General features: G+C 44.1%; 5 protein-coding genes across 12 annotated transcripts in view; 3 read left to right on the top strand and 2 right to left on the bottom strand.

The window, feature by feature from the left end:
- The first annotated feature begins 1569 nt into the window (after positions 1-1569).
- Eif3j (eukaryotic translation initiation factor 3, subunit J) lies at positions 1570-23808 on the top strand. The gene is made up of 8 exons (NM_001077670.1): positions 1570-1711; positions 1795-1898; positions 14279-14333; positions 14695-14786; positions 18288-18402; positions 21127-21288; positions 22442-22515; positions 22739-23808. Exons 1-8 carry the CDS (start codon positions 1666-1668, stop codon positions 22868-22870), a joined length of 780 nt encoding a protein of 259 aa, NP_001071138.1. The 5' UTR covers positions 1570-1665; the 3' UTR covers positions 22871-23808.
- Positions 15973-89324, bottom strand: Spg11 (SPG11 vesicle trafficking associated, spatacsin). Of its 5 annotated transcripts, none has more exons than XM_017591740.3 (40): positions 89040-89322; positions 85467-85648; positions 84004-84228; positions 81430-81622; positions 77919-78056; positions 77251-77696; positions 73701-73846; positions 71297-71429; positions 68885-69040; positions 67960-68135; positions 66001-66177; positions 65096-65167; positions 63989-64116; positions 63578-63753; positions 62761-62971; positions 59059-59262; positions 57762-57868; positions 55856-56001; positions 54428-54589; positions 52809-52875; positions 51422-51587; positions 47448-47653; positions 46599-46707; positions 44886-45045; positions 44297-44548; positions 42891-43091; positions 41934-42041; positions 40721-40883; positions 36992-37206; positions 35670-36417; positions 30976-31133; positions 30092-30290; positions 29637-29774; positions 29361-29494; positions 28663-28770; positions 26861-27029; positions 26519-26607; positions 26184-26339; positions 25209-25360; positions 15973-24863 (listed from the first exon to the last, which is right to left on the bottom strand). In XM_017591740.3, the coding sequence occupies exons 1-40, from the start codon at positions 89285-89287 to the stop codon at positions 24683-24685; spliced, it is 7305 nt and encodes a 2434-aa protein (XP_017447229.1). In that variant the 5' UTR covers positions 89288-89322; the 3' UTR covers positions 15973-24682. The 5 variants fall into 5 exon arrangements, 4 of the variants coding, with proteins under 4 accessions (XP_017447229.1, XP_038960900.1, XP_038960901.1 ...); NM_001415924.1 differs by having other exon boundaries at positions 24332-24863; positions 30976-31115; positions 89040-89299; XR_005501873.2 differs by lacking the exons at positions 15973-24863; positions 25209-25360; positions 26184-26339; ... (1 more) ...; positions 26861-27029; positions 28663-28770 and having other exon boundaries at positions 30129-30290; positions 89040-89324.
- A 93-nt stretch (positions 89325-89417) lies between these two features.
- Positions 89418-106122, bottom strand: Patl2 (PAT1 homolog 2). The gene is made up of 14 exons (XM_063284981.1): positions 98924-106122; positions 97650-97730; positions 96869-96978; positions 96333-96416; positions 95960-96104; positions 95510-95630; positions 95322-95419; positions 95093-95146; positions 94865-94998; positions 94586-94745; positions 94008-94148; positions 92355-92449; positions 91713-91862; positions 89418-91060 (listed from the first exon to the last, which is right to left on the bottom strand). The coding sequence occupies exons 2-14, from the start codon at positions 97680-97682 to the stop codon at positions 91042-91044; spliced, it is 1344 nt and encodes a 447-aa protein (XP_063141051.1). The 5' UTR covers positions 97683-97730; positions 98924-106122; the 3' UTR covers positions 89418-91041.
- A 5968-nt stretch (positions 106123-112090) lies between these two features.
- B2m (beta-2 microglobulin) lies at positions 112091-118209 on the top strand. Of its 2 annotated transcripts, NM_012512.2 has the most exons (4): positions 112185-112271; positions 115042-115320; positions 115834-115862; positions 116776-118209. In NM_012512.2, exons 1-3 carry the CDS (start codon positions 112205-112207, stop codon positions 115845-115847), a joined length of 360 nt encoding a protein of 119 aa, NP_036644.1. In that variant the 5' UTR covers positions 112185-112204; the 3' UTR covers positions 115848-115862; positions 116776-118209. The 2 variants fall into 2 exon arrangements, with proteins under 2 accessions (XP_063139144.1, NP_036644.1); XM_063283074.1 differs by having other exon boundaries at positions 112091-112271; positions 115834-116868.
- A 9705-nt stretch (positions 118210-127914) lies between these two features.
- The window catches only part of Trim69 (tripartite motif-containing 69), a 20570-nt gene continuing 6024 nt past the window's right edge, over positions 127915-142460 (top strand). Inside the window, exons 1-4 of one of the 3 annotated variants that reach the window (NM_001013160.1) lie at positions 127915-127974; positions 137117-137593; positions 139529-139624; positions 142349-142460. The exon at positions 142349-142460 is cut by the window's right edge and continues 122 nt beyond it. In NM_001013160.1, coding sequence (NP_001013178.1) covers positions 127969-127974; positions 137117-137593; positions 139529-139624; positions 142349-142460 — 691 coding nt within the window. In that variant the 5' untranslated portion in view covers positions 127915-127968. Of the gene's footprint in view, positions 127975-128001; positions 131558-137116; positions 137594-139528; positions 139625-139726; positions 139903-142348 lie in introns of those variants that run through there. The other 2 variants (XM_039104975.2, XM_006234856.5) reach the window with 2 other exon arrangements.

Consider the following 142460-nt stretch of genomic DNA (forward strand, 5'->3'; position numbering starts at 1 on the left):
CCAGCTAGCAGGGTAGAGATCCAAGGGACATCTGACCCTGTGGTCTGGAAGCGTAAGTCTTCCTTCCTATGGTCTTAATTCGGATTCATGGCTGGATCAACATATATTACAATGCTTTACTCAACTACTGATTGAAACGTTAATCACACCTAACATTCACAGCAACTAGACTGGTGTTTGACTAAAAAGTAGTGAACATGTATACCACAGTCTAGTCAAGCTGATACATAAAATTAACCATTCCAATCACTAAGTTCTATTGCCTTTGACCTTTAGTTTTCAGACTAGTTCCTTCCTCTCCTTTGTCTCTGGCTTAATTTGGGCTTGAATTCTTCTCACTTAATTCGTTCAAGTTGGAAATCACATAGCTCAGTGGTAATGCAAGGAATGCAGAGGCTCTTGGTTTTATCCTATTTGATTGTACTTATGTATTAGGTATTTTGCCAAATTATAAATGGATGCTTTCTATTTTTTATAGAGCGCTGCCTCTCACTTTAATGCTGTAGAACATTTCTTGAAAGATCACATTATAAAATGTTTACTTGTAGACGAAAAATACGCAAGAAACGGAAACTAGTAAGAGAATGGCTGATCTGGGTCAATAATATCTTTTCAAGACTTTAAAAATTAAACCAGATGTGGTGGCTCATGCCTTTAATCCCAGTACTTGGGAGGCACCAGCCGGTGGATTTCTGAGTTCATAGCTAGCCTGGTCTACAGAGTGAGTTCCAGGACAGCAATGCTACACAGAGAAATTTGTCTTAAAAAAAAAACTTTAAAAACTATGAATATATTGGAAAATTAAACAATATCTAAACTAGCTCGTCCCTTAACGTCCTTATAAGGAAGCCCAGTGTCAAGGGAGAAAGAATTATGCTCCTTTTAGGTTCTTTATTATCAGTTTACCTGTTCGATTGTACTCAGTCAGATGAGCACCACAAGACTTCTCTCTACTACAAATGCACCAGAGCACAAGTCACTTGGTTTCTCAAACTCCAACTTCATCAGTGCCTACCGCGGGCAGGAAACTGCAACCTCCGTCGTCGTTAATGCTACCTTTTTACATCTAACCTCATAATGCTTCTTTTTGTTGCAGCCATTGCACTGTGCCGAAATCTGTTTACATAACTATTTTGCTACTGTGTTGAGGACAAACTAGAATATATGCCTTGGCACGGAACTCCGAAATGTTTCCGCCAAAGAATCACCGTGCTAGGCTCCGGGTGACCACGGGAAGGGAAAACCCGGGAGACTTTGGGGTAGGCTTCGATCTCCGTGCCCAAATGCTAGGAGGCCTCGGGAGAACAGCCCTGCCTACTTCCTTCTCACTGAGTTTCTGCTGGCTCCCAGTCTACCAGCAATAGAAGATCTGGTCGCCAAGCCAGCACCGCCCTACTCAGGCGTGCGCACTTCCTTTTCCTTCTCGCGGGGGTGGGGGAGGTGGGGAGGCCCGGGCTGGTCCGCGTCTCCTAGCCCAGCGTCGCCCCGCCCCACCCCGCCCCGCCGCGCGCGTCGCCCGGGGGGGCGGAGCTTCGGCCAGGCGCCCAGTCAGCCACAGTCCCAGCCTGCCCCGCGCGGGCCAACGAGAGCCAGCCCAGTGACTCACCTCTGCCGCGCTAACTCTTCGCAGCTCTTCCCTTCACACACGCTCACCCCCGGATCGAGATGGCGGCGGCGGCGGCGGCGGCAGCGGGGGACTCAGACTCCTGGGGTGAGCAGAAGTTCCGGCCCGAGTGCGGGCTGTGGAGGCCCCGCTCCCACGCGTGTACTAACGCGACTCGCTCTCTTCCATAGACGCGGACACGTTCTCTATGGAGGACCCGGTTCGGAAGGTCGCGGGCGGCGGCACAGCAGGCGGGGACCGCTGGGAAGGCGAGGACGAGGACGAGGACGTGAAGGTAGGTGCGGGCCGGGGCGCCAGGCTACGCGGGTGGGCGCTGGCTGCGGGCGGGGAGACTCGGGACCCCGGGGCGCCGCCCGGGCCTGCGGGCCGTGGGTCCCGCGTGAGCGTCGGCCCAAAGGTTCCCTGGTTCCCTGGTTCCCTCAGCTGGACGGCCATGTGGGTAGCAGGCGGCAGCTTGTCCGGCCTGACTCTGCGGAGGGTGGTGGCCGCCTGGGCCCCAGCTCTTCACCGAGGGTCTGCTCTCAGGCCTGGAACCTAACTGGCGACAAGAAGTGACAGCAGCAGTCCGGTCGGCCCACGTGCTATCTTCGCAGTCCAGAACCTGTCGCCGAAACAAGCCGAGCAGATCGGGAACTCAGTTTCAGTGTTTGCCCCATATGGAAAGTCGTGAGACCCGACTTTCCTAGTTCGGGTCTCCCATGTGTCAGTAACTTAGGTATGATTGTGAAGGCCGGTAGCTTCGTTCGAGCGATTAGATGGAGAAAATAGATTGATTTTTCTAACCTAGAATTGGAGCAGTAAAACAACTTTTAGCTCTCCCTTCCCCCACCCTGTGGTAAGAAGGATGAACTGGGAGCACTGAGATAACCAGCGAGTTAGTGGACAGAACTGAACTGTGAAAAACCGAGTTAACAGGTATTCATTTACACAGGGACCGACAGGCCTAGAAAAATACCAGAGTTGGTTGTTGTGGTAAATAAACCAGGGGCCACTGGTTTTGTTTTTCTTCATCATGTAGATTCGAGTCCTATTCACCTTTATTGTTTTTAAAAACTCCTAGGGGCTCATCCTACAGCTTCAGATGTACTGTTTGGATTTTTCTTCTTCATCCTGAAGTTTGTTGTTGAAGTGTATGCCCACTTTACCAGCTGGCCTGAATTTGAGGAATGGAGAGAGCTTTGTATACACTGAAGTCAATAATGACAAGTAGCGTTAATGACTGGCCACTTGCATGCTTTGTTTCCTAGTGTATGTATACACTTGGGCATGATTTGCCACCACATCTCACAGCAGATTTTCAGGTTTGATTTTTCACTTTCCCTAGGAAGTAGAAGTTAGGACATCCTATAAAGTTAAAGAAGTTAAAATTAAGGGCTGGGAATAAATTCAAAATAAAACAGGAGTGGGGGTGGGGAACCAGAGGAAGTGGGAATAAGTTCCAGAAAGCTTAAAGTTTAAAGTTTAAAGATGTCTGTAATGATGCCGGATAGCATCTACCTGGGGTTATGGAATCTTAAGTGGTGTCGATCCTGATGTTTATAATTCTTTTTTTTTTTTTTTTTTTTTTTTCTTTTCTTTTTTTTCTGGAGCTGGGGACCAAACCCAGGGCCTTGCGCTTGCTAGGCAAGTGCTCTACACTGAGCTAAATCCCCAACCCTGATGTTTATAATTCTTAACCACGTAACAGTAATTAATAGTAATTCTGGCCCTTCCTGGTGCCATGATCTTTTAACTTGTATTTGACATGTTGTGGTGACCCCCTCCTAAGCATAAAATTATTAATTTTTGCTACTTTATAACTGATTTTGCAGCTGTTATAAGTTGAAATGTAAATATCTGATCTCTGAAAGGGTCATTGGAGACCCACAAGTCTAAGTGTAAGAGCTAATTTTTGGGAGACTTAGAAGTAAGTTACCATAAAGACCACAGTTTTTGACTCCTGGGTTTTAGAATCAGACTGGATTATGTTACCTTGGCATTTTCTAGTTACACTTTCTCAATATGTAAATAATCATAATGAGACTTGCATTACATAGTTTGTTGTTTTTTTGACTGTTTTGAGACTGGGACTGACTATGTAAACCAGGCAGTCTTTGAATCTCACCAATCTGCCTGGCTCTGCCTCAGGAGTTCTGCGACTAAAGGAGTACACCACCATCAGAATTACTTTGTCTTTTAAATGAGCATTAAGCAGGGCTACCTAGCACTTGGTAGGTATTCAGAAAATATTAGTTTTCATTGATGTCTTCCTTCTTTTATCCTAATGGAAATAGTTTGGCTGTTAAAATCTAAATATCTGAGGTTTATTTTATGTCACATTTTATCATTTCCTAAGGCCAGAAGGATTGATTTTTTTCTATAGTGTCTATTTACTATGAATTTTGTTTTTATTGGAGGATGGATCATGGTTATCAAGTTTTTGCCCATTCAGAAGTTTGTTAGAATTGAAATTTGTCACCTTGCATAGCAATGAGTTATGTTGCCAAACTTCCAAATCCTGATACTTTAGTGTTTAATCATTTTGTGGTGGTGTGCAAGGCTTAGTTTTCATGAAGTCAAAAATTGTAGTTCTTAAACAATTTAATATGTGAGTAAAAAAAAAAATAGATTGTTGGGATGGCAAGTGTAGTTCTAGCACTTTGGGGAAGTTGGAGGAGAATCAGCTGGGTCCAAGAGTTTAAGACCAACTAGGGCCATAGAGAGAGAGTTCTATGGCAAAACTGTAGAAAGTATTCTTTTATCAAGGATCACGCGCTTGACCTTTATAAGTTACCATTTTAATAATAGTGTCTGTTTTAGTTACTCGCCCTAGTTGTTCTTTTTAACCTTTTTGACTTTTCAGTAGCTGTCTTGCAGTGGCAAAAATGGACGTAACCTGTAGATCTCTTAATATTCATGGAGGACAGACTTTTTCCCAGTAAAAAGGTGAAACCTAGTCGCTAGAGAGATGACCTAAGAGCAGTCTTCTCTTCTTGAGTGCCAGAGTCAGATTCCTAGCATTTACATCATAGCCGTCTGTGGCTTTAGCTCCAGGACATCCAGTATCTCTGTCCTTGTAGATCTACTGTCATATGCATGTCCACAGATAGGCAGACATACTTCTTTTTGAGAACTAAGGCGTGTATATCTCTATTTGTATTTAGTATTTCCTTAGACTTTTTCTTACTATTCTGATATGCAGAAGTAGCGGAAGAAGTTCTTACTTTGTGTATATGACTAGAGTGATGTACAGATATAGATGCAGGATTGAGTGCCTACTGAAAGCAGGGACAATGCAACTTTAAAACCATTTTACTGGATTCCCTAAAATTTCAATTTAACAAGTTGCAAATCAGGTTTATTCAGAAGGTATACAGATTTTTAGAGGAAACTTCTGGCTGTGTTCAGCTATCTCAGGCATTTTGTTTTGTTTTTGTCTGTTTTTATGTTTAGTTATTTTAGGCAGGATATCATTTGGCCCAAGGCTGGCCTCACCATCTTTGCCAACTGAATTCTGTGACCTTGCCTACAGACATTTGAAGGCATGTACAGCTACCCTCAGTTTATGCCTCCCTGTGGATAGAACGCAGGGCAAGCCACCACCTGAACTACATCTGCAGCCCTCAGCTATGTGTCTCTATAGTTGCACTGTAGAATTTATTACACAGGTCTCCGAGGACTGACCCAGGTAAAAACTATGGAGTAAGCAGTTGTGCCTTACTCATTTACTTTAAGGATCTATCCAGATTAATATTGTAAATCTTCCAGGTTAAGGACATCTTTTTTTCACGTATTAGCGCTTCTGAGGAATAGGATCTATATTTATTTTATTTTTGTTTATTTTTTATATTTTATATGCGGGGAGGATCTCCAGTTTGGATCTTCCTGCTTCATCCTTCCAAGTTCTTTACATACATGTGTGTGTGCCACTTCAAGATCTGTATTTTAGAGAAAAATGTGGTTACATTTTCAGGTAACAATTTTGCCAGAAAATAGGCAATTGTTTGTTTTGTTTTCTTTAAAAGAGTGTATCATGTAGCTCAGGATAGTGTTTAATTCACTGTGTACTAAGGGTGGTTTTAAACTGTTTCTTGGCTTCCCAAGTGCTATGCTATGTGCTCTGTGCCTGGTTTCTGCATTTCCAATGTTGGAACTCAGGATGGTTTGACACTCTACCAAGTGAACTCCCCAGTCCTGCCCTTTTTTTGGGAAGTAGGAGGAGCAGTCTGGTTGTATACACTAGGCTGGACTTGAACACTCAAGCTTCTCCTGCCTCAGCCTTCTGAGTGCTGGAATTACAAGTGTGTTGCCACCATGCTAGGCTGAAAAAATTTTTTTTGGTTCTTTTTTTTCGGAGCTGGGGACCGAACCCAGGGCCTTGCGCTTCCTAGGCAAGCGCTCTACCACTGAGCTAAATCCCCAACCCCTATTTCTTTTTTTCTTTATTAACTTGAGTATTTCTCCCCCCCCCCCCCTCCTGGGGCTGGGGACTGAACCCAGGGCCTTGAGGTTGCTAGGCAAGCGCTCTACCACTGAGCTAAACCCCCAACCCCAACTTGAGTATTTCTTATTTACATTTCGATTGTTATTCCCTTTCCCGGTTTCAGGGCCAACATCCCCCAACCCCTCCCTAGGCTGAAAATGTTTATCTTGATGAGAATATTTTTCTAATTTATAGAAAATCACAAACATACAGTGGTTTAATTAGCATTAGGTCTTCCTCTGTAAGTCCCTTCACAACTGAAGATAGTCATCATATATATATATGATTTTTCTTTTTTTTTTTCTTTTTTTTTTTTTTTTTGCTTGAGACAGTCTTACTCTGGCCCAGTCTGGCCTTACAACCCATGGCAATCCTCCTGCCTTAGCCTCCCAAGTGCTAGGATTATAGGAGTGAAGGAGCTACCATGTTTGGCCTTCAACCAGATTATAGTGAGGAAAATCCAAATCATTTCAGTACTTTAATAAATTTTATAAAATAGTTTTCACTTAGAAAGCTTTATTTTTGTGTGTGGACATACATGCCGCATGGTATGTATCAGTGGACAACCTGGGAATCAGTTATCTCAAGTATGCTTTTTTAAGATTTATTTTTATATATGAGTACACTGTAGCTGTCTTCAGACACACCAGAAGAAGGCATCAGATCTCATTACAGATGGTTATGAGCCACCATGTGGTTGCTGGGATTTGAACTCAGGACCTCTGGAAGAGTAGTCTGAGCATCTTTCCAGCCCTCAAGTATGTTCTTTTTATTGAAAAGTATTTACTTATTCTATGTGTTGTACTGGGCCATTGCAAATAAATTAGTTACTTATTTAGTGTTTGGTTGGAGGCTTTTAAAGATTAATTGTATATTGTCTGTCTGCAAGCGCATATGTGCAGCATATGTATGCCTGATGCTCATGGAGGTTAGAAGAGGGCATCAGATGCTATTGAACTGGAGTTAGAATTGTGAGCCAGGTCTTCTACAAGAGCAGTAAGTGCTCTAAACCACCGATCCATCTTTCCAGCTCCAGTTCTCGGCTTTTTGGCCTTGATATTGCTTAGCCAGGAATTAAAGTAAAATTGGTTGATAATCATTGAACATGAGACAGGTAAGCATTGAGCTGGAACAAAACAGGATTAAATGGAGTAGAATTTACTGAAACAATTATTTTGACTTATGGAAGACGGTAGAACATTTTTCTTTTAAAAACTGAATTTTAATGAGAAGGCTAGCCTTGTCAGTTCTGAAGCTGCTTAGAGCAGAAACTACATAATTTACATAGTACTAAAATTTTTTTTCCTGTGAGAAATTGTATGGTATCCTGTGGCCTGGAGATATAGCTCAGTTGGTAGAGTGCTTGCCTAAGATACATGAAATTCTGGGTTCCATTTCTAGCACTATGTAAACTTGGTATGATAGTGGTACTCCTCCTATAATTTCATCGCTCAGGATAAGAAGATCAAGGTCTACTCATAGGGAGTGTCTTAGGTTTTTATTGCTGTGAAGAGACACTATGACCAAGGTAACTCTTATAAAAGCATACCTTTAATTGGTGCTGGCTGACAGTTTCAGAGGTTCAGTCCATTATCATGGTGGGAAGCATGGCAGCATGCAGGCAGACCTGGTGCTGGAGAAACCAAGAGTTTTACATTTTGATCCGAAGGCAGCCAGAATCAGAGACTCTCTCACAGGCAGCCAGGAGGAGGCTCTTTTCCACACTGGGCAGAACTTGAGCATAGGTGGAGCCCTCAAAGCCCACTCCACAGTGACACTTTTTCCAGCAAGGCCACACCTCCAAATAGTGCCACTCCCCATGGGCCAACCATTCAAAATCTGTGGAGGTCAAACCTATTCAAATCACCATAGGGAGTTTGAGGAGGCTCTGGGCTACTCAGCTTTTAAAAAGGAAAAAAAAAAAAGCGCAGGCGCAAATGTTCGCCGGGAGCCAAGATGTCATTTTCCAAGTATAAGCCTGCAACCCTGGCCACTCTCCCCAGTACCCTCGACCCTGCCGAGTATGACGTGTCTCTGGAGACCCGAAAGGCGCAGGTCGAGCGCATGAGCATAAGGGCCCGGCTTAAACGGGAGTATCTGCTTCAGTACAACGACCCCAAATGCCAAACGCACATCGAGGATCCTGCCTTGATTCGTTGGACCTATGCAAGATCAGCAAATGTTTATCCTAATTTCAGACCCACTCCCAAGAACTCACTTTTAGGAGTGGTGGCAGGTTTAGGGCCTCTCATCTTCTGGTATTATGTTATCAAAACAGACAGAGACAAAAAGGAAAGACTTATCCAGGAAGGAAAACTGGACAGAAAATTTAGCATCTCCTACTAAGTTCAGCAAGGATGCCTCTGTTCTTGCATCAATAAATCTATTAATCAAAAAAAAAAGGAAAAAAAATCAAAAAGGTTTGCTAGACCAAGTAATTTGAGAACAAAAGGAGAGAAATATATGTTAACTCCTGGGCTATTGCTATGGGTTAAAACAGCTGCACTTTTGAAGCTCTTTCCATGTGACAATATATAAATTTGTAATGCTTCAGTTGGAAGCATTTTCAACCTTAAATGTATTTCTCTCATCGTATATGAGACTACACTTTCGTATTATGAAAATGGCAGAACCAGCCAACTATTAGGTACATTAATAGAAAACTTTTTTAAAAATAATATTGAAATTTTTTGCTTTCCTCTTAATACTTGGTTGTGTTTGGTTAAGAAATAAATTTTGAACTTGAAAGCGGCCATCTCTTTGAGAGAAATTATTCTAATGATGTTAGGTGAATATCTGTAGGGCATGAATACTGTATACATGAGTAAATTATAAACAACTTCTCTCTAAAAAAGTTGGCCGTTTTATGAAGCCAGACTGAATGTTTTTGTTATAATCTTATAGTCCAGGCTGACCTAGAACTCCACAGGTGACAGAAGTTGACCGTGAATTCCTGATCCTCCTGTCTCCACACTCTGAGTGCTGGGATTACAGGAATAAACCACTAGGATACCTGAATCAAATTCCTGCAGTGTTTGATGTTTCTTTCAGTAATGGAGTTTGAATCCAAGACCTCATGTATTCTGTGCAAGTCCTACATCAGTCGAGCTATATTCCCCTCTTCTGGGAAAGGTATTTTTAATAGTATATTAATAGGTTGTATCTTGAACCAAATAACACTTAGGTCTTTTTTGAAGTGATAGGTAGGCTTACTGTCTCTATTTTAAGTGTCTTGCAACACTTTTGTCATTTTATCTGGAAAATGTGCCAGCATTTACAAGGTCCTCGTGTTTACAGAATAGTCTGCTCAGTTTGCCTACAGCGGTTGTGCTAGGCATTCTGTACTACATTTACTTTTCAGGACGCACGTTTTTAAAAATTTCTGTGGAAAGCTACCTAGCCTTCTTGAATAGTGCCAGCTATTTTCTCTTAAGAGAAATAATATGGTAACTTAGTAGTGATGTCAAGGCAAGCTTGTCGCATGTGTTTGAGGGTAATGGTAGTAGATATGGCTTGCTTTTCATGGTCCTTTGTGCACTGAGGCAAGTGCCATGACTCTGCCTAGAATTTATTTATAGGAACTGCCTTTTTTTGCTATTAAAACCTATTCTGGCCTGGTGTGATGGCACATGGCACAAATCCCAGCATTCCAGAGGTAAAAGAGGGTCATGAGTTCAAGGCCTGTCTAAACTACATAGCAAGATAGATCCCACCACAAAACAATATCTTAAGAAATAGAATCTGTGATAAGATGGAGAATTTCTAAGTAGCCTCCTGTTTGCATGGATAGGAGCTGGCTTATCTTTTGTTGTGGGAAAACAGAGAGTGATAAGGATAGAGGATACAGAGTTGGTATAGATGAACTACTAAGAATGTGCTTCTCTGTGGTGATTGTATTCAGTGATAATTTTCTCATGACTTTCTGGTTCCAGACCAAAGCTTAAAACTCAGTTTCTTTAAATTTCCAAACAAAATAAAACCTACCAATGGCAGTTGCATGTATCTGGGCACATTTTACATACTAATATGTACTTTAACTGCTTTTATGGGATTCCCTGTGATCTAGGGGAGCCCATTCTCTAACTAATAGAACAGATCTTAGCAGGAGGGACTTAGTTTTCAGTTATTTTATATTGCAACATTCAGAGAGAGTTTTGTTCTGTGTCACTTTGGTCCAGAGCAAGTCCCTATGTCTTTTCTTACTGAGATAATATGTTGGCTTCATCTGAGCCACAGTTTTCTTTTCTGAAAATGAGATGTTGCTGCCTTACTTTTAGGAGTGTTATGAGGACCAACCTTAATGTTACGACATGAAAAGGCTCCTAAGCGTAATTATGGTGCAAAGTAAATGCTCAATACGTGCTGTATACTGTTATTATCTGACCTTTAACTCTGCACTTCCTAGACATTCAGTGATCCTCCTATCCGAAGCACTGTCTGAACAGCATATTTACAGACCCCCAAATACCTGGTAGTTAACTTCTGTTTTTATCTCTTTGATTCTGTTTGTACTACAGTTTTGATGTAAGAAATAAAACAGAATAGTAAGGTAATACAAACACTTTATTTTTAATTTTTAACTCTAGTATTGTAGTTATTCAAATAATGACTAATTGTTTATTAAAAGTCTAAATCATGGCTTAAATTGACAAGTGGTTATAAAAATATATTTACTTGGGGGCTGGAGAGTTAGCTCATTGGGTAGGAGAACTGGCTCTTGCAAAGAATCCAGATTAGATTCCTAGTACTTGTGTAGTGATTTAGAACTGTAACTCCAGTTCTAGGAAGTCTGAATCCTCTTCTGGCATCTTAGGGCAGTAGGCACACAAGTGTTATATAGACATACATGAAGAAAGAATACCCAAACACAGAAAATAGGATGTTTTTTAAAAATTATACTCAGAGATATTTACTTTGTATACATAGTTATTCCTTCTCTGCTTGTTTTCCATTGCAGCTTTAATCAGGTGGAGAGGTTTTTTTATTTCTTTGTTGGAAATACAAAGCTTGTCCTAATTGAAGTTTAGTATACATACCTCCATTGATTTAGATCTGTGATCTGTAATGCTATAAAGCTAGAAGCGTGTCTGTGTCATAGTTGCGACATATTAGTCAGTCTTTCCTCACCTACTAGCATCAGTGTTTCCCTCTGATGGCTCATTTTCAAGTGACATGAATACTCTGCCTGGTGGTTGCCGAGCCTGTTCTACCTATAGATTGAAGCTCAATTTAAATTGAGGGCTGTCTACATCCCTATTAAATTGGATTCTTCTAAATTCTATAGAAAATGGTGTTTGACAATAGGTTTATATGTAGCTCAGTGATTGAGTTAGACACAGAAAAAGCAGAGAATAGGTCTACCTCAGAGTGCCTTGCCCAGCTTAGGGAACCAGAGCTATAAAGGTTTAGTTAGTTCTTGACTCACCTTTTGTACTTAAAAGTATTATGTAATTTGATTCATTGACTGGTTGTGTTGTAAGCAACACTGCTTGAAACAAATGACCTATTGGCTAGAGAGTGGCCCATTTGATAAATGGAAAAACTGCTAAATAGTGTGGTAGTACACAGATGCCTGTGACCCCAGAATGCAGTAAGGGAAGACAAGAGGATCATGAGTTCACGGCCACTCTAGGCCACAGAGGTAGCCAATATCCAAAATAAATAAAAATAAGACTGCAACTGATTTTTTTTTAAAGATTTATTTATTATATTTATGAGTACACTATAGTTGTCCTCAGATACACCAGAAGAGGGCATCGGATCCCATTACAGATGGTTGTGAGCTACCATGTGGTTGCTGGGAATTGAACTCAGGACCTCTGGAAGAGCAGTCAGTGTTCTTAACCGCTGAGCCATCTCTCCAGTGATTGCAACTGATTTTAAGGCTTAGAAATTTTACCTTGGTTATCTTGTATTTTAATTGAGAAGCTTTTTATGGCATTAGCTAAATGGATCTGAAGAAACAAGTGTGCTGGAAAACATTAAAAATCCTGAAATGGGGAATGACCACTAGAAGACATTAAACATACTGTAATTCTATAATGAAAGCAGTGTGATACTAAATGGGGTGTTAGTTACATCTGCAATCTCTGCACTCAGGAGATAGAGGCAGGAGGATCACTGCAAGTTTTAGGCTAGCCTAGTCTATATAGCAAGTTCCAGGAGGGCCAGGGCTATGTAGTGAGACCCTGTCTTAAAATATACATTGAAAAACTCTCAATGTATTACTGATGAATGAAGACACACTCTTTTTTTTTTTTTTTTTTTTTTTTGTTCTTTTTTTCGGAGCTGGGGACCGAACCCAGGGCCTTGTGCTTCCTAGGCAAGCGCTCTACCACTGAGCTGAATCCCCAACCCCTTGAAGACACACTCTTAATGGTAGGATTAGATAGTAAGCCAGAAATTCAATATTCAAAATTTTAGTATATGATAACAGTAGGGTAGACTTTTTCATAACTGATGCTTGGCAGCTTACTAACCATTTTGAAAATTATAATATTAGATCTATGGTTTTTTTGATCTAGATGGATCAGGGATAGAAATTGAAAAAACAATGAAACCATATAGATTCTAGAATGAACTATGGCAAACTCTTTGATGTGAGATTTTGTAACTTAATGCAAATCCAGAGGTAGCAATGGGCAATGACTCATAGATTTTACTATGTTCAGGGATAGTTTCATTAAGAAAGAAAAAAGATAGGGGTGCCTATTACTTTTGTTCCTGCTTACTAGTGTACTAGAAATTGAGATAGTACAATTAGAAGAATTAGTCGAGCTTCGGGTGGGGACCTTCATGTCTTAGATCTCATTACTTGGAGGCAAAGACAGGTGAATCAGTGTTGGAGGCCTGCCTAGACTGTATAGTGAAACTCTGTCTCAAAAGCCAAGAAGTAGTACACCTTTTCTGTTTTCAGGCAATGTGGTACAGATTGTACAGTATATTCCTTTATCCAGAATGCTTGAGGCCAGAAGTATTTCTTTTTCCCTTCAGATTATGAGGTGTATATGTGTATGTGTAATAATATATCTTAGAGGTGGGGATTCAAGTAAACATGAAATTCTATTGTTTTAGATATATCTTATACACATAGCAGGAAGATAATTTTATTCACCAATTTTTTTTAATATTTGGTTTATTTTGACTAAAGATCTATCAATGGATCAGATTAGAATTTTCTGTTAGTTTGTTTGTTTGTACTGGGAATTGAACGTAGGGGCTTGTGTGTATACCAGGCAGTCATTTTACTACTGAGCCATATTCCCTAACCTTCAGGGTTTTTTGCACTTAATTTGAAACAGGATTTCGGTAATTTGTTGCCCAGACCATCTTAAACTCACTTTGTAGAGGCGGGTCTTGAATTTGAACTCAATCTATCTCCCAAGTAGTTGGGGTAAATTTAGGCTTGAGGCACTAGGCCCAACTGTTATATGAATGGAATATTCTTTTGTTTTTTAAAGATTTATTTATTGTATATGAGCACACTGTAGGTGTCTTCAGACGCACCAGAAGAAGGCATCTGATCCCATTACAGATGGTTGTGAGTCACCATGTGGTTGCTGGGAATTGAACTCAGGACCTCTGGAAGAGCAGTCAGTGCTCCTAACCACTGAGACATCTCTCCAGCCCAGAATGGAATATTCTTATAGTAACATGTTGGTACTTAAAAATGTTTTGAATTTTGAAACACTGCAGATTTTGGATTAGAAAGCTTTAAAGAATTGATGAATCTAACTTAAATGTTAAAATTCTGTTCAGAGACTGGATTTGGTAGCCTGAAATTCTACCAATTGGGAAGTGGAGGCAGAAAGATCAGGAGTTCAAGGCCAGCCTGAGCCACACTAGATTCTGCCTTCCTTCTAAATATTAATTTTTAAACCCTAGTAGCCTTTGCTATATATACAGATAACTAGTTATAGGACATGACTGGGGCAAGGAAACAACAATGTTGGAATTTATAGAATACTAGGACCAAACTCAAAGAGAAACATGTAAAGCTTCTATCACTCCTGAGATATAAAAGTAGACTGGAAAATTGGGAAGATAAACCTTGGCTAAGGGCTTTATTACTGTTAAAAAGCCTGTAATACCAAAAATACTAACAAACTTGTTTCTGTAGAATTAGGTTAACCCTAGAGGTCACAGGGGAAAGAAAGCGTGTAAGAATCACTAATGGAGGGTCTTGTCTTTAGGATAACTGGGATGATGATGATGATGAAAATAAAGAAGAAGCAGAAGTCAAACCAGGTGAGCCAGATGCTTATTCTTTTTTTTCCTGCTCTTCCTTTCTGGCTTCTCAATATTCAGATTATATACCTTTCTATTTGACTGCTGGGTCTCGAGGGCAGAAAAAAGAATAGAGAAAATGGTGTTATTTGAATGATCTACCTTGTCTAAAGGAAGTATGAAGAGAGATATTTGGATCCTTGGGGGTCTGACTTGAAAAGGAAGAGTGCCAGAAATGCCCTCATTTCCAGGATATCAGTACATGACTCTGGGAAGGAAGCTAAGGAAGGTTTGGTTTCTTCCAAGTGTTCAAGCATCATGTTTGGCTTGGTCATAAACTAGAAAGTACTCAATATAGTTGTAAATAAAATTTTTCTTTCAGAAGTAAAAATTTCAGAAAAGAAAAAAATAGCAGAAAAGATAAAAGAGAAAGAACGGCAACAGAAAAAAAGGCAAGAAGAAATTAAAAAGAGGGTAAGTTTTTTCAGTTTCCTTAAAATGCATACAGAATTAATATTGTGTCAGTTGTGGTAAAGTATCTGAACTGGCTGCAAATAATTACCTAGCAACTTGAAGGGCTCTGTAAAGACTAAACAGATATATCATATCCCAGCCGGGTGTTTTGGTGCATGCCTTTAATGCCAGCACTCCGGAGGCAGGGGTAGGTTAATCTCCATGAGTTTGAGGTCAGCCTGGTCTACAAAGCAAGTCCAGGACAGCCAGGGCTATTACACAGAAGAAAAAAAAAACCCGTCTCGATAGATCAAACAAACAGACAAATCCCAGAAGCAGATTGATTGGTGATTTATGCAAAAAACAGAACTTAGAAGCCTTGTGTGAAAATATTTTGTTCCACATTCAGTGAATGTTTTTTGCCTGCGCCTACAGTTTTCTTCTTTCTCTTCATCTTCCTCCTCCTCTTTTGTCTTCCTTTCTTTTTTGCAGTGCTGGGATTGAATTCAGGGTCTTGTTCATATAAATGGGCCCTCCACCACTGATCTGTATCCCCAACCTATCCCCAACCTATCTGTAGCTATTTTTTGTCACAGTTACTGAGCAAAACATAAAAAGTTTGTGTGTCATTTGTGGTTTTATTCTTCGTTATTTGTAGCAGGATCCAGAAATAGTATTAATTATTCTTTTTAAATAGAAGACATTTTCATAATTCAAACATAAAACAATTCCTATAAAACACTCCTAACCCCTTCCTTACTTATTCCTGTCTTGAATGTAAACACTTCAAGATATATTTATATTTCTGTATATATTCTCTCCACCCATCTTTGAGACAGGTTTAGCTGTATAAGTGAGGCTGACCTTGAATTTGATTTCCTCCTGTCTCTTCCCAAGTGCTGAGATTACAGACATGCATCACTAAGTGGCTTTCTTTTCTTGTATGGTTTTTCACTTTGCTTTTATTTACTTTATTGTAGAGATGTTTCCATACATGGAAATAACTTTACTCAATCTGTCTTTCTTTCTTTCTTTTTTGATAGGGTTTCTCTGGCTATCTGACAGGTAGTCCTGGCTGTCCTAGAAGTCACTCTGTAGATCAGGCTAGCCTCAAACTTCTAAGATCCTCCTTCCTGCCTTTGCTTCCTAAGTGCTGTGATTAAAGGCATGCACCAACATTGCCTGGCCTTCTTTGCTTTTTGTTAAAAAAAAAAAAAAAAAACTATAAATATGATAAGAAAATAATCTAGCATGGTGGTGCTGTAATACCAGTACTTTGTAAGCCTGAATTAGAGGACTATAAAACTTAAGACTATCCTAGGTTATACTGTGAGATACAGTCTCATAAAGCAAATGTGATCGTTTTCATACCTGTAGTATTGGCACTTGGAAGGCAGAAGCAGAAGGATTACTAAAATTTGAGTTCTAGTCTGGTCTATGTAGCACTTCTAGACTAGTCAGGACTACATATTAATACAACTAAGAAACATTATCTTTAAGCCTCTGAATAGGGATCTTTTTCATATGATTGCATAAATATAACCTGATATTCTAAAAATCTCTAGATCTAGATTTCAATGTTAATTTGTATGCGTGTATTTAATGTGTTATACAAACACATACAAACATAGAAATGTATACTCCCAGTTATTCCAAGCAATCTTTTAAATTTGCTCTATTGATGCAGAGCTTGTACGTGTATCACATGGTGGTTATTGTGCTGACTTCTTATAGTCTTTTGTTTTCTCCTTTTACTCCTCTTACCACCACCTCCATGCCCTTTCTCTTCCCCTTGTTTTACTGATATATGAAAGAGACTGGACTGCTAGTTGTCTTATAGAGCCTACTCCCTTTTATCTGTATCTGGTTACTTTATAACATAACTCTAAATTGCAACTTATGAGTAAACTTTTGGTGAGATTCACGTTAGACATTTTAACAGTAGACAGTGCGTTCTACTATCTCACATCAGGAGTCATGTTCTTGCCTGCACTGTTTGCTGATTCTGAAGAAGTAACTGGGTTGAGATGAGGACACAGCCTGGTTCCATTATAAACTTACATTTTTCATTACATCAGTTTCTTACCCACCTGTTACATTATTATTGATTATCATTTCTTAGCTATTAAGGATTACAAAATGGAGATATTTCTCATTGACTTGTTTTTTAACAAAATCTCAACCATTTTTATCAGTGAAGATTTGGGAGCTAGATGCTGGGGTGGAAGCCTGCTAGAGGCAGAGAAGTACCCAATTGACCTTCCTCCTCAGCAATATCATAGAAGGAATGTCTCCTTCTCAACTGAATGTCCCTCCCTCTACATCTGTGCATCTCTCTAGCCCTGGCTGTCCTAAAACTTGTTCTGTAGATCAGGCTGGCTTTGAACTTCCACAGATCTGCCTGCCTCTGCCTCCCAAGTGCTGGGACTAAAGTCATGTACAATCACCTGACTTGGAAACTAAAAGAAAAAACAGAAAAGAACACAAAACTTAAGCTTGTGACAAATGCTCAGAGTCAGGCAGTAGTAAGTTCAAGGACAGCCAGGGTTACACAAAGAAACTGTCTTCACAAAAAAAAAAAAAAAAAAAAAAGACATGGGCTGGAGAGATGGCTAAGTGGTTAAGAGCACTGTCTGCTCTTCCAGAAGTCCTGAGTTCAAATCCCAGCAACCACATGGTGGTTCACAATCATCTGTAATGAGATCCGATGCCCTCTTCTGGTGTGTCTGAAGACAGCTGCAGTGTACTTACATATAATAAATAAATCTTTAAAAAAAAAAAGACATGATCAAAACATTGAAGCAGAAAAGTCAATAAGTTCCACATTAGCCTGTGCTCCATATTACAACCCTGTCTTAAAAATAGAAAACCTTAAGCTGAAAATAGACTAAAACAAACTAGCCAGGTGTGGTAGCATAGGCCTGGAATCCTAATACTAGTAGTTAAGAGACAAAGGATCAAGAGTTGTAGGTCATCCTCAGCTACACAGCAAGTTTGAACTACAAGAGAGCCTGTCTCAAGAAAAAAAAAAAACCAATTAATGAAACAGACAAAATTAAGCAAATAAAAAAGCAAAATAAAATATGAACTATAGATAAAATAACAAGAAATAATGAAATAAATCCTTCCTGGGTTCAACTCTCACCCTTGTTAGATGTTACTTCCTGTTACCTTGCTCACCTCTTTATGTCTCCATAATTTGGGGTTAGTGGTGACTAAGACTAGGTTTTTCTGTGTGGTTGTACCCCTGGCTATCCTGGAACTCATCTATAGACCAGACTGGTCACAGATCCACCTACCTCCTGGTGCTGGGATTAAAGGTGTACACCACTCCCACCCAGCTTCTGTGTTTTAGCTGTACAACTGAAATAAGACCTAAAGTGTTTAAATGAGTGGTAAAATCCAGTAACCACCTCGTGTGTGCTTGCTTCTTTATATAGGTGCCGACATAAAATTCATACAGTATGAATTGTTTCCACCATAAGCTTGGCATTTGTAAGTGAAATTTCTGTTTCTTTCTAGTTAGAAGAACCTGAAGAATCTAAAGTGCTAACACCCGAAGAGCAATTAGCAGATAAACTCCGGCTAAAGAAATTACAGGAAGAGTCAGACCTTGAATTAGCAAAAGAAACTTTTGGTAAGATGATGGGTGTAGTGTTGAGCTATCCAGATGAAAAATTCTGCCCATCTTACTACCCATAAAAGATCAAAAACCATGTTTTTAAAGGACACATGTATACTAATTGAAGTTTTAAGAAAACATCTTTAAGTTCTTGTTTATATTTTTGAGATTGACAAGGTACAGAAAAGTTATCAGATTTTGGGTAATTGCTTAGTGTATCGTAAAGGTTATTGAATTTAAGACATCTTTGTAACACATGGGACATTGAGACAGGAGGGTCAGAAGTGGAAGCCAGCTAAGTCTATACCAAGGCTGTGCCTCCCAACCTAGTAGATTCAGTAAAATACACTTTTCCTAAAATTTATGAGCTGGATAGATTCTGTAGTCTGTAGCTTGGAAATTAAATGCCAAACTGTCTTTGGGGTCATCCTGCTGTGGCATTTCACAGCTATAATCAGTGAACAAGATAAATGCGTGCATTCTTAGTGTCATAGTTCTATTACTGTGATAAAACATCACACCAAAGCCACTTAGGAAGGAAAGAGTTATTTTTATCTTATAGCTTATTGCCCATCATCCAGAGAAGTCAGGGCAGGAAGTGAAACAGAAGCCATGGAGGATTGCTGCTTACTAGCTTGCTCCTCTTGGCCTGCTCATTCCACTTTCTTACAGTACCCAGGACTCAGGGGTGTCACTGCCTGCAGTGAGCTGTGCTGTCTCACATAAATCAAAAATCAAGAAAATGCACCACAGGCCAATCTGGTAAGGGCATTTTCTCAACTGAAGTTCCCTGTTGTCAGAGGACTCCGTAGTTTATCTAGTTGACTTAAAACTGCCAGCACAACTGAGGAAGAGAAATCAAGACCCTACTTTTTAGTTGTCTAATTTGTCATTACCAGGTATGAAAAAAAAATTCTGACTCCCTAATCCCTTCTCTACAATGCAAGAGGCTTGCTTGCTGTAATTGTTTCCTCCTTTAGAAAGTAGGACCATATTCCTCAGGTGTGACTGTGGGTGTCCTGTATTCATGACAGCCATATTTATATGCTCAGTGCAGAAAACCTCATATGAGATACCAGATTAAGAAGTAAAAAGTGCACTAGCACAGTAATTGTTTGGTTAATAGGAATTAACTGTCAATTCTTATACTGCACTGCTGAGTCTGTGGTATTGTTAGATCATTTGAGGCTAGATTAAGTTTTCGCTCGCTCAGATTTTTTGTTTTTTTTTTTTCTTTTTTCTTTTTTTCGGAGCTGGGGACCGAACCCAGGGCCTTGCGCTTGCTAGGCAAGCGCTCTACCACTGAGCTGAATCCCCAACCCCATTCGCTCAGATTTTAACACTGAGAGAAAACTGCTTTTGGAGTTAGCTAATTATTTTTATAGTATCCATCCTTTTTTTTAAAAATAAGATTTATTTATTTTATATATGAATATACTGTAGCTGTCTTCAGACACACCAGAAGAGGGCATAAGATCTCATTACAGATGGTTGTGAGCCACCATGTGGTTTCTGGGGATTGAACTCAGGACCTCTGGAAGAGCAGTCAGTGCTCTTAACCATTGAGCCATCTCTCCAGCCCTCCATATCTGTCTTTTTTATTTTTTCCCATCCCAAAAGTTGTTTGTGCTTGTGTACCCTAGATGCCTATGGACATCTTGTAGACTTGGTTCTCTCCTGCCATGTGGGTTCAGGTGCTTGAACTTTAGGTGGTCACACTTAGTGGCAGTGAACCACTGAGCTATCTTCCACCCAGTTCGTTCTGTTTTTCTTGATCTTTGAGAGCGTTGTTTTTGGAAAGTTAGTGAATTCTGTGGGTCCTTTTTTTTTTTTTTTTTTTTTAAAAAAAAAAAACAAAACTATGGCTTGTTTTTGAGATAGGATCTCTGTGTAGCCTAAGTCAGTCTGGATTCCCTGTGTAGACCTGAATGACCTTGAACCCACAGAGGCGCTTGTTTCTGCTTCCTGAATACTACCATGCTCAGCTGTTTTACTGTTTTTCAACTATGTCTTTAAAATATATAAGGTCTTTTATTATTTTTTTTAACAAAGGAATCTGTTAATTGAAACAAAACAAGTCTCATGACATAGAATTATGTTTTTAACTTTTAATGCAGGAGATTGAATTCAGGGCTTCATACATGTTAGGCAGGCACTACCTGTGCTACATTCCCAGACCATATGATTTTTTTTAATTTATTTGTTGGTTGTTAGTGTCGTCAGTCTGTCTCAGTTTCTCTCTGTCTCTGCCAGGCCTTGAACTCTGTTTTGAATTTAAAAGATTTAGAAGGCTCTTCCTGAATTCTGTCTGAGAACTCTAATAGGCCCAGGTTAAAAAGATTCAGAGGGCTGGAGTGGTGGCTCAGAGGGTAATAATAAACCTGATGACAACATGAGTTTGATCCCTAGGACTCTTACTGGTGGAAGGAAAGTTATACTCTTACTTTCACACGCAGTTCAAGTACACATGCACACGCACATGCACACGCACCATACCACATTATGGTGCACACTATGGCAATTCAACTTGCTTTACGAACTTTAAAATGTTTGTGTTATGGGGTCTAAGAACATATGTGGAGGTCAGAGGACAGTTTTATGGAGTCTGTTCTCTCCCCATCTTTACATGAGCTCCAGATAAGCTCTTATAACCCACTGAGCCATTTCACTAGCCTCTCACTGATGAATTTAAAATGTTTGCTTTTTTTCCTAACGTTTCAGAACTTCTCTCTCTTACAGGTGTTAATAATACAGTTTATGGAATAGATGCTATGAACCCATCTTCAAGAGATGACTTCACAGAGTTTGGAAAGTTACTAAAAGATAAAATTACACAATATGAAAAATCACTATATTATGCCAGTTTTTTGGAAGCCTTAGTTCGAGATGTCTGTATTTCATGTAAGTGATTCTGATTCTAGCCCTTTTTTGATAAGTCTGTATTATGGTTGGGTGTGATGGCTATATCTGTAATCCTAGTACTTGAGAAGCACAGGCAGATCTCTGTGAGTTCCAGGACATCCAGGGCTACACAGAGAAACCCTGTCTTGAAAAACTAAGGGGGTAAGAGACTGTATTATGAACACTATACTTTGAAAAATAGTTTTTTAAAAGTGCTTTAATGCTATGTAATAGAGAGTTGAGATTTCCTTTTTAGCAAATATTTTTGGAATGTTCTCCAATGCATGGTGGCAGGCTGCTTTCATTGTTTTGTAGTAGCTTCCCAAAAGATAGTTGGTTTATGCCAAAGCAGGTCACCCCTTTATCCAGTCATCTCCTAAAGAAGCCACAAAGTATCTTTAGAAGGAATAGACTAGCAGCTTCTAGGGGTTTTGAGCTCAGTAAGACCCTCAAGAACTGCCGACTTTACAAATGTAAGCCTAAGGTGCTGTCCAAGTTGCCCAACAGAGCTGGCACGTATGTGCTGACATGCCTCATCAAGGATATCTGGGGGTAGGACTGGCTGAAGATTGAGAAAGGGTCATTGTGAATTAGTAGTTGATTTTCTTTGAGGAACGATCACTAAGCAGGGGATTCTCAAATGTGATTGATTTACCCACAGGTTATATGTAGTGTGTTTCACACTTGGGGGTTGGGGCTCTTTCTAAGCAAACACTAACATTTTCTGTGTCTAAGCACTGATTTTTTGATTTTTTTTTTTTCCAGTTAAGTACAGGGCAGATTGTCCACTAAATGTATTACAGTTCTTAGGGTAGAAGGCTTGTCATATGTGTTACTAGCTAATGTGAGGATATGTTACAGGAAGGAGGCCATGGTTCTTCTCCCCTTTTAGGCTGAGGAGAGGAGGTAAGAAGCAGTGGGAATACTAAAGAGTCCATGTTACAGTTCTTATAGCCATTAAGTTCATCATTGGGATTTTATGAGCTCACTGAGCCTAGCCATAGACTGAACAGTTATTTATGAAGGAGAGTTACCCGACTTTATTGACATACAAATTAATTTTTATACATTAAAAGGATGCCTATTTTGATTTTATTTTTCAAAATGCTGAAAAATTGAAGTTTAGTAGTATGTCTCTTTCCCTCTTTTAAAGTGGAAATTGATGACTTGAAAAAGATTACCAACTCATTGACTGTGCTCTGCAGTGAAAAACAGAAGCAGGAAAAGGTAAGTATTTGTATTAGAGAGCCTGTTGAAGCTGGGTTAGAAGAGAGCAGCCCCATGGCCGCCTGATGCTTCCATTCAGACATATGTGTGTTCTTTTCTGAGAAAATCAAGATTGCTGTAGGTTATACCTTTTAGAGAGGCTTTGACCTCTTTAAATGTTTGCTATGACAGATGAAACACCCACAATAAGTAAAGATTCATGACTTTAACTCTTCATTTTTAGCAAAGCAAAGCCAAAAAGAAGAAGAAAGGTGTGGTACCTGGAGGGGGATTAAAGGCCACCATGAAAGACGATCTGGCAGACTATGGTGGATATGATGGAGGATATGTACAAGACTATGAAGACTTCATGTGACATTTTATCTTCTGGTGTCTCCTTTCTGTTGCCCACAATCCCTTCAACATGTAGCACAACCTCCTTTCCTTTCAGTTCTGCCAAATGCTACAATCAGAAGTGCAGTATCTTTGTGCTGGTTATTTAACCCCTTGACACTCAGGTGCTAATGTGCAAATGAGGGAACTTGGATCTTGTTGCCAAGGGGTTAAAATTGGGAACCTCAGTTGCTACTAAATCATAGTTTAAAAACAAAACAAACCTAATAATGTTGTCATTGTTGCTATCCGATTCCATAGCAGCAGTCACTAAATTGGAAACAAAGGTTGCAACATGACAAAAAAAAAAGTGTAGTATTTACCAGCACCATTCAGTAATACAGCCTTAACCATACCTCCTTGAACTACTTCATAACTTGTCAAGAAAAGCAGTTTGCAGCAAGGGCATGTGGGATGCACCTAGTATTAAAATTGCTTTGTCTTAAAATTGAGGTGAGGATATTAAAAACTTGTTGTGAAGAAGAATGTTTATCTCAGAGTGAAGATACTGTGGCTGAAAAGTACTAGTTTGATACTTAAGATTTTAATGACCAAAACCCTCCGACTTTGAAGCTGAAGAAGGTAAACTTCTCCATTATTACAGTGCAAGTGTGGACTCACCAGTGCATTGACTGTCTAGTTACTTATCAGCCTGTTTCTTTTGATGGAGGACTTCAAATGGGGGAGGGAACTCTGTTTCTGTTTGCCTGATTCAAGTGTCTGAGAAACAAATCTTGTTCTTCTAGGCTGCAATGGAAAAACTTTTAACAGGGTTTTGGCATTTCCTTTTCTTTATAAAACATGCTCAGCAAACTGCACCAGTTAACTACAGTTTGGTAAATTGTTATGTTAACAATTATGACATCTGCAATGTTTTATAAAGCAACTAATTTAATAAAATCACTATTGTGAGGACTTAAATTTTGTGTTATATCCCAAGAGATAGTTAAGAGTACAGAATGCCACTCTTGGGTGGAGGTCTTTGTACTCACTAAAGCTAATCAATGCTTGATGTAGTCACAGCTTTGAAGCAAGAGTGTTTGGGCTTTCAATAGTTGTAGAGCAACAGAGGCTGCCTTCCTACTCTTGTTTATTTGGGAAATTATTTTGTTGTTTAGATGCTAAGACCCAATTAAGTACCTAGGACTATTTATTAGTAGTGATGGAGCCTGTTGCTTAGGTTATTGTTATACGAATAAATTGAATTACATCTTAAATAACTTACCCAAACTTGTGCTCCAGCCCCCAGTTATCAGAATCAGAACAAAAATGTTTCTAATTTCTCTTCCATAGGTCATAGTAACCTCAAAGCTCTGTAGACTACTGAGTGGAAAACAGGACCATCTAAGTGACAGTGAGTTAACAGAAGGGAGAGTACATAGCAATAACTCCAGTGAATGCTGTTGAAGGCAGACAAGGGCTACGATTTCCTCAGCAGTGATAATGACACTGAGTTAAAATCTATTTTATTACAGAAAGATCAGTTTCTAACTCATGAAAATGTATCACCCGTTCCTTAACTGTGTAAATAAGATTAAATTGCTTTGAAACTGGAACCTGCAGGCACAGGTGTTCTTTAAGCACTATTGTTTCTCTATGTAGAAGCCATTCTAACAAGACACTTTTGATCTCAATACTAATCTCTCCATTTCCTACAGACACAAACGACTGGTGCAGTGTGGTATATTTCTGGGCTTTTCAACTCAAGTGGGGATAAAGGTATCCAAGTACTTTATTGTGATGGAACACCCTTAGAGCCGTATAGGTACGAACAGTCAAGCACCTTTCAGACCTTCTAACCCGCGAGCATATCTTTAAGACAGCATCCTGTTTGAGGATCCTTCAGAAGCATATTTACAATTTCAAAAAACTTGTGTTCATATGCCAACTTGTAATACAGGTAGATGTCTTCACAATATGAAAGTAACTTCTTCAGGTTTTCTGTGACCCTGTCAGTAGGCTGGTGTTGTTTATATCTACACAAAAAATGTATAAAGTACAAGTTAAATACTGTATTGTCATTGAAGGGGATCAGCTCTACCACCACTATCTTCAAAGGTTGGAATTGTGTAGCTTAGGAAATTGTCAAACTACTATTGGATCTTGAATTAATTTTATTAAAGATAAATATGTGAGTACCCATCTTAATTAAATTTAGTACTATAGTAAAAGGCACTTTTGCTAGGGTTTCTGGCTCATAATATTTTCCTTTTTAAAAAAGAAACAAAAAAAACCATCTCTTTATGTAGCCCTGACTGTCCTGGGACACACTAGGGCTTCTGAGGCAAGTGCTGGGATTACAGTCAACTTTAAATACTTACTTTTTGGAAATGTCTTCAAATATATTGGGTTTTAGTAACTTCTGCTGCTTAAATTCTTCCAAGTAACTAAAGTCTCCTTTAAGAATCACTTGTTGGTAGAGTACTTCAGCCCAATCAGGAACAAAGTCATAGGCCTCAGCTACAATAGAAGCCTTTAAAGGATGAGAGGTGCCATTAGAGCCCATGCTGTGGAAGACTGAAGGCAAAGTCTAGGAGACAGTCCTGCACACAGTGAATTATGGCCACAGTGCTAGAGACTGCCTCAAGTTGTTTAAAGTCATGTTGATTGGCATTTCCCTCCCATAAAACTCCTGCAGTAACTTGATTTTAGTCTTCCTTACAATGACCTGCTGAGATGTGAGGAGCAGGGAGAAGCTGATGCTGAGACATTAGTACCTTTTATTTTATTTTTTTCGAGATGGGGTTTGCTTGTCTAGCTAGAACTTAGGTTATGGACCAGACTGGCTTTGAACTCTCACAGAGCTCTGCCTGCCTCTGCCTCCATAGTACTGGGACTAAAGAAGTGTGCCACTATGCCTGGCCAGTCCCTTTATTATTTTAAAGGGCTAGAACCTATCTCTAGGAAGACTTGATTCTCAGTGTGAACCTGCATGCACAATTCCATGACACAGCCATGGATGATAAGCAAAGGATGTTTGACCCATAACTGTCAAACATCAAGATTCTCCAACCTTTGCCCAAGTCATGTGCTAGAGATGTACATCAAATAGTGCTAGGAATGCCTTCAATGGTGGAGCACTTGCCTGGCATTTGTGAAGAGCTCAGTTTGATCTGAATCACTAAAAACACTTACACATCCATCTCACATTGCCTCTTCGTGTTACTAATAGCTAAATTGGGAGAAATAGTGCCCTGATTCTCTCCCTACCCCTGAAATGTCAGTCACTCAACCCCTGAGGCTAAGAGTGAAACACCACAGGATGATGCTGGCAATACTGGCCAGAGTGTTCTTACCTGGTAGAACCGAGGTAGGGTCATGATACAGTCCATTAGCTTCTGATGGCCCAAGTTGATGAGCATTGTGTTCTGGCCACTGTTGAGAAAGTGAATCTGTAGTGTTATCAACTTGGTGAGCCGGTTACAATGCAGGGCCTGCCGCACACAGGAGTCCTGAGGGACAGGTGGAGGAAAGACAAGAAGGGAGAACTTTATTGTCACTCCCCCTTCTGTTCTCTGACCTTTGCTTGATTCATTACACATTCCCTCTTACTTGAAAAAGCCCAAGCCAAAGTAATTCCCAATACTGCCAGTGCTAAGGCTGGAGGCCAGACCAGAATAACACTGGTTACCTTTGCGTAACTCTCTGCTGCGTCCAGCATCAAAGTCAGGGCTTTAAGCAGGAGCTGTTTTAGTTGGGCTCCATCCTTGAGACTTTCCTCTGTAGAATAAAGGACAGGTGCTACAAAGCTTAGTGACTCCGGCCCCCTCAGTGATGGCAGGCTAGATGGGACAAACATTCGAGGTATATTCACAAGCAGGTGTGTTACACTTAGGTGAAGGCTGGTGAGAAATGTATGCCCTTATAGAACGTAACTAGGGTTTGATGGATGACTCCTTAGCGTTTTCAGTCCTAGGGTCCAAATGCTTCTATGAACTGCCATTTTTTGCAACTCTTACTCCTAAGACCTTACCCCAGGGCTGAGATTCGATCAGCTTCAGTTGGATGCAGGCTGCGGCCTCGTGGTTCTCTCCTATCTCCCGACACATGCTGAAGCACAGGGCGATCATATTGTGCTTTTCACTGTCTCCAGGGTGGCAGCGTTTGATGTAGTCTAGTAGGGCTGTTTTCAGGGTGCCGGTCTGCCCAGGAGAAAAAGCATATCCATGTTCTCAACCAGGGACCACAGGGGAGGATGAACTGAGTCCATTGGTTTTATAAACTGCTTAAAATACCCAACAAAAGGTAAATGAATAAAATGAAAATGACAACAAAATCTTAAGCTGTCATGGAAACAGGAACAGGTGTCCTTGTTGTTGGGAACATAAACAGTTCCCTGACCAACAAGGTGAGCCTCTTAAGAGCACACATCTAGGGGTTGGGGATTTAGCTCAGTGGTAGAGCTCGAAAGGCCCTGGGTTCGGTCCTCAGCTCCGAAAAAAAGGAAAAACAAAACAAAACAAAACACACATCTACCTACAAGTCTGTTTGCTAGGACTCTGTCCTAGAGAAGCTGAATGTAACAGACTTAATATTAATTAAAGCAACCTGGATGCCCCAAATAAAGGCAAAGAACATCTTGTAGCCATTAACTAACTATGTCCCTCTCTCCCTCCCCCCACCCCCCAACTGAACCCAGGGCTAAACACATGCCACACAGGATTACCTTGACTTGGGAAATAGCCACAGTAGACATTGTATAAAAGGAGAACCTCAATTATCTCTTATTTTCAAAACATGTAATTTTGCTAAAAGGTGTATTTTGGGGTACATGTGCAAAGAAAGGTAATATGGCTATCTCTGGATGGTAAACACTGAGGACTTCTGTATTGATTTCTAAGTGTCTTATATGGAGTATGTATTACTTTTGTAATCAGGAAAAAGCCATTAAAATAATTCTAAGTGTGAAAGTGCCTCAAAACAATTAAAATTTGAGGGATCCTTAAGATTGGCCTTCTGCCAGGTCTTGCCTGTGCTATCAGCAGGATTATCCTGAAAGGCCTAACAGATTTTTTAAAATTACTTTTTGACAGGAGAAATGAACTCATGCCCCTCCCACCCATGCTTTAGAAACAAAGACTGAGTGATACGCCTCCGGTCACAGCACAGACTGGGAATAGAGAAGCTCCAGAGCCTGAAGCCAGGCCTGTGGCTAAGGCTGCTTCCTAGTCACCAGCAGCATGCATTTGCTTCCTACCTTGAGGTGTGCGTGTGTTGGGGGGGGGGGGCTAAAGTTTTTTCATATATATACATATATATATATTTTTTAATTTATTTAGTGTATGTGAGTACACTGTAGCTGTCTTCAGACACACCAGAAGAGGGCATCAGATCCCATTACAGATGGTTGTGAGCCACCATGTGGTTGCTGGGAATTGAACTCAGGACCTCTGGAAGAGCGGTCAGTGCTCTTAACCACTGCGCCATCTCTCCAGCCCCATATAATATATTTTAATCCTATTCCTTTTCCTCCTTAACTCCTAGAACTTCCCTACCCTCCTACTTTCAGCATGTCTCCCAAGGAGGTATGTCCTCCTCAGAAGAGGCATTTTTTAAACAGATTAGGGGTAAAAGGCTGAGGTGAAGAAGGACAAATATTTTCCTCATTTTTTAGCATAAATATCATGACTTAGTCTGAACTCTCACTTAAGTCACTGGTGATAATTTGCACCCAGGGGAAGCGTCTGATATCCCTGAAGATCCTAGAGCCCACACAGATTTATCCTTAAAGCAGGTGAGACTCGCAGACCCTGGAGCTCACTACTGAACACCTACTGGATCTAGCTTCTTCCTCATCAGAACTTCAAAATAATGCTTTTGATGCAGCAAGTCGAATATGTACGTCATCTCATTGTACCGTCCAATGCCAGTGAGGAGGCGTACCTGAGGGAAAGAGCATTTGAGGTGTTGACGTTAAACCACTACCTTCACTAAATATCCCAGAGGGACATGTTAGTGGCAGGCTGCCATGCTTCATCCCTTCCCACTCACCCAACTGGGGCTTCCCTGGATGATTTGGAATGATGCTTTGGGATGTTATTGGCTGTCACTCTTTCTCTGATGTCTTCAACGGGCTTCCTGCCTACTGCTATGATGCCTTTCTGGGTGCTGCCCACTCTCATCATTCCTCATTGCAGTGGGCTACATTTTACTTACTAGGGTCAGCATTTGGGGAGACATAGGAGCTTGAGCCCTTCATTTACAGGTCATGCCTGAACCTTGTTAAGGGGAGAAAGGGTTCTTTCCCTAGAAAGTTGACGTCCCTTTGTACCAAGAAGGTAAATGACAGGAACATCTTGCTTTTTGCTCTTTTGAGACACTGATTTTAACAAATCAACCAGGAAGAGAGGCCTGGGCTCCCTGGCCAGTAATCCAGTAGATAAGGGATCCAGAGACCCTATCAGCTGGGGGGCCTTGTCTGTTTCTTTTCAAAGCTGCCTCAGGATGATGGTAGGTTTAAGGGGACTACTCACCACCAATCCATACTCCTCATTGGGAGCCAAGTGGTTATCTGTAAGCATCCGGGCAGCCTGTAGGACTCTGATGATGCCCTCCATGTAACACGCACAGGTAAAGCAGTGATGGGCCAGGATCAGGAGCTCTGTGGCTGTGGTAGGACATGAGTAAGACGGACTTGTACCTACCGTGGACCTGCTTGGCAGGGAGGTGAGAGCGCTCATCGTAAACAAATAGCAAAAACAGTCTGACGTTACTACAACAGCACAAGAGTTTTAATTATAAGGACTTACTGCATGACAGCTCCCCATGGGGGACAGATGGAATCTTGTCCAACAACTTCATGCCTACCAATGTACGGTCTTGACACAAAGCAGTTAGCTGAAGAAATGTCTGGCTTTCCTCTGCTAGGTTGAAAGGCTGCTTTTCTCCTGCATGGAAAGATGTGGAAACAGGCACTGAGTCTACCATGAGAGAACTGCAGAAGGCCCACTCTGCCCAGGCCTGGCAGCAGGAGGCAATCCTATACTCTTTCTAGCTGGCTTTATGGGACAGGGGCATTACTTCAGAGGCAGAACTGTTATAACCATGATCAATATAGAACAATATTGATTGTAAAGGATTTTTTAATAATATGCAGTCTTGAAAGGGCAACCATGCAGGTAGTGTATGACTGTAACATTCAAATCTTTCACAGTGAGGACTAAGAATGCTGTCTGAGGTTGGTGAGGTCTGAAGAGCTGGGCACCTGCTCCCTCTGATGGGGTCAGTAGCTCTCGTGTCACCTCTTCAGCCACAAGTTCAGCCACAGTGTCTGGTTCAAGGCCCTGGGTGTTGATGAAGACCTGGGCTTGTCTGCATCGGTCAGGCCGCTGAGAAGCCAAGATTGCTCGGAGCATGGCTTCACTGTCCCTGGTAGCAACATCTCCATAGGAACAGCCCAACTCCTAAGAGGAAGAAAACAGGAGCAGAGTCATATTTAGAAACAAAAAGTGGGAAATGTATGGACAGGCCACTACTGCCTGATTTTAGCAATCCCAGTACCTCAGAAGTGCCTTCTAGTCCTGTTTTTCACCAAGTCAGGTTAGTCACCTGTGGAACACTGATCTTTTCAATTATACAGAGGAGAGGAATAGAATGAAATGCTTATCCTGGAGCTGAAGCTAAGCTTCCAGACACCACAGTCTTCTTTGAGACCTTGGCCCTGTTTCCCTCACATTCTTGCACTTTCTGTTTCTCAGCATAGGGCCACACACAAAGCCTGTCTGCTGTGGATATTTTTGGAGTAAGATGATGAAAGAGGAGACAAGGTCTCGCTACACAGCCCAGGCTGGCCTCAAACTCCTGTCTCAGTGTCACAAGTGCTGGGATTGAAGGACTAATCCAACCACACCTGCTGTCTTGTCTTTGTGTGCATCACGTTATGTGTAATGTTCACTCAAGTTATAAAGTAAAATTGTAGGCATGAAGTCTAGAAGGAAGTCATGTTCAATCCATTATAGAGAAGAGCCAGGAACCCATAGAAGTGATCTTGCCCTACCTTTCTGGGCAGACTGCACTGGAGTGGCATTTTCCCCCAACGTCCCTCCTCCCTCAGACAGTACTTCTTTGGGGATCCCCTCTGGCATATACCTTGGCAAGTTCATACAGACAGAGGACCTGCCGACAGTAATCCTTCCCATGGAGGCACCTGCTTATGAGAGTTTGGAGACTCCTGGCCACTTCATCAGTAGGTGGTACCATCGCAAATGACAGACTGTCCAAACTCGAAGCTGAAAGCAAACACATGTCTGAAGGGAGTTCTAGGGTGGCCTCTCCCCATGACTTCATCACTTTGAAAAGCTCCCTTTACTGAATTCCCATGATGCATCTGGTCCTAAGGCCACTTCTGACAGAGTCTCACTTAAAACTTTCATCACCACCCTTAAGGAAACCCATCATCTCAGGCTTGAAGCTTTCTGCATGCCATAGAGATTAGTACCAAGATGTCTCGCTCAGTGCAGAGTGCTTGCCTAGCATTTCTAAAAGGCCTTAGGTTCAGCACCAGCACTGTAGAAATCCCAAGTAAAGCCTTAGTCTGAAATGAGAGAAATGTTTCTTTACTTTTGGTAAAAGGTCTACCAGGAAAAATGTAGAATGTGTAACACTTTGTTCTTCTCTTTTTGTCTCTGAGCATCTCATTCTTAGCCCTAGTGGGCCTGGAACTCATTTTGTAGCCCAGGCTGGCTTAAAGTTCAACATGATTTTCCTGCTTCAGCTTCTCAAGTACTTGTGAGCCACCATCCCAGACCTATTTGTGCAACACAGGATTTTACTATCAATAAAGCACTGTTAAACTATGGTACATCTACTCAGAATAATCTTTCCCCATTACAGAGCCTATTGGTGCATGCTGATGGGAAACATGTATGTGCTTGCTGGGCATGCAGAAAATAACATACCATACACCAGGCAAGCAAAAGAAAGCATTCTGGGAGTTTTGAGAAGACGGCATTGAGTTTACTTTTCACATTCTGTGTGGGTGTACTCTCACTTGTTACGCTGAGCAGATTTAGTTCACACAGCTGAGTGCTTGCTTGGTATGCATGAAGCCCTGAGCTCTAGTCCCAGCTTCACATAGGGAGGCGTGGTGGCATAAGCCTGTAACCCCAGCACTCTGTAAATTCAAAAGCACTGCCAGTCATACAGTGAATTCCAGACCAGTCTAGGATACAAATAAACAGAAAAAAAACAGCTTAAGTGTAAAACCATAGACTTTAAAAGCAAAGCAGGGTATGGGAGGGCACTCTTGGAATCCCAGCACTTAGAAGTAGGAAGATCAAGTCCTCTAGTTGGGGGCCGACAAGGGCTATGTCTCAAAACACAAAGAACAAAACCAAATCAGATGGTGGTGAAGAAAGGAAAGGAAGCACACAGCTCAGATCACATTGTTCCCATCCGTCCTCCCTATGAGCACAGTTCTAGTAAGATGGACTAGCTCACTCCACTCTGTTCTGCCACTCAGCTCCTGCCGTATGAAACCTAGCCATGCAGTGGCTGCATGAGGAACCTGAGAAGTAGAACCACAAGCAAACTGAAGATGACCAGAACTGGTATCTCCCTAGCTAAGAATCTCTAGAAACCTAGAACTGAGGTGGAGGAGAGATCCTTCAAGTGTGTGTGTGTGTACACAAGACCATTCAAGCAAACTAGTGCCAGTTTGAAGTTAGGAAGTGCCCCTTCTGTGCCCACTCTCCCCTGCCCTGGCATCCACGCCATCTCTTGGCAGTGATGGTAGAGGTTATATAGCATCGAGAGTGGGTCAGGTTGGGAGGAGGTAAATCCATATTGCTTTCTGTAGAGAGGTTTAATTTCTAATAACCCCCATGGCAGCTGGCAGCTCAGAACTGACCCTAACTCCTATTCCAGGGCCTCAACACTATCTTTTGGCCAATGAGGACACTGGATATACATGACACACAGATATACATGTGGTCTACCTAGTGAGTTCCAGGACAGGCAGAGCTACATAGATCCTCTTGTCAAAAAGGAGGCAAAGCAGAAAAACACACATAGTATGCACTCATTGATAAGTGGATATTAGCCCAAAAGCTCGAACTACCCAAGATACAATCCACAGACCACATGGAGCTCAAGAAGAAGGATGACCAAAGTGTGGGTGTGTCACTTCTTAAAAGGGGGAACAAAAATATTCATAGGAGAGGATATGGAGACAAAAGTTTGGAGCAGAGACTGAAGGAACGGCCATTCAGAGCCTGCCCCACATGTGTACCCTATATATACAGCCACCAAGACTAGATAAGATTGATGAAGCTAAAAAGTGCATGCTGAAAGGGACCGGATATAAATGTCTCCTGAGAGACACAGCCAGAGCACGTCAAATACAGAAGCAAATGCTAGCAGCAAACCACTGAACTGAAAATGGGACCTCCACTGGAGGAGTTAGAGAAAGGATTGAAAGAGCTGAGGGACTTGCAACCCCATAAGAACAATGCCAACCAACCAGAACTCCCAGGGATTAAACCACTACCCAAAGACTGTACATGCACTGACCCATGGCTCCAGCTGCATATGTAGCAGAGGATGGCCTTGTTGGGTACCAATGGAAGGAGAAGCCCTTGGTCCTGCCAAGGTTTGATCGCCAGTATAGGGGAATGTTGGGGGGGGACACAGAAGGGAGGATGTATGGGGAGGGGAACACCCTTATAGAAGAAGGGGAGGAGGATGGGATAGGGGGCTTGTGTCTGGGAAACCGGGAAAGGGAATAACATTTGAAATGTAAATAAAAAAATATCCAATTAAAAAAAAAGGTGAAGGTCTGAAGAAATGGCTCAGCAGTTAAGAACATTGGCTGCTCTTCCAAGACCCCAGTTTAATTCCCAGAATCCACATGGTGATTCACATCTGTCTAATCTATTTCCACTGGATCCAATACTGTCTTCTGGCATCCTCTGGGGCACCAGGCACATGTGTGGTGCACAGATATATATATATATATATATATATATATATATATATATATATATATATATATATATATATATATATATACAGTGAAAAACAGAAAATAAAAGGTTTCCTCTACCAAACTACCAAACTCATCCAAAAGATAACCTTTATAGTTGGGGGAAAAAGGAATTCATAATTTTAAATATTCTAAAATAAGCATCCAGATTCAGATGGCTATATTGGTAAATTCTACTAAGAATTCGAGTTAATAACATTAAGCCAGCCATGATGGCTCATGCCTCAGTCAATCCAAGCACTTGAGAGCAGGAGGACCAGGGCTCCACCATCATCAGGTACACAGAGAGTTAAAGGTCAGCCCAGGCTACATGAGATCTTGGGAGGGATTGGGGTGTGTGTGTACGTGAGAAAGATGTTTTCTAGAAATAAAAGACAGTATAATTTCCAATTCATGATACCAGTATTATCCCAATTTTTAAAAGGGAAAAACAGACAAAAACTACTTTTTTTTTCTATTCTTTTTTTCGGAGCTGGGGACCGAACCCAGGGCCTTGCACTTGCTAGGCAAGCGCTCTACCACTGAGCCAAATCCCCAACTGCCAAAAACTACTTTTTAAGAATTAAATTACAGCTGGGTGTGGTGGCGCATGTCTTTAATCCTATCAGGGAGGCAGAGGCAGTAGGATCTTTGAGTTCAAGGTCAACCTGGTCTACAGAGTGAGTTCTAGAGCAACCAAGGATACACAGAGAAACCCTGTTTCAAAAAAAAAATCAATAAATTATTAAGATATTCCTTAAGAACATAAATATAAACAAAAGAGCTAAATCAATTACAGCTATATTAATCAAAAAGGATAGTGTCAAGAAGAGTTTACCCTGGAAATGCAAAGTTGGGTCAATGTTTTTAAAAAATTATTAAACATGTCTAATCATATTAATAGTTTAAAGAAGGACATGACATGATAAAACCAACAGGTGCCGAAACACACACAATGTCAAACTGCACTGTGATGATCAAAATAGATCCCTAAATTAAGAGCAAAGTGAGCGTCTTCCCATGGGGACTCTCAGATGGAGGGAAAGGCGCTCCTCCCAAGCCCAGTAGCTACGCAGCTTTAGCCCAGCCAGCATGAGAAAGCAGAGGCAAGAGCTCTCCATTGTGGATGTAGAGGACCCAGCTCGAGGAGGTCAGATGATACACCGAGCACAGAAGCCTACCCTGTGTGCTGGCAGTATCTGACTATACACCTTTCCACAGATTCGACTTTAACTCTGGGTGGAGTGTGCATGAGTGTGTGTCTGCGCAGGAAGGGAAGAAGCTGCTGGGTCCCTTGGAGCCACAGGTAAGGGGGTTGTGAACTACCTGATTGGACAGATGCTGGGAACCAAGCTGGTTCCCTGCAAGGTGCATGCGTTTTATATCAACTTTTTCTTTTCTTCCTAGACCTGGCTGTGCTGGAGTTTGCTATGTAGATCACACTGGCCTTCAATTCACAGAAATCCACCTGCCTCTGCCTCCTAAGTGTTGAGATTAAAGATAGGGCTCGCATTGACTGGGTGTTTATAGTTTTGTCTTTGTTGTGAGGTAGTTTGATTATGTAGCTTTTGGCTGGCCTCAAACTCATCTGCTCGAGTCCCCAGTGCTAGCTTGTACCAGTCAGATGAGATGGACTCCTCTCCCTCATCTCTAAGCTAGTTCAGAAGCAGGTGTTACTTTGTTGGCTGCTTACGGACTACCTGAGGAGAGGCACTGTCTCGTTAATGCAGTGTAAGTATGACATCCCAAGGGGACCTCAGTCTTGGAGCCATCACCAGCACTATGTGGCAAAGAGGACAGCGGTGGCCTCTCCTTTACTTACTGCTATGGACTTTCCGAAGAGGGACGCCAGGGCTCTCCAGGTCCTCAGGTAGTGTGGCATTTGAGAGGAGGGCACGGATCTCTGAGTGCAGATCTTCCATGCTGGCCTCTGCGGAGGCCAAGGCTCTGCAGTGCAGCAGCAGCACTAGATCCTGACTATAGACACGGAAATACCGGCACACTCTGCTCGCTTCATGCACACAGCCACCATCCAGCAGCTGCCCAATCAAAGTGTTCAGTGACTCCTGCTCTCTGTGTTCCAGTGTGTTCTCACACATCTCCTTGGATGGAAGACCATTAAGGTCTAAGTATTTGGATGTGTTCAAAGCAGCAAGCTTGGAGAAGGAGAACTCACTGGCTGAGCTATCAGAAGAAAGTTCAGCAGGGGCCAACTTGTGTTGCGAGAGGCTGGGCTTGGTTTCTTCTTCAGCCCCTCCACATGTGTGCTGGGCGATGCGGCAGAGCCAAATCTGTTTCTCCAGCTCCTCCAGTTCCTCCACGGGAACTGGCTCTTCTTGGGCAAGCCAGTGGCCCGCCAGAGTGAGCAGCAGATGGCGCTCCTCAAGGCTGCCCTGCTCAGCAGGGTGCTCACTCGCCTCCGGGGCTTGGCTGGAGAAGAAGGAAGAGGCTGCTCTGTTTGAAACAGAGTTTTTCTTAAAATTTTCATGGCATTTTCTCCAGAAGTCAAGTCTTGCTTGTTTCAGGGACCACTGCTGGGTGTGTGTTAGCATTTGCATTTCCTGCGTTAACTGAAATCGAACAGAGCAGACTTCAGCCTTGCCTGGGTCAGAAGCATCATCACAGACATTAATGCTGCCTAAGCACAAGCCGGCTGTAAGCAGATGTAATTACAGTGCAGACGAACCTGGGCTGCAGAGGGTGCTGGATGCAACTACATGAAAGCTGGTATGAAAACAACTCTCAGTACACCTGAGAGTCAGAGAGCCACCTTACAGTTACCCCATTCAAAAGCAAACAGCTGGGGCCTACTCTACAGCAGTGGCTCTCAAATGCTGGGGCCCTTTACTACAGTTCCTCCTGTTACGGCAACTGTCCCCCAACCACAAATTATTTTTCTTGCTACTTCATAACTGTAACTTTGCTACTGTTATGAACTGTAATGTAAATATCAGGTATGCGACCTCCAATGGGGTCACGACCCACAGGCTGAGAACCACTGTTCTACCGACTATGCTTATGTCAAAATATATGCTTGTCAACATATCAAAAGCATACTCTGAAGCAGTGTGTGGAAAGGGCCCACTGCCTGTGGACTGCATCCCATTGGTTCTGTTAGGAGTCTGAGTAACTTAAAAGACATACCTGTTCAATCACCAAGCCGTCCACAGGCAGGGATGCTAATTCTGCCACTCTCCTGGCCACAGCAAACTGTCCATCTGCCTTTAGCTTCTCCAAAATAGATCTACACTCACGCTGCAAACTCTCAGTGCTGTAGCTGGAAATGACTGCAGGGCTGATGGTGATAGGTGTGTCCTTCAGTACTTGGCTGAGCCGATACAGCTTCTGCACGTCTGGCCCTGTGCAGGAGAGAGGGTGCAGTTACACAGCAGTGCTGTGGTGTGACAGAGTGGCAGGGGACACCAGTGTGCCTAAAGGAGAAACATGGGCCTTTCTTTTCCTTCCTTCCTTTTTTTAAGACAGGGTAGCTCAGAGGCCAGGCTGGTCTTGAACTCATCATATAGCTAAGGGAAGCCCTGAACTCCTGACTCTTCTGTCTCTACCTTCCAAGTGCTGAGATTATGGGTGCATGCCGTGTATCCTGTAAAAACAAATCCATTTTGACTGACCACAGAAGCCGAAAGGGAAGTTCCTTACATACTCAAAATGCTAAATGCCATTTGGACACGTATGTATGTATGTATATAAATGTACCTGTGTATATATGAAAATATTATGGCATTTAGCATGTTCAGTGTATATATATATGTGAGTGTATGTAGTATGTGGTATGTGTGTGTAGGTATGCATATGTGTGTGAGTGAGTGTGTGCATATACTTTAGTCAAAGTTGGGCTGAACTTGCTCACCCTGCTCTAAGAACTTTTTATTAGACAGGATCTTACTGTGTAGTCCAGACTGCCCTGCATCTCGTGACAATCTTCCTGCCTCAGCCTTCTGGGCACTGGGATTATAGGTGTGAGCTACCATGCTGTTAAGTGTCTCAGAATGGAGCTCTTCAATATCAAAGCAATCTGCTAATCTTGGAGACAATGACTCAGGCTCGCCCCCCCCCCTCCTGTGTGTGTGTGTGTGTGTGTGTGTGTGTGTGTGTGTGTGTGTGTGTGTGTGTGCGTGCACGCACGTGCGCACTACGCATGTTTTGCTTCTCTCATTTGTTCTTCCATCCATCAAGTTTGTTTGGTCATTCGCTCACTCAGTACAAGATCATCTGGATAGAGACGTGCATGCAGGACAGCTGCAACTGTCCTGCCAGCCCTCAGGCGTGGCTGCCACACAGTCCACTCAAAGGGGAGCACTATTAATTCCATCTGATATTTACTGAACACAGGGAGACCCAGCTATACTTTCCCTGGTATCTCTTTGATGCTCAGCATTGCAAAACAGACAAACACAGCAAGGATTCTCCGCCAATACTTTTTTTTTTTTTTAAACTGAATGTGATGCTTTCTTTTTCTTTTTTTCTTTTTTTTATTTTTTAGATTTATTCATTTATTAAATACAAGTACACTGTAGCTGTCTTCAGATACACCAGAAGAGGGCATCAGATCTCTTTACAGATGGTTGTGAGCCACCATGTGGTTGCCGGAAATTGAACTCAGGACCTCTGGAAGAGCAGTCGGGTGCTCTTAACCACTGAGCCATCTCTCCAGCCCTCCGCCAATACTTTTGTGTGGCTGGTTTTGCTCCTCCTTCTAATTGGTATTATGTAAGGCCCATGCATGTCTAGTTACAAGGGAAGAGCATGAGAAACATCCCATGTAGGCTTTTCTGTGTTACTAGTAGAATGGCACTCTGATTTAGGTAGTTCTAGAGATTGGACACACCACACAACAGCCACATAGCATCATAGGCCAACATGAGTGGGGATTTTTGGTTTGCATTTCTTTTTTGAGGCACAGTATTGCTATGGAGCCTACACTGGCCTTAGATCTTGCTGCCTAAGCCTCTCAGGTAACAAGAATTACAGAAGTAAAATACCTACCTTAAAAAAGCATATCTGTGCTTGTAGCATTTAAGTTACAGTTTGTTTTTCTGTGAAATCTCCCAGAGCAAGCTGGGAGAAAAAGGGTTATTTTGGCCTACACCCCCAGGTAACCTTCCAGCCCTGAGGGAGATGGGGCAGGAACTGAGGCGGAAAGCTGGAGGGTACTGCTTACTTGCTTTCTCCTTGGCCTCAGAGTCCTCTCCTGGCTCTCTTAGCCCAGGGCCGTCTGCCCACAGTGGGCTGGACCTCCCACATCAATCAACAGCCAAGACATCCTCACAGCCACGACCACAGGCCGATTTGATCCAGGCAATTGCTCTGAGACTCCCTCTTCCCAGACTGCACACTAACCAGCACACTGCCACAGCCAGTGCCATCCCATAATGCTGCTTCTTAGAAATACCCTTTTTACTTTCAGTCATAAAACGTGGAGCCTACGCTGCACTCTGTCAGTGCTCTGTGCAGATCTGAGCCCTTCAGCTGAGCGTCTGTGAGGTTCACTGTGACATTTAACTGTGGTAAGCGTCTCAGAACAGCAGAACTGGATGGGGCAACAACTTCCAAGTCCTGAACAAGTACGACAGAGGAGGACGGCATCAGTTTGATATAACTGCCAACAGTCAGAGAGTGCCAGTGTCTGGGGAGCCCACAGAAAGACAGGCAGACAAACTGTTTCTAAAATGTTCACAGTTAATTATTATTTCTGAAACAAGGTTTGTGGCCATGATCAATAAGGACATATTAGAGTTACCTGCCAGACGGGATGATACTGAGGTGTACAGAGGCTCATGAGTGGGTGCGTGCATGCGTGTTCGTGTGTGACCACGTGTCAACTTCTTAGAAGGACTACTCAACTATTAAAAACAGTAACTTCATGAAATTCTCAGGTAAATGGATAGAACTAGAAAATATCCTGAGTGAGATAACCCAATCACAAAAGAACACACATGGTATGCATTCACTGATAAGTGAATATTAGCTCAAAAGCTCGGAATATGCAAGATACAACTCACAGACCACATGACTCAAGAAGAAAGACAAAAGTGTGGAAGCTTGAGTACTTAGAAGGGGAAACAAAATACTCACAGGAGTAAATATGGAGACAAAGTGTGGAGCAGAGGCTGAAGGAAAGGCCATCCAGAGCCTGCCCCATCTGGGGATCTATCCTACATGCAGTCACCAAACCCAGACAATATTGCAGATGCTAAGAAGTGCTTGCTGACAGGAGCCTGATATAGCTGTCTCCTGAGAGGCTCTGCAAGAGCCTGACAAATACAGAGGCAGAGGCTCACGTCCAACCATTGACTTGAGAACAGGGTCCCCAATGGAGGAGTTAGAGAATGGACTGAGGTAACTGAGGGACTTTGCAACCCTATAGGAAGAACAACATCAACCAATCAGACCCCACAGAGCTCCCAGGAACTAAACCACCAACCAAAGAGTGCACATGAACAGACCCATGGCTCCATCTGCATATATAGCAGAGAATGGGCCTTGTCAGACATCAATGGGAGGAAAGGCCCTTGGTCCTGGGAAGGCTCGATGCCCCAGTGTAGGGGAATGCCAGGGCAGAGAGGACGGAGGGAGTAGGTGGGGGAGCACCCTCGTGAAGGCAGGGGTTGTGGGTGTGTGATGGGGATTTCTAGAGGGGAAATTGGGAAAGGGGATAACATTTGAATAAAAGAAAAAGAAAAGACTGGTTGCAACACAGTAGCTGCTACCATTACAGATGACCTCTTCACGATCAGTTTATGGATGTCAGGGTTCTGTTCTCTATCCTTGCATTCTGATATTCTGACTGTTCTCCAAAAATAATTCCAAGACATGAAGAACTAACAACTTGGCAGCAGCCTCAGAGCCTCTTACCATCGGAGAAGAGCTGCTCCATCCCGACAAACAGTTGGAGGACTTTCTGCAGCTCATACTGTGTCTCGCACTGCTGTGGCATAAGTTTCAAAAGGAAGCACACCTGCTCCCTCATCCACGTGGCAGGTATGACAGGAAGGACCCGAGTAGCCACTGTGTCAAGCTGGGGACAACAACAACAAAGGCTCAGAGAGAACAGTTTGCAGGAATGAAAAGCAGAACCCCAAGTCTGGGACCGAGAAAGTCAAAACCTTCTTAAGGCCTCATAGTACTCTCATGGGCCTCTCACAAAAGCAGCATCTGAGCCTGACAGAATGGCAGGAGGCGCTGAGGAAGCGCTGGTACAGGGGGCTATGTGCCAAGCACTGGGAACACCGGTTCTGGGATTAAATCCCTCCTCCTATCAAATTCACTCCCCTGTGTGCTACTGTGAAACCAACCAATCATATTTCACTTGGCAGCTTCCCAGAAGGGGTCTGGGCTGATATTTGAGCCCAGAAGATTTAAATTCATAGTCTGAAGATTTCTTAGAAAGACTTTATTATCTCTGCTGAGTAAGATGAGAATTCCAGGTTCCAGGTCAGCTTGTGGTACAGAGCAACACAATGTCTCTCAAACTCTCACTGAGTAGACCTTTTCTTTCTTTTTAAAAATACTAAAAATATTCCTACTTTATTTACTCTGTGAGAGATATGTGGTGTGGGTCACGTGACAGCTTTAAGGTGCTGGTCCCTCCCTCTACTTTCCACCTGCGTTCTGGGGTGGAACTCAGGTTGTCAAGCTTTTGAGGCAAGCCTGCCGAGACATCTTAATGGTTCAAAACAACAACAAAAGTGTCCTCTCATGGTAAATAGAGAGGTGTCTTAGTGAAGATACCCTTCTTCTTCACTGTCAAGAGCCATCGCATATGTGACAAAATGTGTCCATGGAGTGCCCCTCTCTCCTTGGCGTCCACAGCAGGGACCATTGGTATTGGCCCTGCTAAGTTTGGCTACACCCCCAGGACACATAACAGTAGCACATGACGTGACACTGTTATTTATAGCAACTACAAGTCACAATGCCACCCGCCTGGCTTCTCTGAAATGACACAGTGACTCACTGTCAGCCATGTGGTACAGCCATTGTGTGCTGCTTCCCCACGCCACCCACCAGCCAAAGGCGTGCCAACCACCATCAGATGGGAGAGGAGGGCGCTCCAACTCCAGCCTACCATTTCAAGGCTTTTCTGGAACTCCACAAGCTTAACTTTGGCTTTTCCGTAGTTCTTGAAGAACACACACAGTTCATACATTTCCATAATCAAGAGAAGTGGGGAATCCTTTGAAGAATGGTAAAATCAGAAAATCCAGAATACAAATTCTATTAATAACGGCAGAATCAAATTAAGTTTCATGTGTTATTTCCTTTTGGGGAAAAAAATTAACAAATCCATTTCTTTTTTTTTTTTTTTTTTTTTTTGGTTTTTTTTTTTTTTCGGAGCTGGGGACCGAACCCAGGGCCTTGCGCTTCCTAGGTAAGCGCTCTACCACTGAGCTAAATCCCCAGCCCAACAAATCCATTTCTTGTTACTCTACAAACCTTCCACTAGGCAGCGCTGTGGCCCCAACAAACGTTCCTGGAGGCAATAAAAGCACCAGTAACCTGCCCTCTTACTGGTCTCTGTGCTATCAACTAGATGGTTTTTGGTGGGGTTGTTAGGCCAGAAAAGAAGATTTTTGGAATAGAAATGATGACTATAATCTGTAAGAGTGCCTATAAAGCACTTGAATCTGTGTGGTCTGAGTTATGTGAGCTTTAGTTACTACTTATTAGTCAGTAGAATAGGGTAATGCCACTTCCTAACACACACACACACACTGTTGTGAGAACTTAATAAAGAACTCATATAAAGTACTGTGCTAAATAAATGCAGTATATCTCAAAGGCCCTTGGGCTTGATACCAAATATTAAACTACAAACACACACACACACACACACACACACACACACACACACACACACTGTTCTATTACCATTAGCATCTCTTGTTGACTTAAAAAAAATCCAGGTCTGATAATAAGGAATGCTATGTTGACATGAACATATATATGAACATATGAGGTTCTGGAATGTCTGAAGTGTGTGCGAGCTCGTGAGCGTGAATGCATATATGTATGTGTAAAATACCTTAATGAAAAGCCGGAAGCCTCGGATGAGAGTGTGGATCTTCCGTCTTGTCAATACAGTTCTCCAGATAATGGACAGGTCCTCGAGGCTCCAATGATGGTCCTCTACAGAGATCTGAATGTGTTCTATTGCTTCAGCTGCAACCTTGTCCTCCACAGAGGTGACAATCCAAACACAGAGACAGGGGACAGCACTGGCACCCTACCATTGGATAAGAGTTTCAAAATGAAGGAACTGGGCCTCGATTACACAGATGCACAAAAGGCACAGATAGGCACCCCCTGCTTAGAAGAGGTCACTCTGTCCAGAAAGCTTCCAAATAGGACACAACCTGATGAATAAGCAAGGGACGTGCACGAACTGCCCTGAAGAATGTGGCGGTCCAAGGCCACACTAGCTGGAATTAGCTTGTGAGAATCCCTTCCCCAACAAGATGCTAAGGAAGAGGAGGATGCCTGCCCATGAGAGCACCCTCCCAAGGGCCAGCCAGGGACCAAGTCCCCACCACAGGCTTCACTAGCGTCAGGGGACACCTTAGTGGATAGACAGCCTGAGGTCTGGAAGCGTAGACATTTTCAGTGACCTTGGAAGCAAGTGTAGGAACTTCACAATTGTCCCCAGTAGCTACGACAGGTCTCTCCCAGCCCGCTGCTTGCTTGCTTCCCTTCCCCTCTTCCTTTTTTTCTTGCTCTCTGCTTTAACTCTGTGTATGAGCCCATGTGTCTGATGCTCATGGAGGCCTGAAGACAATAATGGATCCCCTAGAGCCAGAATAACAAGCAGTTCTGAGCACTGACCTCTGGTTTTCCATAAGAGTGATAAGCACTCTTAACTACTTTCCAGCCCTGGTTGATTTACTTATTCATGTGTGTGCATGCCCACACATGTCATGGGGCATGTGTGGAGGTCAGAGGACAACCTGTGGCAGTCAGCTATTTCCTTCCATCATATGAGTCCCAGGAATCAAACTGAGGTGGTCAGGTTTGGTGGCAAAGGGCTGTGCCTGTAGCCATCTTACTTGTCCTTGTTTTGTTCTTTTTTGTAGTTGTTGTCTGGCATTTTAAAGACTCACGTGATTTCTAATTACGTGTCTGAGTGTCTGGGTGGGTATGTGCATGTGAGTGCTGGTGCTCATGAAGCCCAGAAGCCACTGAAACTTGAGTTAAAAGTGGCTGTGAGCCACCAAATATGGGTGCAGGGAACCAAACTCAGGTCCTGTGAGAGCAGTGTCTGCTCATAACTACTAAGCCATCCGAGACAGGGTCTCAGCTTACGGCAGGTGAGTCTCCAGTCTGCCATCGTCCTGACTAGGCCATCAAGCAGGGGGGGCACAAGCGTCCTGTGCAGTGCCCGCTCCTCCGCCTGTCCTGCTGCTTCTGGCTCCTTAGGCTTCTCATGCCCCTCACCTGGATACACGAGGCCAGGACACTGAGGATGGGAACCCGATGTCTCACTGCTTCAGCCAGGAGCCAGCACCAGGAAGCTGACTCATCCGAGCACCGGTGGAGAATTTCAAAGAAATCACTTGTTTCTTTGTTTTTCTGGAGTTCCTGGAGGCAGCTGTCGTCCTTAGAGATGGACCCTGATGACAGTTTCTCAGAAGCCAGCTTCAAGTGACTCTGAAGGACAGGACTGAAATACTGAAGCAGGGTTTCCACCTGGAATGACGATTAGAACACACTCAATGCTTCTTTTCACAGAGTGAGTTTTTACAACCTTTTCCGACTTGTTTGTTATAACATCCAGCTATCTGGCCCAGGGTGGCCTAGAACTTGCAATCCTGCCTCCTCAGTCTCCATAGACTGAGATTACAGACCTTAGTTGGTTGTTTTTAAGGGAATTTGAGTAAATGTCCATGTTCAGCCTAGAATCCTGGAAAGTTGTCCACATCTATTCCAATGATTACCCACTTGCCTGATACTAGGCTAAAGACTCAGCAAATGTGGGTCTCGAGCAGACAATCGTGGAGAACGCAGTCCTGGAAGTGTGGTTTACCTCTTCTGGGTGGTAGTTATGGAGCTGGCTGTGAACCAGAAACTGCAGCCAATCATTTGCTTTGGCACATTCTCTAAGGTAGGACACGCTCAGTTTCATATCATGGAGCATGCAGAACTGTAACACTAATGACCACTGGCTGCTGGATTCGCTGGACAACCTATAATTAAAATTAGGAATGGAAAGCAGAAGGAAAAATCATTAAAATATAGCTGTAAGGCAGACAGGCAGAGGCAGGGGATATCTAGAAATTCAAGGCCAGCCTGGTCTATAGAGGGAGTTCCAGGCCAGGCAGGGCTACATAGTGAGTCCCTGCCTCAAACAACTGAAATAAATAACTAATGTCTAGCTTTAGCGGGAGCAGAGAGATGACTCGGGGTGAGAGAGTTTACTGCTCCTGCATGGAACCAGATTTGGTTACCAGCACCCACTTTAGCAGCTTGCAACACCCTGCAATTCTAGTTCCAGGGAGTCAGCATCTTTGGCTTCCATGGGCACCGGGACACATATGTGTGCACCTGTACACACACATATATACACACACACATGCATGTGCATGCACACATACACCTATAATACAGATCTAGTTTTAAAATTTGGAGATTAGGGGTTGGGGATTTAGCTCAGTGGTAGAGCGCTTGCCTAGGAAGCGCAAGGCCCTGGGTTCGGTCCCCAGCTCTGAAAAAAAGAACCAAAAAAAAAAATTTTTTTTTGGAGATTAGCAAAAATTAAATAAATTAACCAGAGCATACCCTCTTTAAAAAAAAAAAAAAAGAAGCAAGCCTGCCCAGTGGTAGCACATGCCTTCAATCCCAGCACTCAAGCAGAGACAAGTAGGTCTTTGAGTTGGAGGCCAGCCTGGTCTACTATACAATGAGTTCCAAGGGCAGCCAGGGCTACCCAGAGAAACCCTGTCTTAAAAAACCAATACAGCAGCAACAACAACAAAATCCCAAAACAAAACAAACAAACAAAACCCTTTCAACAAGAGTAGGAAGGATCACCGAGTTGCAGACCACATGCTTAGCATGCGTGAGGCTGTGATACAAAAAATGTAAAAACAATAAACACAGTGTTTAAACATACACTGATATTTATTACACTACTTAAAAAAAAAACTAGCCAGACATGATGGCACACACCTTTAATTCTAGCACTCAGGAGGCAGAGGCAGGTGGGTCTGAGTTTGAGGCCAGCCTGGTCTACAGAGCTAGTTCCAGGACAGGGATACACAGGGAGACCCTGTCTTGAACACCAAACCAAAACAAAAACCCCTGCACCTTTCTCAGGCTGGAGAGTGCGTAGGAGTTAGAAGTGCTTGCTGTTCTTGCAGAGAACACGTTCAGTCCCGAGCACCCATGTGGCTCACAACCCTTTGTAACTTTAGTTCCAAAGAATCTGGCCTCTTAGGACGCTGCACTTCTGTGGCACACACATACACCTTCAGACAAAACACTCAGACACATAAAGTAAAATAAATCTTAAAACCCACCATGTCTCTTGACTACAAGGCAGAACAGACTTCCGTCTCATCTGGAAGGAATCCAGAGGGAATCCAATGGGTAGCTACTTTCTGTCTACCCTATGCTGGCTCAGTAAGACCACGGGCTGGAGGGACTGATGAAAAAGCAAGCTATTTGAAGGAAGAATAGCCCAACACAGGTTGGTTGGCACAGTCAGGCTTACTAATGGCTGGGGTTGTGACTCACGAACCTGTTAAAGCCCTGCTGCTCAATGCTGTCCCACACGCCTTCCTCCAAGAGAACGAGCAGCTCTTCTGTGGTTGCCCTGTCACCGTCAGCAAGCTTAGACAGCTTCTCAGCTGTAAGAAACACACATAGATGAAAGACTTAGGTGGGCAGAGCTGCATAGCTCTGTAGCTCGAGCTGAGCAAGATGGACTGTGTAGGCTCAGGTCAGCCTCAGCAGGACAGAACACAGTGGGACCCTATCTCTAAATAACCAAAGACCGAAGAAAAAGCCCAGTGAGGTCAAAGTCAGCAGGAGGGAGCATGGGCTGTAAAATCCCCGTGTAACTCATGCTGGTCTCATCCTTAGTGATTATCCTGCCTCCACACCACTATGACCAACTGTAATAGATTTTGTGTGTGTATAATGTGTATATGGGTGCATGAAGTTTGCATGTGTGACATGTAATGTATGTATTTGGTGTGTATGATGTGTATGTGGTATATATGTGTGTAATGTGTATATGGGTGCGTGTAGTGTATATGTGTGACATGTAATGTGTGTATATGTGTATGTGTATGTGTGGTGTGCATGTGTAGTATGTATATGGCTACATGTAATGTATATGTGTGACATGTAATGTGTGTGTGTGGTGTGCATGTATGTGTTCAATAGAAAAAGCCAGACCTGGGTATTTTTGTTAAAAGTAATGAGGCTCAGGGTCATTCAAACCCAATTAAAGTGACTTCTAAGAAAGTGAGATAAATAATACGAACTGTGCATGAAAAGGGGAACTTTCATTTCTGCCTCAGTACTCTAGCCTGCCCCTCATTTCCTGTGGACAAACACGTGGCAGAGTGCAAAGGAACTGTACCCAGAGACTCTCTGATGAAGCTGGGATGTGCATCTTCATTTCTACGCCTGGAGCCCAGAACTACGTTTGCCATTTTCAGGTCAACTCTGAGCTTGAGGCTGCTGAGGCCAAGCAATTCTAAGAAGCAGACACAGGCGGCCCCTACCGAAGGGTTGTGGAAGGAGGAGAGCCCTAAGGTATAGGCCTCCTTGCCTACTTGCTGGATCCTAAAAAATAAAGAAATCAAAATTATATCAGCCATAAGCACTATTTCTCGCACTGGCTGGGGACATGGCTCAGTGGGTAAAGAGACTTGCTACCAAGCCCGACGACACGGTTTGATCTCTCAGACTCACACAGTGGGGAGAAACACCACACAAGCATTGTCCTCTAGGCTAGAGAGACGTGGGCTCAGCAGTCAACATGCTTACTGATCTTGTCGGAGACTCATGCCCACACCAGGCAGCCCTCAATCACCTCTAACTCTAGCCTCAGTGGCCCGACATCTCTTCTGGATTCCTACATGCACATGCATTCACCAGACATAAAAATAAAATAAAATCTTTTTTAAAAAAGCTGTCCTTTGACTTCCATAGGAAACTTGATATACACACACACTGACATCACACAGACAAAAACCATATACAGCATACCACACAGGCATACACATCATGTATAACACACACACACACACACACACACACACACACACACACACACACACACACTTTTAAAAACTGCTTCTCACCAGGACAAAGAACTGGAACTATGTTAATAACAGAGAGCTTTCTATGGTCTTTTGCTCCCTGCTCTCCTTCTGTGTTCATTTGGTTTCCAATGAAACATTTTATTTTGGGGCACTATAACCCTGTTTTCTTAGATTTACAAGTTCTTTAATTTTTTTAATTGGGAAAATTTAACAAGCATAAAATACGCTACACGTTGGGAATGGCAATACCACAGTTACAGAAATTTTTATTTTTCTTAAGGCAAGTTAGGTATGGACTTGTGGGATAGCTCACTGGTTAAGAGCACTGGTTCCTCTTCCAGAGGTCCTGAGTTCAATTCCCAGCACCCACAACCATCTCTAAAGGGATCTGATGCCCTCTGTGACATACATGCAGACAGAACACTCATACAGTAAAAAAAGGAAGGAAGGAAGGAAGGAAGGGAGGGAGGGAGGGAGGGAGGGAAGAAGGAAGGGAGAGAGATAGAGAGAGAGAGGAGAGAGAAAAGGAAGTTTTTCTCTGGGGAGATGTGGAAGGCCAACAGTAACACTTCCAGTTGACATTACACAGACACTCAAAGACAGACCAGAGTGCCAAGGTCCTTTTTTTTGCTAATTTGGCCACTGTGATCAATATCCCAGATAAATCAAGTTCTAATCACAGGAATTAGGACCATGATGCCATACAAGGCACAAGGATATGCTGTTAGCAGCCTTCCAAGAATGAAGAAGAAGAAAAAAGTCTTAGAAGCAGAAAAGCTACTCCTGTCCTTGCAAAGATGTCACTGCCAAAAAGGATCATGGAAAGACAACACTCTCCCGGGTCCCCTGCCCAGCCATCACACATTGTTTAAATAACAAAATGTTCCTCAACATCCAGCTGGACTGATCACACTGGATTTTGCCAGTCAGCATCTGGTGCTCTAGAGCAGAGGTTCTCAGCCTTCCCAATGCTGTGACCCTTTAATACAGCTCCTCACGTTGTAATATCCCAATCGTAAATTATTTTGTTGCTACTTTGTAACTGTAATTTTGCTACTGCTATGAATTGTACTGTAAATATTTTTGGAGATAGATTTGCCAAAGGGATCGCAACCCAGTTTAAGAAACACTGCTCTAAAGGCAAATACAACCCCCTGGTCCCAGCAGGCCAGCCATCTGTGACTTCACGGACGCAGCAGTATTAATGCTTATGCAAATATAGCCAAAATCAGTATCTAATACAGGTGCCTGGTTTCCAAAGCTGTTTCCACAGAATGGCTGAGGTGCAGCTAGAAAACAGGCCTTAGCCAGCCGGGAAATCTGCCTGGAGGATGGCTGTCTTGTCTGTGGCTATGTCAGGAGGATCCAACCAGCCGTGTTTCAAATGAAGAGATGGCAGATACAGCAATGGCTGTGGTGCCAGGAGCTCCAAGTCAGTGTATTTGGTCAGTCAGGTGGAGGGTGGAGAAGCAAATGTGTGCCACGGTGTGAGCATGGTAATCAGAAGACCATCTGCACAGTCACCTCTCCTCTTCTGCCGTGCAGATCCTAGGGATCAAACTTAGGTTGTGAGGCTTGGTGGCAAGCTCCTTTGCCTACTGAGCTGTATTGCTGGCCCTAAATTTACCTTCTCTTAAAGCAGTTACTCATAATCCAAAGTACTATTGCCTCTATCTCTACCCAGAAGACATGAAGAACTTTCAAAAGCTCTGGAACTTGTGATCTGAGACAAGTATGGCATGAACACAAGCTACCAAGAAAATCAATACTATCTTTCTGAGATCAATACTACCTTTAATTTTTGTTTGATATATATGAGTGTTTGTCTTAATGAATGTCTGTGCATTATGTGTTTAGTCGCATGGAGACCAGAAAATGCCATGAGAGCCCCTGGAACTGTAGTCACAACTGTGAGCGGCCATGTAGGTGCTTGGAATCAAACCCAGTTCCTCTGGAAGAGTAGCCAGTGCTCTAACTGCTGAGCCATCTCTATGGCTCTGATGTTGACATCTGAAAGCACAGTTCAGAAGACTCAGATGTATATTTTATACATGTACAAAGTTTTCTAGAAAGCTCTACAAGACACTGCCAATCCTTTAATATGAAGAATTGGAGGCTGGACTTGTGTCTCTAGCTTTCAGCTTTCTGAATGACTGAACCATGAGACTGTACAACTAAGGCAAAGTTTAAGATGCATCTCTGTGTTGCTATAACAGAAACACAGTTAGCTGCCAATTACATCAAACACTTCTCCCCATTCTGTATGCAGTGGGGTAAAGACAGCTCGTGGATACGAAGTGCACACCTGCAGAATCGCTCTGCCCTGCCACTGGAGACTGAGCAGCTGCCGTGTGCTCTGAACACGCTCTCTTCCCATTAGCAAATATTATACACAACAAAGCCAAAAACTGGAAAGAAGAAAGAAAAGGGGCACAATGGAGACCACAAAGTCACCATTTCAATACAATCTTCTGTCTCCGCCTGCCTCAGTGACCTCTGGGGCTTCGTGAAGTCTGAACCTCAGACCCATCTATTGCTTAGCCCTCCTCAGAGAAGCCCTCCTGGCACTCGATGTCAGTTATCACTGAGATGCATAACTGACCAACCTGCAGAGAGTGAGAGACTTCAGAGCGCTCAGACCCCAACTAGGACATCTATGTCACAGCCCTCTTTTAAGAACCATGGGTGATGGATGACTTCAGGAGAACAGGTTTTCCAGATACAGCAGGGCAGGAACACATACAAACTCACAGACCAGCATAAACTCAAGCTTGGAGGAGGGGAGTCCAGTTGAAGGAGCTACGCCATGTGACTGCTGCATTTCCTTCAGCTGAGGGGGCTCAGCTGAGGTCAGTCAACACTAAGTGCACTCAGCTGAGGGAGGGAACACAGACAGCATATGAATATGAAGCTGGGTGAGTAGGAGGGTAGGGATCGGGGAGGAACTGAGGTAAGGGGTGAGTGATCTAAACACAGCACGTGAAACTCTCACAGAACACATTTAAAACAAAGCAAGGCGGGCTGGAGAGGTGGCTCAGCGGTTAAGAGCACCCGACTGCTCTTCCAGAGGTCCTGAGTTCAATTCCCAGCAACCACATGGTGGCTCACAACCATCTGTAAAGAGATCCGATGCCCTCTTCTGGTGTATCTGAAGACAGCTACAGTGTACTTACATATAATAAGTGAATAAATCTTTAAAAAACAAACAAACAAAAAAACAAAGCAAGGCAAACAAATCCATCAGTGAAAGACGCACACACTTTTTGAATAGGCTCCCATCACTTACAGCTGCTTGGGAGTCTTACTCTTGATTAACTCCTGGACCAGAAAGGTGCCGAAGGCGAAGGATGGGCGTCCGTGATGTAAGTAATACGTGTAGCTCAGCTGCTCCACCACGGCGTATTTACTCACCAGGTCAGGACTGGAGAAGTGTGGGAGCTGACCGGCCGCATCTAGGAGAAGGTGAAGCATCTCAGTCCTGCACGTTCAGAACTGCACGTGCAACGCTTAGCTCTTCCACAGCAAAACTGCCTGCTATAGTCACTTTATACACTGTATGAGGCATATATAGAACTTTCAATGTATAAAACATACACAAGATTCATTTCTTATTGCTTAGACTATGGCTCAGTGCTAAAGCACTTGGTTAGAAAAGTCATTTTTAGGTAGTCAGTAAGTTTGATACACACCTACTATATGTCAAACATTGAGGTACTCCCATGAGCACACATAGAATGAATTTTAACATTACAAGCATTAACATTACAAGAGGCTTCATATATGATATTGAACACTAACCCTAAATTCAGAAAAATCCTTATGTCCTACAGAGGATGGCAGTGTGTATGGACCTGGTATCCAGTGAATGAGAGCCTTAAAACACTTTGTCTTGGGCTGGAGCGATGGCTCAGAGGTTAAGAGCACTGACTGCTCTTCCAGAGGTCCTGAGTTCAATTCCCAGGAACCACATGGTGGGTCACAACCATTTGTAATGGGATCTGGTGCCCTCTTCTGGTGTGTCTGAAGATAGCTACCGTGTACTCACATAAAATAAATAAATCTTTAAAAAACAAAAACCACCTTATCTCAGGGCAGAGGCTGGAGCTCGGTTGTAAAGTGCGTGTCTCACATGCAGAAAGCCTTGGATTTCATTCCCAGGACCACATGAGTCAGGTGTGATGGAAAACTCATGTAAGGCCAGCAGCAGGGAGGCACAGGCAGGAGAATCAGATATCCAGGGTCAGTGTAGATGAAATGGCAGGTTCAAGACCAGCCAGGGCTGTACAGACAGGTCTGTACAGGACACTGTTATTCACCTTATTTTAAAGGAAACTGATGAAAAGGGTAAACAAGTGCTCAAGCCATTACAAGGTGGGGCCATCATTCATTGGCTGTCACCACCAACACTCAATACTTGGGACGCTAGAGGCAAGCCGGGCCTCTGAAAAGGAAGAGCCACAGAGAGGCTCAGATCTGCTCCCCAGCACACACCGTGCTAGGAGCTGAATAACCAATTCTCACTTACATGTTCTCAATTACTCTCCAGCAAAGCGTCTTTTATTAGGAAGTGCTTTACAATAGAAAGCACTGGAAAAAAGGGGTTGACTGTGTAATAAAAAGTTCTACTCTCAGTATCACCTAATGCTTCCAAAGCAAAACCACTCAGGACTTACCTCCGATAGCTAGAGTGTTGGCAGACTGCCAGCCAAACAGTCTGCTGGGATCAAAGGGTGGTAAGGACTGAAAAAGAGGAAAAACAATCAGACGCCGAACATTACTGACCCTAAAACAAATAAACAAAACAAAGGCAGACCTCCAGGGGTGACTCACTGCTTACAACTTTGGTAGAATGTTTGCATACAAGACCCTAATTTGATCCCCAGAACCAAACACAATTAAATGTTCTTGCTCTGAACACAAACTCTTTGAACATAGTGTCTTCTCACACCCAAAAAGACGAGAGCACGAGGCATCTCCACAGGAGATCACTCAAGGCTGACCTCTTCCCTCCACATAACAGGCTCACGTGGACATCTGCACGCCCAGGCAGACACAGCCACGTGAACACAGAAGTGTGCACACAGAGCTACCTGGGCACAGGCATGATGGTAAGCGCCCATAGGCCCAGCATCCAGGAGGCTGAGACAAGAGGATCACTTGTGCACAAGACTTAAGAGGTCAGTCTGGAACAAAGCAAGACACTGCTTTAAAATAATCAAACAACTAGGTGTGTTGCACACTCATCATCTCGGCACTGAGGCAGTAGAGGAGGAGGATCAGGAGTTCAAAGCCATCCTAGACTACATAGTGAGTTTGTGGGCTGTGTAAAACAAAACAAAATTATTTAAGTCAATTTGAAAAATGAATAAAGAATGATGTGAAATGGTTTGTGTTTGAACTTGATTCAAATGCTATACAAACAAGGGACTGCCTACACTTTTGATCCTAGCACTTGAGACACTGAGACAGGAGGATCACTACATTGAGCCAAATCTGGGCTAAGCACTATGGCACTGAAGCATCTAGCTCATTCAGATGCTATGCAGTGTTTCTCTGCATGGCACAGACCACAACACCAGAATGTGAAGCCAACACGAGGTCGTTTTCTTCAGGAATTCTTCTTTTAAGATTTTGAGTATGCGAATGTTGTGTCTGTGTGTATGTCTGCACACCACTTGTGTGTCTAGAGTCTGTGGAGCCCAGAAGAGGGCAGCTGATCCCTTGGAATTGGAGTTACAGGTGGTTGTGAGTTGCCATGAGGATGCTAAGAATCAAACCCAGGTTCTCTGGAAAAACATCCAGTGCTCTTAACCACTACATCATAGCCCATTCTTTGGGAATCTTCACAGAAAACTGACCTCCAGAGCCCACTGAGTGGTGTGACAGACTTGCCCTGTAGCACAGTTGCTAATTTCACAGCACTGCAGAAACAAGCAGCCCTGGTTCATCTGTGAACCACACTTTCAAGCAGATTAGTCCATCTCGAGAATTTGGATTTCATATCTCCAAAGAACAACTCAACTTCTGTTGGACTGAAGATACATGAACATGGATGTAATGAAGAAAGCCTGCTGAGCTGAGATATGGGCAAAGATGGTTCTAATCTAGACCCTGAAAGGCTTCAAAGGGTCTGAAAATCCCTCTGAAACAGAAGCAAACCACAGGTTTCCTTCCAGGCATAGGCACATAGCACCATTCTTCTTCGCCACGATTCCTTATTCTGTGTTCACTGCTTTCTGTTTTTCTCCCTTGTGGCCGATACACGTAAGAACCAGTTCTCTAAACGCAGTACCTGGATGAGGTGGTAGAGTGTAATGTCAGAGGGCAGAATACTAGGAGCAGTGCACTGAGGGAAGAGCGCGGCTTTGAGCTTTGGGTAAGGCGTTAAGGCCATCTTCAGTAGCTGGGGGTCCACTTTCTTCAAACAGTTCTCGCTGTCTTCATGCTGAATGACCTATGCAAGGAGACACATGACACTGGGGAGGATCTTGGACAGTACGCACTTTGAGATTTAAAGACTATCACTTCAGAAGATGCCTCTGAAGCAGCACTGGGAAAGTGGCCCCTGCTCCAGGATGGAGTGGCTGCCTGCCTCTGGGCTACATCAAGCCTTAGCTTCCTGCAGGGTTAGGAAGAGAACCAGATCTGTTGTTTTCAAGCCCTATGCCATTTGAAAAAATAGCCATCAATAGTAAAATGCTTATAACATTTTTATTTCACGTTCATTAATATCATAAGATATTCACACATTAATATCACACATGGACACATCTATTACATTATCATGGGGGTGCATGCATAAAATCTCAGTACTTGGGAGCCAGGACGATCACTAAGAATTCACAACCAGTATGAGTTAGGCAGGGAGTTTATAGGCCAACTTGGACTATACAGTGAACCTGCCTCAGAAACAAAACAAAACAAAACAAATAAAATAGCCAAGTGTCGTGGCCCATGCCTTAATCCCAACATTCTAGAGGCAGAAGCCAGGTGATTTCTGTGAGGTCAGCCTAGTCTGCATATGAAATTTCAGGGCAGCCAGAGTTATATAGTAAGACCCTCTCTCAAAAAACGAAATTAAAAAACCAATAAATAAGTAAATACTATTTATATAAATAAATATAAAAATAAAAAACAAACAAATAAGTAAATAAAACTATCAACTATAAGTGAAGGTAGATGATTCCTAGCCCTTTCTTCTGACCTGTTGTGTTCTAAGGCTAATCTCTGACAGGTGATAACCCTCACCCACTAAGGCGCTTGGTTGTGTGACTGCACTGCAGCAATCTAAGGGTTAATTACCACCAGGAAAGAACTGCTGAGAGAGATGTTAGCAGTGTTCTCCCTCTATCCAGTCACTGTGTCTCCAAAATGCAGGGGAGCACACCCCCACGTGGTCCCTCAAGGGAGTTTATAGGAAAGCTAAAACTATGCTTTAAACTTTCTAAAAGGGTAAATAGCTAAGATGTGCCACGAGCCACATCTGCCCTGGAGTTAGAGACATACATCAAAGGGACAGCGACTCTCTGGCGTGCACTAACTCCACTCTAGCTCAGGGCACACAGCTGTGAAACTCACTTGTTTCACACTAAACCAATGTAATGGCACACTTGATATCAGTCACATTTTTAACACCAACTGAGATTTACACAAGCCGGATTATCTGTGATGAGTTTAAAATCAACCCTATTTCTCCACAATAATGTCGTGTTGCCCGTACCTGGCTGACGCCCCCAGGAGCATACATGGTGGTAGCAAGAGCCAAGAGGGTGTGTCCTTCCAACAGCATGCTGCTCACACTGGCTTGATTGGTGGGAATCGAAATCTGAGCATTTGCAAGACTGGCCTGAAAGATCAGTTTGGGATCTGAAAGTAAAAGGGATAACCACTAGATCAAGACATATAATCCTATGAAAGAGATGTTTAAGTCTATCCACAGTAAGAAGGCTTCCTAAGTTTGAAAGCATTGAAAAGACATGGTGTGTAAGTGTGTGTGTAAGCGTGTGTGTGTGTGGGGGGGTTGGGTTGTTTACCTTCATAAAAACAAAGAAAATGGAAAGGTAATAAAGAATCAGGAGATAAAAATCAGCAAGTGATTTCAAAAACAAAACAAAACAGAAACATCCAGTGTCACTGTTTTTGGTCAGTGTATATTGAACACGGGGCAAAGTTACAAGCTCACTGAACAGCACTGTGGCCTGACAATGAAACCCTTCAACAGCCTTTGACTAGTAATTTTATATGTAGAAACCTGCAAAGACTAAGCGTTTATCTGAAACAAAGGCAACAGGTTTATGGTAAGATATATTCAAAACCATTATTTATAATAAGAAAAAATGCAAATATGAGCTCATTTGATGTAAATGAGAACATAGTAAGTCAAGTGGAGCCTGTTTACTAAGTGACACTTTGTGCCAACATTGAAATGATCACTTTGTCTAAAGATGCAGGGGAAGTCTTATTACACAAAGGCAGTTACAAAACACAGACATTTTCTGTACTCTTACACAAAGCAGGGGTTAAGGCTACTTGCTGGAGAACAAGGTAAGAATAGTTAGAGAAAAAAGAAAGAAACTGAGAGAAATATGACTGGGTCACCAACAGCCACTTGAGGGCAGTCATCTTCCTGTAAGGCCAGACTAGATCTATGCTGGTGTTACCTAGTTCAGAGTTGCTGGTGGCTTCCTTCTTTTTGTTTGAGACAGGGTCTCACTATACAGCCCTACAGGAATAGAACGCACTGTAGGTCAAGCTGGCCTTGAACTCACAGAGATCTGCTTGCCTCTGTCTCCCACTGCAAGGATTAAAGGTGTGTGCACCACCCACAATTCCAGCAAAACCGGGCACTATATAAAAGCCTGGTTGTTAGTGAATTGCCTGATGTATATATGGTGCTTGCCCTGTACCTTTCCCTAGAATTTGGAAAACACTACTAGCTAGACTGCTTGAGGGTAAAGTCATTCCTATCTGATTCTAACCCAAGCAGCTATTTTAGCAGCTCCAAGGACGTAACAGTTTCTTTTCCTTCTAATTTGAAGGTCCAGACTGAAAGATTTATGAGTTCTTAGAACCTACCAAAAGTTAACGGAGAGAACCAACTACACAGAATGGTCTTCTGACCTCCACATACATAGATGGCTGAGGCATATGAGAGGCCCTAGCACCACAGAAGGACAAATGGAAGAAAAGAAAGGAGGAAAGAGAAGGAAATTGAAAAGAAAGGAAGGGAGAAGGAAGGAGGGAGAGGGAAGACAGAGGAAGAGAGGGGGTGGAGAAGGAAGGAAAAGAGTCCTAGCTGGTATTCCTTGAGAAAGGTGTCAATCTACCACAGCAGGAGCTGAGCCTGTGACAGCTGTGGACTAACAGAGGAGAGTGCAGTCCAAGGTGAAGAGGAAGTGAAGGAGACTTAACCACAGAAGCTCTAAGCTCCAATTACTGCTTTTCTTGGCAGGCCAGAGGCTAAGATTCCTTGGTTTTCTATTTCATTAATAAAATGTGAGCCCAGATCACAGTCAGATACTTGACTACAGCCAAAGGATTTACTTAAAGAGTTCCCAAGTTAAATACCATTCAATAGATTCAGTTTATCTAGAGAAAGTTTGTGTATTTAATACTGAACAGAATACCTGTCAAGTTACTGGAAACTTGCCGACACTGAACCAAAAATTCAAGCCAAGGGTGAGCTTCATGTAGTTCTTTCTTTTCCAAAAAGGGACAATTTCCAGGGCTAAGTCTATATTTAAAAACAAACAAACACACACCTTTGGGATTAGCTCATGGGGCACGACTGTTCTGAGCACATTTGATCAGGTGAGAGCTAGCTCTAGAAAAGCATATGCATCCCAGGCCAGCCTGGGCTACACAGAAAACCTGTCTCAAAAACACTGAAAATGAGCTGTGCCTCTGTAGTAGAGCGCCTGCCTGGCAGGGCAGGCCTTGGGCTGGATTCCAGCAATGCAAAAACCCCCTAAAATCCAGCCCTGTAATCAGTGCTCAGGAAGCTAAGGAAGGAGGGTTGCTGTGAGTTTAACAGAGCTACAGAGTAAGACAAACACCTGCCATTCCCTGGCACAAGCACATGTGCGCTCTCTCTCACTCTCTCTCTTTCAATATATTAAAAACTGTATCTAATACTGCTATTACTGATTGAACTAGCAATGGCCACAGACAATCCTACAGGCTGGTCTTGGGTGGACACATGCTGTTCTATGTATATTAATCTGTATAGACCTGAGTTTTTAATTAATCTATTTTACAGTGGCTATAGAATTAAAGTGTTTTGTTTTGTTTTGTTCTATTTTTTTAGAACTCTCTTAAGAGAATCAAGACTTCTAAGTGAAGTCTAAAATCTGTCTTTTACGCTAACAGACACATGCTCTCCAATCGTCTTTTCCCTGCAATGCTGGTGAATGAACCCATGGACTTGCACATGACAAAGGCTTTGCCATTGGCAGCCATCCCCAGGCACAGTATTTTATTCTAATCTCCAGTAATTTCAAAGGCAGGTAGATGCTATATGAAATCATTATCAATAAAACCCACACCTGCCTTTAGTTGAACGGAACCCTGAGAGTGTTAGAGTGGGGAAAACCACTTTAAAAGGATCAGTTTCTCAATCTTAATGTTTTCTCAAAGCGGCTCAGGAGACAAACATGGCAGCTGATCCCTCTAATACCAGAATTTAGGAGGCAAAGGTAGGCCTCTGTGATCTTTGGCCAACTTTGTCTACACAGTGAGTTCTGGGGCTACATGGTGAGACCTTGTCTTTAAAACAAAAACACAGCAGTTCATGTAGGCAGGTGTATGGCGCACACCCGTAAGCCCAGCTCTTAAGTAAGAACAGGAGGGCCAGGAGTTCAAGTTTGGTTTGAGACCCTGTTTTAAGCCTCCACTCAGCCCCAGAACACAGCTCTCAGTACTCACTTGTAATAGTCAAGGTAGACGTAGAGAAGATGCTGCAGGCCGTGCTCTAAACAGTAGAGGATGACTTGGGAATCAAAGTTGCACCCTGCCGAGGATCTGTAGCTCTGCACGGGGAGGGCATCCTGCATTACACCCCCAATCCGGCTCAGTCTCAGGAGGAGAAGTTCAAAGTCTTCCAGCTCAGATGCAAGAAAAATGCCACATCTGTGGGGTAGGTTTGATAGATGAGAAATTAAAGATACACGAAGTTCAAATCAGACACACTTCCCCCAAAACTGCTAAGAAGCCACAGCACTTAAGCGCACCAACTACTAACAAGATGGGAAACTGCACTTAGAATATCACTTTTCTATATTTACTACGCTATATGTCATAACTGCCACACAGAAGGAACCTGAAAACATATGGGAGCTTCAAAGAACACGGTGTGAGGGTCAGGGAGATGGGCTGGGGGCTGAGGCGTGGGCTGCTCTTGCGTGGGCTGCTCTTGCGGGGGTTCTTGGGTTCAATTCCTAATGCCCACACGCTGTGCGGCTCATAACCATCTGTAACTCCAGTTCCAGAGGATCTGATGTCCCCTTCTGGCCTCCATGGACATCAGAAACACATGTAGTATACATATATACGCGTGGGCAGAACACTCTTGTACATGAAATACAAATAAATTAATCTTCTTATACCTATGGATGTTTTGAAAGTAGATACAGCATGTGACCGACACAGTCACAGCTGTGTGTGGAAGCTGCTGGTGTATCCTTCCCACCGTGTGTCTACAACCACCCATCTGCCGGGCCTTTGTGCTAACTATTTAACTTTATTCACAGTTTATAACTATACTCAACTTCAAATAATCAAACAGGGTTTGATTTTGTCGGCTTTGAACTTTATACTAAAACAATGAAGCACTGAGAATGTATATTATCCTCTCCCCTTTGTTACTTGACAGTGGTCGTTCATCCACAGTGACACCCACAGCAATACCCTTCATGCCTTATTTTGTTGAACCTTTGTGGGTCATTTCAGTTGTTCCTAGATTTTAGAAAATTAATTCATGATTCTATGATTACAAATAAGAAAGATCTGGGTGGTGTTGCATGCGTTTATAATCCCAGCACTCTGGAGGGAGAGGCAGGTGGATCTCTGTGAGTTCAAGGCTAACCTAGTCTACAAAGTGAGTTTCAAGACAGCCAGGGCTACATAGAGAAGCCCTGACTCAAAAAATAAAACAAAACCAAACAAAAAAAGAGAAAGAAATCTTTTCCTATATTTACTGGCTGTGTTTATACAAGAGTTACTACTGCTGAGATGAAACACCATCATCAAAGCAAGTTGGGAAGGAAACAGTATTTGGTTTAATGTTCACATCTTAATCCATCACTGAGGGAAGTCAGGCTGAGAAAGCCATTAGAAGCAAGCCAGTAAGCAGCAGTCCTCCATGGCCACTCCTGTCTCCAGGTTCCTGCCCTGTTTGAGTTCTTGTCCTGATTTCCTTTGATGATGAACAGTGCTGTGGAAGTGCGAGCCAAACAAACCCTTCCCTCTAACTTCCGTTTAGTCACGGTGCTTCACCACGGCAATAGAAATCCTAAGTGGTGAGTACAGCTTGTGTATTGCTGACATAGACTAGCCGCACACTGGTCATTTGTGCTTCCTCTGGGGTGAAATATCCCATCTCCTCCTTGCTGCACTCTGGATGCCCATCTGTCCCATTGTCGTCCCCCCCCCCCTGTCAGGATTGAAGGGCTGGAGGGTCAGAGATACTGCTCTGCGATAGGCTACTGCAAGTTGGCTGGCACCTCCCACTCAGGATCCCGACAGACAGTTCTCTTGGTTTCAGTAACTCCTTCCCTGCTGCCTGGGACATGTGGGACGCAAGCCTCCTCCCAAGGTCACGGAGCTACAGCTTCTTCCAAGCTCTTAGCGTTCACTTCGGACGGACATGTAGGTTTCACGTCTACCCAGACATGATTCAGCGCCCAAGGTTACCTCTCCCCAGGTGTCTGCTCCCCAAAAAGACCACTTCCTCATGCACTGCGGGACCGCTCTTGTTGGATACAAACCGATCACAGTGTCCAGGTCTCTTTCTGCTCTTGCTCTTCTGTCTTTCCTACTGTTTGGATCACTGCAGCTTGGCAGTAAACCTTGCTGTTTTTCCTATGGACTCATGACTCACATTTTCATACGTGCATTTAAAATCAGATTGTTCTAATCCACACAGAAACCCAAACCAAGACCTGCTGGGATTGCTACTGAGCCCACACGGTGCCCAAAGAGCACTTTAAGAGGGACTGGCCGCTGGCTTTTCTTGTTCCAAATCTAAAGAGAACATTTGCATTTTTGTCACCATTTGTATAATGTTGGTCAGAATGATTATTTTTAGATTTCAGTGATTTAGGGTAAGGAATTTTTCATGTATGCTTAGATTGCTGATTTTTATGAATCTAATAGAATGGTATGATTTCTCCTTTAAAATATTTACATAATAGAAAATATTTATATAACAGATATCATGACAGGTATTTTGTTTTGTTTTTCAAGACAGGGTCTCTCTACATGCCCTGGCTCTGCCTTGAAACTCACTATGTAAACCAGGCTGGCCTCAAACTCAAACTCAGAGATCTGCCTGCCTCTGCCTCCAGAGTGTTGGAATTAAAGGCATGTGCCACCATACCCAGCATCAATTAATTTCTCAACTTCTATTAAACCAGATAAATTAGTTTTTAAACAACCAAATACTGAGGCAAATATTTTGATTATACAATTTCTACAATACCTTATTTTTAGAAAGTAAGAAGAGCAGGAACTCAATGAGAAGAACAGAGACCAGAGAACCAGATATTAAAGGGCCCCACCCCATAAGTGAGAGCCTTAGGTAATGCTCTTCCCTCCCCTGGATCTGGCTCTGCACCTGCGAGCTGTGAGGCTGGCAGAGCATAAGCACACCCCAGCAGGTCCAAACAGAGAGTAAGAGTGAGGAAACAGGCTGCTGTGCACACCTAACTCTCCTCCTGGGAAGACAGGTCAGATGGCGCCACATAAAACAACTCAGCCCCCGCTGAGCCGCACAACCAGCATGTGCAGTTAGATCTAGAAGAATTCGTTTAGAAACGAGCTAACTCTGCCACTCTGCGCGTGCTCTCTCTCTCTCTCTCTCTCTCTCTCTCTCTCTCTCTCTCTCCTCTCTCTCTCTCTCTCTCTCTCTCTCTCTCTCTCTCTCTCTCTCTCTCTCTCTCTCTCATATTTCCACTGTCCTCTGCAGGTCAAGACCATATAGCAGAGGTGACTGACTGCACCACAGTGGAGACAGCTGACCCTGGGGTAACCAAGTCTTGCCTCCAGCCACGTGCTCCTTAAACTTCTAATGATAGTTCTACATCAGAGAACACCACATAGCAAGTTCCAGGCCAAACAAAACAACAGAAGGCATGAGAAGTTGTAGGGAGAGCCTCCATCTGCAATTTGAGAATCTGTTCACCATGCCATGACATTACAAACAGATGATTTCAAAACAGCAGCCTAGATGAAGCCCCTCTGAATGTCTGTGAAGAAGCAGCACTGCACTGGACTGGTGGCAGCATAGAGGGACAAGCACAGGTGTGCCATCACACTGGCACAGGTGTGCCTGCAGGCCGCAGGTAAGCAGCCTCCCCTCCACGTGGGGTTTTGATTCTCCCACCTGCTCTGACCCCGCAGCTACAGTACCTGGCCAGCTGGTCTAAGATCGCGTTCCTCATGTGCCTGCTGCAGCAAGTGTTCTGCTCGATGACGGCAGCACTCAGAGGAGGCCACTTGCTCTGCTGAGGTGACACAGTTTCCTGGGCCTGAAATTCTTCCATCCACAAGCTGATGCTTGACCAGTCATGGCGAGCTGTGAGGTGTCTCCACAGGGCTTCTGGGGAATGTGCTTTATATTCTACATGAAGAACAAAACACCTTTAAACCAGCAGTGAATTATGGTTCCTGAGTACTTGTATTCATACCATGTGTGATTTATTCAGGCCCTCTACTTTTTAGTTTTCTTATTTTGCTTTGTTCATTGTATAATCAGTACAGAGACAGGAAGAGTGACGCGTTCCTCTCTACCAGGAATTAGAATGAAGTGGGCATGGGAGCTGTCAACTCTCTTCTCTGCTACATAAGAACTCACCCTGTGACGTGAAGCTTGAACAGTTTGAAGCTACAGGACTTATCACTGCTCAGCCTGTCAGCTCTGCTCCAGAGCCTTGTGTGCTACTAATCCCCACTTTACAGGAAAAGAGACTGTCACTGTGGCACTGAATGACAACCGTTAGCTTTGACTATATCCACTCCTTTAACCCCATGACGTATTTTCAGCACCACACTGTAAATCCACTACAAAAACTTTATAAGCAAGAGGTTTTAATGCAATGACTGGATTTTAAAGAACCTGAACGCCCCCCAAAAGGATCCTAAAGAGGAGACCCCTAAATACTAAGGCATTAATGCCTAACTCAATCCCCACTTAATGCGCTCCTATTTCTGGCCGTTTTATACTTGCCTTCTGAACTTATTCTGGGGAGAAGGATACACTCCTGTGTTTGCCGATCCCACCAGTGAGCCCAATTCAGTGCAATTCTATGGTCCTGTTTGGTAAACTCATCTTTTGTATCACATTTGAGGAACGTGTCCAAGACAGATTTGTGTTTGAAACAGTCCTGTTCCTTTATCCAATACCTAAAACAGTGACATTATATATATTCTTAATTCTGAAGGAAAAAGCCATTTCCTTCATCTGCTGGAGGTGGAGTATAGCTCTGATTACAAGTGGTGGAGTGACAGGAAATTTCAGACGTCCTTTAGCATACGAATTTTACCTTCCTGTGTACTGGGTGCTTAGTTCCACAGTTCCTACAAATGGAGTGTTACCCATGATCCTCTCCATGATCACCCAAGGGACTAGTGAGCCTACCTGGGAAAAGCCTGCATCGGCGCATTTTCCTGGAAGTGTCCTGAGTAAAGCCTTTCAGCTTGATGGACAAAGTCCACAGTTCTTCTTTCTTTTTCAGAAAAACATTCCTTTTCTTTTAAAATTTCAACCTTGAATAAAAGCAATTAGAGCAATGACCACAGAAAAATCAAGAACATTTGTAGAACAAAATGGATGAGATTAAGAGCCATTTGATAATTGCAATGTGGGTTAGAGGATGAAGGACAGTGTTCATTTAGCAGTGCCTCAGGCCCTGGGCTGATCTACAGCACCACAGAGAAAGACAGAGGAGGGAAGGACAAGGGAAAGGAGAAGAGGAGGAGAGGGGGAGAGAGAAAGGGGGAAGGGAAGAAAGGGAATGAGAGGAGGGGAGGGAAGGGAAGGGAAGGGAAGGGAGAGGGAAGAAGAAAGGAAAAAAGAGAGGGAGGGGAGGAGGGGAGAATTGTATTCAGCACTACATTTTTTCTTCCGTCAGTAAGAGGACAACTTTCTGGAGTTGCTTTCTCTCCCTCCACTACATGGGTCCCAGGGATGGAACTCAGGCTGTAAGGACTGGCCGTAGGAGCCTTTATCTGCTGAGCCACCTTTCCACTCTTGTAATCTGCACTTTTACATTAATAATATATATTCACATAAACCTTCCTTTATCATAATGTCAAGTGCCAAAATAATCATAATCATTAAAAGAATTGTGTCAGACATGGTAACACAGGTAATCCCAGCACTGGACAGGCAGAAGCCAGCAGAGCTCTGTAAATTCGAGGCTAGCCTGGTCTACATAGTGAGTTTCACGACAACCAGGGCTCTGTTATACAGAAAAACCCTGTCTTGAAAAAATCAAACCAAACAAACAAGCAAATAAGGACTGTCAGATTTATTTACATTTTTCCTAGATAATAAAATTATTCATTTTAAAGTTAAAAAAATTTGCCAAAGTGGTCTAATAATAATAAACGCACAGCCAGGCTTGCTTATAATTCCAGAAATCCGAGACACCAGGATCAGGAGTGGAAGGCCAGCTTAGACTACGTACCAAGATACTGTCTCAAAATGAAAAATGGAAGCTACACGAGTGTCACCCTGACTTACCAAAAAGTCCCGTATGTTTTTATCAGTCGTATAAAAGCTTATCTTAAGCAGCTCGTCTTCCACACTGAAGCCCTAAAATGGGAAATTTAAAAACTTAAATTTGTAATGGACCTATTTGAACATATAAATATGCTAAATGCAAAAGTGCTCTACTGCAGACAAGTGTCCTTCCAGAATGCCACCCCACTTCTGTTCTCGGGAACATCTATTTCCTACACAGTTACATGTATTGATTGCTTGTCCCCAAAGCCCTTACTACTTTTTCAGAGCAAAGGCAACACACAGAACAATGTAAGGTAACCAGGCAACCGGAGCCCAAGACAGCCAACTGCTGTGGTGGTTTACTTGAAAGCAAAGGCTGCTTTCAGAGTTACCCAGAGCAGGACTCCCACTGCACAGACGCGGGCCAGCCCTCAGCTTAGCCCAGGAGCCCTGCCTCCAGACTTCCCTGCTCGAATGTGCAAACCCAGGGAGCACGGAGCCCCAGCCATGGAGCATAATCCACCAGAAAGTTCAAAGAGTCCCTGGAGAATATAGGATGACCTCTGGCAAACTGAGGCCCTTTTGTGATGCCTTCTATGAAACCGAAGCCCTATGCATGAAGTCTTCTATGGAAAGCATTGTCTTGGGGGTGTGGTAATGCATGTGTGTAGTTTAAGCACTTGAGAGGCTGAGACAGGAGAACAGTGAGTTCAAGGCCAGCCTGGCCTACATAGTGGTGAGACCATGTCTACAAACAAAAACAAGAGACGCCAGGTGTGGTAGCTCATGCCTGTAATCCCAATGCACTGAAGCTGAGGCAGGAGCATCACAAATGAATCAAGGCTAGCATGACCTATAAGGTGAGTTCTAGATCATCCTGTCCTATAGAGAGCTTCAGAGGAAAACAGATTATCACTACTCACCATGTTCCTCAAGAGCCTGGAGGCCTCCTCCACGCTGTTCTTTTTTAAACTGTCAAATGCCAAATCTAGGCCTATCCTAACCAGTTCCTCAAGTCGTTGAGCGGAATGACCAGTAATCCTGAAGAAAGTTTGTGCCTCTGGTATTCTGTTATTTAAAATGGCATCAGCAATAACTTCCTAGAAAGAGAAGAAAAATGTTTAAGTTCCTTTTACGTTTTTTATTATGACGATTATCAACACAGAATGTACACATTCATTAGATACCCACTAAGGGCCTTTGATTGAAAGATCTACTTCTTCAGGCTAACTGAAGCCCACCATGAGCAGCTTAGGGCCTCACAACCATGGGACACAAAGGAAGCATGGTTACAGCCCTCGAGGATGAAAGCTGTGGCAACATCCTAATGGGAATGTATCAGAATAAGGAGGAGGACCACAACAGCGGTGGGAGCTCGAGCCATGGGACCGATAACTGGTAACTGATCAGAAGACAGGGATTCCAAAAGGAGGGAACAACCGTATGTAGAGATGCATGAAAATACCAGGGCAAGCCTTCAGAGACTCTACACCACTCGGTGTAACAGGAGAAGGCACCGGCTAGAACCTGAAAGCAAAGATGATTCCATAAGAGCCTGTGCGTTCTATCCTGAATCTCACATGGAACCATTTTTCTTATCATCAGACACTTCAGGAAGCAGAGAAGGGACTGGAAGTAACTGAGAGCCAAGATAATGTGGTGTGCAGTGGAAGAGGAAGTTCTTGGTCCTGCCAAGGTTGGACCTCCCCAGTGCAGGGGAATGTCGGCGGGGCGGTAAGGGGGTGTATGGGGGAAACACCCGTATAAGGGAGGAGGAGGGGTGGAGGCTTATGAATAGGAAACTGGAAAATGGAATAGCATTTGAAATGTAAATAAAGAAATATATCTAATAAAAATATTTAAAAAAAAGATAATGTGGTGTGTGAGGTCACGTGGGGAGAGGGAGGGGGATCAGTGATTTTGAGAAAGGACTGAGGACTGTTGATAGTGTTCTAGAAATTGTAAAGGGAGGAACACTGGAAGAGGCCTGTAAGACAGAACATAGCCAAAAATTCAGCAAGAAAAGTAAACCTCTGGGCAGAGCTAAGTAAGAGCTCGGGAAGGCAGCACCCAGTGCTTCCCTGCCCATCTGCACTGCAGCAGCAGTCACAGACATGGCCAAATCTGTGTCATCCTTTTAATCTGCTGATCAATGAGACTGCATCAAGGCATTGGCTTTGCCTCTACAGCCCCACAGTCCATGCAGGGAGAGGGACTCTCCTGGTCCCCCTGACCCCCAGTCACACAGACAGTAGCACATTTTAAACTAATTACCTCTGTGAAAACAGAAGCAAACAGGTGGACGCATGGAGGATTTAAATGGCAAACGTGTTCATTAGATTTTATAATGACCAGGACTCAAATCAAGTGCACGTCCTGGTGATGACATCATAGAAGATTCCATGAGACCTGACTGCCAGAAATAACTGTTTATCCAGAAGTCAAAAAAGTGCATGAGGCCGAAGCGCCCTGGAGAGGATGCAGCATGGGCAGGCCTACAACCCTAGCAGTGGGGAGGCCGAGGTGGAGGACCATGAGTTGTGTTGTGCCCACCCTAGGTTATAAAACGTGTTCAGGAAGCCTCAGATAGTGAGACCTATCTCCAAATACATAAAAAAGATAAAACAAAGTTCCAGCCAGGCCACCGAGGCAGGACTACTGGGAGTGTGACTTTCCACAAGACTGATCCTGTGGCAGACAGGGTATTACATCAGCAGGATCTAGAGAGAGAGAGATCTGAAGCCAGGCCCAAGAGCTCACAGGAGTAAAACCTGAGACCCTGGCCAAAGACTCCACACTAACGTGCAGACCCTAAACCCCATTTCTTTGGTATTTTCTTGGGCTCTCTGAATCTGGCAGAGATCTAATGCATGCTCATTTACCTCAGAGCGGAGTTCCTCCCAAACCTGGCCTTCTTTCACTGTGAGGACCTCTTCATTTTCATCAGATTCATCTATGGCATCTCCTGGCTTCCAAGGAAACTTTATCATAAAAGTCCGAAGTTCATTGATGTAGCTGGTCAAAATGGCTGCTCCTTTCTGTAAATGCTCATCTAGCTCTGTGGAAAGCATCAGGGTGTCAGTTTGCATGTGAATGGCATGTGTGCATGTGGTGTATGAGTGTGTGTGTGTGTTGTGTGTGCACATGTAAACAGAGATGGAAAGAAAAGGGAAGGAAAACATACCATGATTTGTTGAAAGGAATTTTGGAAATTGTCAAATTTTAAAACAAGTATTTTCTTTTTTTTTAAAAGATTTTATTTATTTATTTTATGTATGTAAATACACTGTAGCTGTCTTCAGACACACCAGAAGAGGGCATTAGATCCCATTACAGATGGTTGTGAACCACCATGTGGTTGCTGGGAATTGTACTCAGGACCTCTGGAAGAGCAGTCAGTGCTCTTAACCGCTGAGCCATCTCTCCAGCCCCAAAACAAGTATTTTCAAACAATAAACCTTCCCTTTCTACAAGTAACTGTGTTTAGCACAGTCCTCTTCATTTTTCCTCCACACCTTATCCCTAGAACTTTCTGTCAGTACTCCTAGAGTCAAACCATCTCCTTCACTCGGCTTTCTTCACAGTAGTATGTCCTATAAGCTCTGCTTCTGTTCTGACCAATGGCACGCACAGCCCTCAGTGTTCTGACCAATGGCACGCACAGCCCTCAGTGTTCTGACCAATGGCACGCACAGCCCTCAGTGTTCTGACCAATGGCATGCACAGCCCTCAGTGTTCTGACCAATGGCATGCACAGTCCTCAGTGTTCTGACCAATGGCATGCAAGCCAGGAACTATTGTTCTTACCTTCAGTGTGATCAAAAAGCTCCCTCATTTGCTTGTTAAGGAAAGACAGTGTGAGGTGAAGCAGCTGCTCTGCAAAGTGCTTGCTTTGGGTTTCGGAGTCGCTTTCTCTAATTGCTGAGCAGAGTAAGTCCAGGGCTGGGGTCATCTCTTCCACCTCTGAGAATGAAGGAAGAAATTAACAAGGAACACCCGACTGTCTCCCCTACTTGACACATACAGAAAGTTAGTTGCGGTATTCTTAAATATATAAACAGGCCTAGTGTTGTATTTCACAAGCTCTCGTGCCTTTCTGAGGGCTTTACAAACCTCAATGACTATACTCACAAATAACATGTACTGTATTACCACCGTTATTTTGCACACTTGGTGCTTTATAAACTCATCTTTTTTTCTTTTCAACAACCTAATAAATTTTTACTGCCTTTCCATAGATGAAGGGAGACTGAGGTACATAGAAGTCGTTTAACCAAGCTAATTATGAAAGTACATAAAATGGCAGAGCCAAAATCTGAACATAAGCCTGTGTGAATCCAGAGCCACTCCTACATGCATGTAGAGGATAGGAGTGTAACATGCTCTGAATCACTGAATCACCTTTTTGCACTTAAGGGCCCTCATAGGACAATGGCTGCTGGCCTCAGCATCCGCCCAGCTTTGCAGGTGCATGTGTGAAGGACTTATGGGAAACGTGGGTCTGGGACAGTAAGTGAGGCTTACACAACTCCTTTCAGACCCACTTCTACCTTTCAGTAAAAGCAGCACAGGTGGGAGAAGAGGGTTGGGAAAAGCTATCCAACTGCGGATGGGACACTGCTCAATACCACAAATGAAGGCCTCTCCTATGAACTAGTGTGTGTGTGTGTGTGTGTGTGCGCGTGTGCGTGCCTGCGTGTGTGTGTGTGCGTGTGTGTGTGTGTGTGTTTGGTGAAAAGGTTTCTCTGTATAGCCATGGCTGTCTTAGAACTCAGTCTGTAGACCAGGCTGGCCTCAAACTCACAGAGATTCGCCTGCCTCTGCCTCCCGAGTGCTGGGATTAAAGGCATGTGCCACCACTGCCCAGCTAAATAAATAAATTATATATATACATATACACACACACATATATTAAATTGAGAAATATTAAAGAAAAACCCAAGTGGGAGGAAAACCAGCCTTACTATCGGGACAAAAGCAGGTTAGGAGTGTAGCTCAGTGGCAGGGCACCTGCCTAGCACATGCAAACCCCGAGGCTTGATCCTCAGCACAATGAAAAGAAAATAGAGGAGGAGGGGGTAAAGGGAGAGGGGAGGAGGGAGGGAAAGGCAGAAGGGGAGGGAGGAAAATTTTATATGATTTGACACCCCCTCCCTTGAGACTAGGTCTCGTTATCTAGCCCTGCAGGCTGGCCTGAACTCACTGTGTAGACCAGGCTGTCCTTGAACACACAGCAATCTGCCTGCTTCTGCCTCCCAAGTGCTGGGATTAAAGCCTTGTGCCGGATTTTGTTTATTTTGAGACAGGGTCTTTTTTTTTTTTTTGGTTCTTTTTTTCGGAGCTGGGGACCGAACCCAGGGCCTTGCGCTTCCTAGGTAAGTGCTCTACCACTGAGCTAAATCCCCAGCCCTGAGACAGGGTCTTAATATACAATCCTAGCTTCTTTCAAATTTATCAGGCGGCACAAACTAGCTTTGAACTTGAGGTCCTCCCTCCCCACCTTAGGAAGGCTGGGATTACACCATGCCTGGCTGTGAGAAGGTCTTGCTTTATTTTATGTGTATGAGTGTTTTCCCTCAGGTCCTTCAGGTATGTGTGTGCACCATGTGTGTGCCTGGTGCCAAAGGAAACTGGACAAAGACATAGATCCTAGGAACTGGAGCTATAGATGTCTGTGAGCCACTATGTGGGTGCTGGGGATTGAACCTAGGTCCTCTGGAGGAGTACTGAGCACTCTTAACTACTGTGCCATCTCTACCGCCCCTCTTTCTTTTTAATCAGAGGCCAGAGGTGTTTCATCTCTTGGAGCTGGAGTTACGAGTGTTGTGAGCCGCCTGACATGGGTGCTGGGACTGCACTCAGGTTCGCTGGGAGAAAATGCACTGCACCGGCAGAGCCACCTCTCTGGCCGGAGCTAATAGTAAGAAGAAAAACTTAATTCCGATTCTCACAAGAACACCAGTAAAGTGACTGCCATTTTCTCCATGTAACTAGAGTGCAAATTCATAAAACTTGTCTGAGGACAGTTTATTAAAGCAATTTTAGCTGCATATTACCTCGAAGTATGAGGATGGCAATACTCTTAGAGCTAAAAATTCCACATCTAGAATTTATCCCAAGTAAATGACTATACATAAGTGTACACACACGCACACACATTGTAAGAACAGTCATTTAAAATGCCTAAAACGGTAAGTATGCATGCGACAGCTTACTTACGCCTTAGGTAGAGCTGGGAGGAGAAGTGCTGCTGCTGATCAGGGGCAGGAGATTTTGAAGATGGAGTAAGAAGATTTTCCTTGCTCTTCAGGAAGAAATCTACCGTGTCCAGCTGACGATTTTCTATGCCAGCCTAAACATGGGGAGGAAAGAAGCCAGAAGAGAGTTCCCCTGTGTGGGCTGGGAACACAGATTCTTTAAAATTCAAAATCTAAAACGGATACTTCTGGAACTACGAGCCACAGAAACAACTTATTAGTGATCCCTCCAAGGTGTTGGGTGCTGCAGGTCCTTTCTGGAGAGGGGCTACTAGCTGCTCCTGTCCACCACAGCTATCAACTCACCCAAAGGTGGTGGTGGTGGCAATCCTTAGCCCCAACCCCACCCACCTCTTCAACTGACATACTGTTTAATGTAAAAATAGAGGAGGAAATTAGTTGTATTTTCAGAAGAATAAGAATGTTTGTCAGATAGTTTGAAGGAAAGTGAGCATTCTTGGAGCAGCTGAACCTCTTACTCTGCTCTAATTATAAAGTGGTATAATGAGCAGATGTGGAATAGAATAGAACACAATCATGTAGGAATGACTTCCAGACACAGATCAGCTGCTGAGCCCATCCACTGAGTTCAGTCATCCTGGAGTGTGTGTGTGTCCAGTGCCCAATGGTGCCTCTGCTTGCTTTACAGTCCTGTACCCCAGGCTCTTAGGGTCACAAAAACCTGTCATGGCAGCCCTCTGTGGCAGCCCTCTATTTAACAATGGAAGGATTTTAAGTCAGACACAGTCAGAAGACACACTTGTATATTCAAGAGAGGAGGTAGATGTGGCAACATTTGATACCACCACTGGGGAGGGTCAGGTAGTGGGGAGGGTCAGGAATTGGGGAGGGTCAAGCACAGGAGAAGATCTGGCACAAGAGAGGGTCAGGCACTGGGGAGGGTCAGGCAGGAGGATTGTGAGTTCCAGGCCAGCTTGGGCTTTGGAAGATCCTGCCTCAACAAACAAAATCATAAGAGATAAGAGCTAGAGATCTGTGAATCATCTTTCCTACTCTTGATTCCCCCTCATTTTCTTGGTTTATTTGCTCTCATTTGAGGGACTTTGCCTCTAAAAGTTTAATGCCCCCAGAAACCTTGAATATATTTTTTTGTGATCAGGGGATGGATGTGGACTTCTACATGTACATGCAACACAAATGCCATAAATTGGGTGAGGTGTGAAAAACAAAAATATTTAAAAGGTTGGAAAAGGGGCTGGAGGTGGCTCAGGGATTGAGGCTGCAGAGAGAACTGCAAAGGACCCAGGTTTGGTTTCCAAGGCAAGGCGCCTCACGACTGCCTGGAACTACAGCTTCAGGGATAGGATATCTTTGTTTGGCCTCCAAGGACAACCACTCTTTTTTTTTTCAAGGACAACCACTCTTATGGATGTGTGCACACGCGTGCGCACTTGCGCATGCATGCACATGCAAAATTAGAAGTAAAAAGTATTTTTTAAAAAATTGGGGGAAAAAGGCCTATTATGTTGGTGTGCTTAAATACTAATATATTCATAAGTATTCTTTTATCAACATTTTATAAATTTGTTGGCAAGCATGGGTGATTTCAGTATACTTTCATAGTTGTACTGACCTTAAATTCAGAGAGATATGTGAGAAAAGATTCTAAAATAAACTGATAGTTATTAAATGTAACATTTATGTTTGTGTCTCCACACACATTATTCATATAACTACACAAATCATACACACATGCACACACGTGCGCGCGCACACACACACACACACCCCATTTGCACTCAGCTCTCAAGAAGTAGAAGTAGCTGGGACACACGGCAAGTCTGAGACAGTCTGGGGCACTCTTGTCTGAAAACAAACACAGCAAGCCTTCCAGTGCTGCACCGGGATGTGGAGGTTTTCACTCCCTTTCCTTTCTTTATCAGTATTCTGTGGGTACTGGGTCAGCCACTCTTTGTCTATTTCTTAATCTACTAAAGAGAGACAGAGAATAAAATTTACTCAGTCATGGGTAGTTCGTGTGATTGTTTTAGCACTAAATTAGACTATACATATGGAAGAGTGTGTGTGAACTATAAATTGATATATAAACTCAGATCCTATCTTCTAGATCGGGATGGAAGGAGTACAGAAATGAAAATTGTCTCTACTCTGTTGTCCGCAGCCAGCTTCTCATCAGATTAGCTTACTGCTGTCTCCACTTCTGTTGCATCGCCTTTCCTAAATAATGTTTGCTGTACTGCATATCTTTAGAGCCAATAAGAGTAACAAGGAGATGAGCAGTCAGCCCCGGACAGATGAATGGAGAAGACGGCGAGAGCACATGAACCCTCTCTGTCCCCCGTTAGCACAGGGTGCACCAGCAAGTGAACACAGATTCCAGTTACCTCTAGAGCGTGGATGGGGATTGAGCACCGTCCCCAACCGTTGAGATGACAAAGGGAGTCCACAGTGCTGGCACTGCCATGGATCATCAGTCTGTTCAGAAACTCCTCTTGAGTTAAACCAAACAAAATCAGAGACAGGCCGTTCTCTAGGGGAAAAATAAAAGTTAGTTTTAATAAATCAGTAGGGACTTAGATCTTAGGATTTTGACTTAGAAATTAATTCCTAATCACCTAATATTTCCATACCATACCTAAAATACATATATTGAGCTGGATATAGTTATGCATGTCGTTTATTCCAGCACTTGGGAGGGAGAGGCAGGTGAATCTCTGCATGTGCACATGCACACACACTGTGATAGAACACATGGCCAAATTTTGGAGAGAAAAGGGTTTATTTCACATTAAAATCTACCATCCCTCATTTCATGAAAGGAAGCCAGGGCAGAACCTGGAGGCAGGAACTGAAGCAGAGGCCATGGAGGAGTGTGGCTTACTGGCTTGCTCTCCAGGACTTATTCTGCCTGCTTTTTTTTTTTTTTTTTTTTATTTATTTAATGTATGTGAATACACTGACACTGTCTTCAATCACACCAGAAGAGGGCATCAGATCCCATTACCAATGGTTATGAGCTACCGTGTGGTTGCTGGAAATTGCACTCAGGACCTCTGGAAGAGCAGTCAGTGCTCTTAACCGCTGAGCCATCTCTCTGCCCTCAGCCTGCTTTTTTTTTTTTTTTTTTTTTTTCCCCGGAGCTGGGGACCGAACCCAGGGTCTTGCGCTTGCTAGACAAGCGCTCTACCACTGAGCTAAATCCCCAACCCCTCAGCCTGCTTTTTTAAAAAATTTTCTTCGGTTTATTTCATGTGCGTGATGTTTTGCCTGTATGTATGTTTTGCACACCATGCGCATGCCTGTTGGGATTCTTCGAAACTGGAGTTACAGATGGTTGTGAAGCACCTGGATCTTCTGCAAGAACAAGTGCTCTTAAATGCTAGGCTATCGCTCCACCCCTCAGCCTACTTTTTGTACAACCCAGTACCACCTTCCCAGGAGAGGTACCACCCACAGTGGGCTGGGCCCACCAAATCAATCAATCAATCAATCAATCAATCATTGAGAAAATGCCTCTAACCAGGTTGCCTATCAGCAATTCTGTAGGGCATCTTCTCAGTGGAGGTTCCTCTCCCAGATAACTCTAGCTTGTGTCAAGCTGATAAGAACCAGGACATACCCTGAGTTGTTAAGGTGTTAGTGGACTGATGATTTTCAATGTTTGGACACATTTATTTATTACTGTGTGAGTGTGTGCATGTGTGTCGAGGTCAGAGGACAACTTACAGGGGTCAGTTCCTGCCTCCATCTTGTCCCACTCACATTATCAGGTTTGGTGGCAGATGCTTCACCCAACAGGCTATCTTGCCTGCCCATGAGTTTTATATTCAAAACACTGATCACAAGTCTCATTTTTATAAGAACAATGCATCAGGGACACAGATGTACCTTAGTGATAGAATATTGGCTTCGCATGCATGGGGCGCTGGGTTAGAGTCCCAGCATGACAAAAACTAGACTTAAAAAAAAACCCTAAAACGCACGCTATGAAATGACTCTACACTTGGCATTTATATTCCATATTATCTTGCACATTTAATACTGGAAAACCTTAATAATTTATAGAATTGTCAGATTTCTGATTTAGTAAAATAAAACAAGTAACCAGCATGCCTCTGGATACACAAAACTTCAGACTTATACTAACACTGAGACTATACCTCAATGGCAGAGCACTTGTCTGGCATGTACAATACCCTGTGTTCATGCCATAACACGGAAGGAAGGAAGGAGGAAGGAGGATGGAAGGAAGGAGGGAAGGAAGGAAGGAGGAAGGAGTCACCATTTCCTGATCATGGTGGTTCATACTTTGGGAGGCTGAGCAGAAAGATCATGAACTGTTCCTGGCTGGCCAGTGCTAGACAGAGAGACCCTGTCCAAAATGAAACAAACAAAAACCAAGGCAGGTATAGTAGCAAATTCCTGTAATCTCAGCACTAGAAAGACAGAGGCAGGAGGATTGCCACAAGTTGAAGACCAGTGTGGTCTACATCACAGGTTCCTGACTGGCTAAGGTTAAATAGTGAGAGTCTGTCTCTAAAAGGCAAAATACACACGGACACAAAACTAGTCACAAGCAGTTGAGTCCCTCCCCGACTCAACCACTGGAGGAAGTTCTAGCACCTATGCTGAATGGGTACACCTTGAATATAAACTGCCCTGTGCCTGCAGCGCAGGGCCAGGAGAGGTCAGGGGAAGTGCACATAAAGTCTAGGCAATCAACACACAGCAGCCCAGCAGAGAGAACCCCAAAATGGAAATACAACCGCTTACTAGAGAACTACAACCCAGAAACACAACAGTCTACTGAAGAGAAACCCAAATTTTATTCAACACCTAAGTTTCTATGCAGAGATGCAGGTTCAGGGTGCCAGACCAGTAACAACTACAAATCCAGATTTTGTATAACTCTCTCCCACTTTTGCATTTTGTATTTATGATGTTCTCTTTTTAAAAGCCTAGGCTAGGTGTGTGGTAACGCAGGCCTGTAGTTCTAAGAGTTGGAAGATACAGACAGTAGGACTAGGTGGTCAAGACCAGCATTATTTCCACAGCAAGTATGAGGTCAGCTGGGGCTATGTAGGACCTGGTTTGAAAACCAAATAAGAAGCGCAAGGCCCTGGGTTCGGTCCCCAGCTCCGAAAAAAAGAACCAAAAAAAAAAAAAAAAAAAAAAAAAAGAAAACCAAATAAAACAAAACCCTAGTCAGTTCCGACCAAGATAAATATGCAGCATATACATGGCCCATGCTCAGCTGGCTTATAACCTGTTTGTGTAGACTAAAGTCAAATGAGGTTTTTCCAAGTTAAAAATTCAGCCTGTATTACTCTTACTATCTTATCTGGTATCTTAACTTAGGTGAAGAGAAATTATTTCAGTTAAACACAGGGCTCAGTGGTTAAGAGCACTTGTTGCTCTTTCTGAGGAGCCAGGTTTGATGCCCAGCTCCACAAGGCAGTTCACAAGCCGTCCGTAACTCTATATCCAGGGGATCGGAAGCTCTTCTGGCCTCTGCAGGCTCCAGACATGCATGCAAACAAAACCCCTACACAAAAAATAAACTAAGACACACAAGACAATGTCACAACGAATAACAGCAACTTCCTCCCAGAATAAGTACACTTGGCAGTAAGACTAGGCACGTGCTGGCACCAAGGCAGCAGAAGTGAACTATGTTAAGAAGTCACATTTTGGGCTGGCAAGATGGCTCAATGGGGAAAACGACCTCCAAGACTGAAGTCCCTGAGCAGTCCCTAGGATCCACATGGTGACAAGAGAGAATCAATTTTCACAAGTTGTCCTTGACCTCTGCAAGAGTGCTTTGGCATTCTTTGGGCACACACACTCCAGGATTCGTGAGAAACAAGTAGGTATAATTTTAAAAAGCAGTCACACCTCTCCAAAGAGTATCCCAATTGGATATAGCATGCTCACCTGTCAAAGCAAGGCACAGCTGCTGGTCTCCGCTGATGTCTACAGGAGTACACTTCTGGCTGAGAGAAAAACACTGCATGCTCTGGGTCTCCAAGTCCCAGAGGACGACGGTGCAGCTGGTCGTTCCTACTGCCTGAATAAACAGGGCCGTAAATCCCGTCACAGACAGACACGTGAGCTCTGTGGGCTGCTCTTGTTCACTCAGGTGCATTGTCCTCCACGGCCTTGGCTCACTGGTCTTGCTGTGCTCCTTCTGAGGAAAAGCATACTGGCCACTCGGGACATCCCCTGGAATGAAAACGTGGTTTGGCACAATGGGGGAGTGGTTACCAGATTCCAGGGACTCCAAACACAAAGCACCCTGGAACCACGGAGGATAGCAGGAAAGCTCTGGTTCTGAGCTCCTCACAGATTCATTCAGTGATGCCAGCTGGGCTCTCCAGGACCTGGAAGACAGGGCAGCACTTAGCACCCATTACGGTAAGGGCAACAAGTCAAACACGAGCTGGGGCAAGACACTCTTCTAGGAATGAGAGGTGGGAGGGCCATTCTCCATTCAAGGCGACCTGCTCTACAAAGCAAGCTGCAGGCAGCCTAGGAGTCCATAGTAAGACCTTGTCAACAAACATACACATAGAAAAGGAGATCCTAAAAGTAAGCGTTTATACCTATCAACTTGGAAGGACACCTTGGTCAGTTTCATGTTGTGGGCAGAATTAACAAGGTCATCTTCATCTATTCCTGTAGGCCCTTCAATAGGGAGGTCTTGCAGAGTTCCTTCACACAGCAGGTGCCCTGGGTGTAGCCTACATTGAAAAGGAAGAATAGCCATATCAAAAAAAGGACAAACACTCCCAAATCTGCACCACAAGTACTTCTGGGTTTGTGTATATGTGCACATTATTTTGTTTCAGTATTTCTTATCCTTTTTTTTAAAAGTTCGTTTTGAAAGTTTTTTTGAAGGAAAGACCATGCAGTGGGTGGGTAGGGAAGTGGGGGTGGATCTGGGAGGAGTTAAGAAGGGGAATGTGATCAAAATATATTGTAGGAAAACTTTTAATAAAAGTGAACATGGATACAGAGAAGAATGGCACAAGTATTATAGCTTCAAAACTACGGTCTCTCTAACATCCCTTGTAGAACAGTGATGAAGTAAGCATCAGAAATGTGACTCTATGGGCTGGAGAGATGGCTCAGTGGTTAAGAGCACAGACTGCTCCCAAGAGAACTGGGTTCAACTCCCAGCAGCTAGGGGTAGAGACAGAGTGGAGAAAAGCACACAGCAAGAGGAAGCACTAAGGAGTAGATGGCTGCCACTTGTCGGTTACCTGGAGACAGATCCAATACTGAAAGAAGCTGTAAATCAGAACAGGAAGACAAGGAGGGAAAGGTCCCTGGGGAGGGATGAGACCTCATCAAAGATGGGACTCAAAAAGCTAAGGGAGGTCTCAGTAGACATTCCACGGCTGTCTTAGTAGACATTCTACGGCTGTCTCACTTAAAATGCAGGAGGTGAGGCCATTCAGGAAAAGGGAAGGGTAGAGAGAGATGAGCAGGTCTTAGGAAAATTGAGGAACATCTTTATGAGGCTAGGTATGGTGGTATACACTTACAATCTAGCCCTGGGAGGCAGGTGCAGGCGTACCTGGAATTCGAGGCTAGTCTAGACTACACAGCAAACCTTTGTCTCAAAAAACACCACAGAAAGGGGGTTGGCAAGGAGTACTTTTGCAGATTTCTCACAAATGCAAAACTGCTTGGGTGTAGGTGCTGAGAAGGCAGAACCAGCATTTCATTCAGAGCTGGTAGTTTGGCAGGCCAAGGGCTCCCAGGGAGCAAGATCGTACCCTTTAGAGTGCTTGCAAGAAACTGACTAAAACAATGGACCACGAATTGCAAGCCTGGGAAGTGGGAAGTGGGAAGTGGGGACAGGGGAGTGGGAAGCACAGAAGGTTAGGGAGTTGGAAATCCCAGTGAGGTCAGAGGGCAGGTAACTGAGTGAGGCATCTACAGAGTTTGGGAAGTTGTGTTGCTCCATGTGGTGTAATGATCAGGAAGTCATTTCAGATGCTGACAAACCCCAGAGTGTGACTGTGAGAATGGTCAGCCAAGATAAGAACAGAAGAAAAGGTCAAAGAACAAGACCAAGTCACTCAGGAGGCTGAGCTGGAAATATCATTTGAGCCCGGCTCAGGTCCAGACTGAACAACACAGCAAGGTCCCATCCCAGAAGAGAGAGAAAGACTAAGACTGAAAAAACAAACTGTCAGGTGAATTCTCAAAGAGCATTTACAAACTTTATTTAAAAGAAAAAAAGAGCGAAACAGGAAATGATTTAAAAGTGTACAGTTGAGTACTAAATTTTGTCTCAGGAGAAGTGCCTTAAAAGTTGGAAGAGAAGAAAATCATGAAATAAGACAAGAACAGGCGGGGTAAACCAGCCCCCTGCTCAAAGACTTAAAACCAAGGCCAGGCAGGTGGCTGTTCTTGTACTCTTGGTGCTCAGGAGGCTGATATGAGTTTGAGCGCAGCCTGGAAATCATAGTGAGGCCTTGTATTAAACAAACAAAAAAGAAAACGAGATCCTACCATCTAGCCTAGGGGAAATTCCATGAATGTCTACTTGTTTTCAGAACAAAGTCAAATATAAACACATAAGTAGTCGTTTAAAAAACCTGGGGAGGCGCTTCTCCATGAGATAGGAATAAAGTATCACTCATAGCAAGAAAAAAAAAAAAACCTGGGGAGGAGTTTGCAACCGCATAATAATCTGCTGCATACCATAAGAACAACAATACCAACCAACCAGACCCCCCAGAGCTCCCAGGGACTAAACCACCATCCCAAGAGTACACAGGGATGGACCTATGGCTCCAGCTGCATATGCAGCAGCAGAAGATGGCCTTGTTGGGCTTCAATGGGAGAAGAGACCCTTGGTCCTGTCAAGACTTGATGCCCCAGTGTAGGGAAATGTCAGGGTGGGGAGATGGGAGGGAGTGGGTAGGTAGGTGGGTGGTAGAAGAACATCATTATAGAAGCAGGGGAAGGGGTTATGGGGTAGCAGGTTTCTGGAGGGGAAACCAGGAAAGGCGATAACATTTGAAATTAAAAACAAACAAACAAACAAACAAACAAAAAACCTGGAGCTTGGAGTCTCTTAGCGGTAGACGCTGGCTTACTGACCATGACTGAGGCTCTGACCTTGATCCCTAGCACCAAGAGAAAACATTATAGCTGTGAAGACACCTGACAGGTATATAAAAATAAACTTACCCTTTTTTAGTGAGCCAAGCAATAAGCACTAAACTCATTAAAAGCATTCCCAACCGCTCGGGAATGTGTCTTATTGTATGAAGGTGGGACTGAAAGACTAAATGGTTATGAACGGCCGTCTACAGTGTCAGGAAAGACTAAATGGTTATGAACGGCCGTCTACAGTGTCAGGAAAGACTAAATGGTTATGAACGGCCGTCTACAGTGTCAGGAAAGACTAAATGGTTATGAACGGCCGTCTACAGTGTCAGGAAAGACTAAATGGTTATGAACGGCCGTCTACAGTGTCAGGTCAAAAAGCTGAAAGGCCTAGTTCCATATCACTGAATTATATGAGAAGCCAAGAGCAGCAAGCAAGCTAATGGAAACGCTACACAAGCAAGCGGTCGCGTTGCCGAGGTTCTTAGGCAGCCCCAGGTTCAGTTCCTCAGAGGGAAACACCCGTAGGAAACCCCAAGCGGGAAAGCTGAATATATCTTGTCAGACTTCTTTAAGAGGAACATGAGCCCAGTGCAGCCAGGCTCCCAAGCCACAAACCCAGCAAATCCAACAACAGGTAAATTCCATTCTCTTCTACTCTTAAATGGGACAAGAAGTAGGGGTGCTATATAAAAAGTGAGGCTTTTAAAACTGTAAATTTTCTGTAAAAACTGTAAAAGTTCTGACATTTATGTGACATAACTTCAACATAATACCACATAAGTCAAAACCAAACCTTTGATATAGAAGCCAAAATGTGGAGGCAGCCGCAGTCACTTATTCACAGTCTTGCACAGTAACAATCTTACCATAGGAGTCATAATTAGATCTAAGTTTCTAAAGAGGCCTAGAAACAGTTAGTGACTATATTTTAAACCTCTTATGGATCTGTTTACCTAAAGTGAGAAATTTTAGTTATCTGCCCACCTGAAATACAAGTGAAGGTTAAGAGCAACTGCAGTACTGGACGAGCTGACGAGTAGCAAAACATCTAAGTCCCGAGACACTTTCAGTGACATAAAGGAAGAAATGCTGGCAGGCTCCTGCTGCTCAGAATCTTCTCGGGGAAGAGCCAAGTCCACGCGGGCTACATGCATGCCCTTTACAGTGTCAAAAATATCTGGGTGAGCGTTAAAGAAGTGCCAGAAGTCACAAACACACCGCACCCTTTAAGTCATAAGGTTGTCTTGACTGTTACCACCTTGTAGTAGGAGGCTGGAAACTGAGGCATTCTCCAATGCAGTAACCAGATGACTAAGAAGCCCGCAGCTTCACCAGCTGATGCACACTTCTTCCAATCTGCTGCATACCATGCTGTTCCAGATTTTGAGACTATTTCCCAGGGTAAACCCAATTTAGCATTACACATTAGCCAATACCCAAATATTGTCTCTACATGCAACCAACATTAAAAGCTGAGATAGAAGCGCAAGGCCCTGGGTTCGGTCCCCAGCTCCGAAAAAAAGAACCAAAAAAAAAAAAAAAAAAAAAAAGCTGAGATAATTCATTTTCTTGTAAGACACCAAAATCTAAGCTACATTTAGAAATCAACTAAATTTGGATGCTAATTTTTCTTTCTTTTCTTTCTCCCCCTCTCCCCCTTCTCTCTCTCTCTTTCTTTCTTTCTTTCTTTTTTTTTTTGAGACAAGTTCTCTGTATAACCCTTCCTGGAACTCCATCTGTAGACCAGGCTGGCCTCAAACCCACAGAGGTCTTCCTGCCTATCTCCTGAGCACTGGGATTAAAGGCAGCCACCACCACTGTGCTTGAATACTAAATTTTCATCAGAAACATTTGACCCATATTTAGACCCCACAGAGTGACAGTTGAAATGCTGAGAGAAACTGAGCGGGAGATGAAACTAAGAAAGCTGTTTACCTTGCTTGACGAACTCCCCAATATCATACATTCTGAGCATAATGGCTCAAGTCTGTCATCCCAGGACTTGGGAGGTAAAGGAAAGGTCAGGTATTCAAGGCCATCCTTGGCTAAATATTGTGTACAAGTCCAGTCTTGGTTACATAAGATCTGTTTTTTTTTAAGTCTGAAAAGTTAAGTTTATTCTAAATATACTTAAACTCTCTAATAACTGAACAAAGTATCAGATTTTAAACCTAATTAAATAAAATTAAGTATTCATATGCCTAGATAATTTCAAATGTTCAGCAGCCTCACATGCATGACATCTACTGGAGTAGACAGGAAAGCTCTGTAATTTGGCAACAAAAATTAACTCAGTTTAGTATTTTATTATATTTTTATGCAAAAACTATATTTAAAAAAGAAAAATCACTACTTTATGGAAGCTGACTTGGGACTGAGTTAGAGGCTAGCCTGGGCTACAGACTCTGTTTCAAAAGCTCAAAACAAAAGGATGTGGAGGCGGGCTGGAGAGATGGCTCAGCGGTTAAGAGCACTAACTGCTCTTCCAGAGGTCCTGAGTTCAAATCCCAGCAACCACATGGTAGCTCACAACCATCTGTAATGAGATCTGATGCCCTCTTCTGGTGTGTCTGAAGAGAGTGACAGTGTACTTATATATACTAAATAAATAAATCTTTGAAAAAAAAAAAGGATGTGGTGGCATAGGCCTTTAATATCAATATTCAAGAGGTAGAAGCAAAGGGATCTTTGTGAATTAAAAGGCAATTTGGTCTACACAGTGAGTTTGAGACTAGCAAGGGCTACAAAGTAAGATCCTGCCTCAAAAACAGATAGATAATTAGACATACAGGCAGACAGACTGACAGACAGACAAATACATGACCAGGGATTGCAGTTCAGTGGTAGAACATTTGAATGGCACATATGAGGCCTGTGGTCCAACACCCAAAACCATAGAGAAAGAAAAGATCATCCCTTTACTTCAGAAATAAAAGTCTCAAAACCATATAAGAGGTCAGTTTGCAAACCTTCAAAATAATTTTACTGCTAGATACAAAGTATAGTATATTCAAAAACTGTTAATGTGGGGTTGGGGATTTAGCTCAGTGGTAGAGCGCTTGCCTAGCAAGCGCAAGGCCCTGGGTTCGGTCCCCAGCTCCAAAAAAAAGAAAAAAAAAACTGTTAATGCAAAACACTCACTAAAATGGTGAAATTATATGGACTGGTAATGCATACTCGTAATTCTAGTATTTGGGTATTTGAGGCCTTAGAAAAAGATAGAATCATTGCTGGACAAAATAAGGGAGTCATGTTCATGTGGAAAAGACATGGGTCACATCATAAGCAATGATGCATTTAACAGGCACTTAGGTATAGTTTGAATAAATAAAGAATACAAATCTGGGTAAGATTATTATGAGAGTAAGACTTTCTATACATTGAAAAACATAAGTAACATAGTTGAGCATTTTATGAGATTGTTTTCCCCTGAAAATTCTTACTAAGATCTAACCACTCTCCCTTCGCTCCAGTTCCCTCAACTGAAAGTGTAAACGGCTCACCTTTCTACATAGTCTTTCCCCCTACACACTAATCAGCGTTCACAGTCAAGGATACGGATCCAGCCTAATGTACTCAGAAGGAAAAGAAACCTCTTGCAGAGCTGCACGTCAATTATCGTGTCCACTGCCTGTGCAGGCAAGGGCAGTGAGAGGCAGCCCAGCACTCCAATCCCAGATTCTCTCCCCGGAAACACGACACGTACGACGAGACACTCATTGATGAGCAGTAAGGACGTGCTGTTGTCAAATGACAGAATCCTCAAAGACTTGAAGGAAATGCCTATGAAGCAAAAGGATATTATCTTAATCATCGGTCACAAGTCACAGTTGGTGAATGTGAGCTTATAAACACAGGAACACAGGCGAAACATAAAGGGAAACTACGCAACTCCAACGCAAGGCAGTCACTCTTCGTATCTGTGGACATTAGGCATATGAGGTAGCTGGAGGTGAACAGACATGGCAGGCAGTGTCCCAGGGTTCTTTTTATTTAAGGCTCAAGTTTCGAAGCACACCAGAAGGAAGATTCAAGAAAGCCAAGTTTCCCATGGGCTCACGTAAAAACAATCAGATATATTGTTTTTCCTTACAAAAAAAGAAGGAGCCTTACAGTCAAGGGTAGAAAGGATGTTACTGTATGAAAATTGGAGGTCTAGGAGCTTAGATATCTGTTCCTTCAGGCAAGATAGTCAACAGCTATGCAACCAGTCTAGGTCCGCACAGTCCAATTAAAATACACGACTCATTGTCCATTAGACAGATATGACTCAATGAGGCTAGCAGCCAAAGAAACACGAAATCAATTTAATATGTATTATTTAATTCCTTACATATAAAAATATCATTCCAATATGGAATTCATAAAAAAGTTATTAATGAGCTACTTTATTTTCCTTATACTAAGGCTTCAAAACCTGGTGTGTAGAACTAGACTGGAGGTGCAGGTCTACAGCTCCAGCTATTCGAGAGGCAGGAGGAGTTTAAATCCAGGGACAGCCTAGGTAACTTGGTGACACCCTTTTTTTTTCCTTTTTGGCAGTCTTACTATGTGTCCTAGGCTAGCATCTAACTGAGATCATCCGGCTCCTGCCTCGCAAGTGCCAGAATTATAGGCGTCTATTATCTCCTCACTTGCTTGCGACATTCAAAGCACATTTTTAGGCTGAGGCTATAGCTAGGGCACCAAGGGCTTGCCTAGCATTTGTGAGGCCCTAGATTTGATTCCCAGCCCTTCAAAAGTTAAAAGTACAATTTTATTCATATTAAGTAATTTCAAATGCTCAACACCCCAACCTGGCTAGTGGCTCTAGTATTGAGTAGTGTAGCCCACCCTCTCAGATTCCACTTCTATGAGAACTTCTCATAAAAGACCATCAATAGCTGGTCATGGTGGATTCCACACTCCTGAAATCCAATACACGTGAAGCTGATGGAGGAGGACCACATGTTTGAGAGTGGCCTACACTACACAGTCACAAGAAAGGAAGCAAAGGTCCCAGACTTGAACATGACACTTACTGACACCTTGATCTTCAGTGAGCTTCTGCAGGGTCCTCCCACAACAGCTGTGTAGTAAGGCTGCGTCACATCTTCCATCTCTCAAGTCAAATTCATATATGAGCAGCCCACAATCTTCTCGAGCAACAAGCACTCTGGGCTTGTCTGCTGATGTGCTGTTCTGAGACTCCTCCCACAGGAACCTAAGAAAAAAGGTCAGATTTATTATGCTTCTATTCCCACAATCCCACTTAACCATGATAGCAGGGACCAAAGGGCTGAACAAGAACAACTTAGGTCCCTGCCAGCACCAATTCTACGATCCAGTCTAAGAGGATAAAAACCATGTCATGACTCTCTTCCTTCCCGTCCCGTCTCCTCACTTCTTCCCACTACACTAAGAGTGGGCACATGAAGAGAGCAAGAAACTGTTACCTTCAGCTTTTTAAAAGTCGTTTTTAAATTTACTTATTCTTTGCAGCCCTGGCTGTCCTGGTTCTTGCTGCGTAGACAGCCATGCTCACTTCAAATCACAGAGATCCACCTGCCTCTGCCTCCTGAGTGCTGGGATTAAAGGAGTGTGCCACCATGCTCAGTTGCATAGTTGTTCCTTATAGAGCAAATCTATCACTTACTATAATCAATGAGATGAGCTGGAGAGGGCTCAGTGGTTAAGAGCAGTGGCTCACAGCTATCAGTAACAGCAGTTCCAGGGCATCTGACACCCTTCCCTGGTCTCTGCTGGTCTGGTACCACACACATGATACACATACATACATGCAGACAAACACACACAGAAAATAAATAATGTTTTAAATCGGCTTTGGCTGAATTGAATCATTTCAGATTTTAAAAAATTACTTATATTTGCAATCTTTGAATACCCCAGAATATCATGGTACAGGACAACCCTGCCCAATAGAGCTTTGTGACGATACAAATGTTCTGTTTCAGTGCTGCTCCAGACAGCCAACAACCAGTGGGTAGATATGGCCATAAGGCCCTTCTACTGTGGGTACTGCAGCAAGGAACTGCTGCAGTAAAAACAGTCCATTTTAGCCACCTGTGGCCAATGACTATCATACTAGACAGCACAGTCACCCACGTTGGCTAACGAGGACATTACACGACATTTTAAAATAAACCTAAGGCCTGCAGAGATGGTTTAGGGGCTAAAGAGCTAGCTCCACAGGTTTGAGAATGGCACTTTGGATACTCAGAACCCATATAAGAAGCAGTCAGGGGGTTGGGGATTTAGCTCAGTGGTAGAGTGCTTGCCTAGCAAGCGCAAGGCCCTGGGTTCAGTCCCCAGCTCCGAAAAAAAGAACCAAAAAAAAAAAAAAAAAGACAAAAAAACAACAACAACAAAACAGTCAGGCTTGGTGGCCTGGCGGCCGATAATACCAACACCCAGGAGGAAGAGACGAAAGATCTGGGGACAAGCTAGCTGTCTAGACCAGGTGAAGCTGAGAACTCCTGGTTTCTTTTTTTTTTTTTTTTTTTTTTTTGGTTCTTTTTTTCGGAGCTGGGGACCGAACCCAGGGCCTTGCGCTTCCTAGGCAAGCGCTCTACCACTGAGCTAAATCCCCAGCCCCGAACTCCTGGTTTCAGATCGAGACTCTGACTCCAGAAATTCCGTGGAGGGTCAGCAATGGCTCAGCAGGGAAAGGCGCGTGCATGTGCCTTGCCGCCTGAGTTGGGTCTCTGGAGTGCATGTGAAGGTAGACACAGAGAACCAACCCCACAGATTGTTTTCTGCTCTCCACAATCTGTGCTTGGCCATGTCTGTGAGCAGGAACACTCCCCTCCCCAAACGTTAATAGTAATAAATACAATTTAAAAATTACTGTGGAGAAAAACCTAGAAGATGCTCAATATCAGCGTCAGGCCTCTGCATGTGCACATGCACACATTCACACACGTGTAAAAACTAAAATTAAAAGGCCCAAGCCAAGCACAGCAACAGCTACTCAGAAAGCCGAGGAAGGGTCTCTTGAGCTCATGAATTGGACAGTAAGACTCTATCACTAATACACATGAGCCAGATCTGGTGACTCAATAGTAATCACTTTCTTTAGTGGCTGAGGCAGGAGGATTGAGTTTGGGACCAGCCTGGACTACAGAGAAATACCTTATCTTAAGATCAGTCAATAGGGCCCAACTCTGAGAACACTATAGTTAAAAGAGATGAGGCTACCAATCTAATAGTTTCAACTTCTTTAAAACAAAACAAAACAAAACAAAACAAAACAAAACACCCCTTGCTGACCTTATTAGAAAGACTCACAGTTCCCATTTCTGCCTTTTATATACCAAGAATAATGTACAGGCACTCTAAACACATCAGACATGAGAACACAAGTAAGCTGGGGATGGGGTGCATGCTTATAGTAATATTATTAATATTAATATTATTATTGCAAGGGTTGGGGCGCACAGCCATCCTTGGTTCTAGACCAGCCTGAGCTCCATGAGACCTTACCTCAAGGAGGGGAAAGGATGGGTTAAAATATTTGCTGATTTAGCAAACTAGTCTTATGTATGTAGAGCTGTTGCAGAACCTGGAGATTCCAAAGTGGGATACCTGTTGGCTATATAGTCTCATACAGACTGATCCTAAAATACTTCCCAGTGTTAAAAAGGTCAACATATACTCGGGGAACTTCTAAACTTTATGATGCAAATTGTGTTATGAAAAGTGGAAAGCAGGATATTATCTAACTGTCTCTCTACTTTCTCAGTCCATGGAAGCATCATGTCTAGGAAACAGCAGACATACAAGATGTGGAGATACAAGCCCGTAATCTCAGCATTAGAAGGGGTAAGACAGGAGGATTGTGATTTGCAAGCCAATCAGGCTATATCTTAAGAATATGATTCAAATATGGGAAAAGTAGGGCTTTTCCTACTTTTTCAGTGACCTCAAAGCACTTGCATAAGTGAGTGGACAAGTTTAAAGAGGACCAGGGGCGGGGGCGGCTGTGTTTGCAAGAAAACATTAGAGACAATAAATAAATAAATAAATAAACAAATAAATAAATTAATTAATTAAATAAAATAAATAAATAAAAATAAAAAATTAAAAAATGGGTATTTGGAATGATTTAGTTTTTTTTGTTTTGTTTGTTTGTTTTTAAACAAAGTAGTCAGCCTGGTAGTACAGGCAGAGACAGGCAGATCTCTGTAGGGTCCAGGCCAGCGTAGTCTATATTTCGAGTTCTAGAATAGACAGGGCTACATAGTGACGAGGAGGAGGTGGTAGAGGAAGACAGAATTAGAACTCCTTTCGGTGACAATCTGTATTGAATTAAGGAAACAGGACCTGTGCTGAGACCCATCCAGGGTTTGCAGGGGCTATCGAGAAGACATCTTCTCTGTCCACCCAGGAAGTGAGGTAGTGAGTTATGACACGATGAGCATTTCACCTCGGTGGGAAAGGTTCCGAGAGGAACGGTGCTCGATCCTGAGGAGTTTTTCCCCAGGAGTCCATCGTCTCCCACCAACCCACCGTGAGAGGAACGCCCAGGATTCCCCTCCGGAGCAGCTCAAATTTCAGACTCCTCCCACACTCTGCAGCTGTCCCGCAGCACTTACTGCCTAAAGGGGCCTTGGAGGCGGCAGCTGCTTCCACCCCTACTGCCCGGCGCCAAGGAAAGCACTTGGAGACTGCCCGCAGCCGTCAGGCTCCCCAGGGCCTCCAGCTCTCGGTGCAGCTGCGCCCGCGGTCCCAGCTGCGCCGTCTCCTCGGCAGGGATCCGCACCAGCAGCATGGGTAGAACTCGCTCCATGGCGCCGGCACAGCCGGGGGAGGCAGCACTTCCGGGCCCTGGCTTGGCAGCCATCTTGGCCCGGACGTTCCTTCCGGTAGAGGCGCCCGAATGCGTCACGGACCTGCGCGGTGTTTTGGACCTTGTGACTCTCACGTGAACCGAGAGCGGTCCTGCGCCAGTCATTTTCTTAGCCTGGGGTGGGGGCGTCTCTAAACTGAATCCTGCAAAACCACACCTTCCCCTACTCAGCTCATTTCAATATTTGCCGAGGCCTTTCAGCTGCCTGGGCTGATCTTGTTACCAAAGATTTTTGAGGCTGGTGCCTCATACTCCACTGAAACCATGTTGCGGATTACTCTTCACTTTTTGTGCTGCTTGGTTACAGGCCAAGTGCGGTTTTCTTGGTAGCAAGTAAACTACCAGTTTTAAAACTATAAAGAACTAGAACTATAAAGAACCCTCCACCCTTAAACACACACACACACACACACACACACACACACACACACACACACACACACACTCCCCCAGCTGCTTGGGACCAGGGTTTAAAAAACAAACAAACCAGACAATGGACTCATCTTCCCCTATCAGGTAGTTTTGAAGAGCAGTTTACCAAGCTCTTCCTCCTAACTACAAAACTGATTTTCAGACCCTTCGAGGTGATTTTTCTTGTATCCTTGGGTACCCAGCCACAGGACTTGGGGGTGCCAACTTTTCAGACCAATAGACCTCCTTTTGAGGTCAATCTATTCTTTGTGGTCCTCCACCAAGGACTTCCTTAAAATCGTGAAGGTTAACATGGTTATATATGTCAAACGATATCCTTTGTAACAGATGGATGCACGCAGAGGGGAGATGGTGAAGTAGTTCACCTTTCAATTTCTTCTGAATTTCTCAGGGAAGTATAGTCCGATACAGAAAAGAGAAGGCAGAGAGAGCTGAGAGGTACTGAAAAGGCATTTGGTCAAGCTACTTATTTGATAAAGGCTCCCTAGTGGCCTTAGACGCCTGATCCTCCCTTCACTGGCCTTCCAGGTACTAGGAATACAGGATTATGCCTCCCCGCCTAGTAACGGTGCCTCTGTAACATAGTCAATGCTACAAGCTGAACATTTTGGCTGAATGGCAACCTGTTAACCTGCCTTCCTGGTTCATTCAGTCTAAAGTCTAAAGCCTCTCTCTACTCGTCACTCTCAAATCACACCATGTTTCCCCATAGTATTTATGACTAACTGATATTTTAGGTCAATTCCTGACCAATCTCTATGTAAACCTGGAGGTAGCAGAGACTTGTTCACTACTGTTATCTTCCTGCCTGAAACCCAGCGTGGCTCATGAAAGGTACTGTAGTGTTCCTTGATGAAGCAGGTCTTTCATTTGACAAAATACAGCCATGTATTTTCCTACGCCAAGGAAGATGCTTACATCCAAGCCTCTCAGCCTTAGCTGAACTGTTTGGTTTACATAAAGTCTGACAACACTGAAGCAACATCCCAGATCAGACTTTTATTAAATACAACAAGGCCTTTCCCCTTATTAGGAAGGATATTCTTGATATATTCACGAAAGTAGGCTTCATTTGTAATTCCAAACTTACAAACAAGTTTCAACATACCATTTGATATTCCTTTAATTATACCCAAGTAGTCATGCCTTCATTTTAGGCAAATCACCTAGATTTTAGGAAAGGATATGACGATGTGGCAGGGTTCTCCAGCACAACAAAGGATAGGAAATGGCCCCGACGGTTTCACTGTAGACAGGTGATGGAGTTTCATTTCTGGTATTTTAATTTCTCAGGTATATGTTCCAGAACTAATACATCAGTAGATATAGGCAAGCCTACAAAGAATAAGAGCTAATTGCAAACAATGCCATTTTACAGACACCTATGGTTTAATTCATGCTTGGCTCATTCTAACAGCCGGTAAATTCTGAGGACAGAGATGGTCTCTTATTTCTCTCAGAGCCTTGGAATAGTCTCTCAACTATTGTTTGAATGAATGAATTATTCAACTTTTCAAATTACAACTCTGAAATAGCACCTACAGATGACCAAACGCTGGGAATAAATACAAAGTTGTGGCTCAACAGGCCACAGGACCCTAATGAGTCTGGACCGGGTTACTCAGTAAATACCTGAGTGTCTAGAGCAACTTCTAGATTTTTTTTATTACATTGGAGGTCAAAGGACAACTTTCGGGAGTTACTTGCCTCTTTCCATCATATGAGTCTACCTGCTGAGCCATCTCACTGGCCCAAGAGCTTTGTTTTTGCTTGTTTGGTTTGGGTTGGGCTTTTTTGAGACAGAGTCTCATTTCTCACTATGTAGTCCTGGCTGGCTTGGAACTTACCTCTGACCCTAAGTGCTAAGATCAAAGGCAGACCGTGTCTGAAGCTCATTATTTTCCATGGTCAGAGTTCATAGGAGATTTGGTACACAGACCTGGACTGGGCTTGACGAGGGTGAGACTTTGTTTCTATGAGCACTTACTCCATTCTGGCTTCCAGCTGCTGAACTAATTGTTGGTCCATGTGGTGGTAGAACAGGGGGAGGAGATTCCTGGGGAAGGCTAGAGGTTCCGCTAAGGATGCTGCAGGTAACTGAGCAATCTCCCAGGCAACCAGAATCACCAAGTCTGTCCTAAGGGACAGAAAAGAGAAGCCTAGCAGACCTTCTATATTTGTGCAGGAAACTGACACCCAGGCCAAGTCTGTTATTACTCTTCCACCACTGCAGGCACGGATCCTCTCCCAGACAGCAACTGAGAGGTAACATCTATACATTTGGTACACACCTGATGATGCCCATCCATCCTCCTTCCTATTTGATTTTAATTCTAAGGAGTTAATAGTACTAATCCCATATGAAGAAACAGACTAAGAAGTGAAGGGTGTCAAAGTTATATTGCAATAGACAGGTCTGTTTGACTCTAAATGTATTTTCTTTAATTACTATGAGCCTGTCCCCTGTGGGAAGCCAACATTACAACATAGGAACCTGTGTAGGGCAGGAGAAGATACAGTTTTGCCCACCTTCCTCTCTGGTACTTGAATATGTTCTTCCTGAACTCTTTCATAGGGCTTCTACACACCCAGGGCATAGGGATGTGTTGATAAGGCTTTATGATCTTACCAAGCTACGCAGTCACTGCTGGATTGCAGGGAAGAATCCAGGGACACCAGCTGCTCTCCATGACTTAGCAAGGCATACAGCAGGGATATCCCAAACTACGAGGGAAAGACAGTTCAGGACAGAATGAGTCCTCCAGGCATCCTGTGCTCCACTAGCTCTGCTGTCATCCTCCACCTTAAAGGACAGGTTCCAAGGTACAGATGGAGAGCAATACACAAGAGCTGCCAGATCTTATAGCTAAACGAAGAACTCTTATACACCCAAAGGACCACTGCTCTGAACGTCCCAGGAATTCTATGAGAGCTGACAAGATGAAGGAATCGGTCAGTAAGTGAGGAGCCTGGTCTCTGGCCTGGGTGGTCTGCGGGCCCTCCTTTCAGAAGTACCACTTTAAGCACACAAGAGCGCACAAGAGAATGCCCTAGACTGTCAAATCCAGAGTGGCGTGCTTAAAAACTTGCTATTGGGGGGAGGGGGATGTTTGCCCGGAAACCGGGAAAGGGAATAACACTCGAAATGTATATAAGAAATACTCAAGTTAATTAAAAAAAAAAAAAAAAAAAACTTGCTATTGTGGGCCGGGGTGGAGTTCAGTGGTATGGGAAGTGCTGAGTAGCCACAGGCCTCAGCCCAGAGAAAAGACTGTCTTTCCTTTAGTAAGGACCTACTCTTATAGATATATGGGATGTCTCTCTTTTTTTTTTCTCCTGAAGGGTACACAATAAGAAGTTTGGAGACTTCCAGTGTGGAAGCTCACACCACCTGCAGCCACAGGGAGTCCATAAGAAAAGATGTGCCTCCCCCACAGGTCTTAGGTAGTCCACGATAGCCCTGAACTCACCATAAAGACCTTGAAATTCTGATAGCCTTGCTTCTACTTTCCCTTACAAGTAGGAACCACCACACTCAGTTTGGGAGGTGCTGGAGATCAAACCCAGGACTTCCTGCATGCCTCGCAAGCACTCCACCAACTGAGGTACACCCCACCCCCCAGGTCCTATATTGCATGCCATTCCCTCCATGGCATTCACCACAAGCCTCACCACATGTTCATGAACAACAGTGTCTGACAGTATGGGAAGAAAGAAGAGAAAGGGTGAAGGGAGGGAGGGACGAAGGGAAGGAAGGAGGAGAGAGAGAGAAAAAAAGAAAGAGGGCATGGGGGAAAGAAGACGCCCCCACTACCACACAAGGATCTGGTATTTAATAAGCTCTCTCCAGACAATCCTGTGCTCACACGGAGATTGCTCACTTTTGACACAGGTTTAGAGCAGCCTAACACTTGCAATGCAACGGAAGCTGATCTTTAACTCATGATCCCTCTGCCTCAGCCTCCTAAGTACTAGGAGTGCACCATGACCATTTTTCACTAGACATGGAGAAGTGCTGCCAAGGATAAGATTTGTGTAGAGATGAGAGCATTCTCTTAATTATTTCTTTCTAGTGGTGCCATTTGGAAGACATCTATAGGAGGCTGGTTATGGTGACACATTGCCAACATGTATATGTTAAATGCTAAAGATTAGCACTTCAAGATTGTCCTTGGTTACATGGAGATTTCTAGGCCAGGCTGAACTAAATGAGACCCCATCTCAAGAAAATCAAAACAAACAAAAGCCATCTGTGGAAAGAAAGGTGTCCCAAGTATATTACCTGATTCTGAAGTACCACAGAGACTGGCCGCTCTGAGGAGTCAGGTGATAGCAACATTAGACCTTGCAGGGCATGGAGGAGCTGAGGGAAGGTCAAATGTCTGATATATTTCCTCAGAGGTTTGAATAGCATTTGTAGACTCTGAAAGAAGATCATCAGTAAGTACCTCTCCCAACTCTGCTATAACACTCCATTTCTTCATATTTTGCCTCCACTCCCTTTCCTGTCTGACCAGCTTTAGGCATCATCTTGGTCAGGTTCCTTGCCAGGGCTAACGCTGTTCATAACTCTCTTCCTTATACTGGCTTTCTATAGGATATAGATCTGAGACCCACCCCCCCATCAAAGGACACTCACCTCCTCTCAGACTCATAGTACAGCCATTCATCTCAAGTCTTCCTTTGCTCATCATACCTGAAGATGACCTGCTATGGTTGTTGGTCCTGTAACTTCCTTATTTAGGGGTGGGCAGCACTATGTTACATCTTACTGGCATCGCTAGGAAGGGAGGGGATGGAGGGGTGGACAGATCCCAAACCCATCCAGATCATCCTTTTTGCTATTTATTGTCACAGCACCTGATCAGCCATGTCTCTCTGGATCAGGAGGGGCAGATGGTACGTGATATACAGGAGGAGGCTAACAGCTTGATCCTGGAGCAGGAAGGGGAGCAGCCGAGCCACGAAAATTTTCCCTTTCCTCACAGACAGCACTTGCAGAAGGTTATCTGCTGCCTCCCTATAAGGGAGAGAGGAGTTTTGAGAGTTGTGCCAGGAAAGGAGGCTTTATGCCAGCAGTGAGGCCAATGCCTGCTGGTCCTTCTCTCTGAGGCCGAGGCAGGACTCTGTTTTACTCACTCCAGGTTGTTCTGTTCCTGAGTCTTTAAGGCCTGAAAGAGCTTCTCAACCTGGTTGCTCTGTTCCCTCAAGTGGTAGTGTTGTGGTAACCCATCGTTCTGGCCCTCCTCTATTTTTAATAACTGAAGGAACATCTGGAAATTTGACAATGGCGGGGGCGGAATTAATCGAGTAATATTCCGTTCTTGAGAATTTGGTCAAGGGCACTGCCTTGTGAGTTTAGCTCACCTTCTCAATCTGGGATAATACCCGAAGTCTCTGGCTGCTCGCAGCTCCTGTATCCTAGACACAGAGAGGTCCTGGCCATCAAGGCAGCTAGAAAAGGCTAGACATGATCTGACCACATTGCTTCCTCACTCTTACGTCATGATTTAAACCCAAACACGAATGTGTTCCAGACAATGGGGGGAGGGGAATGGTGTGCAGAAAACATTCTGGGATGCTCACATTCTCCTACCTGCTCTTGAGTTCCGTGAGATACAGCATCAATAGCTCGGCGAGGGCTAAAACATGTTGATACAGCCACCTGGCCCAGGGAACCCTCGATTCGTACCACTGTATAAAAAGAGCCAGAAGGCACATGCTTTCCTATAGATAGGCCTACCCACCCAGATTATCCAGCCCAAACCAGCAGCCTGGCCATACCTGACTCATAAACTTCAGACTTCTGGATGTAAGGCGTGACCAACTTGAGAGACTGAGCCCTGTTCCTCTGCCCAAGCAGCTCTTGGTCTGCCTGCCTCTTCTCTAGCTTCTGATAGTACTTCTGAGAGTCCAGGGAACAGGCAAAGTGTGTAAGGCAATTATTTCTAAGGCTCAAAAAAGTGTACAGAGGTGGACATGCCTACATTCCCAGGGTAGGTTAAGGAAATGTCTTGAAGGATGGAGACCAATCCAGGGTATTTAGAAGACAGTAAATAACCCCATTTGACCCAAGAGTAGAAGACTAGAAGGGACAGAACTTGGGATGCTAACTTTAGAAAGTACTGCCTTGGAGTAACTGTGCCAGCAACTAAACAGATGTGGCCTCCATGGGTTGAAGAGGGGGTCAGTGAAGGCCAAGGTCAAAGGCTGGGCCTGGGGGCCAGAGCCCACCTGGTAGTAGTAATCATCCAGGCGGGGGTTCTCGCTCTGCAGTTGAACCATCTGCACTCTTATCACCCAGTCCTTCTCTTTTCGGGTCATGAGGTTAGCATAGGCGTCTGACTCACGAGACCGAGGCTTCTGGCCTGGAACACGTCTAGCCAGGAGAAACATCCTTTTAGGCCAGCCCTGTCATGGTGACTTCCCAAGGAGAGGTGGACAGGCAGTGGAGTGTTCTTGGAAGGACTTGTACAGGTGCAGTGTTGGGCAATTGTGACAGAATATTGTTTATGCAGTGGTTTTGGCGAAGAGGGCTAGACACAGGAAATATCCGGCATACATACAGACTGATTCCCCTCGGCCCTGCGTCCCATCCAGGCTTTACCTTGCTGTCTGACTCCACTGCTGCTGCTGCTGCTGTAGGATCTTCTGATGCTGAGGGTGGAGCTGGGTCAGATGACTGGGAAGTCTTAAAAGGAAACCAGGAGAGTGAAAATTGTCTGCTCTGCACCCCAACCCCCTCACCCATTCAGACTGGGTAAGTGCCAGGAAGTCTACAGCAGCCCTACTGCATCTGTACTACTCCCCCAATCAAAAAGCAGAAAACTCCGCAGTCCTCATTTCCCCACCCCATCCCAAGATACGATTTTCTGTAATCTAGGCACAATAGACAACCTTTGGCTTGATTAGCGGGTCTCAGTTCTGTCAAGGTTAGCTGACCTCACTCCTTTAATTTCCCAAAGTCTGCTGTTTCTTCGTCTGTGAGGAAGCCGAGACCCCACTATGCTTCTGATTTTTTGTTAGCGAATCTCTGTAAGCGTTTCTCTGTGGCAACTGGTAAAGGCAGGTCCTTGGCCACTATGTCTTATGAACTACAAGAGGAACTCAGCTTGCCCTGATAATGTAGCCTGTCATTGGTACCTGAGTTTAGGGGGCCACGGGGTCAGAGGGCTGCAGAACAGAAAAGGATCTGGTGAGGGCTGTTGAGGTCCAAAATGATGGGCTGGAGAACTGGTTCTCGGGAACACGGACTGAAAAGGAATTGGCAATAGATAGGTTCAGGCGACAGGGGACATTTCACAGAGAGGAGAGAATGCTGCCTGGCTCAGGCCATTTTCTGTCTCTGGGTTTCTGACTGGCCTCTTTCCCTGCAATAACTTCAGCCAATGTTTTGCTTTGTTGGGGGACCCTCGAGGCAGCTCTGGAGACCTGCCAGTGGGGGTGGAGAGGACATGCTTTTGTGTTCTGATGTCAGCCACTGAGGGCAGGCTCCCTGCCTTTCCTCTCCTCAAACCCAGCATTGCTCAATTACCTCATAGTTCTCCCTACAGGATTTCCTGTTCTTTGTTTTTTTCACACTCTTATGTAATTCGTGGATGGCAGGTGTCTTCCTGCCCTAAATCAGTGCTGATCATCTGCTGAGATATTTTACAATGCTGGACCAAGGATGTCCCCTCTAGTATGCGAAGCAGTTCTAGTAGCTCGTATTAAGTCTGTCCTGCACCACCTGACACACACCAAGCTCTTCTCCATGATGTGGCTGCCCACCCCATACCAATGCTTCTCTTGGGGTTCTTCATCTCTAGGGTAAAAAGAAGGGGAGACAACATAGCGGGAGCAAGGGACACTCAATACTTTGGGAGTAGAATGTTCTGCATCACCCAGTCACCTCCTCACTGGATGGAGACTAGAGCAGACTCACCTGACACAGAAAATGCAGGGAGGCTGGTGACATCCCCAAGGCACCAGAGGCCCTGACTGTGGGGGAACTGTGCAGCCCTCTCTGGAATAGAAAGGAAGAACTGCCAGATTCAAGCAGGGGGGGTGGGTAAGGGTGAGGGAAAGGGTGGGGCAGGGGCCCTCCTCCACCACACTGTCTTCTCCTTTTGTTCCCACAGGAACAAGCTTGGAACATCAAAAGCCAATCATTTCAACAGCCTGACCCTTTTCCTTTATCCTCAAGGCTAAAAAGGCCAGGATCCTCCTTCCTGAGAAGATGACTAACAGTTTAGGAATAGTTTGCAGGAGGGTTAAGTCACCTCATTTATACCAGGAAGGCCTTGTCTTTCTCGACTGGCCACGTGAATTTAAGGGAGAATGGTAGGAATGGCTACTGAGACACAGGGGCTGAGATAAAAGTGACTCACCAATAGTAGTGCTACTATCTACAGGAGACACAGGACTCTGTGGCCCTGCTGGCATTGTGTGTCCACACACGCTAAATACCATGCATGGCCATAACATGTACGTGGATAACTTCTGATGCTGGTCTACCAGGGCTCTTTCCACCTTTGCGTTCCCTCATCAGCCTGGAACTTTGCACATACCCTGGGCAGGCTGGCCTTAAGTTTCTAAGGACCTTTCTGTCTCTACCTCTCGTCTTACGGTGGCTGAGTCCAGGGTTCCACACATGTTCTGGGGATCTGAACTCAGGTCCTGACATTTACAAGGCAAGGGCTTTATCAACCAGGCCATCAACCTAGTCTTGTGGAATTTTGCTTTGGGCCGTGTGTGTCTGTCCTGTCTATCTGTCCATACATCTGTCCATTCCAGTCCAGTCTGGTCCCATCTTTCCCGGCTGTGGTCCATCTGCCCTGTCTGTTTATCTGACTGTCTGCCCCTTCTGCCCTGCTCATTTGTCCTGTCTGTCTATCTGTCTGTGAATGGCTCTCTCTATCTAATCCAGACTGACTGACCAGTCAGGATCCATATGTTTCTACCTCAGGAGTCTAAGTGTTAGGACTGTGGGTGTGCAGCACTATACCTGGCTTAGGATCTGATTTTAGGTAAAAGACAACTGCAGAAACTTAACCTGGGAGACAGAAGGAAAGAGGGAAGAAAAAAGCCCTGACTCAGTGTCATACCTGGGATAAAACATATTAATTCAAAATGGGTCTTAACAAAGAAGTAGAGGCAGCGAGGAGTGCTGAGTGGCAGTCTGCTAAGGTCTAAGTTTGGGGCCGCTCTCTATCCTACCTGCTGTGGTACTTGGGTGTTTTGGATGGCGCTCACTATGGCTGGATCCCAGAGATCATTCCCCTCCTCCTTCCCTTCTGGGGCCCAGTCTGAACACACAAATTTCTCCTCGTTCTCCTTCTCTTCTTCCTCCAGTTGGAAGGCACATTCTAAGCCTTCTTCAGGAGCCAAGGGAACAGAGAATTTGCTTGGCCTGTGCTGTAAGTGCAGACCTGGGGAGAAGATGGAGACATTGGTGAGAGGCTGACTGACACTCAACAGAGACTCTGTTCAGAAGCTACCTCTAGAACCATTTTAAATACTGGCTCTGTGCTGCTCTTAGCCCCACTGCTCCAGGAACACTCCCAAATGACCCGCACAGCCCCTGGCAGGCACAAAACCCCTGCACTTCGCACATAACATTTCAGTGGTCTGAATGGATACCATAGGCTTCTTTCTCCACCTGCCCCTCCTAATCCAACAAGCCCTTCCCTTGCCTCTTTAAATGAACCAGTCTCAGCTGTACCAGCTCAGTGAAGTTTAACCCCATGTGCTGGATACTTCACATTGTCCGCCTGCTGGAAAGCCATAGAGAGCAGTCAGGAGCATTGCTGATAGTTTCCCACAGGGGCAATGGAAATAAAAGCCCAGAAAAAGTTTATCTCGGTAGCAAGTGGAAGAGCTTTCACGAATGAGCCGGGTTTCCTAACCACGACGAGGTGCATCCCTTTGGCTTATGAACCTCTGGACATTTTCTGTCCAGCCCAGCCCACTTGGTAATACCTTCAAGGCATTTCATCCTGGCAGCCTGTGGGCTTCCTTGCCAGTTGTGTCCTCCACTGATAAAAAAGCCTCTGGAAGGAGAACCTGGGAGAGGGAAGAGACCAAGAGACATTCTCTCCCTCAGCCAATAAAGATGGGACAGCCCCCTAAAACATCCACGTTCTCCTTTCAGTACGGTGAGCAGAGAATATTGACCCCCAAGAAGTGAGAAGTCTGGGCTCTCAGATCAGCACAACCCCCAACCCTCTCATCCCACAAGATCAGCTCCAAGGAGGACAAAAGTGAGGGATTAGGCTAAGCATCAAGAATACAGGCAGACACTTTCTTTGCACAGTGACACCCTGCTGTGGGCACCCCCCACCCGACTGCTGCTGTCCTTCCCACAGCTTAACCATGTCAGCCCGGGCCAGGGTCTGCTTGCTTCTCCTAGCTTTTGAAGGCTCAGCTCACCTGTTAAAGGGCCGGTATGCTTCACTGCTGAGGTGGTGAAGGAGTATGAGAACTCTAATAAAGAAAATCCTTAGTCAGGTGTGGAAGCACAGGCCGGTGATGCCAGCACTTGTGAGATGGAGACAAGAGGCTCGGGAGTTCAAGGTAGCCTCAGCTACCTAGGAAACTTGCTGTCTCAAACAACAACAAAACAAGGACAAGAAAACTCTTAACTGAGTATAGTGGTCCACACCTGTAATCCCAGCACTTGGGATTCTGGGGAAGGAAGAATGACTTAGGTTTAAGACTAATCTGGGCTACATAGTGAATTCCAAATTGGATTGGTCTTGTCTCAAAAGATAAAAAAAATAAAATAAAATAAAAGCAAACCAAAGGAAATCCTTTTTGATTGGGGAAGAGAAATAAACTGTCCATTTAAGCACCCAACTCTGCGAGTACAATTTATTGGGGCTGATATTTTGGGGCAAATGCTTTAAAAAGGTATCCTTTCAGAAAGCTTTCAGAATTTTGTGAAGACCTTTGCTTCCATTGGATGCCTTGGTTTTAATCCAACCTAATTAGAGAGGAAAGTTCTGGATACATCCTGGAGAGGTTGCCTCTGGGAAAGGCACCTGGCAATGCTTGACCACACTGGGTTGCATCAACCCACACAGCTGTCACTGATGCTTGGCCCTGCAAGTTCCAAAGCCAGACCTCAAGGGTGAGCACACCTTAGCACAGGACAACACAAACTTATATCTTCTTGGCTACTTTAACTGTAACTGCTGGGCTGTAGGGAGGCCACGCACACTGCCCGGCTATCTGTTCTTTCCAGGGACAGAAAAGCTATCCTAGCAAGTAATATATGCTGCTCACTGGGATTCGAAAGCAAAATGAGGTCACAAAGAAAGTAGTTTGACCTGGAATATGACTTCATATGCTTTATTAGATTGTCTCACTCTGATGCAGGAATTCTTTGGATGCAAACAAACAAGCACAGGTTGAGGTTCTGCCTTATCCAGGACGTCTCAGACGCTCCCTTCGTGGCCCCAGCATGTGTCCTCCTTATGTGAGCTCACTGGTCCTTACAGCTTTTTATTCTTCGTAGCTACAGCACTGTCATTATTTATTATTCATTACTATTATCAATTATATTGTTCTTTCTATAATTTCTCTCTCTCTCTCTCTCTCTGTGTGTGTGTGTGTGTGTGTGTGTGTTATGCACACATGTGTTCAGATGCATGTGCTCATGTGGAGGCCAAAGGAGGAAGTTGGGTGTCATCGTCTCTCATTCTCTGGTTCTTTAAGACAAGGTCTCTCACTGAGCCAGAAGTTAGCCATTTCTGCTAAGCTGGCTGGCCAGTGAGCTCTAGGGACCTTTCTCTTTCGACCTCATGCAGCCATGCCCAAATTTTATTTAGTGTTGAACTCAGATCCTCTTACTTTCCCACACAATGTTCTTACCACAGAGCCCTTTCTTCAGCCCCAACACTTTTTATTATCACTATTTAATTGCTATGTTTTCAAAAGCCCTGGGCAAGTGAGTCTTTTGTTTTTGAGACAGGGTCTTGCTATGGGGTTTGACTTTGACCTGTAATTCCCTGTGTAGCCCAGGCTGATCTTAAACTCGGGATTCTCATGCCTCAGCCTTCCAAATACTTGAATTACAGGCATATACCACCACCATGTTGGCCTGGAAGTTTGGCTTCTGCAGACACATGATAGAAATCTTGAAACTTATCTTGCTCTACCTACAACATCAACTAGAACAGCATGACATGCACAGGGGACAATGCTGCCATCACAGGGACAGGCAGTTCTCATGACATCTGCCAGCTGATCTCAATCTGGAAGAAGTGGATTTGCCTAGGTTGACAGAGAACTCTCAGGTCACAGTAGTAGCTAAAATCATAGACTATCATGGTTTCCTTAAAGCCTTCTTCCTCCAAATGTTTAGTTCTTTTAAAAAAAAACCACGAATGATTAAATTAACCTATTTTCCATTTATATATTAGATTCAAACCCAGGGTCTTGTGCATGTTTGGTAACTACTCTACCACTGAACTGCTCCCCACTTTCATGTCTGTGATTTGGGGGAGTGTATACGGGTTTCATGAATCTGTAAAGACCACAAGTCTAACATTCTACACTTTAATTTTGGAGACAGAGTCTCTCACAGAACCTGCAGCTTGCTTTTGGGGCTAGCCTGCCTGGTCAGCAAGCATCCAGGATGTGCCTGTCTCCACGTCTCTACACCCTCAGCCCTGGTTTACAGACATGCACTGCAGTGCTCAGATTTTATGTATGTGTGTGGATCTGAACTCAGGTCTTCATCCTTTAGCCACAAGCACTTTCCTGACTGAGCCATCTCCCCAGCTCCCACCCCACTTACATCTAATTCTAACAGCTAAATGAAGTCAGAATACTAGACAGAGCTCATGAGGCCTGTTCCCACAGAAGGCAGTGAGCAAAGACAGGAGTTGAGTCTTGTGCTGCACTTTGCAGAGGCAGCAACCTTGAGAAGGCAGGTTAATACCTGTGGTAGTTTGAGAGTTTTCTTTTTTTCTTAATTATTTAATTATTTTTTCTTAGTTATTTAATTATTATATATAAGTATACTGTAGCTGTCTTCAGACACACCAGAAGAGAGCATCAGATCTCATTACAGATGGTTGTGAGCCACCATGTGGTTGCTGGAATTTGAACTCAGGACCTCTAGAAGAGCAGTCAGTGCTCTTAACTGCTGAGCCATCTCTCCAGCCTAAGAGAGTTTTCTAATTTTATGGTTGGGGTCACTACAACATGAGGTGCTGTTTTAAAGGGTTGTAGCATTAGGAAGGTTGAGATCCACTGCCCTGGGAGAATCTGAATCTTAAAGCACACAGGGTGGTTCCTTCAAGGGAAGAAAGACAAAACCTGTTCTCTGCATAGAAGGCTGGAACAGTGCTTACTGGCCTGATAACCTTTGCGTTGTTTCTGTGGCTGGAGATTTGCCAGTAGTGGATCCCTCCCAGACTTTTATCATAAATTGTTTTTCTCATAACCTACCTTTATGAACTTTACAAAGCGCTCTATGTATTCATGTCCAGTTTGTATTTAGTTTACTTTGTTCAGGTAGACTTTCATACTCACTGTTGTGCCCTTCACTAAATTGTGCTGTGCTCAAATAGATCTAAATCAACAATTCAGGGTCAGACTTCCAAAGTTTGAACCATCACCTGCTACTGAGTCCTGTTGAACTGAACTGCCTTCTGGCCACCTCCAGCTTGTCTTGTCGCTGTCTAAGAGGTTGCAGAGAGGCCCACCAAGTACGTCACTGAGGACAGGCTTTGAACTGTCAAAAGACTTGTGCCATTCCCAGCGGCTTTCTGCCTCTTGCTCATGCTTTGAGATGTGAACTTCCAGCTGTTTCTGCCTTGGTGCAGTCACTCCATCACTCGGTCATCGTGGACTCTAACCCTCTAAAATCATAAGCCCAGTTATGGTTTCTAGGTTTCCTTGGTCATGGTGCTTTATTCCAGCAATATAAAGGCACCTTGAGCTATCAGAGTATACAGGGAGAAGGTGGATGATGGGGGGAGGTAGAGGCAAGTGGTTCTGTTTAGAGCTGTGTCTTGCCTTGGTCAGGTGCTCACTCATACCCCTTGTGCTCTTTCCACATCCTCTGGATGTTTGGGTCAGGTGCTATCTGAAATGTGAGTCTGTAGTTATCTTTTTGGCTGGTACTTCTCCAGTACCTTGTAACTTCTCCAGGAACATTCGGACTAGGAAGTGGCTATCTCAGAGCAAACCGTTAACACTGTGTAGATGCTAGCCTGGAGATAACATGTATATACAGATAGTAGAGTGGAGACAGAATGCAAGTGGGACCTAAGAACATTCATGTCACACTATAACGAATTAAGGTTGGCTGCCTGCCAATTGTTAAACTCTAAATCTCTGATCTGTTTCAAGTTTTAGGCAAACTTCATTGTAGCTTGGATTTTTAAAAAGACTCCTTTCCATATGTTTTCCTCATTTCATGAAAGCCTGAGAGATATAAAATTTTACATTTCACCAAGAGCTGGAGTTACCACACTGAGTGGTTAGTCTTAGCTGGAGTTGATGAGTTCCAGGCTCTACAAGAGAACCTGCCTGTAATATGGAGAAAGACCCATGAAGGTATCTTACCCTAGCCTCAGGACTCGCTAGTGGTGCACTCGTGTGTATGTGGACCTGTCTGCACACAGTCAACTGCACAGACATACACATGTGAGGTGAGGGAGGGAAACAACACTCTTGTTGTTGTTGATCCCATATTTCCTGACTGTGTGGCACAAAAGGAACCTGCTCCCCTGAAGAGCTTCAGGGAGGGGTGGCTAGAAGGAGCCGTTTTTGTTTTAATTGAAGCATAACCATAATGGTCAGTTCATCCAGGACATGCCTCAAGGGACCATCCCTAGGAAGTAAGGTTGCATCATCCATTTCAACAGAGCTCTGAAATAAACCAGAGTACAGAAAGGGATTTTTACCATGGAGGGCACACAGGCCATAAGCCAGGGAAGACTATAGAATAGAAAAGACTTTTAAACCAGAAGCCAGACAAGCCTTACCCAAGGAATCAATTAGAAAGTGTCATAATTCAACTGGTCAGAGGAAAACCATGTCAAGTGTCAGAGTACAGGAAGGGGAAGTCCCCAAGGGAAATCATTGGGTAACTTCACAACCTGAAACTCCAGAAACCCTAAATCCAGGTACTGATCAGGACTCTCTGCTAACTCAGTGACTTACTGGGGAGTCCCAGAGCCCTCCCAGAAGTCTCCAGAATATGTAACCTGAAGACTGGGGCTCACAACACCCGATACCACAGAAGTCAATGAGCAGACTCAGGACTTAAATCTGTAAGTCAGGCTTTGTTCAGAATCAGCAGTCTGAGAAGGCAGTAGGTTAACACCTTAAAAACTGTCCTGTCTCTTATCTCCAGGCAGCAGAGTCCACAGAGAGAAGGTGGGTGGGGGCACAGAGGCAGCCAAGCATTCTAGAGTTTGCTCATGCCCTGGTCAGGTGGCTGGCAACATTTCTGAGACTTGGGATGTCTGTACCTATCTTGATGTTGTCCCTCGATCTCTCCTCTCATTCTGTGGATGTTTGAGCTTTGAATATCAAGTACACTCCCCAAGTTTCCTCCATACCAGGGGTATCTGGACTTGGGGGTGGTTAGCTCGGCAAACAGTCCATTAACAGCGAGTGTGTTAAGACACAGAGAACAAGCGTGTCTTTAAAATACAGAAAATGAAAGTGCTCCTATGTACCCCACCCTGTTTCTCGTCATTACAAATATTCTCGAAATATTTGCTGTATCACAGTGTCTTTCTGCGTGTGGTAGTGCTGGAGAGGCAGAGGCAGGTAGAACTCTGTGGATTTGAGGTCAGTTTGATCTACTTAGCAAGTTTTAGGTCAGCCAAGGCTACATGGTGAGACCATGTCTCAGAAAAAGAAGGAGGAAGAGGAGGAGGGGAGGAGGAGGAGGAGGAAGAGAAAGAGGGGGAGGAGGTAGAAGAAGAAGAAGAAGAAGAAGAAGAAGAAGAAGAAGAAGAAGAAGAAGAAGAACAACAACAACAACAACAACAACAACAACAACGTTACCCGAGCCAAATGTGGCTTTCGCAACTTGCACTTAGAAGACGAAGTCTAGAAGATCAGTTCAAAGCCAGTTTGTACTACATGAGTCTCTCTCTCTCTCTCTCTCTCTCTCTCTCTCTCTCTCTCTCTCTCTCACACACACACACACACACACACACACACACACACACACACGTGTCCATTTCCAGGAGCCAAGGATTTTGGCTAATAGTACCATAGACAGGGAATTCACAAACAGAAATGCAGAGTATACAGAAGCTGCTAGACTCAGTCATCTTAAAGATTGGCGGGGCTGGGGATTTAGCTCAGTGGTAGAGCACTTACCTAGGAAGCGCAAGGCCCTGGGTTCGGTCCCCAGCTCCGAAAAAAAGAACCAAAAAAAAAAAAAAAAAAAGATTGGCAACAAGACAATTTTGAATGGCAATAACCATCTCAGGGAAAGATGTAAGGAGATAAGTAGATCTCTTAGTTTAAGGTGGGAGATATCTGGAAGACAGATTCATGACCCTTAGGATGGGCTATAATAAGGAGAAACTGGGAAACCTCTGATGAAGGGTTGAGGGAGAAGCATGAACTGTGTGTGGTGCAGAGGACAACAGTCCCAGCACCGAGGTGGCTCAAGTAGGAAGACTGAGCATTCCTGGCCTTTCATAGTGAGAACCCATCTTTTCAGAAACAAAAGTATGGTGTATTCATATAATAAAATATTATGAAAATAGGAAGACACAGTGCATATGTATACTGGCATAGAAACAGATATAGTATCCATGACATATGGTTACATGAAAGCACTTTGCAGAGAAATATATGCAAGAGGATTAGATTTCTGTTAACATGTATCCATACACACATCTTATGGTTGTGAATTTTATAACTAGAGAAAAGGGGTGTGGAGATGTGGTTTAGTGGTAGAGCTAGCACACATGGGACTCCCAACACCCCCACATGAAGAAGAAAAATCTCAAAGACCAGCAGTGAAGAAAAACAAATAAGAAATCCTGTCTCATCCAGCATGGTGGTGCACACCTTTAGTCCCAGCACTCAGGAGGCAGAGGCAGGTGGATCTTTGTGAATTTGAGGGCAGCCTGTTCTACAGAGTGAGTTCCAGGACAGGGCTATATAGAAAAACCTAACCTTAAAAAAAAAAAAAAATCCCAGGACTGGAGAGATGGCTGGGTGGTCAAGAGCACCGACTGCTCTTTCAGAGGTCCTGAGTTCAAATCCCAGTAATGAGATCTGATGCCCTCTTCTGGTGTGGCTGAAGACAGTTATAGTGTACTTATATATAATAAATAAAAAAATTATTAAAAAAAAATCCTGTCTGTGCTCCTCTGCTGGCACTGCATCACAGTCCAAAGGGGAAAGTTCACACTCTCTCCTTCGGTTCAAAGGTCCTCAGCTGGCTCCTCCTTACTCGCTCCCAGTAGAGTTAGTTGCTGTCCTGGTATCAGGACCTATTTACAGGTCTATAAACTACAGTCCCAGAGTTCCTCTGGGGAAAATTTCCCCAGTGCCTAGCAGGTAGCAGAACCTAGTAAGGAACTGTTGAACTGAGTGATTGCCATGAGCACTGGCATTAGATGAACAGGTTGGGGCGGATTGCGGAAGTATCTGGTACAAACCATGAAGAAAAAAGACAAGGCTGTGGAAACCTTCGTCCTGGTTTAGAGGTCCCGTCTTATAACTTTCAGCCTCCTTTTAGCCCCGTAAACCTCACGTAGGCACAAATGGTCTGCTCCATTGGGAATGTGACGTCTCTGAAATAATGCACATCAGGCGCGTCCCATCGCCAGGGCAGGTCCTTTTCATGCTGAGCCCACATAACCAGAGCTGACCCAGATCACACGAGAGTGGTGGGAGAAGCGGAGGAACCACACTTCTTACAAAAAATCCCAACCCCCATCAGGCATGAAGCAGGTGATTCGCTGTTTTCAACAGAGTACCCAAAATGCCTTGTGAAGCCAGAGCCCGCCTGGTCAAAAGGCAAACTAGACTTTGGAAAGGCAAACATTCATGCTGAACTAAGTTCTTGGTAACTAGGTCCTTCTGGAAAGGAGGGGTTGGATTAGCTTCTATTCTAAAAACGCATTCATTCAAAACAATTCCTTATACTTGTAGACCGGAAGTCTACCACAAGAGGAGGAGCCAAAACCAAGGTGTTGGTGGGCAGCAATGCTCTCCGGAGACTCTAGGGGGATCTGTTCCCAATTTTTCGGCCTTCCTCAGTCTTCCCTCATTTACTGATTCATGGCTTCTTTCTTTGCCTTAATAATGCCAATTGCGTTTCCCTGATCATGCTTCTGTAACTGTTTCCCTACTGATCGTTGTCACAAAATAGTTCCCCGATTAAAAAACACCTTAGATTTATTTAGAGTATGTCTATGAATGTTTTGTCTGCATGTATATATGCATACCAGGTGTGTCTGGTGCTGGCTGAGATCAGAAGGGGGCATCAGAACCCCTGCAAGTGGAGTTGCAGATGGTTGTGAGCCACCATGTGCTTGCTGGAATTGAACTCAGAACCTCTGGAAGAGCAGTCAGTGCTCTTAACCGCTGAGCCACCTCTCCAGCCCGGTTCATTATATCTTACACTTCCAGGAAACAGTGCATCACGAGGAAACTCAAAGCAAACTGAAGCAGAAGCCATAAAAGACTATAGCTTTTCTACTTTGCTTCTCATGGCTAACGCAGCTTACTTTCTTACATAACAACCTGCCCTAGATGACACTGCCTCCCTGACCTGGGCCAAACCCAACCAAACCAATCATCAACCAAGAAAAAGACCCTCGAACTTGCCTGCAGGTAATCTGTTGAAGCATTTTTCTCAGTTGAGGTCTCGCTTCCCAAATAACTCTAGCTTGTGCCGAGATGACAAGAAAGCATCACAGATAGCTGTGAAGGGAAGACAGTGGTAGTAGTGGTGTGGCTACAGTAAGGAGGTACTAAAGAGTACCAAAGAGCTGTGGGCAGAAATGACAAAACTGAGAAAGCATGGAGAAGGAGAAAACCTCTGTTGCTACAATGAGGGACTGGGAGCCCTGGTCACTAGAGAAGAGGTCCAGCCTGCTGCAAGCCTTAAAGATTGAGGCTCCCCATACCAAAGGCTTAAGAACTATAACATGTTGCTGGGGGCTCCTGGGAGCTGCTGCTGTTGCTGCTGTTGCAAACCAAAGGTTTCATGAGATGGTAAGTACGAAGGCGGCCTTTGACCATCAAAAACCAGAGCATTGAGCTTTCAACATGAGAACCCTGAGCTCTCAACCACACAATGCTAGAGCCACAAGTCTCTAGCTCTCAGAGCTTGGAGGTGTATGTCTCTGAACCTGGCGGCCTAGCCCATTAGTCTTTGACATTCAATGGCCTGGGATTACCAACACTGGAAATGCTATTCCTTGCCTTTGCCTGAGCAGAGGCAAGCTCCAGCCAGTTTACAGATAACAGAACAACATGGAAACTATCTAATTTTATTAAGTGAAAATATGCAAATTCAGTGAGCATAGATGAGACTACCCCAGTTTTGCAGAACTTCTTCCCCCTATATATGTACTATTCCTGTTTTGATTTTTGACCTATAAATAAAAATGCCTACCTTCAAGGAAGTTCTGCAGTTTGGGTCAGAAGTTTTACATTTGTTCATGTATATATGAGTCATCTGAGATGCTGGTAAAAGGGGATTTTGTTACAGTCTGTCTGAGATGGACCCAAGAGCCTGCATGCCTAACTGCTCCCAGGTATGGATGGTGCTGATCTTGGATCATGCTTTGAACGGCAAGGGACTGAGGACAAAATCTGTAGATCTTGACACAATTGACCACTGAGAGGTCCACTCACATGAACTTTACCTGTTCTTGTCTCCATTTTGATAACTTCCTTGTCTTTCTGTTCAAGCACTTTGTTCTTTCTAAGATCTAGCGATGATGTAAGTATCTATGCTTTCAGAGTTCACTAAGAGTTCTGCTGAGCAGTGGTGGTGGAAGCCTTTAACCCAACACTCGAGAGGCAGAGACAGGCAGATCTCTGAGTTTGAGACCAGCCTGGACTACACAACAAGTTCTAGGACAGCCAGGGTTACCCAGAGAAACCATGTTTTGTAACACCAATAAAAATACAAATTAAATTAAAAAGGAGTTCTTTTTGTTTGTATGTGTGTGTCTGTACTTGTGCCTGCAAAGACCAGAATGGGATGTCAGATCCTTGGACCTGAAGTTATAGGTGTGTGTGACTTGTCCAGTGTGGGTGCTGGGATGCTCTGTCTCTCCAGCCCCAGGGTTTACCTTCCGTAAGCACGATAATTAATATACCATAGATATATAAAAGTATATAGTGAATAATAATACATGAGCACATCTATTAAAACACCATCAAGCTCTAAATAATTAGTAGTTTGCACCACCGACAATTCCTTCTGTCCCCTGGAAACCACTCACCTGCTTTCCGTCACTCCAGACTAATGTATCTTTTGTAAGTTCTATGTAAACTGACTCATACAGAGTATATTCTTTTTTTTCTTTTTTTCTTTTTTTTTTTTTTTTGGTTCTTTTTTTCGGAGCTGGGGACCGAACCCAGGGCCTTGAGCTTCCTAGGCAAGCGCTCTACCACTGAGCTAAATCCCCAACCCTGAGTATATTCTTTTGTGTGGCTTCTGCCAGAATTGTTATCCAATCCATGTTCTTGTATCACTAGTTGATTTCTTGTTTGTTCTCGACAGTATTCCACTGACAGGTCTACCTCACAATGAGTCTATCCATTTACCTGTTTGGATTATTTCTAGTTTACAGCTTTTATGATCAAAGCTGCTGTGAACATTTATGTGCAAACCATTATATAAAATATGCATTTGTTGTCTCTGTGGAGAACACTGAGTACAGAGAAAAGATCTAATGGTTTATTATGTTTAAGTAAAAATACTTTTTAAAGACTTACTTATTTTGCTTTATTGGTATGAATGTTTTGGCTACTTGTACGTATGTGCACCATGTACATACCTGTTGGATCCTCTGAAACTGGGGTTACAGATGGTTTAGGCTACTATATGGGTGCTGGAAATTGAACCCCGGTCTTCTGCAAGAGCAACAAGTGCTGTAAACCACTGGTCCATCTCACTAGCCACAAACATTTTGCTTTAAATAAAACTATCATATTGTTTTTCAAAGTATTTATATTATTTACATTGCTACCAGAAGAGCATAATATCCTGGTTCTTCTGAAAGAATTCTTATTTACTACTTTGTAAGTGTTGACAGCAAAAAACCCCTTTAGGCAATCATATAGGCAAGAAAAGAAGAAGGAAAAACAAAAAAGCCACTAGTTTACCAACTAATTATTCTCTTGGGAGACAATACTATCAAATTGTCATATTTGTAAGTTACCAAAGTCAGTTCCCTTAGACACACAGGGCTCTTGTCTTTCCTTTTAAAATTTGTTTGTTGACTGTGTATGCTTGAGTGGGTGCCTGTGTTCGTGTGTGTGTGTGTGTGTGTGTGTGTGTGTGTGTGTGTGTGTGAAGTTGTCAAATGTCAACTTGGCAGAAGTTGGTTTTCTCTCTTTGGGTTCTGGGGACTGAATTCTGGTTGTCAGGCTTGACACTAGTCTTACCAGCACTCTCGACAGTTAAACAATAGTTTTTCTTTCGTTTTTCATTACCCAAGTAAGCCATAAATGGAAGTCCAAGAAAACAGGAATCCTCACATCCAAAAATCGGAGAGAACTTCCTCGCCTCTGGCTCTTGTTTGAGACAAAGCCTTGCTCTATCTTCAGACTGTTTTTGGACTTCTGGTCTGAGGCAGTCCTTCTCTTAGCTTCCCCAGTGCCAGGGACCGGAGTGTGTGCCACTTCTCAGTTTCCCCCTGTGACTTATTTCACCTACAGAACAAAGAAAATTACCTAAATTTATTAAGGGTACCCGAGGACGTTCTCCATCCAAAGCTCTCAGAGGAGAAACCTGTGAGAAGCAAGCTCAGAGATTCTCTGAGCTGTCTTTTGGACAGGAGGGTTTTTGCACACGGAACCCTGAAACTGCCCTTGTGTTCCTGGACTGAGGTTATAAACCAAGGGTTGAGTTCTGCCAGTCAATGTTCTTAATGGTCCTGGCTTTACTTTTCCAGAATGAAAACTTCAGGTCCTAGGTCTTTTTCTTACTGGGATATTGTTAGCAATTGAACGAATGAAGGCGATCCCAGCCAGAAATCTCCAAGATGAACCACCAGATACACCAAACTTAAGAGCACACCCTAGATCGTAGAACACGGTGCGTCCAGCCCCGGCTGTTTCAAATTATCATGGGACTTTATAAGAACATGAAACTGAAAATGGGAAAGTCCCTCTGTAACCTAGTTCGGCATCACCGGCTAGGAGACTGGTGACGGCCACCAGATCTGAGTTCGGATTGGCTGCTAGATCGGGGACTATATAAGAGTGCGCGCCCAGGCTGGCTCTCATTTCTGTCGTCCTGCTGACCGGACCGGCACGATGGCTCGCTCGGTGACCGTGATCTTTCTGGTGCTTGTCTCTCTGGCCGTCGTGCTTGCCATTCAGAGTGAGTGCCTCTTCCCCCTCTCTTGGCGTTAAGATTTGATTTCTCCTTAGTTTTCCTTCCCGACGGGATTGTCCAGGGCTGCGTCTCTCGGGAAAGGAGTGGGCGTTCTGCCGCCCGGCGGCTCTTACTGCTCCGATGCTACTGAGTGGATGTGGCTGTTTGCGAGTATGCGGACAGTCAGCTCTGGAGGTGGGGAAGGCTTCTCTTTTGCTCCTCTGTCTTCCGGAGCCCCTAGGCTCCCTGAGCGCAGCAGGAGGGTGGGGCTGCTCCGAAAGTGCGGGGTGGAGGGCTAAGGGCGTGTGGAAGCTAGGCTGCGACTCCGGGAAGTCAGACCACCGCTGCGCAGCTTCTTTTGCACTTGTAGAGCGCCTAAGTTCCAACCGAGCCGGAAGAGAAATGGGTGTGGGTCCCAGACTCTGCGATGTTTCCAAAGCTTTCTGTATTATTTATGTTGCTTTTAGTAATAACCATAAAGGCCGCTGGGTATGATAGCTTATTGCTCAGGACCTTGTGTGCCTCATAAGTTTGAAAGTATGTCTACGATGTAAACGTTAAGGTTCCTCATGTGTTAAGACAGGGAACTAGAGGAAGCATCGAGATTTAAAGTAACTTATTCACACAATAGACTAATGGCAGTCGGGGCCCGAATTGAGGCTGACCTATGCCATCTGTGGTAATGCAGGCTTTGGGCTGTAACTTCCATTTGTTTCTGGAAGTGCTCAGGCCTTCCTGGGTGGTAGCCTGTGAAGTAGCCTGGGATGCCTTGGGCCCCTAGTACCACACACACCACTTCCTTTTTGGCAAGCTGCCTGGTTCTTTCCGCGATGGAGCCTCTGCTTTCAGTTTTGAAAAAGCCTTAGACTTTGTCTCTAGTCAGGGAGGTTTGAACTCGGTGAGGATTATTTCCATTTGGTTACCAAGACTCTTGAGAGTAAGTAGTAACTCCCTTAGTCGTGGAGGTAGAAATATGGCAGAGCCCAGATTTAAACCCAGGCCAACACTAGTCTTAGTTGTGGAAGAGATGGTTCTTGCCCAGAGGATTCCAGGCAGGATGGACCTGGGCTCTGACCTCTGTGGCATTTAGCATGGCTTGTTACCAAAACCTCAAATGCAAGGGAATCTGTGGTTTATTTTACTTTAACTTTACAGGGAAAAAAGAATTCAAAGCTTGAGACCTTTGCCCTAGCTGGCCACAGTTCTTAGTCTTCCTCTCCCTACTTCCTTCCATGGGCAGATAAGTGGCTGCTCTTCCGAGACCATGCACACTGAATGGATATGTCTGAGAGTATATTATGGCTGGGCATAGTGGTGCACACCTTTAATCTCAGTATTTTGGAGGCTGAGGCAGGTCCATCTCTGTGAGTTCAAGACCAGCCTTGAAACACCAAAGAAAAAAAAAAGAAGAAAGAAAGAAAGTATATTGCAAGCCAAGTGTGATGAGTCATGACTGTGATCTCTGAACCGGGAAGCTGAGACAGGCGTTTGAGGCCAGTCTGGGAGACAGAGGCAGACTTTATCTCAAATAAATAATAAACAAGTATAAAACAAAAAATGGAGGGGGAAACAAAGAGCCAGTGCAATGGCTCATAAGCTATGGTGGGTGCATGCACGCGCACACACACACTTTCTCAGGAAAACATTATTATTATTATTATTTTCTTTTTAGAAACAGATATATTCATTAGCAATACCTTGGTATCAACTCTGCATATTCTACACAGTAGTACTTCTTGCCATGTTAGATGGGAAGCAGAAAGAGAACTCAACGGTGGCAGCATTATGGCTCAGCAGTTAAAAGTACTTGTCGTATAACCTGGCCACTGAGTTCACAGAACCCATGATGGAAGGAGGAAACTGTCTCTAACAACGGAAAGAGTTTATGGTATTTTCTTTCCATGTCCCTATAGTGTGCGGTCGTTATTCCCAACATGTTTAGTTACAGCAGTCATTTGGAAGAGCAAACTAGAAATCCATCTCCCCTCACATACATTGCTCCCCTTCTAGTGGAGTGCATGCTCGTCCGTTGTGGCCCTGCTTCTGCCTGCTGTCCTTTATCCATCCCAACCACATCGCTTAAAGCTTTGCTAGTGCCTGTGGTATTTACATTTTGTTTGGTTTCTAGCTCATGAAACCAGAAGTTTGTTTTTGGAATGCAAACTCTGGGCTGGAACAGAGAAATTTGTTTGCTAGGACTGCGCTCCGGGTTGGCTTGCATAGGAACCTAAGTAGGGAGGAGCCAAGGCTAACACCTGTCACCTGAGGGTAACTGCCCAGCTTTCCCCACTATATCAGACATATGCTGGGAAGTCTAGGGAGGAGCGATACCCAAAATGAAAGGGGATAAAAACAAGAGAGAAAGGGGGAGGAGATGACGCAGCACACAAGAACCGTGCGCGGGCTTTGATGTGAGTGCTACGGAGGGTGTGCAGAATGAGGTATGACATTTGAAAAGTAGGTGGGCTATGGGACTTATTAAGGGAAGGGGTGGGCACAGCTCTTAAGAACGTCCAGTGAAAGCTTCTTGAAAATCCAGCACAGCCTCCAGTGACAGAAGACAGTGCTAAACGCCAGGTAGGAAAAACAGAAGGTGTGCTTAGGATTTTGAGGCAAAGATGCTAAGCTCTCAGAATGTAGGCGGGTAGCCTTTTGGGGAAGCAGATCACTTGTCCGGAGTAGAAATGGCGCAGGGAGGAACAGAGGAACAGTTGTAAGACGGTGCGGGGTGCACACTGAGCTACACTTGACATTCGTCTTTTCTTGTGGCCCTCAGAAACTCCCCAAATTCAAGTGTACTCTCGCCATCCACCGGAGAATGGGAAGCCCAACTTCCTCAACTGCTACGTGTCTCAGTTCCACCCACCTCAAATAGAAATTGAGCTACTGAAGAATGGAAAGAAGATACCAAATATCGAGATGTCAGATCTGTCCTTCAGCAAGGACTGGTCTTTCTACATCCTGGCTCACACTGAATTCACACCCACCGAGACCGATGTATATGCTTGCAGAGTTAAACACGTCACTCTGAAGGAGCCCAAAACCGTCACCTGGGGTGAGCTTTCAAGTTCTTCCTTACCTTCTGTAAGCTCCATCTGTGTTGAGTCACAGCTTAAAACTGCTTTGCCATTTTAAAAACCTGCATTCTGAGACTGTTAGCGAATACCCCCAAAAGGCCGATCCGTAGTGCCAGCAGAGATGCTGGGAACCAGTATTTTCCTGCTATGAGCACAGGGAGCAGCAGCTCTACCCACTGTCCCAGACCTCTTTCCTCTTCTGTGCTTTCTCCAGCTTTCCTGGCAGCCTGATGCACACTAAGTGCCGGAGAGCATGCCAAGTAGGACAGGCCTTGGCCTGCAACCCCTGCCTTCAAGTACCTACAATTCTGGACTGTTCCAGTGCCTTGGCTAGTTTATAGACAGGAATGGATCTCTGGGTTGTTCTCAACAAGTACTCCAGGCTAGCAGCAAAAACCTAGTCTACCAGCCTTGTCGCTCACAACACTGGGATGTTTGTTAATACTTAGTAGTATAAAAGTAATGTTTTGTCTCCATTTCTTTTTTTGTAGACCGAGACATGTAATCAAGCTCTATGGAGGTAGGTTTCTTGACTTTGAGTAGTGGGCCTTTGTGGGGAGGTGGTTGGAGCTGGGGGTAGAGCACATGCCTAGCGTGTATAAGGCCTTGAGTTCTGGACCCAGCACTGCAGGAAGAGAATTGTTTGATTCACTATCCTAGGAGCTGTTTATAGACAGCTCAAACATGATAAGCACCACTGTATGAAAGACATTAATCAGGGTAGCTTGTCAGTAGCTACAGAAGAATCCTTTGGGGTCAGATTCCTTTATCCTGTGGATTGGCAGGAAGGAGGCCACATCACTAGCCCCTCTAAAGGGAGAACGGCACCTTTGTGTAGGCAGCAAGGCAGGTGGGAGGCCGCAATCACCCGCACAGCCTGCATGGGTGTGGCCGACCTGTTTGTACCCTGGCAGCTCTGCTGAGAAGGCCCTGGACAAGGGACATGCTCTTCACCCAGCAGAACCAGGTGACAGAGTCCCGCAGGTGCCCTTGGCCCTTTCAGTTTCAAGTTGGTAGGCACTAGGTTTACCTTCTAGAGGCTTCCAGACATTCGGGGAAAGAAGTGGACAGTGTTGTGACTCCATGTAAGGCACAGTCACTGAGGTGTCTGAAGGACAGCATGAGGGAATGTGGGCATCTCTGTCAGATGTTGTCTAGTGGTAGAAAATCCATCTTTTTAGTGAAATCCAGGGACCCTGGGGCCAAAAGCTCACTCGAATCTTGTATTATATTTATTTCTTGGAAAGGGGAATTGATGAAGGGGGGATGGGTGATCTGCCCAAACAGGCAGTTACCAAATGGTGGAGCCAGGACTCAGCTCCTTTAAGAAGGTGGCTGTCCTACAAACTCACTTGATGGTGAGGTCTGTAATGTAAATAACATATGTTCCACTAACTTTCTCCTTCCCCGACTCCCTTCCCTTTTCTTTTCAGCTCTGAATCATCTGGACCAGTTTAACTCCAGATCCGGTTTCTAATATGCTATACAATTTATCCACAAAGTAAAGAATAGCAATGAGCACACCATCTTCTTCATATCTTACCTTAAATATTTTATGCATGTTTTAAAAAAAATTGGAGACTAATATCCTAGATTTCCGGAATAATAAAGCTTCAATGAGTGTTTTGATCAGAATAATAAATATGGTTAAGAACAAGAGTTGATCATATGTCAAACCCTCTGTACTTTTATTAGTTGGATGCAGTTACTCATCTTTGGTTTATCACAGCATAAGTGATTTGTTTAAAAAACTTAAGAAACTTGAGATATTTTCTTTTTGGTAAGGTGAAGAGGCCTAGCTGAAGTCTGTCACTGTGCTTAGCAGCCTAGCAGTTCAATCCCCCACCCTCATGGCTACTTCTGCTTTGTTATTTTTACTAAAAATAAAAAACTAAAAAAAACCAAAAAACCAAAAACCTAAAAACATTTGTGCCAGAGTGAAGTGAAGTGGTTTCTAGGTAGCCTTAAATGTCTGCAAGCCTGTGTGCGGTTTTCATCACCCAAAGAGACAGTGGGTGTCTTAGAAGGTTCTTGTAGAAGCAGGTTCCTCAAACAAGGGTCCAGAGGAAAGGGACTAAGAAAGGACTCCAAGGCAGAACAGTAGGAGGTGCTCGATGAAGGGCAGGGGAGGAAACTGAGGGGAGTAGGGATTTCAGACGTGCTGGCCCCACAGGGAGCTCTAGAGCAAAGATCACATCTTAACGTTTGTCTTGGTGATGTGCACAGCCTGTTGCTGGCTCTACAGGAGCTTATGTTAGGATGAAAGCCCAGGTATTTTGGGGTATGATTATGGTTATCTGTGGCAAATTGTGTAAAGGCTGGGGTCTGGTTCTTACTGCAGGGCGTGGGAGGAGCATCAGGGACTACTGTGTTTCCTGGTAAATTCTGTTGGGCCTACAGCACACGCAGTCTGAAAACCCCACTCCTCCTCATTCAGCGTTTCAGCTAATGTTAAAGAGGGAATGCTAATTTGAAACTAAGTTTGAATCCTAATCTAACAAAAGTTACTATAACATTTCTGACTTGAGCTTCTAATTTTGATAGTTTAATTGTGTCCCCAAAGCTCCTTTTGTGGCTGGAGGTTTAGTCCCCGGGGTGGTGATGAGAAGTTGTGGGACCCATAAGAGGGAGTCTAGTGGGAAGTCCTGTCAAGGGACAAGGAGCCTTCTGAGTTCTGAGAGGGTTGGTATAAAGGCAGCAAACCTGGCGTCTTCTGCCCTTCTGTTGCTCCAGCATGTAAAGTACTCACTCCTGATGCAGTCCTCCATCGCTGTTGGGAAAGAGGAATCTATGGCATAGAGCCTGTGCTTATCACTAACATTTTGAAATTTCCAAACCCTTTAGTTAAATAAATCTCTTCTTCCTAAGTAGCTTGTATCAAGTATTTTGTTATGACAATTAATTACTGATTAATAGTAACTGTAACCCAGAAGTCATGGGATGATGATGTAGGAGTGAATGTATGTTAATGTATGTGTGCATGTATATGTGAGTTGTGCATGTGGGGGGGGGACAGGTGGGGGAGTACGTGTGTGTGAGTGTGCATGAATGTGTAAGGACTGGAGGATAGGCTGCTGCTGGATGTCTTCCCCAGTTGCTATCCCTCACTCTCTACCTTACATTTTGAGACAGTCACAGTGACCCTCAAGCTTGGAGATTAGCTGGCCATTCAGCCTCGGGGACCTTCTAGTTATCACCTTCTCAGCACTGGGGTTATAGGCACACCTACGTATAGGTTATACGTAGCACCACAACGAGCCTTTCTGGGAGTGATGAGGATTGAACCCAGGTCCTTAGCCCCTAAGACTGAGGCATCTCCTAGGCCCCCAGTACATGATATTTATGGGCTGTAGATGGGCCCAGGAGCCAACAACCTCCTGGGATAAAGTTCCTTGGGGTCCTAGGTGTAGTGTTTGATTTTCAAGTCTCCTCCTCTGTGGTTAGTGAAGTTTCAGCAGGGCTGACGACGGTTGTGTCACTACTTGGCTTAAGCTGCATAGGGAAACTCCATGGGACGCTCCTCCACAACCTAGAAAAAGGCAAAGGTTCAAGGCACAGAGACATCAAAAGAACAAGGCTGCACTGGCAGCCTAGGAACTCGGCAGAAGGAAAGAAGACTAGAATCACACCTCCAAAGACTGCTCCTGCAGCAGCCAAGAGCCCAAGAAGAACCTGGGTGAGGGACCTGGGAGAAAGAGCCCCACCCTCACTCCACCCCCACCTTGGAAAGGACCTCAGGGTAGGCTGCAGAGTTACAGATGTAGGGAAGTGGACCCTTCCCACTGTCCTGGTGGAACTTCGTTAGTACCTACAGTGCTAAGAAGGATATTTCCAATTTCCTGTCCCCAAGTCCTGGTTAAACCTTGACAGTAACCTTGTGTGTGTGTGTGTGTGTGTGTGTGTGTGTGTGTGTGTGTGTGTGTGTGTGTATTTGTGTCTTTGTGTCTTCTTTAGCACCACACTGACTGATTGCCAGATTGCTTTGAGCCCCAACAATGGCTCTAACACGAATGTAGTATTGTTGGCTCTGTGATACTTTTCTGAAATGGTGACAATCTATATAAAATTCCCCAAACAAACAGACAAAAATCCCCAATTACACCCTTTGAGTTGCTTTGCATTTATCCAGCTATATTAACCTAGTATAGCAAGTGTTCAACAAAATTTCAAGAAATAAATCCACAGGATAGTAAATTCTGGTTCTAAAGAAATGTGTAGGCTGCAACTTCTGACCTTCAGTTTCTGGACACTAAAAGTAATGTCACTATTGGAGCAACCAGAAAATGTCCTACTAACTTTCAAAGCCTTACTAGGAGACTGACAACAGTAGGATTGCTGATCTATTTCTGCAGTTAGATGTAGAGAACCATCACCCTTCCCCTTTGTTGTAAAGGGCTTTGGCTAAAGAGGAAACTAAGAGGCAGTGGGGGTGTCCCTTCTGCTCACAGCCTGGTGATGTGGCAACCTTCCTGAGTGGGCAGACCTGCCTGTTTGGGAGGCCATGGCAACAGGGATGGGGTCAAACAGCAGGAGTGGAATTCCAGGTGGTGTTTGTACCTTATCAACCGGCATTGTGGCCTCCGCTCTGCAACCTGGGTGTTCCTGTGACAGCCTTCTCCATGTTTCAATATCTATGCAGCCTTGTGAGGTCCTCATGTCTCACCAGTGTAGCCAGCTCAGCACATATTCAGGTGCATGCTTCTCGTTCTCCTACCCATGAGTTACCCTGGCAGTAGATGAGAAGGACATAATACCTAGATCCAACATGGGCTGCTGGAGCCTGGGTGGAGACCAGGTGATGGTGGGCTCTGCTTTCTGGAGCTGCCGAGCCCCACTGGTGGGCCTCTCTTTCCCCGGCTGGAGTAAGAAAGTATACTGTAGCCATGGCCTATGATCATGAGATGCAGGGCAGGGTGGAGAGGGCCCATCATTATTGCCTGGATCAATGGGGTGATGCTTGTGATGGAGTACAAGTATCCACACCTGCTACAGTATCCACACCTGCTACAGTATCCACACCTGCTACAGTATCCACACCTGCTACAGTATCCACACCTGGGCTCCACTAATTTTCCTCTTAGGCTTCCAATTGTCTACCAGATCCCATGGTTTATACCCAGACTGCTTTTGTAACACTATTGTGCAGTATTCCTGCCACTGTGTTTGAGATATAATTCACAACCACACAGTAGGTACATTTAAATGCCCTCCCCACTAAAATCCTGCTCCATTTAGCAGGCTTCTTACAGTCCTCCTAAACCCTCTAGTCCTAGAGAACTATTATATTTCAGTCTTTTGAATGTTCCTAGTCTTGATATTCCCTTTATTTTATTTCAAGTTGTGTCTATTTACTTGTGTGGGGGCATTTGTGCATGGGGCAGTAACAGGACATCCTGCTGGGGCCAACGCTTCTCCCATCATGCAGGATCTGGGATGGAACCCAGATGGTCAGTGGTGTAGATAAGGGTCAAACTTCATCTCACTCTCTAGAACAAAATTTCAGATAAGACTCTTCAAAACCCCTCTTAGAGAACTCTGGGCCAGTAAAACAGCAAATACACTACATAATTTTTCTTATTAGAAACTTAGACACATAAAGAGCTTTCTAACAGTTTTATGTTCTGTATACAAGTGTTTGCCTGTGTGTGCTTATGTGTATGCATGCAGTGCCCTCAGACGCTGGAAGAGAACATAGGATCCCCAGGAACTGGAGTTAGAGCAGGTTGTAAATGGCCACAAGAGAACCCAGGTCCTCAAGAAGAACAGCCAGTAAGTACCCTTACCTGCCAAACCATCTTTCCAGGCCCTAAAGATTTTTTTTAAGACAGGGTTTTGTGTAGCCCAGGCTGGCTTCGTGTTCTTCAGTCTCTGCCTCCTGAGTGGTAGGATTTCAGGTCTGAGTGTCAGTCACTTCTCTCCTTCCACTGTGTGGGACCCAGGGTTCCAACTCCGATCACTAGGCTTAACAGCAAATGCTTTACCTGCTAAGACATCCTGCCTGTTTTATGTTAGCCATAAACATAAACAAAATGCTATCTAGACTATTTTGCTAGTGTTTAAACAAACTGTATCCTCTTTGAGTAAGTGTTTTTGGATTCACTGTCTTCCTACTGCTACCAGGACATGAAATAGAGGAGAGACAGTTCAAAATCCATAACTAAGGGCAGGAGAGATGGCTCAGTGGTTAAGAACACTGACTGCTCTTCCAAAAGTCCTGAGTTCAGTTCTTAGCAACCACAAGGTGGCTCACAACCATCTGTAATGGGATCAGATGCCCTCTTCTGGTGTGTCTGAAGACAGTGGCAGTGTACTCACACACATAAGATAAATAAATAAATATTAAAAAAATTCATAACTAAAATTTTTTTTAAAAGATTTATTTATTATATATAAGTACACCGTAGCTGTCTTCAGATACACCAGAAGAGGGCATCAGACCCCATTACAGATGGTTGTGAGCCACCATGTGGTTGCTGGGAATTGAACTCAGGACCTCTGGAAGAGCAGTCAGTGCTCTTAACCTCTGAGCCATCTCTCCAGCCCCGCATAACTAAAATTTTTGAATCTGCATTTCCCATAACTCTCTCTCTCTCTCTCTCTCTCTCTCTCTCTCTCTCTCTCTCTCACACACACACACACACACACACACACACACACACCTTATACTATTATCGATCTTAAATCTTTAGCTTTAAATTACATTCATTTTTCAAGTGTTTGTGTGAATGTGCTCACACGCACAGAGGCCAGAGGATGATGTAGAATATTGTTCCTCAGGAGCCATTCGACATTTCTGTTGCTATTTTTACATTATTGAATTATCTGCTTTTTTTGAGTGTGTATACACAGATGCACAGGCCACAGCATGTATGTGTGGGGCAGAGGACGACTTGAGAGAGTCACTTCTCTCTTACCGTGTGGGTTCTGGGGATCAAACCCGCCTTGTCTTGATGTCCCACACTAGGGAGACAGAGAGGGAAGAAGGTGAGTCCAAGTCCAAGCTGAATGACATAAATGAGACCCTGTCTCCAAAAACCAAGCAAAAGAATTTCACTGAGCTGTCCTTGCCCTGCTGTAGCGCCGTGAGCACAGTGAGCGTGGAGGTGGAGAGGAACCAGAATCAGAGTTCAAACACTGCATACAGCCTGAGCTCTAAATTCTTATGTAAATCAGCTGGGGACCGACCAGCAGCTGTGAGGTGCAGGGGCCTGGACGTCGGCTTTAGACTTTGGTGCAAATCCAAAACCATAATAAATACAAGAACGCATTTATACTTTGGCAGCCCTGTGGATGAGTTCCAGACAAGCCTGAGAGTTCCTGCATCTAAAGAAAAATTGCTAACTCTTGGCATGGCCTTGGATGTGTAACTGGTAGAGCTCTGGGAGAGTAAAGCATCTGGCTTTACCTGTGAGCATCTTCAGCCGGGAGTACTTGACTTAACTCACAAGATTCCAATAAGTCACACGTTACCTGGCTGTATCGAGGGTCCAGTGTGCATGGAAGGCACTCAAGAGTCACATGGGTGGAATTCAGTCATGGAGATGGAGGGCTAAGTTCGGTGGCAGAGTGCTTGCTTAGTTTGTCCAGTCCTGGGCTTAATCAATTCTCAGAAACACACAGAATGGGGCCATATCTTCTGTAGTTGTTTCCTGTGAATATCTCTTAAATAATACTGAAACATTACTAAATGGTCTGGCGGAAAAAAGCTATCAACCACCATCAGTGTTATTTTATTTACATGGGCGGTGCTTCGGGCCAATAAAACCTCTGGCTGGATTTCCCATGTCACTGTGTGGGAACCATGAGTAGTTAGACTTAAGGCTACTTTAACAATGTAAGAAATTGTTACCTGCACTGTTGGGGCAGTGACTCTTAAACCAACACACTCTGCCCCTCCTGCTTTGGGGACAGAGTCTCACTATGTAGCTATGGCTGGCCTGAACTCACGGTGTAGACCAGGCTGCCTCGGATCTCACAGAAATCTACCTGTTGGGGTTAAAGTCATGTGCCAACATGCCTAACCATAAAGTAATGCTTTACTCTCCCAGAGCTCTATCAGTTACAAATCCAAGGCCATGCCAAGAGTTAGCATTTTTCTTTAGATGCAGAAATTCTCAGGCTTGTCTGGAATTCATCCATGGGGCTGCCAGAATAGAAATGCATTCTTGTATTTATACATGTTGAAATTTAATTCCCATTGTAAGGCATAAGAAGGTAAAACTATCTGGCAATGGTGTTCAGAAGTAAGGTCTTTCAGTCATTAAGAATAACCATGATTGATTCCTGGTGGCTTAATAAGAGGGAGAATACACACACACACACACACACACACACACACACACACACACGCACGCACGCACAGAGAGAGAGAGAGAGAGAGAGAGAGAGAGAGAGAGAGAGAGAGAGAAACAGAGAATTGACCAATAAGCCTTTCCCCCCACACCATCAATTATCAGATGGTCAGAATGTTTAAGTCACATAGATAAGGAGAGACCCCAGGACAGGGTGGAGCAGGTAGACAAAAGAGCTTGAGAGTCACAACTTTATCAGTCTGGGTTAAATCAAGCAAATTCGTTTTTGTCTAGAACAAGGGAAAGTTTGTTTATTAATGGGCTAGGCAGGTCAGCGCATTTCCTGATTACATCTTGGAGTAGAGGTCAGTCCTTTCTGACTACTTCTATCAGAGGTGCAGTATATGGTATGAGGGCAAGTACCATGTCCAGTGGCTTGCAAGGCCAGCCTGCAAAATTGCTATGTACCCTGGAACTTAGAGAGTGGTTTTATGTTCTTTGACCTGCCAGGACAGAGAGGAACTACTTCCCTTTGGTTGTACAGGTTGTATGTGTTCTGACATAGGGTCAGCTAATCAACCTAGCATGCTGATGGCTCCCAGGCCGTGAAAAGCATTTCACCTCGAAGCCTTCTTCTTTTATAGGGGACCATGTAGCCTTCACAAAGCAACCTATAGCTTAGGATGGGAGGTGTGACTTCTGTTGTGCTCTCTCCCTTAATAAAATGTTCAGGGCCGCATTTTCCTGCCTTACAGTGCTCATAGCAGCGCTGTCTCTGCAGGGAAGCCCAGTTGTACCAGTAAAGCATTGACCAGACCTTCAATGTCTGCCTCCCGTTGCATTCTGGTTGTTTGTTTGAGGCAGGGTTTCACTGTCACTCAGCGTGACCACAAATTCACGCTGTACCCCTGGCTGGCCTGGAGTTAGTGGTGATTCTCCTGCCTCAGCCTTCTGAGCTCTGGGACTACAGCATCTGTCACCACTGTACTCTTAGGATGTTGCCCAGGTCCCAGACCTTGATTGCTTGGCTTGGTCCTGGGCGTGCAAGGTAAATGGGTCACATGTCCAATCTTTTGACATTGTGACATGACACTTGTCATCTACATGTTGAGCAATTTATAGTCTTCTTGGCATATGTGACCTGTGTGCTGTAATTAATCACTTAACCCCTACTATTAAAATGCCTATACTGGAATAGTTAAGAACTTTTATTAAGTAAGCTTCAGTGGCATTAGCATCCTAATGATGTCTCTGGGCCAGTAGTGTCCTCTTCGTGGTAGTACAGAGCAGAGCAGCACCCACTGTCCCAGATTCCTTTGTGTAGCTCCCTCTGACTCTCCTACCAGCCTGATGCACACTGAGTTACCAAGGAACAAGCCAGGGAGGCCTTGGCCTGCACGCAATCCCTGCACCTGTGCGCCTACAACCCTGACCTGCTCCAGTGCTCTGGCCGGGTCTAACTCTGAGGCTCATCAGAAGGTGTGGGTCCCACTGGGCAGTAGGATTTGGGGAAGGGGCACAGTTTTCTTATGTGTACATGCATACGCACAGGGAGAAAGCATGCATGTGCAGGTGAGAGGACACCCTTGGGTGTTGGCTCATACTTTCCACCGTTGAAAAGGCTCTCTCTTTCTGTAGGTTACCTGGCCTTCAAGCTTCTGTGGAGTCTCCAGTTTCACTTCCCATCTCATGGTAGGAACACTGGGATTACAAATGAGCTGCTTCATGTGGGTTGTGGAGAGTCGAACTTATGTCCTACCCTTGCAGGGCAGGCCCTCTTCACACAAAGCCATCGCCCTGGACACTGCTTTTTAAAACAGGGTCCTGTGTAGCCTATTGTGCAGCTTGGCCTTAATTCACTGTGATCCTCCTGTCTCCATGTCCTAAGGGCTGGTTATAGGCATGAACCACCATGCCTAGCTTCTCACTGGTTAGTTCAAACCAACCAACCAACCAACCAACCAACCAACCAACCAACCAACCATTCAACCAACCAACGAACAACCAACAGATGTTATACATTAGGGTTGGCAGGTTTTTTGTTTCTGTCTTCTTTTAAGGAGTTTTGAGACACGGTCTCACTTTGTACTCAAGGCTAGCCACGAACTGTGGGTCTTTTTCCCCTATCTTTCAGTCTGGTGCTGGTTTTATAGGTTCTACGCTACCATGGCAAGCAGCCCATAGCATTTTATGCCAGCAGAGCATAGTGTTTTAAAAGTCAGCCTTGTACATCTTCCCTGCATCTTTAATTTCATAGTTCAGTGCCACGGTATCACGGAGGTAGATTCTGATTTGAGAAAGTGTGGAGTTTTGTTGTTACTGTACTGCCCAGCATCATGATAATCCTTGAGTTACAGAAGACATTAATGAGGCAGCACTGGAGAGAAGAGCCTCCCCACCCCACCCCCACCCCCATAGTTTTCAGCAGATGAACAGCTCCTGGGGTTTACATCCTTTCTTCTGTGGAGGTCCCAGATCTGGCTCCACCAGACGCTGTCCAGGGAGGGCAGAGAGGCAGGCAGTGTGGTGTTACCACGCACCCTGGCTTTCCTGCTAGGAGACTGCCTTTTATGAATGAACCACTCTCTTTTTTTTTGCTAACAAGCCAGAAGAGCAGCTGCTGCCAATCGTCCACTGGAGAGAAGGCTGGGGTAGGCCAGGGATTAGGGCGTTTGTCTAGCACATGCAAGATGGTAAGCTCAAGCTTAGCACCAAACACAGAAACAAAACACGCATGCAGGGCATTTGATCCCAGCGCTTGGGAGGCAGAGGTAGGTGAAACCTCTGTGAGTTTGAGGCCAGCTTGATCTACATAGTGATTTCTAGGACAGCTAGGGCTACACAGAAAAACCCTGTCTCGAAAACCAAAACACAAAACAGCAATAAACTCTACCCAAACCAACCAACCAACCAACCAAAAAACAAACCAACAACGATAGCAGCAACAACAACAACAACAACAACAACAACAACAACAACAACGACTCTGAAATATAATAAAACAACAGACAGAGAATGTGCAGATCATCCACAGGGCCCCTTACTCATCCTCTCACTCACTCAACCAGCGTTTACTACATATTGATAGCGTGGTAGGCCTGGGGCCTAAGAAGACAGTTCTTCCTCAGCAGAAGCTCACAGTTTCTGAGGGATGAGATTTGAGAAGTGAGAGGTTTAATGAAAGAGGTCACGCAGTATAACCAGAGCGATGATAGAAGCAGGCGCTAGGTGCTGCTGCATAGAGACAGCTCAGACTTCTCAGTTACTCTCTTGGCAGACACCATGCCTTTAGCAGAAGGGGCAGCCTGTGCAAAGCCAGAGAAGTAAGGCCTATGTGGGCAGTCCCTAGCTCTGGCGTGCTGTGGTGCAGGCTAAGGCAGGATAGCAGACAGACACTAACCACTCAAGGCAATATCCTGAGTTAGAATTACTGTAAGCAAAACATCAAACCTGCTGGGTCCAAGACTTGGGCATGATCTGGGTGCAAATCTCTAAGCTAAAAGTGCTAGAGAAAGCTGTGTGAACAGTATCTTGCCCTGTTCTCTTATGGCCCAACTCCAGACCCTGCTACTTGTCAGATCTGCTTCAGTAGATGCCAAGAGGCCAGTGAGAGCGAAACGGCTGCCCACGAAAGCCTCGGTGTCTGGAGATGGCCGGTCCGGCTAGGAGTAAGCCCTGCCTCTAGGGTCAGGCGTACAGCTGATGTTGCTGTTTGTTTCCCCTTTCCTCAAGCAGCCTAACTGGAAGTGAGATCTGCACATCTTAAAATTATATTACCAGGGCTGGAGAGATGGCTCAGCCATTAAGAGCATTTATGGTGCTTGCAGAGGACCAGTTTGGCTCCCAGCACCTACACCAGGTAGTTTACTACTTGTAACTCCAGCTGCAGGGAATTTGATCCAACTCTGTGGCCATTGTGGGCACCTCCACATGTGACACATATGCACACGAGTGTGAGCATGCATACTCACACACACAAGATTAAACATTAAAAAATTAGATTACCACCTGAAATTTAAAAGAACCCCATCCCAAATAAACTAATAAAAGGGGTCGGCAGGCCATTCCAATTCAGTCAGAGCTTGTCTATCTCTTAAGCGAATATGATCAAAGCAACTGACAAACTGTCACGGAACCTGCCCGATCTCTCTCTTTGGTCTTGCCTGTCTTCTCCAGCTCCTGAACTCTCTTCCTCCTCCTCCTCCTCTCATGGGCTCTGAGTCCGTTGCTAGCATACTAACAGGCCCAGAACTCTTGGTCTGCTGCCATCCTGGGCTCACTGAGCGAAGCCAAGTTGCCTGACTCTGCCCCCTGGTGGCCTGATGACCCAGCTTCATGGAGGTAAGTTATTCTCTAAGAACCCAGCAAGTCTCCCAGACACAGGGTGGAAAACAGGAATGGGGTATTGACTGTGGATCAAGAAGAGAAATCAAGGAGATATTTAACATACAGCCTTTACCTTCTATACTCTCTCTATGCCTCTGGATAAACAGAAATTAGAGATGTGGGTAAGAAAGTAAGAAAGTCCACCATAACTTTTTGAAAATAATTAAGATAAACATCATACAAAAGCTTACCTCTTTATTAATATAACTTTATTATCTTTAGATGAAAAATTATTAGTTATAACAGTTTTTCATACTATAGGTATTGGTATGTTATATTTACAACAGAGGTACAGTTAAACGTTTTTTAAAATTACATTTAAAAATTATTTTGTGTACGTGTGTGGATGTGCACATGTGTGGAAGTCAGAGGACAATCTGCAGGAGTGGGCTTACTTCTTCCACTATGTGGATTCAGGGACTGAATTTGGGTCGTCTGGCTTAGAGGCAAGCGTCTTTACCTGTCAGCCATCTCACCAGCCCAGTTAAACGTTTTAAATAAACACCTTAAAACTAAAGGGGCTGGAGCGATGGCTCAGTGGTTAAGAGCACTGACTGCTCTTCCAAAGGTCCTGAGTTCAAATCCCAGCTACCACATGATGGCTCACGACCATCTGTAATGGGATCTGATGCCCTCTTCTGATGTGTCTGAGGATAGTGACAGTGGACTCACATAAATAAATATATATGTTATATGCAAATAAATTAATGCTGAGTGGTTGAGGTACAGATTTAGGATTTACTTATGTAGATAGAGGCTGAACATGAAGTCATGAAGTCACTCACTTGTTAAGAAGAGAGTATAGAGCTAGAAGAAGGCCAGAGAAGATACTGAGGATAGAAAGAGGAATGAAAATTACTCATGGCAAAAAACCAAAACACAATAAACAAAACAAAAACCAGGGTAATAGTGCAATCAGGGCAAGGATAGAATCTCAGGAGTGTAGAGACCAAGAGCATGCTTAAGGGACAAAGGTTCAGACACGCCACAGCGAGGTTATGTGTTAGGCATAAGGATACACAATGAATCAAAGGACACTGAAGTAGTTAATGCTTGTTTTCTCTATAATTGTTGTGCTGCTGTTTTTTAAGACAAAGTTTTGCTGTGTAGCTCTGGCTGTCCTGGAATTTGATCTGTAGACCAGGATGGGCTTGAACTCATAGAGATCTGCCTACCTCTGCTTCCTGAGTGCTGGTATTAAAGGTGTTCGCCACCACCACTAGGCTATAATTGCTTTTTTAGAGTGTGTGTGTGACTGTCCATGGAGAACAGAAGATTTTGATCCCTTGGAGCTGGAATTACAGGGATTTGTGAGTTCTGGGATCTGAATTCTAGTCTTCTAAGGTAGCAGTAAGTGCTCTTAACCATGGAGCAGTCTTTCCAGCCCTGTTCTTTGTAACTCTGTCAATGAACTGACTCTACCTGCCACCTCTCCATTTCTTTTGCTTCTTGTTTAAAATGTATATGCCAGATCCTGCTTCTGCTGTCCTTCCTTCCTTCCTTCCTTCCTTCCTTCCTTCCTTCCTTCTGACAGGGTCTCTCTCTCTCAGCTCTTGCTGTCTTAGAATTTGATATGTGGACCAGACTGGCCTCCATCTCACTATGTTTCTTTAATGACTTCTTGTGTTCTACACTGTGTCACGGTGATCTTCAGCAGTTGTTCCTGTAGTTTGTTTTCAGATTCATGAGAGACTCTGGTTTGTGTAGTCATCTTTTGCATTAGGTAGCAGTTGCTGGACAGCCTGAGAAATGACTCAGAAGTCTGTGGTCTGAGAAAGGAAGTGGAAGCCACCTGGCATGGGCAGGCCTGACCCTGTAGCATAAACTGTGGGGACGGCAGTTATCGTAAACTAACACATTTGGTAGATGTTGAACATAAATCGTAATTTAAAAAGTCAACTCTACAAAGAATGACATAGAATTGTTTATTTTGTATATAAACATTGGCTTTGAGTCTCCTTTCCTATGGGCTGCAAAGAAACTCAATTCATACATATTCTTTGAGAAATGGCCCCACAGAGAGTATGATCATACAGACACGTGTGAGTGTCCAGGTGCATACGTGTGTGTGCTCACACAGAGGCTAGGAGAAGGATGTTGGATGTCCTGCTTTCATTACTTGTCTTGTCAAGGTGGTGTAGTACGCTGAAATCCACCCCGCCTCACCACAACTCTCTCCTAAACACATATACATGTGTACACACACATGCATATCTTTCCCTCAATGTATAGAAATGTTGGAAAAATGCTAGTGAAAAATTAAGTTTTTGTTTTTGAATGGAGAAATAATAAAAGCAATGGTTTCCCCTTCAAAAGAACCTCTCTTTCTTTGTAATCAAAACTGTGAGGTGCGACCCACGAGTGCTGGCAAATGCCTGTAACCGTAGCACTTGGAGGGAACAGGCAGGAAGCTTCTGAGTGTGAGGGGAGCCTGGGCAATAATTTGAGACCCTGTCCCAAACAAACAACTCAAGGAGAATGAAAAAGACAGGAAAAACAAAAAGCAAAATGCCAGACAACCCCTTTACGACTTTAAGAAGCTCCGGTACCAGCTTAGGAAAGACTACAAAATACAGTAAAGGCCAAACAAAATGTGTGAGGGACAAGGGATGCAAACCTTGCATAAAGACAGAGTGACACCATTTTCCAAAGGAAGTGCTTCATCCTACGAGGCAACAACAAACGACCATGAGAACAGAAAAGTTGCCTTCCTAGATCCCCAGTCACAAAGGTGCAAGGTGGAAGAAGGCAGAATCCACCTGGTGGGGAGGTGGAGTGGATGAGACACTGATCCTAGTGGGGAGAGCTTATGTGCACATTGTTTCAAAAAAAAAAATGTAGGGGTTGGAGATTTAGCTCAGTGGTAAAGCGCTTGCCTAGCAAGCACAAGGCCCTGGGTTCGGTCCCCAGCTCCGAAAAAAAAAAAGAAAAACAAACAAACAAACAAAAATATGTAAACCTCAATTACAGACCTGCCTCCTTGTTCGTGTAAGTCTTTTCTAAATAGCCCACTGGGGAAGAACTCACCTCCCTCACTCATATCTGAAGAAACAAGGAAACTGGGGTGGAGGGAGGGCTCAGTGCACAAAATCCTTGCCTAACTGGTGAGCTCCAGGACAATGACATGCTGTTCAAAGAAGGTGGACTGTATTCCTGAGGATGACACCTAAAGTTCTTCCAGCACCAGCACCCCCATCCCTCCCAATACACACAAAGGAAAAGTTAGTGGCAATTATAAAATAAGAAAGGGATAAAGTTTTTCAGAGCAAAGAAAGAGAGCCGCGTGGTCCTGGAGAGCATGAATAAGGGAATGGGAGGACAGCAAGGCTCTCCAATGCCCGCCCATCTGCGCCCAGTGGGTGTTTCCGGAAAAGAAACTGAAAGCACAGCATGGTGGCTCCTGTCCGGTTTAACCCCAGTCCGGAGGCTGGGGTTAACACAGTGGAAGGCCGGAGCTAGGGCAAGCGGGCCCTGGGTGCTTATGAACAGCAGTTCCACGGCTGCTGCGACTGAAACAACTTTGGTGGCTCTTTATCAGGTAATAGCCTTGTGTAGCATACAGTGCAGCATTCTTGTTCACGATACAAATTCAGGCTTTGGAATCAGAGGTCATTCATGTAACAAATTATTTTACAGTGCCCACCCCAGTAGCATTTAGTGTATTTGCAATGCACGACAGTCACCTCTTCCTAAAATGTTGTCATCCCCAGAGGAAATCTCTTTTCCTCTAGGCAGTCACTCCCACCTTTCCTTCTCCCATGTGCCCTAGATGTCTCTTATGTATTTACCTAAGTTGGATATTTTATATAAACAAAACCATAAAACATGTGATCTTTGGTATGGGCTTGTTTATCTGTTCTGGGATTATTTTGTGGTGCTGGCGATTGAACCCAGGCTCTTACTAATTCTAGGCAAGTACCCTAACCACTGAGCAACACTCCCAGTCCACCGTAATGATACAGTGTGTATGAATGTGGGATATGCTCATGTATGCGAGTATACATACGCATAAGTGTGGATGGGGAGGTTTGGTTGCCTTCCATCGCCCTCTGCCTTATTCCCTGAGATGGGGGTTTCCCACTGCTTTCTGGCTAGCCTAGTGGCCAGCAAGCCCCACAGATGTCCCCGCCTTGCCAACACTGAGGTTACAGGAAGACATAGTCACACTTGGTTTTTTATGTTGCTGTGGGAAATCTGAACTCAGGTCTGTATTCTTACACAGCAAGCTCTTAACTGAGACATTTCTTCAGCCCATAGGTTTTGTTGTGGTGGTTTGTTTCTAATTTTTGCTTTTTTTTTGTTTGTTTGTTTGTTTTTTGAGACAGGGTCTCACTATATAGCTCTATTTGGCTATCTAGGAACTCACTTTGTAGACCAAGCTGGCCTCTAACTCACAGAGATCCTCCTGCCTCTGCCTCCTGGTTACTAGGATTAAAGGAGTGTGCTAACACCACCTATGTTTAACTTTTTGAGGAAGTACAAAAATGTTTTCCATTTTTGTAAAAATAGCTATACTATTTTACAGTCTCATTAGCAATGTGCTTTATAAAATGTGTGTGGATGTTTTGCTTGTACATTTGTCTGTGCACCTCATGTGTGACTGGCACCACTGGAGCCGGAAGAGGGCATGAGGCCCCTGGAACTGGAGTTTTTACATGGTTGCGAGCAGCCACGTGGATGCTGAGAAGGAACTCAAGCCCTCTGGGAAAGCAGCAAGTGCTTTTAACCTCTGAGCCCGCTCTCCTGCCTCCAGCATGTGCCTTTTAAAGTTGTACCAATTCGAGTGTGAAGTCATATTTCGTTGTGAGATACAGTGAGAATAATACACTCAGAAGTCTCAGGTGAATTTCCCTAATGACTAAAGGTATTAGACTCTTCCTCAGGTACTGACCGCCTGTCCGTCTTTGTTGGACGAAGGCCCATTCAGGTTATCTGTCCATTAAAAAATAGCTGTTAATCTTTTTTGTTTGTGTTGTGAGAATTCTTTTATTTTAGACTCTAGGCCCTAAAAGTACTAGAATTTTCAAATTATTTCTTCCTTTATGTAATCTGGCTTTTATGTTGTAAAAGGGAAACTAAACTAAAAATAGTTTTTCTTTCTTTTTTTTTTTTTTTTTTTTTGGTTCTTTTTTTCGGAGCTGGGGACCGAACCCAGGGCCTTGCGCTTCCTAGGTAAGCGCTCTACCACTGAGCTAAATCCCCAGCCCCTAGTTTTTCTTTCTTTATATTTTATTTTGGTCTTGTTTTGTTTTGCTTTTTTTTTTTCCTGAGACAAGGTTTCTCTGTTGTAATCCTGGTTAATCTGGAATCACTTCTGTGGACCAGACTGGCCCTGAACTCAAAGATCTGCCTGTCTCTGCCTCCAACTGGTGAACTAAAGGCCTGGACCACCTCACCCAGCTTTATTTTTTATTTTACTTTTTTTAAAAAAAGAGTTATTTATTTATTTTATGTATGTGAGTCCACTGTCGATGTCTTCAGGCACACCAGAAGAGGGCATCGGATCCCAATACAGATGGCTGTGAGCCACCATGTGGTTGTTGGGAATTGAACTCAGGACCTCTGGGAGAGTAGTCAGTGCTCTTAACCACTGAGCCATCTCTCCAGCCCTATTCTTTATTTTTAAAATATTTAAATCTTATGTGTATGAATATTTGCCTGCACACATGTATGTGTTCTATGCACACACCTGATGCCCACACAGGTTAGAAGAGGGCAGTAGATCTGCTAATAAAGTTACATAGGATTGTGAGCCACTATGTATGTTCTGGGAAACAAATCCAGGTCCTCTGCAAAGTAGCAAGTATTCTCAACTACTGAGCTATTTCTCCATTACCTGTTTATTTTTAAGACAGGGCCTCACCAGGTAAGTTGGACTAGTTGGTCTACATAGTGACCAGTTACATTCCAGGCCAGCTATATACAATGCGGGGATCTGTGTAGTTGTCTGGTCTGGAACTCATATATAGCCAATGGTGACAGTGACTAACAACTGGTCCTCCTGTTAGCTACCTCCTGATAGCTATGACTATAGGCATGGGCCATCCAGCCCAAGCAACATCTATGGTTCTGCCATCAGTTAGTCCTCCTGTGTATCCCTGGCTGTCCTGGAACTCACCTGTAGACCAGGCTGACCTGGAACTCAGAGATCCACCTGCCTCTGCCTCCTGAGTGCTGGGACTAAAGACATGTGACACTACCACTTGGCTTCTCTTAATCACGGCAATGGTTTCTATTAAGAGTTGATGTTCCGGTGCTGGAGAGATAGCTCCTGGATTAAGAGGATTTACTGCTCTTGCAGAGGACCTGCCCATATAAGTGGTTCAATGCTGCTTGTAAACTGCAGTTCCAGGAGGTCCTGTGCCCCCTTGGGTTCCTGAATACGTGAAGTGTACATAGATAAAGGAGGACAAACATACATACACATTAAATACACATTACCAAAAAATCTCAGAAACTAAAGAGCTGAATTCCTGTTTTGCCAGGTTTCTCACTGTGTATTACCTACTATGTGTAACCCCTGACAGTCACTGTCGGATGGAAACACTGGAGCCAGTCAGAGCCTTTGGCTTTGGAGAGACAACATCTTGTTTCCAGGAAAGCCTAAAAGGCACTTAAGCTGCTCCTGAAAAAACTAGGCCTTGCAAAGAGTTTAGGGTAAAAGCCTTCCTCACCTGATCATGTGACTCAAGCAAGGCAGCACTTGAAGGGCTATTTCACCTCAGAGCAGATGAGGTTGCCTAGGCTAAGCCTCAGGTCTCTGAGGGTCAGGTCACACTAGGCCCAGATTAGACGATAGCCTGCAGTGGTGTGGTGCCACTCACTGGTGGCCGCTAGTCACCTCCCTTCTTAGTCTGTTTTCTTACTTACCTAGCTTCATTATCAGGAGAACGCTAACTTCATATAAAGGGTCAACAAGTACCACTCTATTTTCTGGGTGAATTTGAGAAGGATTAGTAGTAATCTGTTAACTATTTGATAGAATTAACCAAGGTCCTGGGTTTTACTTTGTTGAAGTTTTAAATTTATTATTTAAAAAATGTATTTACTTGTTATAGAGATGTTCAGGTTTCCTATGTCTTCTTGAGTCGGTTTTAGTCGTTAACATGTTTCTAGAACCATCTCTGTTTGTAACCTAGATACAATTGTGTATAGTAGTGTCATAAGATTTTTATTTATGTGAGACTTGTAATAAAACCATTTCAAATCTTAGTGATTTCTTCTTTTATAATTTAACTAATCAATTTTGTAGATTCTCTACCCACTGAGAGCATTACTTTTATTTTTTAGGCACAGACTAGCTATGGGCAACGTTCTTGCCTCAGCATCCTAAATGTGATATTACCGACATACACCCTCATGCTGTCAAAGCCAGCAAACTGCACTTTGGGTCTTGTTGGTTCTACTGTTCTCCGTGGCTCTCACTTCCACTGTTTTCTTCCCTCTGCTAGCTTTGGATGTGGTTTGTTTAGTTTGTGCTTTCCCACTTGATCTGTAAGGGAAAGTTAGGTTATGTGTTGTGTTTGTGTATTTACTCACTGACTTACTCTTACGGTGCTGAAGGATCAAACCCAGGGTCTGAGGCATGCTGCGCACATCACTGACTTGTGTTCCGAGCCCATTTGAGAGCTCACAGGCTGGATCCTTTCATGTTGTTCACGTGGGGCTAAAATCCCCAGGCTTAAGTAATCCTTTTGTCCCAGATCTCAGGTAGCTGGAGGTACAGGCACATGTTGGGCACAGAGCTCTTTTTCTTCGTGTTGATGCTGTTGGCCCTAGGGACTGAGCCAAGGGCGTGTCTGTGTTAGGCAAACATCAGTGTTCCATGTCAGAGTTCACAGGGACACACTTCAGGGACCCAAGCGCAGCACTGCAAGGTTTGGTACGCTGCATTTTTTAATTCATTTACCTAAAAGTGTTTTATGACTTTACTTCTTTGACCCACTGGGTGATTAAGAGCACGTTGTTCAATTCTTACAGATTTGTGGGTTCCCCATTTTGCTTGTTTTGCTTTCTAGTTCCATTCTGCAGTGTCTGAGAAGGCACTGTCGTAGCCATTGTTATATTGCTGTGAGAAGTTGTCATTTCCATGACAACCCTTACAAAGTAAAGCACTTAACTGGGGCTGGCTTACATTGAGAGGTTTGGTCCATTTTTGTCGTGGCAGGAAGCATGGCAGCACGCAGGCAGATAAGGTGTGAGAGGGGTGGCTGAGAGTTCTCTATCCGGATCTGCAGGCAGCCTGGCTTGGGTCCCTGAAACCTCAGAGCCCAACCCCAGTGACACACTTTCTCCAGCAGGGCCGCTCCTCCTAATCCCCCGTGATCAAATCTATGAACCTGGGGCCGTTCTCATTCAAACTACCACCACACACTTCACATGACCTTAATCCTTTCAAAAGCACTGGGGTTTGTTTTGTGACTTAACATATGGTCTGTCTTAGAGAATGTTCCCCGTATATCTGAGAATAGTGTGTAGTCTGACGTCAATGGAACCATAAATGTGTGTCCAGGATGCCCCAGGCACTGCATTTCTAGGTATGTGTGCTACAGAAGGTAAAAGTAACCAATGAAACAGGAACTCGAAGTAAACCTTTCAGTGCATAACTGGAGAAGATCAGTAAAGAGAAGAATGTAGAACAAAATATGTATCTTTGATTGATTATTTTCTTCTCCCGCTTTCAGTCTGTATTAAAACTTAAAATAGTGCCACAGACTATGATGTTGGGAAACATTAAATTCACTGTATTGGTTTCTTTTTTAATTTAATTTTTATTTTATTGTACTTATTTTAAATGATGTGTATGTGCGTTTGTCCAAATGAGTGCAGTTCCTGTGAAGGCCAGAAAAGGGGGTTGGGTTTTCTGAAACATGAGTCACCGGCCATTTTGAGGCAATTGATGTGGGTGCTGGAAACTGACTATGGGTCCCCTTAACTGCTGAGCCATCTCTCCAGCCTCCATTGCATTATTTTCAAAGAAGTGATCATGGCGCTTTAGCTGGATCGATTCTCGGCCCCTTTAGGAGTGGAGTCTATATTTCTTGTGTACTGAACTGGTCAGTAAGAGAACTTTAATTACTTTTATTCTTTCCCAAAGGTATCTTCTAGGCCCCCCTCCAACTTTGATCCAGGCAACTATGTTGAAGTGAGTGATCCGAGCACCCACTTACCCTCCAAAGTGGTGATACAGGATATTACCACAGAGCTGCACTGCCCGCTGTGTAACGACTGGTTCCGAGACCCGCTGATGCTCACCTGCGGCCACAACTTCTGTCAAGCCTGTATTCAAAACTACTGGAAGATGCAGGCGAAGGAGACGTTCTGCCCCGAGTGTAAGATGCTGTGTCAGTACAGCAACTGCACGTTCAACCTGGTGCTGGAGAAGCTGGTGGAGAAGATTAAGAGGCTACCCCTGCTCAAGGGCCATCCCCAGTGCCCAGAGCACGGCGAGAACCTGAAACTGTTCAGTAAGCCAGACGGGAAAATGATCTGCTTTCAGTGCAAGGATGCCCGGCTGTCCATGGGCCAGTCTAAGGATTTCCTGCAAATCTCTGAAGCCGTCCGTTTCTTTACGGTGTGTGAGCCTTGGGCCTTATGGAATTCCTTAGGAAAATTCTTTTAGAGGGTTTCTTCTTTCTTCTGACCTAGTCCCCTTTTTTAAATAATGAGGAAAGCTCAGAGTCCTCAGAAATACAATCTACCTTGGAAAGTTATTTCTCTAGAGATGCTGCACAGGAGAGGAGCTGTAAAGGAGCCATGGCTGACCCCTTCAGTCACACTGGGTAAACCATGAACAGATAGGCTAGTGTTCCTGTTATCAGAGTGTCAACTGAGCACAACAATAGACAGAGCACATGAGAACACGCTACCGAGAGCTAAAGCTGTCACGTTTGTGATTTCCTGAGACATGAGAACACGCTACCGAGAGCTAAAGCTGTCACATTTGTGACTCCTGAGTGTTGAGGATTTCTGAGATGGTCAGGGGATACACAATGAAGAGAACATGTGGGACTAGAACTGGGATCCATTTGGAAAGGCGGAAGGTAAACAGAAGCGTTCCAGTGGGTAAACAGCACAGCCAGGGTGGAACTGCAGAGTTGCCATAGCCCCCCCCCGCCCCCCCGACAGGATGGCAGAACTTACCTGCTTCTGTGTCTTAGTTTGCTGACTGCTTTAGTTTCAGTGGTGCTGGGGACTGAACTCAGGGTGTGGTCCACACAAAACAAGCATCGTGCTATTGAGCTACATCCTCAGCCCTGGCCACAATTCTCGATGGACAGGAGTATGACACAGTGGAAAGGAAAGATAGTTTATAGCAAGAGCATACGTGAGAGGATACGGACTTCTTAAAGAAAATATGAGAGAACTCCAGAGAGTAGGAGACACTTAGTTTGGGGTTTACTGCTGTGAAGAGGCACCATGACCAAGGCAGCTCTTATAAAGGAAAGCATTTAATAGAGGCTGGCTTACAGGTTCAGAGGTTCAGCCCATTATCATGATAATGGAGGAAGCATGGCAGTGTCCAGGCAGACACAGTAACGGAAGAGCTGAGAGTTCTCCATCTTGATCTTCAGACAGCAAGGAGAGATTGTCCCACTGGGCATGGCTTGAGCATAGATGAGACTTCAAAGCCTGCCTTCACAGTGACACACTTCCTCCAACAAGCCCACACCTATTCCAACAAGGCCATACTTCCTAATACGGCCACTCCCTATGTGCCAAGCATTTAAATGTACAAGTCTATAGGGGCCAAACCACCAAAGAAGGGACACCTCGAAGCTTATTTATTTCCCAACACACTGTGTCTTTGTAGCTGTCCTGCCCACTGCCCTACCACAGGTATGTGGGCATGACAGGTTCTTTCCTCCCACAGTGTAGGTTCTGGAGACTGAACACAGGATGATAAGCTTAGCAGTGAGTGCCCTCACCCACAGAGCCTTCTTACCCATCCCAGCAATAAGCTAACCTGAAACGCAATAGTTCCTTATGTTAAAATTTCTCTGTTCAAACAAACACTGGTGTCTTCTATCCCCTGGCAGAATCTCTTCTGGAGCCAGGACTGGACTCCCCATCTTGTCATTTGTTTAGCCTGCCCTGCCCACACCTACCTCCTGTGCTGTTGTTCACACAGGCCCTGCCCTGTCCCACAGATATCTCTGTTATAGGTATGAGTGTACATGCACGTAGAGGCCACTGGAAAATCCTAGGGTGTTTCTCAAGTACTTGCCTACCTTTTCTCTTTTTTTCTTTTTGAGACAGGACTTCTGACAAAAACCTGGGATTACAGATTAGGCTAGACCAGTAATCTGGCCAGCAAGTTCCAAAGCTCTGTCTCTGTGTCCCCACCGTGTCCCCAGCACTGAACAGAAGGGTAAACCGCTATGCCCAGCCCTGTACTCAGGTTTGTGTGGCAGGCACTTTACTGCGGAGCCATCTCCCCAGCCCCAGGGTGTGCTTTATGTTTTTATTTTCCGAGTTGCTCTGGGTTAATTCTATTTGATATTTGCAGGAGGAGCTTGCTATCTATCAGAGCCAACTTCAGACAACCCTGAAGGAGCTTCAGTCTCTCAGAACAATGCAAAAAGATGCTATTGCTGCTTACAAGGTGAGGGGCTTATGAAGTATTGCTGGAATATGCCCTTCCTGTAACTCCAGCTATATGGATATACTAAATGGTACCTGGGCTATTAATGCTATTTCACTACAGGTTGGAAGAAATATATGGTGGAAAAGGTTCCCAATAGTTGATCACTTGAAGAGATTACCTTTTGTTCTAACATGCTGAGCCTTTAGATGGTCCAGTCGCTAGGTGAACATTGTGGGATTGATGTCTGCTTGGTCTTCCCCTTCATCTATGGCAAAATAAAGACTTTACCAGTAAAACTTGGTTTATAACCAGGTACCACTGAACCTGGGTTCTCATATTATATCCTCCCATCTGATTTATCTTTCTAAACTGTTTCCAAAGTTCACAGAGCTGTTGCTTATACATGCCTGCCCACTATAGACTTCACAGGAGCACCAAAAAAAAAAAAAAGCACTAATAGTAAAAATTAGGTAAACCAGTCTCTAGGCTGGGAGCTAAATTGGAAGTTCTGGTCCTTCATTAATTACTCTAAGTATCTGGAAAAATATATATCCTCAGGAAAAGAAAGACAGATGGAGTTCCTCATGCATCCAGATAATTTTGTTCAATTTCCTAGTTCACCTGCTATAGTCAATATTTGCACATTCAACACATACTTATTGAATGGGTCACTAAGATTCATTCCCACCCTAGAATCCAAGCGTGGGAGACAGGTATTAAATGATGCCACCAACACTAATAAAATAACAACAGCGACTAGTACCATAGGAACAGCTACTAGTACCATAGGAAAACTCAGCAATGAAGAGAAATCCAAGAGGAGAACCTGAAAAAGTCCCTTGAGCTACAGATGTACTCAGTCGGCAGAGTACTTGCCTAGCATGCATGAGGCCCTGAGCTTTAGAGCTGGTATCACATAAACTGGGCATGATGGCACACACCTATAATTCCAGCACTCAGAAGGTAAAAGGAGGATCAGAAGTTCAAGGCATCTTTGACTACATTTCTAATTTTAGGCTAGCCTGGGACACATAAGATTCACTGTAAAAAAAAATTTTTTTTTTGAGGACTGTAGGATGAATATGAGAGAGGGGTCCTGGAGAAGAGTGTTGAAGGGAGAGGGAAAAGTCTGGAAACAGGATGTTAGAACAAGTCCAATAAAGCCAGAGCACACCAGGCAAGGTAACACTAGGAGGCAGAAACGACCCAGTCATGCAGATCCTTGTATGGAAAAAATGAAGTGCTTTTAACTTGGTCCCGTGACGTGAAAAATAAAGATTTGTAAGCACTCCACAGTTTCATTTCGTTTTGAAAGTATCTGATGGCCGTGTGGAAAATGGCTTAGAGAGACAACAGCAGGACCATATGGTTCGAAAACTTGCAGGGCAGCATGCCAAGCGCAAAGGTACTTGATACTATACAGAGATAAACAAGAACATGTGGTGTAGGGAGGAAATTCTATAGACGCGATGACTGATTGAATATGAGGAGTGAACAGTGATATCAGGCAGCATTTGGGTTTAGAAGTCTGGAGTTCAAAAGCTGGAGAAAGCTGGAGGATCAAAAGCTGCAGCTGGATGGATATTGCCTGGGAAGTGTGCAGTGAGCCTAGGATAGAACACCAACTGATTTTTAACATTTAAAGCTTGTTAGACTGGGAAATCATGAGAAAGGGAAACTGGAAGTACGTGGGTTGAGAGAACGATGGAGGTAAGGCTACCTTAAGGGTGCAGTAATGGTTGTCCATGGAATCTAAGCCATGTAAGACAAGCCGTGAAGACAGACACTTATGGATAAAACAGAGAGAGTCGATGTTGATGAATTGATTAGTTTCTTGAAACAGGGTCTGTCTCTCCAGGTAGCTCTGGCAGCCCTGGAACTTACTTTGTAGACCAGGCTAGCCACAGACTCATACAGATCATGCCTGCCTGATTCTCTGAGTGCTGGGATTAGAGCCAGGCACCACCATGCCCAGGATGAACACAAATGTTCACTGAGATCCAACAGTGCTGCAGCAGGGAGCAAGTGAACTTGGAACACAAAGTCATTTCGGAAATGATACATTTTCTGGGAATGATGAAATTCCATATGTTGTTGAAAATGAGTGGTAAAAGCTATAAGTCATTGGAAACATAGAAAATGAGGAGCCAAGAAACCAGGATATAGATTGTTCACCAGGAAAGAAGCTGTGTGCGTGCACGCATGAACACACACACACACACACACACACACACACACACACACACATACACACACACACACACTGCAAGTGCAGCAACTTTCAATTTTAGTGCTTTGTACATTGTTCATCATGTACTCATGTACTGTTTCTTTTTTTTTTTTTATGTACTGTTTCTTTTATGTGGTCTTGGCAAAAGGAGTAGTTTTGATTTTTAAAGGATAGGTCTCCCTGGTCTAAGAGCATTCTTCAGTAGATACTGATTTGCCAGTCTAGGAAAGTACTGTTAGTATTCATTTTAGGATGTTTGATGGACTCCACAACATTATTTATTAGAGCACAGGTTATCATCCAAGCACTGAAAACAAAACCAACCGTCCTACACCATTAAACTAGTTGGGAAAGAAGGAACAAGCCCCCCAAAGAGCTTTATTTGGTAGAACTGAATGTTGATGGTAAGCAGCCATTTGTGTGGAATTGCCCAAGGTATGTGGTGTGGTGTAAGCCCATCCCCAAATGCTAGTCTCAGTAGTAATCGTGGTGATGATTATGGAGGTTTCCAGGACAACAAGATACAACTGCAACAAAACCTTTCCTTGGAGTTTCTAAAGCTGCATCAGTTTCTGCACAACAAAGAAAAGGACATTCTCAATGATCTCCGGGATGAGGGGAAAG

Source organism: Rattus norvegicus, chromosome 3 (genome assembly GCF_036323735.1).
Source record: "Rattus norvegicus strain BN/NHsdMcwi chromosome 3, GRCr8, whole genome shotgun sequence".
Classification (NCBI taxonomy): Eukaryota; Metazoa; Chordata; class Mammalia; order Rodentia; family Muridae; genus Rattus; species Rattus norvegicus.

What these genes read in the sequence shown, in the direction of transcription:
- Eif3j (NM_001077670.1), top strand. Translation starts at nt 1,666, where the DNA reads ATGGCGGCGGCGGCGGCGGCGGCAGCGGGGGACTCAGACTCCTGGG. An exon ending in ACGAGGACGAGGACGTGAAG is followed by an intron (nt 1,899 to 14,278) that starts GTAGGTGCGGGC and finishes TCTTGTCTTTAG; the next exon opens with GATAACTGGGATGATGATGA. An exon ending in AAAAACAGAAGCAGGAAAAG is followed by an intron (nt 22,516 to 22,738) that starts GTAAGTATTTGT and finishes CTTCATTTTTAG; the next exon opens with CAAAGCAAAGCCAAAAAGAA.
- Patl2 (XM_063284981.1), bottom strand. Translation starts at nt 97,682, where the DNA reads ATGTCACCAGCCTCCCTGCATTTTCTGTGTCAG. An exon ending in CCCTGCATTTTCTGTGTCAG is followed by an intron (nt 96,979 to 97,649) that starts GTGAGTCTGCTC and finishes ATTCCTTTTCAG; the next exon opens with TCCGTGTTCCCGAGAACCAG. An exon ending in CCGTGGCCCCCTAAACTCAG is followed by an intron (nt 96,417 to 96,868) that starts GTACCAATGACA and finishes TTTCCTTTTAAG; the next exon opens with ACTTCCCAGTCATCTGACCC.
- B2m (XM_063283074.1), top strand. Translation starts at nt 112,205, where the DNA reads ATGGCTCGCTCGGTGACCGTGATCTTTCTGGTGCTTGTCTCTCTGGCC. An exon ending in CGTCGTGCTTGCCATTCAGA is followed by an intron (nt 112,272 to 115,041) that starts GTGAGTGCCTCT and finishes TGTGGCCCTCAG; the next exon opens with AAACTCCCCAAATTCAAGTG.
- Spg11 (XM_017591740.3), bottom strand. Translation starts at nt 89,287, where the DNA reads ATGGCTGCCAAGCCAGGGCCCGGAAGTGCTGCCTCCCCCGGCTGTGCC. An exon ending in GAGTACATTAGGCTGGATCC is followed by an intron (nt 81,623 to 84,003) that starts GTATCCTTGACT and finishes ACGCTCACCCAG; the next exon opens with ATATTTTTGACACTGTAAAG. An exon ending in GATCGAATCTCAGCCCTGGG is followed by an intron (nt 26,608 to 26,860) that starts GTAAGGTCTTAG and finishes TTTATTCTACAG; the next exon opens with AGGAAAGTCTCAAGGATGGA.